At 42.6% G+C, this 107,232-nt stretch overlaps 4 protein-coding genes, 1 long non-coding RNA gene and 1 pseudogene across 6 annotated transcripts in view; 3 read left to right on the forward strand and 3 right to left on the reverse strand.

Moving 5' to 3' along the window:
* The window catches only part of LOC148094759 (adenylate cyclase type 3-like), a gene marked incomplete at its 3' end in the record, with an annotated part of 24,240 nt that extends 21,965 nt beyond the window's left edge, over positions 1-2,275 (reverse strand). The window contains 2 exon segments of the mRNA XM_087837152.1: positions 1-492; positions 1,979-2,275. The exon segment at positions 1-492 is cut by the window's left edge and continues 580 nt beyond it. Of these exon segments, the coding sequence (XP_087693278.1) occupies positions 1-95 (95 nt within the window).
* Positions 2,276-15,949: 13,674 nt separating this feature from the next.
* On the forward strand, positions 15,950-28,572 carry preb (prolactin regulatory element binding). Of its 2 annotated transcripts, none has more exons than XM_087837153.1 (11): positions 15,950-16,337; positions 17,945-18,045; positions 18,994-19,154; positions 19,435-19,630; positions 19,771-20,021; positions 22,893-22,973; positions 25,294-25,421; positions 25,929-26,102; positions 27,765-27,837; positions 27,916-28,075; positions 28,121-28,572. In XM_087837153.1, the coding sequence occupies exons 3-11, from the start codon at positions 19,020-19,022 to the stop codon at positions 28,270-28,272; spliced, it is 1,350 nt and encodes a 449-aa protein (XP_087693279.1). In that variant the 5' UTR covers positions 15,950-16,337; positions 17,945-18,045; positions 18,994-19,019; the 3' UTR covers positions 28,273-28,572. The 2 variants fall into 2 exon arrangements, with proteins under 2 accessions (XP_087693279.1, XP_087693280.1); XM_087837154.1 differs by having other exon boundaries at positions 15,951-16,337; positions 28,147-28,572.
* Positions 20,034-22,619, forward strand: LOC148094760 (zinc finger protein 862-like; annotated as a pseudogene).
* A 927-nt stretch (positions 28,573-29,499) lies between the features above and the next one.
* Positions 29,500-71,653, reverse strand: hace1 (HECT domain and ankyrin repeat containing E3 ubiquitin protein ligase 1). Its single transcript, XM_087837145.1, has 24 exons — positions 71,393-71,653; positions 70,093-70,147; positions 69,814-69,903; positions 69,097-69,201; positions 66,176-66,251; positions 65,950-66,081; positions 58,750-58,832; positions 58,493-58,589; positions 58,313-58,414; positions 58,127-58,233; positions 56,188-56,338; positions 51,717-52,018; positions 49,614-49,682; positions 49,424-49,511; positions 42,882-42,993; positions 37,077-37,174; positions 36,898-36,985; positions 35,953-36,102; positions 33,173-33,369; positions 32,815-32,946; positions 31,398-31,496; positions 31,202-31,272; positions 30,996-31,109; positions 29,500-30,779 (listed from the first exon to the last, which is right to left on the reverse strand). Exons 1-24 carry the CDS (start codon positions 71,481-71,483, stop codon positions 30,677-30,679), a joined length of 2,712 nt encoding a protein of 903 aa, XP_087693271.1. The 5' UTR covers positions 71,484-71,653; the 3' UTR covers positions 29,500-30,676.
* A 10,902-nt stretch (positions 71,654-82,555) lies between these two features.
* LOC102785168 (uncharacterized) lies at positions 82,556-96,583 on the forward strand. Its single transcript, XM_087837129.1, has 4 exons — positions 82,556-82,817; positions 83,614-83,892; positions 87,853-88,840; positions 96,326-96,583. The coding sequence occupies exons 1-4, from the start codon at positions 82,646-82,648 to the stop codon at positions 96,351-96,353; spliced, it is 1,467 nt and encodes a 488-aa protein (XP_087693255.1). The 5' UTR covers positions 82,556-82,645; the 3' UTR covers positions 96,354-96,583.
* Positions 96,584-100,973: 4,390 nt separating this feature from the next.
* On the reverse strand, positions 100,974-101,387 carry LOC102782694 (uncharacterized). Its single transcript, XR_437505.3, has 2 exons — positions 101,302-101,387; positions 100,974-101,019 (listed from the first exon to the last, which is right to left on the reverse strand). It is a non-coding gene; the product is annotated as an uncharacterized LOC102782694 (long non-coding RNA).
* Between the last annotated feature and the right edge of the window lie 5,845 nt (positions 101,388-107,232).

The raw sequence follows: 107,232 nt of genomic DNA on the forward strand, positions 1-107,232 counted from the left end.
ACCGCCTGCCCGGGGTCAGAGGGCAACGTCACAGAGCAGTCTGCTGAATACTCAGCAGAATACTCGGGCTCAGAAAAGGCTCGGTTGCGAGGCATGGTCACATTCAGCTGCAGCTCCCGTCTTCTTTCAAAGAAAGCATAAATCAAACACCGGCTGAAGTCTCGGGTTCACATCCTGTGAGGGGAGCCCACATGTGGCCGTGATCACAGCAGTGCTGACTGTCAGGTAGTCCTCCCTGCATCCACAGTCACTCCATCCACTGAGGTCACTTGACCTGCTTAGCCTTCTCTCATAGGTCCAATCTGAGCACGCCTACTCTTCATCATTGTGATGTCCACCTCTGGTTTTTCACCGTTTCACCTGAGCCCGGTCGTCTCCGTGTGCCACATATCAAAGTTGGACGTATCAACATTTACTCTGCTGATTTTCTCTTCGTGTCGCTGCCTTCATTCCTCCGGTTTCCATTTTTGACTTCCATGAATCTCACATGACCTGAATAAAGAAACGAAAAGTCACCAGAGAGCAACAGGTAGAAGTGTCACACTTTATATAGCAGACGTCTTTAATGGCTTTAAATGACAAGAATCGGAGGGGGAAACATTTGAACTTATTTTGGATTTTCTCTCACGCACAGTCAAGATTATCCCGCTAATATTTGGTTAAATGTCCCTTAGCAAGTTGCACCTTGACTACATGCTTTTGACAGCCATGAACAAGCTTCTGGGTTTATATTTGACCACTGATAGAATTCATTTAAGTTAGGCTTTTAAGTATAGTCCACAGTGCTTCTCAATTGTCTTGTACAGCAGTTCCAGTCCTTGTCCCTAAACATTTTCAAAGTACGGCTCTTTGTTTGCTAATCTGCTTATCTTAACACTGAACTACGAATCATTCAAGCATAAACGAGGCACTTAACTTAAGGGATGAACAGCCAACTATTTTAAACTGCAAACTTAATCCATGCACTTTGCTACACCAGATGTGTTTACATATTTTAGTTGAATCTATGAACAAAGGCAAAGATGGATACCAGTCCAGCTCACAGGTGACCACGTCACTAAAGGCTACATCGCAGCAGCGCCAGGTCTGAGTGTGACTAAAGCACTATTAACTGTAACATATATATCAGCTTAATGAGCTGTGTGCCCTAAAACATGCAGGGGAACTGGACAAGTGTAAACAAAAGAAGAAGAAGTGGTTTTACAGCAAATGAACAGTATCTGAAAGTCAATGCCAAAACTTTATGAACGGTGGCTTTCCAGATGTGTGCAGCTGTGTGTCAAAGGTGCAGGTTGGGTGTTTGGGGATCTCGCCACAATTATACTAATGTAGAAAAGCAGTGTCAGAGTTTATACCAAATACTAAAAGGGTTTTGGACAGTGGCTTTATTTTTCGGCATGGCAACGATCCCAAACACATTAAAAATGCACAACATAAACTGTCAGTCGGAGACGATCCTCCCAAACTCAGACTTTAATATCACTGAAGCCGTGAGAACGATGAGGAACTTTGGGATGTGCTTCTAGAAGCCCGAGAACTATTTCTGAAGACGTTTTAAAAGCTTGTTTATGATCGTTCACCTGTGCTGACGAATAAAGGAAGTCATACTAAATATACAGAAGCTCTGTTTGCTCTGTGGACTGCGTGTGTTTGCACGTTTCAATAAATCCCTTTTAACAACTGTAACTGCTGCACAGACAGATGGTTGTTTCCTGGGCTCGCACCTCTGTTAAAGGCAGGCGGAGTGAAACGGCCACATTCAGGCGTTGGGGTCTCCCCACGCTAGAGCGAGGCTCTCCGCTGCGGGCCTACCGTGTTACATGTTGCGCCCCGACAGGTACACATGTTGTAAACCACACTAAAAACAAACAAAAACCAGCGGGCTTGTGTTGCCTGAGGACATTTCCACGTCCACGGTGCTCGCAGGGACAAAAGGACGTGGGGTTCTCGGGCGGTACGCGGTAGCTGTGCAACAAACCTGTCTCTATGGCTGCGTTAGCATCTATTTCTTCGAGCGGAAACTTATCCGGACGTGATTTCCACTCCGGCTCTTCGCCGTCTGCTGTGTCCTGCGTGTTCACCTGCTTCACTGGCAGCTCTCCGTGGAGCTGTGACACCACAGTGTGTGCTGATGCAGCGCTTACCGTGAAAGCATCCGTCTCCCGTGGGTGCTAACGTTATTCCCCTCAGACAGATATCAGCGGCGGCTCGCGGAGCTCCGCACGAGCGCATTCACATGAAGGTGGAAACGATAACTGAAATCTAACGAGTCACAGAAAGTAGCCGTGCCCGGTGGCTCCGCCCCCTCCCCCACTGTTTTAACATTAATTATTATTAATGTTATTTTTATTATTTATTTCATTATTATTATTATTATTTTACCTCGGATGTTTTCCGCAGAAGACACGGAACAGCTTTATCACAACCAGCGAGGCTTCTGGTGGCTTACAAAATAAAATCACACAGGAAAGAGCAGAAGTGTGACTGAAAGCTATTTTAATGTGAACATTTAAAAGTCGAATAATACTCTACAGGCCACACAACAACCCAGTGTCTAAAAACGTAAAATAAGCACCGTTTGTATAAAATATTTATTTCAACTGTAATAACGATAATAATAATAATAGAACTTGCTATACAGTAAAATAAATGATCTTTGTTACACTATGTCTTACCTGGGAGCCTTTTTCTCGGCTCCTCAATTTTTTTTCTATCCACTAAATCAATGCACAACAGTTCACAGTTAATTCAAACTGTAAGGCAATATGAAGATATCAGTGAAACCTAAGTGTTCAGTTTATTTCAAAGTAGTTGAACAGAAATGCACCTGCTGCTCAGCTGATAGAGCAGGATGTCTGCCAATCTCAGTCCACCGTTCCCCTGACCACATTTAGGTAAGACACCGAGTCCCTCCCCAAGTACATGGGAGTGTAAATGTTAGGAATGACAAAAGTAATGTAAATTGGGGCCCATCCGGGTCCCATCATTAATCCATCTGGGCAAACACATTTGGGGCCACCATGGAAACTGAGGACAAAATTAGCTGGACCCCAGTTGGGTTTCCCAAGTGGGCCCCAAATATTAGCCCTGCTGCTCCCTATTTGGGCCCCACATATGTGTGTTGACTGGGTGGCTTAATTCAATTCAGTTTTATTTAGATGATGCCAAATCACAATAGCATTCACCTCAAGGTGCTTTTTGATGTATTCTCCAAGAGTTCCCACAACAATACAGAGAAAACCTCAACAATCAAACCCCCAACAAGACCCCCTTTGAGCAAACACTTCGGGGACACTGGGAAGGAAAAACTCTTTTAACAGGAAGAAACAGGAAGAAGCAACACCAGCTCAGGGAGGGGCGGGGCCTAACCTGACCAGTTGGGGGTGAGCTGAGGAAGACAGAACAATGACACGCCGTGGAAGAGAGCCAAAGATCAATAATCTCTGAGAGAGAAAGGAAGAAAGCAGCATATATTTCATATGTGCTGAAGGATCCTGATCAAAACGACTCCAAGATTCCTTGATAACCTGGACGCCAGGCTAATTTAACATTCAGAGTAAGCCAAGCACAATAAAAACTGAGTGAAAGAGTCAAATAAACCATTTTTACAGATAATCAGTTAGCTGTTCTCTTTCAAGAAGTTCTGAGATAAAAAATAAGGTTGGAGATTGGCCTGTAACTATAGGACAGCTGGTCAAATGATGCTTTTTAAGTAACAGCGTAACTGCTGCCATCTTGAAGCCTGATACGTAGCTGATTTATAAAGATAGGCTAATAATATTTATGGTTGAAGCATTAATTAATGATAGGGCTTCTTTGAGCAGCCTTGTAGGGTAGTTAATGGGGTCTAATGGTTTGGAGAATGAAAGTTAACTCAGAAAGATCTATTGGAGAAAGGAAAGGGGAGTCTGAGGGGGAAACAGGCAAAAACAAACAATCCAACTGTCTCTCAGAACAGGCAGGCTCACCACAATTCAGGGAGTAAATTTAGGGAAGGTCTATACAGAGGAGATAGAAGACAACATCAGGTCTGAAGACAAAAACCATCCAGGTAGACAAAGTATTTAAAGAAGAAGGGACATCATTCACGAGGGTTCGTAAGACCGAAAGGCATCACCAAAAACTCAAACTGGCCCAGTTGAGTGTTGATGGCTGTCTTCCACTCATCCCACTCCGTTATCCTTACCAGATGGTACCCACACAAGGGCGTGCCCACAGATGGAGATGGGATGAGTGTTCTGTGTTGCTGGCCCTCCGACACACAGTATAACAAAGGGGTATATGCCAGGCTGTGGTAGATTCAAGTTGCACGCAGACTGTAGTCCACCAAAATCTGGTTTGGCCGGGGCATTGTTAGAGGCAGTGGGTGGAGGTTAGGTGTGTGCATGGAGACGTCTACAAATCTGTTTTGGTCAACGTCTACCACCCTCACACTGACGGGTTGGTGGAGTGGCTGAATAAGACTTCAAAGTCCAGTGCACCACACAAATGCTCCTGGGGTGGAAGCAGCCTTAGGTTGGGGTGAAGAGAACGCTGAGGTAGTCAATCCTGCAGAGGGTTAACTGGAGACAGAGCTGGGCTTACTAGGACAGTTTGTTAAGCCAGAGGCAAGCTCTCCAGTCACGTGGAGTTACACTTCCTGGGTGGAAAGGACGTGATGAACATGACCTGAGTCCGCTGAGGCCACCAAATCCATAATTTGGCTGGATACTTCTGTCAGGAATACTGGAATGGACTCAAATGCAGGGCTTGGAAGGATCCCATGCACACTAACTGTGATTCTGAGTTTTACCAGAGAATGCTATCCACAATTAAGCAAAAGGAGAAAATGGGACTCCAGGTGTCCGAGGGGAAAATGCACAACAATCCAGAATCCTCTGTGGAACGCTCAGAGAACAGGCTCCCACACTTCAGGGAATTCCAGGGAAGGTCTATATAGGAGTGGGAAGTAGGGATGAGAAGACTGAAACAGATGTTTTGACTTGTGTCGACCTTCCAAAGCACAGATGTTTCGAAACATTGCTCAGAAGCGTGGTTCAAAACACCCAGATCACGTGACCATGACAAAAGAAGATGTGGTGCACTTCACCCCAGTTATGGCAGGTGGCGTACCTGCTGCTTCTGCGCATTCCTGGGACAAGGATTCCCATTTTGGAATAACCACTCTTATTTATGCAGAGCCTTGTAATGACTGAATTCATGTTTTTGATATTACGGATTCAGTTTATCACACGTGTAAAACCAAACAATACCATTCTCTCATTATTTAGCTGTAGACTGTGAAGACTAATATGACTATTCAATTACTTAAACACTAAACTCCAAAGTTTAATCAAATTAAATAGATAAATAAATAATATACAGATATCTTATTTGAATGATTACTGTCAAGAAGAAAGAGGTTGGTGGGCGAGCTCAATCCAATCATATCAGCAGAGAGAGAGAGCAACACATTGTGCTGTTCATTAAAAGCTTTCACCTCTGACTCCGTTCTTTAGTTTTTTGTTTTGTGTTTTCAACAGAAAATGTTATTTGCAGCATCAGGTGACATAAATGATGTATTTATACTGTAAGAAGAAAAGCTAGAAAACATGTTTTTATTCTCACTGACACTTCTGGGGTTATATGTTATAAACAACAGGAGGTTTGCAGGGTCACTATAACCAAAAGTCCAGACTTACAGTGAAACATCACGCCATGCGTTACAAGACGCAGCATCCACAGCAGTATGGAAAGTTTCTTCATGGTTCAGATGTTGCTCACGGACCCGGGGACTCGGGGACTCGGGGTCCGTGAGCGGTGTGGACGTTTATTATTATCATTATTATTATAGTATATGATGTATGTTTGCTGCACTGTGCTGTGTTCTTGTGTTCCATGCTTGTGTGTGTGCGTGTGTGTGTGTGTGTGTGTGTGAGTGCAGCAGTGACACTCCCAAGCCTGGTGGGTGTGGCCCTGCCAGCTGGCTGGTCACAACTAGGATCTCACACACTTGCTACTGATCAGGCTCGTCGGGGAGCTGCTTAACAGAATGATGGAGCTTCCTCCGGCGCAGGATCGTTGAGTTAGACTCCATGGCTGTGTCCCAATTCAGGGTCTGCAGCCTTAAAGGCCGCATTTTAAGGCTGATTACGTCACAGCAACGTGACGAAGGCTGTCCCAATTCGAAGGCTGCTCGAAATGCGGCCCTCAAATGCGTCCTTCATTTCCCTGAATTTTAAGGACGTGGCGGTGTAGACTTCGTGGCCCAACATATCCCAGAATGCATAGCGCGGCGGTGGGTATGGATAATTTTGCCGAAAAATAATGGCGGATGAGGGGCGGCCGAACAGTAAACTTTAAGTAAGTACTGAATATTATGTCACTTATTTATGTGCAAATGTTTAATAATGAAGAACATTAAAACATTACTGTTGGCCACATGTCGGCAAAGTCATGTGACATTAGTGACGTTTGTACTAACTTGGTTTTAAAGCCTTTACTTTAAAATATACGCCGTTCAATAGCTGAGCTTAATCAGAGAATGATCAAAGCTCATGTAGAAACAAACAAACAAATGAACAAAAGATTTTCTCCTTCATTTCTGTCAAACAAAGCTGTATGAAACGTTTCCAGCTGTTAGTATTGTGGTTGCTAGGCAACCTGGGCAGCGCGACGGAGGCTAGACCGCCCATTTCACAAGCCTCGCACTTCCGGCCTTAGTGGTCTTTGAGTACGCGGCCCTTGTGGACCATTAAGGCTGCAGACCCTGAATTGGGATATAGCCCATGTTAGTGTTTCTAGTGCTGTTAAGTGCTGCTGGAGTTGGTGTTGTAACGGCTGCGTCTGTTGTTTTTTCCTCAGGAGGAGGAACACCGGACAGCAGGACGCACGGCGTGTGCGTAGGCACGGGAGCAGAGGAATACCAGCACTTAGGAGAAGACACAACACAGGAGTTGAAGGAACGCACTGGAGATTTATTGTGTGTACATTTACTTTACTGTAAAGAAACACACTGTTCATATTTGCACTGAGTCCAGCATTTGGGTCCTTTCTTCAACAGCCCCACGGCTTGCCCTGGCAAACCGTGACAGATGTGCAGGAACTGTAGAGGAATCATGTCTTAAACTTAGTTACAGCACTTTCAGAAAGACGTCTACTGTAATGAAATTCCCTGCTGTAGTATAATGCATTATTATAAATGTAAATATTATTATGAAATTATCAGATTAAAGAGGGATTTCAGGGAACACTGTGAAATGCTGAGTTTCTATACAATGTATCCGAACAAGATCTGGCATGTGATTAAAGTGATGGATGGTTGAGCCGATTAATAGATTAAATGCTGTCATTTTTAGTGCTTACATACATCTTAAAATCACCCACAATAATTATTTTATCCAAGCTGAGCACTAAATCAGACAGAAACACTGTGTAAGACAGATAGATAGATAACAAATGAAATGGTCCTTTGAGTTTTACAGTTAGGGTGGACGAGGCTAAGCATCAGGCTTTTGAATGAACTCAAACTCTGCCAGAGTCTGTGGTTGACTAATAAACTCTAAGTGGAAGATTGCCCCCCTCCCTGCTTCGAGGATTCTGACAATTTGTATAACTCTGGGTGTTGATTCATTTAACCTAACATAATTATTCTGCTGTAAGTAGGTTTCTGTGAGGCAGAACAAATCAATTTGTTGATCAATTATTTTTCATGCAGTAATAGAGACTTGTAAAACAAAGACCTAAACTCAGGAGGGTTTTCTCCAAGCATGACATCCCGGTGCATTTCAGACCCAGCAACACGTTTAGACAAAAACTGGTTCACCCGAAAGACAAAACTCCAAAACACAGACTTAACAATGTGGTGTTTGCTGTACAGCAGCGAGGAATGCCCAGACCTCTACATCAGAGAGACCAAACAGCCACTTTACAAGCGCATGGCACAACATAGAAGAGCCACCTCCACAGGACAAGACTCAGCTGTCCATCTGCATCTTAAGGATAAAGGACACTCTTTCGAGGATGCCAATGTTCACATTTTGGACAGAGAGGACAGATGGTTTGAAAGAGGAGTGAAAGAAGCATCTGTGTCCACTGTGAGGGACCATCTTTGAACAGAGGCGGTGGTTTACGACACCAACTCTCTGCCATCTATAATCCAGTTTTGAGTTCCCTCCCCAGACGCCTTAACGCCCACTCACATCCTGGGCCATCTGACCTCAGGAAATCACATGATAAGGTGGGGCCAGGTTTCACAATGAACTCCCCCGAAACTCTGGCTGATTGGGACCCACACCCAGTTTCACACCTTGGCTCAGGCGATTAGAGGATCATCAGGGGGTCCTTTTGTCCCTCTGTGGGGGGAAACTCCCACTAGGTTTAAATCTGGGACTCTCCACCATTTGACCTTAGAGCTGAAGAAGCTTCTCGGATGAAGGTGAAACGTCTTCAAGTAACTTAAAGAAGTCCAGACGCTTTTCTTTGCAAGCTCCTTTGACTACGATGACCTGGATGACTGAGAACCTTCACAGACACAAAGACCTAATGTTTAATAATCCACATTCGACAGTTTTACTCTTTGGTGCAGTTGTGGATCTATATTGTTGTAACAAACCCACGACAGACCCAATGTCACCGTCCTGGCTCTGTGACCCAGTGTTTTCTGTTCTGTATTGTTAATCTTTGATTTCTTGATGTATCTTTGTTTATTCTTACGCTTTGGTTCTGTGTATCCCCTCTAGTGTAGTCGTCTCTGGTCTGTGGTCTAACCCTATCTCCCTCTGTCATCCTGTGTGGTTCCCCTGCATCTTCCAGGTTAGCTTCATTCTTAGTTTTCCCAGTTTAGGTTTTGTCAGTTCTGTTCTCGCCACCCTCGCCTTTGTTGAATGTTATCCTCCTTAATAAAGCTCACTCTCATCAGATGCTGTGCTTTCACTTTGGGTCCTTTAATAATTTACACACGGCTTGCCCCGCTGGCCGTGACAGTACGAACCAGCCACCATGGACCCTGCAGCATATTCAACCCACCTGAGGAGCTCCGGGAGGATATTATTTACTCTGTGGACAGATTGATTAACTTATGGCTGGAGCACGAGGGGAAAGAGTTTCGCCAAGCCATAGCTAATTGGCTACAGCGCTTAGTTTCTGGTCTCCCCTGGTTGCTCAGCTTACTTCACCCGCTCGCAGAGGCTTTCTTTCTGGACGAGCTTCACTTTGTTCGTCCGGCCTCTACCTCTCGCCTAGCAACTACTGTTTCGCTGCCTGGCCCGACTAAGGATATTCTGCCCAGCCCGTCGACCCAGCCTTCGAACAGGAGGAGGCAATCGTGCCGTCGACCCGCTGGAGGGTCCGAAGGGCCCCCTCCAGCCGTCACCTGCAGTGCCAGGCCTGCAGTGCGGCTTCCGTGCCGTTGTCTGCGGTTCCATCGCCTGTGGCTTCCACGCCGTCGCCTGCAGCGCCACCGTTAGGGACTTCCACGCCAGTCCAGCCTCTGCCTCGCTGTCTGGTCCAGCCTCTGCCTGAACCACCTCGCCTTTGCCGGCCACTTTCCAGGCCTCTAGCTGGATGTCATCACCGTCGAGGGTGGCTCCCTGAATGAGGTCGCCGCTGCCTCCCTCGGTTTAGGTTTTGTCAGTTCTGTTCTCGCCACCCTCGCCTTTGTTGAATGTTATCCTCCTCAATAAAGCTCACTCTCATCAGAAGCCGTGCTTGCACTTTGGGTCCTTTAATAATTTACACACGGCTTGCCCCGTTGGCCGTGACACCCGACCACGTTTCCATGCTTTTCTGCATCCTTTACTTACGGTTGCTGTTTTTACAGACACAGAACATAGACCAACAACATTCATTCGTGGACACTCCCGGCAGATGCCCAGTACAGACTTTAAGCCATCGAAGCATGATTGCAGATGCCACTCAGGTGCTTCCGCCTCCCCTGCACCGGCACCACAGACCATGCCCCGCCACAATTGTTCTTTCTTTGTGATATTTTTATGTTTAAATAGTAGACAAAGTCTGTAAGGCAGGGGTGTCCAAACTCCGGCCCGCGGGCCAACTGCGGCCATTGAAACCAAGCACACCATTGTTTTTCTTGTGACATTACCAATAAGTTTGATGTGTCACATGGCCCTCTTCCTATTAAAAAAAAAAAGTTGTATCCAAGATGGCCGACTTTTAAATGGCCACCATGGTCACCACCCATCTTGAGGAGTTTGCCCCCTCACATATACTAATGTGCCACAAACAGGACTTTAATATCACCAACCATTCCCATGTTATTACGGTGTATCCATATAAATGGCCCACCCTGTACATTGTCACAAGTTGTATGCATGCAGGATTGCACCACAAACTCCCAGTGTCTGCTGGAGGCTCAACATTCAACATTCCTCTGTGCCACCTGGAAGCTCACACGAGAAACTCCAACAGAAAGAAATACCAATTTGAGCAATTTCAGGTGAATTAACTGGGAATCCAGTTATCCACACACTTCTCTCTGTCAGATACAGAGAGAAGCTCAAACACATCTGACCCTCATCATCAGGGAAAGCGCTGCAGAAAATCCTAGCACTCTGCAGCTATGTTAGGGACCACGCTACCAACTACCAGAAGTATGCCAAATTCCTCTATGGATGTCTCAAGAAGAGGGATGAAGACAAATAGGATAACAGTAAGAATTGTGTTGGACAACAATGGACCAAGGCAACTCGTAAAGGCTGAAGAAGGTGATACAAGCGTTGGTGAGACCCTGAGGAATCTCACAATTACAAACCCGGTTAAAGGTGTAAACCACCAAACTAAACCATCAAACTAACACTTGTGAGACGTAATCATAGGTGTAAGCATCACAACAGATGCCACCGTGTCAAAGTAAAACAGAGGATTGAACACAGAAAAATATAAAGGATTTTTTTCCTGGCCTAATTTCTTTTTTGTCTTTTAGCATATATCCCAAACTCTTCTATTGTGAGTTTTCTCAGTTTCAAACTGAGGTGATATTTGCAATTCAGCTGCCTCATGGTCTGTGTGCAGCCCGACTCCACCACACCTGCCTATAGTCCCTACCTGTGCACTGTGCATCTCTCTCAAACTGAGGGAGGGTGTTGGAGGGCTGGCAACACGGAGCACCTGTCCCACCTTCATTCATGGACACTCCCGGCAGATCCCTCTGCCATGGCCTGAAAACCTTTTGGGAAGGCCTGGGGGTCCTCCCCCTTGTCTGATGGAGCCAGAGAAGCATCACCACTTGGGCTAAGGAGGAGTGGTGACAGCAGTGGCGAGGAGCCAGCCCGAGCAACCAGATGTTTGAGCTCCCTTTTCTTTTTTTTTGCCTGTCCTGTCCGTCAGTGTAGCCATCAGGATTGCTGCCTGTGACCAAACAAAATGGACATCAGATTAATTTTCCCAAGTGCACCATTACTTTTGCTATACTAATCATATTAATAATAATAATAATAATAATGATAATCATATTTTATTAGATCTTTATTAGGAGCTAATAAAATAAAAGGAGCGACAGACCGGTCGCTCCTTTATTAGGAGCGACCTTGTCTGGTGCTCGGACTGGACATGCTCCTGATAATAATAATAATAATGGATTGCATTTATATAGCGCTTTTCTAGACACTCAAAGCGCTTTACAATTCCACTATTCATTCACTCTCATATTCACACACTGGTGGAGGCAGCTACAGTTGTAGCCACAGCTGCCCTGGGGCAGACTGACAGAAGCGAGGCTGCCATATCACACCATCGGCCCCTCTGGCCAACACCAGTAGGCGGTAGGTGAAGTGTCTTGCCCAAGGACACAACGACCAGGACAGAGAGAGCAGGGGATCGAACAGGCAACCTTCCGGTTACAAGACGAGCTTCCCAACCCTCTGAACCACAGTCGCCCCCTGATGCATAGCCACCAGGTCATCCGCCATCTGGGATCTGTCACAACATGACTGGGTTTTGGCACCACTTTAGCAAGGACCCAGACTGACAGTTTTTCCAGCATGTGACTGTTTTTATGTGTGCAAACCAGTGTGTATCACATTTGTTGGCAGGCTTTTCAGTCCCACTCTCTCCAGCTCAATGCTCCTCTCCTTGGGCAGCTTTCTTGATGTTAAACAGACAGAAGGTCACACAACATGAGGGAGGAAGCAACAATGAAAAGAGGGAGATGCAGACAATATGTCCACAGAAGGATATCGAGGCAGCATCTGGGACCTGTGAACAGATACAGGCATGTTCAAGACCCTCGTGATGGGGAAGAGACCAGGCAGCTCATTGTCCTGTAAAATATACGACAGCCAACACAAACTCAGGGTGGCATTTCAGTCTGATGAGGAGGAGCCATTATTGGCCAACAGTGACTGAAGATGTTCAGGACCAGGTCCAGCAGTGCAAGCGGTGCAGACTGGCTAAAGATATTCCCCAGTAACAGGGTCCCAGTGACATGTAGCAATCTTATAGTGCCCCTGGAGATCATTGCAATAAGATGCTGCATAGGTCCTGTTGGGATATGTTGCGGGTTGAAATATTGAGGGTGAGCACAAAAACAACAATGGTCCAGGAGAGTCGGTCAAACAATGATTTTTAATGAACACACGAGTGGGGAGATGAACACTGCACACAGACAGCATCAATCTCCGCCCAATGATACACAAGCGGTGTTTTTATAACATCAGGGTATTATTTATGACGCCCCCTCGTGCGTCAAAGCAGATACAATACAATAAATGTTGACAACTTTTGACACATTTAAAAGGACATCATCTCCGTCTCGAGGCCAGGTGCTATTAATCTTCTGACTCTCACTTATCTCCTGGAACAAACTGTCCCTTAGGCAGACACAATTTTGCAGTCACAAGCTTTTGCAACTATTATTTGAACTCTTACCTAAACATGAGTCTAACTACTGTTTGTGTGTGTGTGTCTCGACCTCCAACGCACTCGGCCTCACCCCGCCCGTTGACGCTTCTGGCCTTTTACCAGACAGAAGCTCTCTGTGATAGGTGTAATAATCTTAACTAAGAACATGTGTAATCTATTGAATAAATGCTTTGATGAAATGATAATGAATGTAATGGTAATGATGATGGTTATGAATAGTAGCAGTAAAATATTTCCCTGATCTCCACAGATATAAAAATATTATTGTCCTCACAGACATGTTCACCAGGTTCACTATTGCTGTCCACACTATAACCAGACAGCCAAGATGACGGCAAATTTAATTTATTTATATATTCAATTCACTTTTATTTATATAGCACTAAGCCACAACAACAGTTGTCAAGGTGCTTTATAGTGGAAAGTAAAGACCCTATAATAATACAAGGAAAACAGAAAACTCCAACAATCATATGACCCCCTATGAGCAGCACTTTGGCGACGGTGGGAAGGAAAAACTCCCTTTTAACAGGAAGAAACCTCTAGTAAAGCCAGGCTCAGAGAGGGGCGGGGCCATCTGCTGTGACTGGTTGGAGTGAGGGGAGGAAGACATGTAGTGGAAGAGAATATAATAATAATATATATAATAATTAATGATTATACTGTGTGTATAAACACATTAAATGAAAACGTTTAGTGAAAAAGAAACACTGGGACGCCCCAGCAGCCTAGACCTATTGTAGTGTAACTAGGGGAGGATTCAGGGTCACTTGGTCCAAACAACTGTGCAGTCTGTGTCAGTTTCAGTTCCAACTTTATTTCTTTAGCCCATTTAAAAGACCCAGGTAGATCAAACTGCTTCACAGATGAGCCACATTTGCGGGGTTACAACAATAAAGGAGAATAAATACAGTTATCATTACAGATGGTGGCGTGGCAACAAGTGTGAACCGGGGAAAGTTAAAATCTAATTTGTTTGGAAGGCTAGCTTAAACAGGTGGGTTGTTTAACGTGATTTGAAGGATTGAATGAATTCCGACGCACGGACATCAATCGGCTGTTCCAGAGTTGTCAGACTACATCTGTACTGGTGGCCTGTTTGTGCATCTTGGTTGCCTTGTTTGCAGTTGCAAAGCACAACCTGAGCTGGTCCCTATGTATGCTGGGCCCCCCTCTCTGGTTTGACCATGAATGCAGGAATGTCTGGGTGGTTCTGCTTCACTATTAATTCAATTCAATGTTATTTACACAGCACCAAATCACAACAACAGTCACCTCAAGGCGCTTTATATTGTACAGTAGCTCGTACAATAATACATACAGAGAAAAACCCAACAATCATATGAGCCCCTATGAGCAAACACTTTGGCGACAGTGGGAAGGAAAAACTCCCTTTTAACAGGAAGAAAGAACCAGGCTCAGGGAGGGGCGGGGCCATCTGCTGTGATTGGTTGGGGTGAGAGAAGGAAGACAGGATAAAGACATGCTGTGGAAGAGAGACAGAGGTTAATAACAGATATGATTCAATGCAGAGAGGTCTGTTAACACATAGTGAGTGAGAAAGGTGACTGGAAAGGAAAAACTCAATGCATCATGGGAATCCCCCGGCAGCCTACATCTATTGCAGCATAACTAAGGGAGGATTCAGGGTCACCTGGTCCAGCCCTAACTATATGCTTTAGCAAAAAGGAAAGTTTGAAGCCTAATCTTGAAAGTAGAGATAGTGTCTGTCTCCTGAATCCAAACTGGAAGCTGGTTCCACAGAAGAGGGGCCTGAAAACTGAAGGCTCTGCCTCCCATTCTACTTTTAAATACTCTAGGAACAACAAGTAGGCCTGCAGAGCGAGAGCGAAGTGCTCTAATAGGGTGATATGGTACTACAAGGTCATTAAGATAAGATGGGGCCTGATTATTTAAGACCTTGTATGTGAGGAGCAGGATTTTGAATTCTGGATTTAACAGGAAGCCAAAACAGGAGAAATCTGCTCTCTCTTTCTAGTCCCTGTCAGGACTCTTGCTGCAGCATTTTGGATTAACTGAAGGCTTTTCAGTGAGTTTTTAGGACTTCCTGATAATAATGAATTACAGTCGTCCAGCCTGGAAGTAATAAATGCATGAACTAGTTTTTCAGCGTCACTCTGAGACAGGATATTTCTAATTTTAGAGATGTTGCGCAAATGGAAGAAAGCAGTCTTACATATTTGTTTAATATGTGCGTTGAAGGACATGTCCTGGTCAAACATGACTCTATTATGTAGAGGTTTGATTCCCATTCATCGTATATTTGTTACTGCCCCCGTGGTGGTTTTATGAGGAACAATGGGGAAGAAGAAGGTTCCAGATTTGTACGGAGCCCCCTTGCCCTGGTGATCAAAAAGTATATTCCATGTTCTGTTCTGATTGGATTAGCCAACACAAGTACGGTGGCTCATAACAGACAAATGGTGCACAGTGATCATTTAACCAGAGGATCTACAATAACTTTAGTCAGAGATGGAGAAAGAGATAAAACAGACAGGAGAGGAAGAAGAGAAGAACTGCAAATTACATGTAATGTGTGTTGATAAATTATGTGTTTTCATCATGTGAAACATCCCGAAAAACAAACTAACTTGTGTTATTAAAATGTTGCATGAAAATCCAGGCCAGTTTTGTGCAGGATAAACAGATGAGCTGTGTGAACGTGTCTGCAGATGCTCAGACTGGCCCAGCTCATGGCATCTGGATCTGTTCACAGCAGCTTATTTTGATCTGCATACACACAGCTCTATAAATGCTGAGATAAGATCTTTCTCCACATTTGATCTTCATGTTCTGCCTCCTACATTTAATCTACTGCGGTCACGTTTGAATAATTAGATTTAAAACGAAATGTAAAATTAGGATTCAGCTTAATCTAAATGATGAGCATGGGCATTATAATAAAATGATACATTTTATATCAAATTTTATTCACTGTATGATGACAAGACGCTTCTGTCATGGTCAGCACTGGTCTTTATTTACCCGTTGCTATGTTGAATCGTAGTTTCGGGGCTCTGTTGATGATGCCTTTCTTTCCCTACACTCCGCAGAGTGACCCTGAGCGCTTCAGCGCGTCATCCCATTGAACCACGCTGAATTCACTCCGATCAGCTGTTGTGGAGCAGGAAGCTCGGAGTTGTTCACCTTAGAATTTATTTTTAAACTCAGTTTGTTGAACCTACTTCTTGGAATCAAGCCCCGGTCAACACACGACACCAGACGGTGGCGATGATGCACCGTTCGCTGTTTGCTAACCGCCATTCCTTCTTTTAAGAGAAAGAAGAAGAAAGCTTACCTCCTGGTTAGCTGCTGACGTGTATGTGCGCGGAAGTGTCCGTGGATATTTCTGCAGCTATCGTTTAGTTCTTTCCGCGACAGTTCAAAATGAAATCATTAGCTTGAGCTCGTACCTCGATGGTAAAATAAGAGCCGAGGATAGCGACGACTCAGCACAGGTAGGTGTCAAATTTAAATCACAGACCGGCTTGCCGGCAGAGCTAAAGTGCTAACTGTGGCAAATACAGCCGAATGGTGTACATTAGCAAACCGTAGCGGTTTAAATACACCATTAACGTGGTTCTGGTTCACCGTTTCCTTTAACCTCATGGTTTTTCATTCAGTCACTTACCCCTCAGCTGCTCTTTAAACCACAAAGTCCTGTGACAGACCGGCTGTGTAGCTTCTCAGCTATCCAGCTTACAGCAGTCTTAGAGCTTGAAAGGAAGCTAACTGCACTTTTCGACCGTTTGATCTCTCCTTCATTTCCCTTAAAACTGAACAAACGTCTTGGAGAAGGGACGAAACGTGTTCAAAAATCCGATTTACCTTCTTTTCAAGCTTATATACGGGACTCAGTAGCTTTCTCAGTCCGACACGCCAGCAAACACCATCAGCTGCTTCAAGAAACACGATTAGACATTAACCCAGAATCTCAATGAGCGCAGAAACTAGTAACACATGAAAGAAGAGGACATCAGCCATGCAGGTTTAATTCCAATGAATAGAGTGGCTTTTATCCATCCATCCATCCATCCATTCGCTTCCACTTATCCTTTTCAGGGTCGCGGGGGGCGCTGGAGCCTATCCCAGCTGTCATAGGGCGAGAGGCGGGGTACACCCTGGACAGGTCGCCAGTCTGTCGCAGGGCCAACACACAGGGACAGACAACCATTCGTGCTCACATTCACACCTAGTGGCAATTTGGATTATCCAATTAACCTATCCCCACAAGCTGCATGTCTTTGGACGGTGGGAGGAAGCCGGAGTACCCGGAGGGAACCCACGCAAACACGGGGAGAACATCAGGTCCACACAGAAAGACCTGATGTTGGAATTGAACTCAGGACCTTCTTGCTGTGCGGCAACAGTGCTAACCACCGTGCCACCGTGCTGCCTAGAGTGGCTTTTATATAGTACTTAATTTAATTAGCTTTAAGCATCTCATCTGCGTAAAATTCATGGCCTTTTAAAGTGGATGTGAAACACTACATATATTAAGTGTAATTTACACCTTAAACACAAACACACAAACCCAGTCAGGGCTTTAACACTGTCAGGGAAGTGAGAGTTAAGAGGAAAATAATGCTGCATATTCTCCTTGATTGTTTGGGATTTATCACAAACACAGAGTAAGCCTCGACGCCAGCTTGTCTGACAAACAGCCTCCACGTGTTAAATATGACATGTTTCAGAGCAGGGCTACAGTGTGTATATTAGGCTAATGCATGTAGTGTTTATGATAGGAACAAATCTCAATGTCTCAGGTGGGAAACTGGACAAACAGTGCTGATCACAGCTGTATTTACATAATAACATCATCCAGGGGTGAGAGGAAGCTGAAGCATCAGGAGAAACCCCACAGAGAGAACGTGCAGATTCTAACCAGCACAGTTACTCAGAATGAACATTCATGTGTGTGCACATGCTTCTGCTTCACGCTCAGCTTGACCTGTAATGATTTGTCTGTTCTGATGTTTTTCAGCTCGTTGGCTCTCGTGTTATAAAACCCTCACTCTTCTCATACTGTTGTGTTAATGTCTAAATGCTGTTTTTGCCTCCTCAGGGTAACACAAAGCGTTGCACAGCTGCACACAGGAAGGCACACAGCTGCTGCCCTCACCAGCAGCAACACACAGAACAACACTTTATGAGGACTTTCCAGAGGTTAGCAAGCTCCTGTTTAAACCTGCATTTTTTGCACTATATTGGATGACTTGAAAATAGTTATAATAACACAGCCAGAAGAAAGAGCACACTGGAGAAGCTTAAACTGATAATGGTTAGTCTTTTGCAGAAATATAACCTGCTCAAAAACATTAAGGGAACTCTTGATGATCATGGTAAACGTATAGTCGGTTTCACTTCTGACCTTCAACTCTGGTGCAAATAAAAGTGCAAACAGGTGTGCTGGTGAGGCAACAAAACAAAAGCGACACTAAATCTTTTTACCCACTAAAATGCTCGGCGTAGCGGACTGAAAGTAAGAATAGCTGCAGCATATGTGAGACAAAGGCAGAGATCTCGAGTCTGCAGCACTGTTCCTGAAATCGTCATTAAAACCTTGACTGGGAAAAGCCGGCCTTAGACTCAGGAGTGAAGACGGGCAAACTTGGTAGCTGCTGTTTGTTTTACAGTGAAATGATAAAACTCACAGCTCCAGTTTTATATCTGATACCTGCAGCAGACAGGGGCGAGTCTAAAGGGGGGCATGGGGTTTCACGGCTTTCTGAACATGTTTCAACTTGAAAGTGAAATAATATAAAATATTGCATTAATATTTAAACATTTGAAAATAAAAGCTTTCTTTTTCACAAGCCAGTAAACACGTACATGAGCCACTAACCTGAGGGTTGTAAGGTTGGACCCTGAATGATTGTTAATATGATTTCATGTCAACACCAGCAAACACCTGTTTCTAGCAGCTCCTCTTAACGGCAGCCAGAGTGAAGGTCATTATTTTATGCTGTAGTTTGGTTCATTAGATCATTTTGTTTGATTGGAAATTGAAGCTGCTGGACTAGACGTGACTAAGATGTAGCTCTGTACAGCTCTGTAGCTCCAGCAGAGGGAGGACAGACGACGTCACAGATAAACTCACTCTGTTTTCCACAGGTGTCTTGGCAGTTTTGTGAGGAACAATGGGGAAGAAGAAGGTTCCAGACTTGTACAGAGCCCCCTTCCCCTTGTACTCGGTGAAAGTGGACCCTGACACAGGGCTGGTGATCATAGCAGGAGGAGGGGGGGCCTCCAAGACGGGCATAAAGAACGCTGTGGTCAGTACTGAAGATGGTGTTGTTGCTCCAGTGCAGTCGCTGTAGTGTTGCTGTGTCATTGTCCTGATGAGGCTCATTTATGTGATTTAATAATGATACCAGGAGGATCACAGACAGCATGCTACGGCAGTTTCTTCTGTTCACTTTTCTTCTTGTATTTCTGGAAACAAACTGTAACAAAAACACTGTTGTGAGTGTTTGGTGAGAGTATCCTGATACATGTGTACACTGAGTTTGTATCCAGAGTACAACAGCAGCAGACTGATGTTTGTGTTTACAGCACTTCCTGGATCTGCAGCTCGTTGGGGAATGCCAGCACAGTGCCAGTCTCCTTCACTCCCATGATACTGACACGCGTGCTACCATGAACATGGCTGTAGGTAAAGGTGTGATTGCTGCAGGACAGGACGGGAGCTGCTGTCTGATGCAGTTTAAACAGTGCACGCAGAAACAAGGCAAAGATGCTAATAAAGATGGTGAGGCATACTGCTACATACTGCTACAAGCTAAATATGCTAAAATTTCCCAAACAGTAGCTTCAGCACTGAGCATGAAGAAAAGGGTTTTATAGTCTGAACACCTTCTGTTCAAATAACAAGTGTCCTCTGTGCTGCAGGGAAGAGCAAGCAGCAGGGGAATGCCAGGCTACGAGCTGGGAAAGGAGACAAGTGTGGACAGGATGGAGTTACACCATCTGGAAACACGTCAGATATGAAGGACGAGACGACTCACATCTCTGTGACCGCTTTAGCTGAGGTGCAGTCAGACCTGAACCCTCAGGATCCGCTTCAGAAAGTCGTCAGGTTCAGTCCCGACCAGAGCCTGCTGCTAACTGGAGGCACCGACGGGCACGTCAGAGTCTGGGAGGTAAGACTCAGTCATTTCACCCACAGCTGTTGAACATACAGTTAGCTCCGCATAGACAGAGACGATGTTTCCTTCTGATGTTGGTTCTGTGCATCAATGAAGAACACTTTCAGCCTTCATGCAGTGTGTGGAACTAAACGATTGCTTTCTTTCAAAAACACAATCCTGTCACTGCAGGGGCTCAAAAGTAATAAACTAATAAATAAAGTATTGATTTCAGGGCTCGCAAAATCGCTAGTCCGACGTCCCGGGGCTTTTTTCAGTCGGGTTACTGAAATCTATCTCAGCCCTGCCTGTCGGCTGTCACAGGAAGGAAGAATATGTCAGTGCTTTTGCAAATGCAGCTGGGTAATTGTGTCATTAGCATCGATCTGTCAAAATGTGACGTATTGAAATCACGTTTGACTTTGCGCTTGTTTGTTGCTTTCACTTTCATTTTGTGATGCACAAACTGTATAAAGAGCAGCAGTACTGCCTGGTGAGTGAAAAGCCGACCACAACGCCGAAAACACAACGCCAAATCAGACTACGAGGCAAAAAGAAAGTGAAGCTTTTTTGGTCTCATGGACAAAAGAATTTCTGTGGCTGGGACATGACGAGTGAAATAACATCATGTTCTGCTGGGTGTCGTGAGTTTCCCTCCATTTCTGAGTCAACAAGCGCCTTTGTTACTGGGACCAGTCATTTTAGGAAAGACCCCATCAGAACCCATGACAAACCTCTGCATCACAAGAAATGCATTATTGCAAAAAACATACTAAAAATAAACCGAGCACAACAAGAAGTCCTGAAGAAGCTGCATGAGAACAGCGTACGATGTTGCAGAGTGAACGACCACTGGCACAATTTAGCCGTCTTTGCAAACTTCAGAAAGCAAACGGCCTCGATCTTGGTTCCACTCGCCTCAGTGACCGTGCATGCAGAGAGTTTATTGGAGCAGCAGCACAAACTTCAAGAGACCAGATTGAAAAGGAAATTAAGAAAGCAGGTTTGTATCCATTCTTGCAGATGGCAGCACAGACACTGGTGTAACAGGACAGGAGCTGGTTCATGTCAGGTATGTGAGGGATGATGGTGACACACATGATCAAACTTCAGCCAGTCAAGAGTGCAAATGCTGCAGGTGTTTTAGAGGCTTTTGATGAAGCAGCGAACACCACTGGTGTCAGAGAAGATGCGTGGAAGGAGAAAGTAGTTTGTGCAAATGTTGATGGTGAGGAAACAGGAGTAGCTGGGAAACAGAGGATCCCCCACATCATAACAATCCACTGTGTGGCACACAACCTGGAGCTCGCTGTGCTGTGACTGCCTGGTGAGATTTGAAGATACACTGAAAACCATCTTTAAGATGTACTACTGTTCCCCAAAGAAGCGAAGAGAGCTGACAGAAATAAGAGCTGCTAATGAGAAGCTGGCACATTTCAGTGGCCTGAAGAGCACACGGGGGCTCCCAAGCCGGCGGAGATGACTGAAGGCTGTGGGAAAAATTACACTGTTGTTCATATGGAGAACATGGCAGAAGGAAGTGATGTCAAAGCCGAGGATGCAGCCGAGGCTGAGGGTGGTGCAGGAGATGAAGACTGAGAAATTTGTTGGCTTCCTGCATTTCATGTTGGACTACAGCACCATCTTATCCAAGTGCTGTACGGATTTTCAGCACGATAACCTAAACATCACACATCAGAGCACCACACCACGCTTACTCAGCCTGACAACAAAAGCAGGAGAAGATCAGAAAACCTTGGACACAAAGTTCACAGGAACCAGGATGGTGGCATGTGCTGCTGTGGAACTCAGCTAACAAAAAGTGCTAGCAGAGGTGAGGGCACAGACAGAGACACCTTGGGTGCAGAGATTCAGAAGATTATTGACAGCACAGTCAAGTACATGGACAACAGATCTAAAAATCTGCGTGGAAAAGCCTCTCTCTAGTTTCAAGGTTTTGACCCTTCCACTCTTCCCTACCCCAGAGAAGAGCTCTGAATTATGGGGATGAAGAGGTGGATTATCCTGTCACACATTTTGCCTGTTTGCTAGATGAGAAAATTCCACAAGAATGGATCTAAAAATGTGGCTTGCAGAACGCCGGGGTTGCAACGTAGATTGGTTGTACAGAGATCTCCTCCCTGAGAATCCACCTCTCTCATATCTTGTTGCAGTTTAAGGATGGCTTGTTTCACCTGCACTGAGAGCTCCTTTGACCACATGATGTCTGTTCACAGCAAAATCTTCCAAATGCAAGCACGACTCCTCAAATCAACTCCGGGTCTTTTATCTGCTTGATAATGACAGAACGAAGGAACTGCCCACACCTGCCCATGAAATGGCCTTCGTCAGTTAAAAAGAAGATGACACATGTTGAGGAGCTGAAACTCCTAAAACCTTCATCCAGTTTGAATGTGGAAAACCTCAAATGACACTATGTCCATATTCATAATGTAACTGTAACTGGAATGTTTCAGTAAGCAGGTAAAATAAGTATTAATCACATCTGCAATTTTCTAAGTACATATATTTCTAAAGGTGTTGCTACAGATGTTGGTAACAGCCCGTCCATGCAAAGAAATCAGGCATAGCTCTAAATTATGTTTAATAATGAGAAAGACACAGAAAACATGAAGAACGGCATGAAAGCAGCTGAAATCTATCAGTCATCAGAAAGCAATCATGTAGTGCACGTCTCGTTGTTGTTGGCAACAGTGGTTACTGAAGGTAAACATGAGCACTGGGGTGATGAAAGAACGTGATTTCACTATAAACCATAATAATAATTTATTGTTTTTGAGCTCAATATTTAGAGGAGTGAGATGTTATATGTATTCGTCCTGCAGTGGAAGAATAAATGTCTTCACCTGGTATGTCCTGTTTCAGTTTCCTTCCCTGAAGAAAAAGTTTGACTTCAAAGCACATGAAGGAGAGATCGAAGACTTGGATATAAGTCCTGGGAACAAGGTCAGTGTCAATGTTTAATAACACGATTTGCACCACAAGCTACTTGATCAGGTAAACCTGTTCATCTGCTCACTAATGCAAATGTCTTATCAGCCAATCACATGGCAGCACGCCAGTTTAGTTTTGTTTATATAGCACCAAATCACAACAACAGTTGTATCAAATCACTGTAAAGTATGTAAAGTACCCTACAATAATACAATAATACACAGAAAACCACAACAGTCATGAGCCTCGATGAGCAGGAGGAAAAACTCCTTTTTAACAGGAAAAAAAGAGCCAGAGATTAATAATGACTAATAATTGAATGCAGAGTGAGTCTAAGGGTGAGTGAAGAAGAAACTCAATGCATCATGGGAATCCCCCGGCAGCCTACGTCTATTGCAGCATAACTAAGGGAGGATTCAGGGTCACCTGGTCCAGCCCTAACTATATGCTTTAGCAAAAAGGAAAGTTTGAAGCCTAATCTTAAAAGTAGAGATAGTGTCTGTCTCCTGAATCCAAACTGGAAGCTGGTTCCACAGAAGAGGGGCCTGAAAACTGAAGGCTCTGCCTCCCATTCTACTTTTAAATACTCTAGGAACAACAAGTAGGCCTGCAGAGCGGGAGCGAAGTGCTCTAATAGGGTGATATGGTACTACAAGGTCATTAAGATAAGATGGGGCCTGATTATTTAAGACCTTGTATGTGAGGAGCAGGATTTTGAATTCTGGATTTAACAGGAAGCCAAAACAGGAGAAATCTGCTCTCTCTTTCTAGTCCCTGTCAGTACTCTTGCTGCAGCATTTTGGATTAGCTGAAGGCTTTTCAGGGAGTTTTTTGGACATCCTGATAATAATGAATTGCAGTAGTCCAGCCTGGAAGTAATAAATGCATGAACTAGTTTTTCAGCGTCACTCTGAGACAGGATATTTCTAATTTTAGAGATGTTGCGCAAATGGAAGAACGCAGTCTTACATATTTGTTTAATATGTGCGTTGAAGGACATATCCTGGTCAAAAATGACTCCAAGGTTCCTCACAGTGTTACTGGAGGCCAAGGATGTTTGATATAAAGGAAGGTTGGAGATTGGCCTATAATTAGCTAAGACTGCTGGGTCTAGAGATGCTTTTTGAGTAAAGGTTTAACTGCAGCCACCTTGAAGGCCTGTGGTACAAAGCCGATTATTAGAGATAGGTTGATCATATATAAGATCGAAGAATTAATCAATGGCAGGACTTCTTTGAGCAGTTTTGTAGGAATGGGGTCTAAAAGACACGTTGATGGTTTGGAGGAAGTAATTATTGAAGTTAACTCAGAAAGATCGATTGGAGAAAAAGAGTCTAACTTAACATCAATGGTACTAAGAACAGCTGTAGATAATATTACATCTGTGGGATGATTATTGGTAATTTTTTCTCTAATGATAAAAATTTTATTTGTGAAGAAGTTCATGAAGTCATCACTAGTTAACGTTAAAGGGATGGTTGGCTCAAAAGAGCTCTGACTTTTTGTCAGCCTGGCTACAGTGCTGAAGAGAAACCTGGGGTTGTTCTTATTTTCTTCAATCAGTGATGAGTAGTAAGCTGTTCTGGCTTTACCAGACTGCTTTTTTTTATTAAATAAAAGCAAAGAAGTAAAATTATTAATAAGATAATGAACCTTTGTAGCGTTCAGGTAGCTGCTCAGCAAATTGAGGTCTTTGGTTAAGATGAGCTGCTAAAGAAATGTGATTTTGAGCGTGGCTGTTGATGTCAGGACTTGAAAATAGAAATTGCTGATTTACTGGGATTTTCCTGCTCAACGATCTGTCATTAGAGAAAAAGAGAAAATATCTGATGAAGGCAGCTCACTGTATGGTTGAACGTTTGAGTAGACGGTCTACATTTCTACAATTGCTGTTACCAAAATCGGACAACAGAACTCTGAAAAATCATCTAATTTGAAAGTAACGTTTTCTACATCTGAGTGCTTTTTGTCTAACACACACACACACAGTAACACTTTAAAGTGATACTTTAATAAGCCAACTGGAAAAGCCAGCGATCACAAACCAGACTTTCCAGTCACAGGCATGGCCTCGTGACCTCATGACCTCCTTAGTCACTAGAGTTCTACAAACGTCAGTCCCATTTTTGCCTCATGGATGTGCAGCTGACAGATACACAGCATCTGTGTGCTGTGATGACAATGTAGATGTTTCAAGCACCTTGTTGAGTCTGTGCCATGAAGAATTAAGGCAGCTGTGGATGCATGAAGGGCTTCAGGCTCAGCATGGTGTAACTAAGCAGCCAGTTAGTGTAGATGGTCCATCAGTAACCTTCTGTCTGTTGTCATATAGCATCTGGTGACTGTCGGTCGGGACTTTGCCTGCAGCGTATGGAGCGGCAACCAGTTGTCTATGAGTCTTAAATGGCACGAAACCGTGTCTCACATAGATGAGAAGACCTATCGATATTTGGCTTGCAGGTAAAACCAAATCTAATCAAAGAGCATCTTAGTGTTTCATACAGTACGGTGCACCAGAAAGCTTTCACGCTTCACTTGTTCCACGTGTTGTTACAGCCTTGTTCCACAACATTAACACGATATCTCACAATGATAGAGAAAGTAATTTGTTACACTACTTGTTACATTGAGATCTGAAACGCTGTGCGCTGCTGCTCCCCATCTAACCTGTCGGAGCTTCACTGCGTGTGTCAGGCTTGTAGATTTAGCCAGAGGTGCTGCACAGCAAAGTACTGAGCAGGCTGTGCTTATGTACCAGTGTTCATTTATTTAATCAACTTGCAAAGCTTCAAGCAAACTTTTTCATTTTGTGGAGTTTAGTTTGAAAGTGTAAAATAAATGAATCCATCCATAAGACTGAGAGATGAAAAAATGTGGAACAAGTGAAGTGATGTGAATTTCTGCGGTGCGCTGTGCAGACGTCTGTCAGTAACAACGACTGCATGATTGTCTGTTCGCCTGTTTCAGGTTTGGAAAGGTTGAAGACCAGAAAGATGCCCTGAGACTTTACACCGTGCAGATCCCCCATAAACGAGACAGAAAACCTCCCCCGTGCTACCTCACCAAGTGGGACGGCAGGAGCTTATTGGCCATGCTGACGGCTCCCTGCGGCGCCGAGGTCATCTCCAGTCTGGCTGTCAGGTAACCGCTTCAGAAATGCTGACATGCAGATGGGCTGCTGTGTTTGTTGAGATGTGCTATCAAAAGCCGTCACATGGTGTTTCTGATTTCAGACAATCAGATTTAGTGCGACCTAAGCTCTACTCCCACAGAGGCTGATTATCTGCTTTAATGTTGTTACGTCCTCACTGCTGCGACTCTGAAGACTGTCGCTCCTCTGAACAAGTCCTGGCTCTAACTCACAAATGCACGAGTAAATAATCAGTAAGCTGGAGAGGAAATGTCTTCTCACTAATTTAGAGCATTTTCATTTAGCCTGCAGAGAGCGTGAAGATGAGAGTAGCTCCAGCTTCTTCCAGCACTGTATCCATGTCGAGGCTCTGCTGACTGTTCCTTTTTAACCTTGAATAGTAACGACTTCATCAATAACGTCGTAACCATTAGACTTCTTACTGTATGCAGCTACTGATATTTATTATTTAGACTCTTTGTCTCTGATTTTCTGAGTTTACTTGCAGAACTTTTAACCTTCATGTTCATTTACCTCGTTCCTACAAGGCTGCTCAACGACATCCTGCCATTAGCTCATTCTTCCATCTTAAATGTAATCACTCTTTATTAACGAGCATTTATGAGTTGTATTCTCTTCGTCCGCATGGTTATTTGTTGCTTTCTGCTCCATTTGCCCGAACTGAACTTGGTAAAAGAGCTTTTGTCCATTTAGCACCGTCGGCTTGGAACAAACTGCACAACGACGGGAAAATGACTGAATTCATTTCATTAAGTGCTTTTAAATCTAAACTACGAATCCTTGAGGCCAAGTCCATAACATGCAACTGTTTCAGTTAGATTGATTGTCATTTTAACTGATTTTTTTATTTATATTTGAATTTTATTTTATTTTATTTGTATTCTTTCACTTATTGTTGCATGTGTGTTGTTGCTGCTGCCTGTCTTGGTCAGGTCTCCCTTGAAAAATAGGTTTTTAATCTCAATGGGATCTTCCTGGTTAAATAAAGGTTAATAAATTAATTATGTATGCATGTACATTTAGGATGGCAATAATTAAGCTATTACTCAAAAAGCATCTCTAGACCCAGCAGTCTTAGCTAATTATAGGCCAACCTTTTGGGATCTTAATATTCTACATATTTACTAACCTCTGGTTGGGGGATGGACACGGTACCTGTGGGTTCAGGCAACAAGGATGCTGGCTCTGTTGGTTTATGTGATGGTGACTCTTGTTCGAACACGTCCTATAGTCTAAGGAGCTTGGAAAGAAAAGTGTCTGGACTTCTTTAAGTTGCTTGAAGACGTTTCACCTCTCAAGCAACTTAAAGAAGTCCAGACGCTTTTCTTTCCAAGCTCCTTCGACCACGATGACCTGGAGCTGAGAACCTTCAGACAACACGTCCTATAGATGTTTACATTTGGATAGTGTGGAGGCTCCATCACTGCACTGCTCTAGCCTCAGCTGTCTTTTAGACGTCCCCTTTACTCATTTTCATCTCTGAACTAAGACGGCGACCACAACAATGCTACAGTCAGGTCTTCAGTCAGCAACCATTAGCTAAGCTCATCTTTCACCAAACTGATGAGTGTTTCTCTGAAAGCACGTTTGTGTAGCATATTTAGTTTGGAAAGGGAAGTGGGACTTGAAGCTGTTTGCTTTCTTCCTCGTAGTGACTCTGGAACGTTTCTTGGCCTTGGAACGGTGACGGGATCCGTAGCGATCTACATCGCGTTCTCCCTGCAGGTGACACGCTGCACTTACAGATGCATGAATCCAACAAGCAGCCATGTTTTTAACTTATAACGTGGTGTTTGTATGCAGAGGCTGTATTATGTACATGAATCACACGGCATCGTGGTGACAGACCTGGCCTTCCTGCCTCACTCCGTGAAAGGCAAGAACATCAAGGGGAGCAATGAAACGGCCCTGCTGAGCGTCGCTGTGGACAGTCGCTGCCAACTACACCGTGTTGCCAGAAGAAGTAAGTCCTGCATCATCATTTATTAAATATGTCTTATAATCTCAGAGCCTCATTTCCTGTGTTCTCTCCAGGATACTTCCCTGTTTGGCTGGTGTTGTTCTTCTGTGGCGTGCTGGTGGTGGGCGTCGTTCTCCTCCTACAGCACCTCTTCCCAGGGTTTATTTAAGTCGTACATGTTGCCACGAATGAGCATTTAATCATCTCTCTGCATCGGCGGGCCTGAGTTCAGCCTTCACGTGTCCCATCACGGCACCGTTACTGAACCAAACCTGGACACAGTTGAAGGTTTATCATCGTTTAAAAGCCGGGATTTTATTGGACTGTTTTGTGAGGACGTCTTTTATTAAAAAACGTTCACAGTGAATGATCCACTGACTTTGAGTAAAAACAAATGTTATCCCCTGGTTGGCAGCAGAGACATGAATGATGACAGAAGCTGCTCGTTGGTTAAACATGTTTTTGTCTGGATTCAGCTCAATAAATAAAAATGAATCAAACTGAAACGATGTTTTTATTGGACGTCTGAATGCAGACGTTTCCTGTGCGAGCTTGTGTCGTGTTGCTAGAAGAATCGCAAGTCTGTCTTTATGAACACCTGAACAGGTTCTTCAGCCTGAGGACAAAAATAAGAGTTAAAAAACAACCTGATTCCATTTGGTTAAGTAAAAGAATAAAAACCAATGAAGTATCAGTTTCCTTTGAACAGTCACTGTTGGGAAGCACAATCTGAACAGTAGAAAGTTGCTGTTGAACTCACTCATCCAACAGGTAAATGTCTCAGACAAACGTTTGATTGTTGGCTCTTAACTTAAAAGTGTTGTTTCTTGAGGCGACTGTTTGGTGACTAAAACGACCACATGCACATAAAGGTTATTTTAATTTATAAAGACACTGGCTGTAAACAGCTGGCCTGAGACACAACAGACCAACAGGACTAATCATCAGTGACAGTAAGTCTTCATCAATAAAATGCAAACTTCTCGTCAAAGAGCTCGTGCTCTTGTTGCATTAAGCAGTAGCTTTATTTCAATGATCTTAATATTTTTTCTGCTATCAGCTGATGTTTGGAAGCTTCAATCCTGCAGAAATATTTGTACTTATCCTCAGCATGATGTATATTTATCTTAATTTATGATTAAAAACCAGCTTCTATTGGTTCTTGGCTTTAAAAAATAAAACCAGTCACCTATTTAAAAAAATGCTAATGGTTGATATGTCCTACCTCTCGAGCTCCAGTAGGCGGCGCTAATGTGACGGTGCAGGTCCTGGTAGAGGAGCTGCTAACACGAACATGTTTATGATTTAAACAGGAGCTGTTGGTCTAAACTGATGACAGTGCAGAGCTCATGTCGTGGACATTTACACCTGTCCAGGCAAACAACCTGCAGGTAACCCCGCCCCTTTAAAAATAAAAAGTACAAATGTTTGCCTCTGCTGCTTAACAGCAGCATGTCCGAGTGTTATTAGATAAAATCTCAAAGACAAATATCAGCAAAAATATCAACACACACCAGTATCACCAGTATCTGTATAAAAACACATTTCAGGCGTGGAATTGAAAAATATGACAGATTAAATGATCTCTACATTATTTATACGCTCCCTTTACAAACAGGAAAAATACAGCGAGCTGAGACATTAATGGCACGATGCCCATCGCAGTGTTGTCTCAATAACAAACTGAAAAAGAGTCCTGCTTTCAAAACATGGATCCTGTTCATCATCATCATCATCATCATCATCATCATCAGCGGGAGAAACGTTTCATCCAGCTGACTTTGGTTTCAGCTTTCAGGGAGGAGCCTAAAAGAAGGTTTACATGACAAAATCTCATTGATTACAGTTTTAGCGTTGCCATGACAACGTAGGACACATCTGTGAAAGGAGGAGGAGCCTGTAAGAGGACCTGGAGTCAGACGTTCACACCTGAAGTCTGCATGTTTACAGACTCGTTCCATGTTTCAAACTTTATGTTTCGTTGCTCAGGTTGTGTTTCTGATACTTTGTGCAGTTGGCTGCTGTGTTGGATTATTGAGTCATCTAAGAAATCAAACGATTACGACTATTTTTGGTCATTTAATTATAAAATCAAAGGTATCAAAAAGCGTTCACTGTTATTGTCCCAGGTATCAAACAGTTACACAACACTGGCCCAGAGAAGAACGAGTAAACGATGAAGGCCTGAGACACAAAAACAAAATGTGATCCATATATTGTACCGTTCATGTGATAATGTTTGTGATGCACTTTGATATATAATCTCAACACAAAATGTGTGTTTCCAGTAGAAAATATCTTCTAAATAACGTTTTAATCCTAAATAAATATCTGCATGAAAAACGTCCATTTAAATACATGATTTGCATAAATCACCTAAAAATGAAACTCGGGGTGCTGGTTTAGCTCAGTGGGATGAGGAGGCGCTTCTCCCTCTGCATTCCTGTCAGTCTCTGCTGGGTCTCCAATGAAAGCTGAAAATGAAATCCTGGCACAGGCGTGAAGGGAGATCTGGATCCGTTTAAGGATTTTCCTGTTTATCCAGCAAAAGAAGCAGCTGACTGCAAAAGGGTCGTCTGTGGAGGAGGCTGCAGACGCTTCAGCTCAGGCCATGGTGTAGCCGTAGCTCCCACAGTGCAGAGCCACCAGCAGGCGGTCCCTCAGGACCTCCTTGCTTGGGTATTCTGGAAGTTTCAGCATGTTGATACTGTGGAGGAGGTAAAGGCGCCGTGACCAACACAGCAGGGGAACAGCTCTTTACCAACACAACTGCAGCTTTATTAATCACCTGTATGCTTGGTTTGAAACTTTCTAAGAAAGAAATGATTTGATGTACTTTTTCCCTGTATTTACTATATTTATATGTAATTTCTCTCTATTGGAAAATGATAGCAGGACGGGAAAAAGAGATGTTTCTAATTACCAGGTACTCGAGGTAGGCAGCAGGTTGGAGGTGTACGGGACTGCAGCAATAGTGAATTTCTGTAAACCGCTCCCACCCATCAGGTAGGCGAATCCTCCATGAGGAACCCTGGAACTGGACGAGGATCATATTAGCACCATTCACTTTAAAAGGCATTTACATGTTTCTATATTAAAAAAAACGTAGAAGGAATCAAGCTGACAAACCTTCCCGTGACAAACTGAAGCAGGAGAACCCTCTCCTCCTGGGTCAGGCCCGTCACCACGTCCCAGAACCACTAGTGGGGAGGAAAGCTCATTAGCTGGCAGCTAAAGGACATCCTCATATTACTGACAATGACGACAATTGACTCAGGTCTTGTGTTCAAGGATTTGGTTCTTGTGTGGTAGCAGAGGGGCCCACCTGGATGACTGGCTCCTGAGTGTCATATCCACTGGTGTACTCAGTGTTCCTACACCAGTCCTGCACATCAATCTCGGGCATCCCTGATAGTAGGAGCTCCTGTATGTGTGCACGTACACGCAGCGATGCAGCGACGTGCACACAGAGAGAAAAGAAAAGATACTGAGACAAACAACGGGAAAGCACAGAGCTCCTCCCACAGTTCAATGGTTGGTTGAGCAATACACTCACACATGCTCACTACGGCTGCTACGATTAGTCGACTATCAAAATCGTCGACGACTGATTTACTAGTCGACGCGTCGTTTGAAGCTTTGTAAGATCACAAAAGACGCAGGAATAAGTAGCAGGATTTAAGAGTGTAATAACGGACTGAAACAGAAGATGGCAGCACTGCATGTACAAGGATGCCAGCTGCCGTTAAACCCCGAAGAAGAAGAAGCTGTGTCCCAGAATTCATAGCGCAGCCCAGCTCAGTTTACAACAATGGCGGCAGCTAGTTAGTTTTAATATTACTCTTATTATTCTTTCTGGGTCACAAAATAAACATTTAACATATTTTCAGGCGAGAATGTAGCTGTGTAAACCTCAAATATCTGCTCAGTTTATCAAGACACCACATATTTTCAAAAGCGCTCCGACGTTTTCGGAGACGTCTGTTAGCCACTAGCTCGATAGCTAGCCGGGGGCTAGGCTCACTAGAGCCGTGAGAACACCGGACTCCCGGCTAATCGCTTTCAAACCCACCGCCGTCTTTCGCTACTCAGGTTAAACATGATATATAAGTCACTTAGATAACTTAAAAATGTTATTGTTTGGCTTTTTTCAGTATTTTATTTGTTCCTGAGTAAATCGGTTTGGCTGAGATTAAAGTTATAGTTTTTACACAGCTGAATAAACGTCAAGCAGACAGCTGATTATCAGAAGTGTGAGATGCTCGAGAATTTACTCCGGTGTCCTGTTATATTTTAGATAGCAAGGAGTTTATTAAACTTCACCGAAACAATCTGCAAATTTCATTAAAATGTAATAAACTATCATCTTGTCTTTATTTTTAGTTAGCACATACCTTAAACACTTAAAGCTGTAAGCTAATGATAGTTATATAAGAGCAGATGCTGCTGGTGCAATAAGCTGTACGTTTTACGTACAATGGATGATGATCTGATTAGTCGACTATCAAAATAATTGTTTGTGGCAGCGCTAATACTCACACACTGCAGTGTGACTATGGCCATTTTACCAAACCCAAAGATCAAAAAGTGTACCTCCACACAGGAAGGCTCCAGCTGGATGGTGGATTTAATGCTGTTAAACCAAGCAGCCTAAAACCTCGTGGTGTTGAGGTCTGAATGTGGAGCCAGTAAGGAAAGAACAAGGATAAAACTAATAGAGAAACTTGAGGAGGAGGACTAACCAGTTCATATTCGTCAAAGAGCTGAATGAGCGAGGCGGGGATGAAGGTGTGGAATCCCTGCAGGAATGCATTTATCTGAGGCTGGATGGCTCGAGTCATCCTCAGCTCTGTCACGAGCTGCACGTACTCGGCCTAACAGAAGAGGCACACAAAGACACCAAACCTGAAGAGATGCCGACTGACAGAAAAGACAGAGTTTATACATACATGTCATTTTAGCACTCTGCTTTAGGCAACAGGAAACACTGAGGCACATATAGCTGACAGACAGTGTTACACTTCATCCCTTCACCAACCAAACAAGTTCCTGAGTTCCACTGACACTGCGACACGTCAGACTGTATTTGTGGTGACTGACCTTGTTGTCCTGGGTGACCAGGATGCTGGTCCCTCCAGGTTTTAGTGGCACTTCCTCCATCGCGCCGAACACATCAGTCTCTACTGAGAAGGTGAGCTCCAGGCCCAGATCGCTGATGTCATTGTCCAAGATCCACTGCAGATTCTTAGCATACTCTGGATCGATAGATGACACGTCCTGGTAATTCACAGGGATCCCTGTGAAACGCACAAGACGTCACGACACAACGTAACACTAGAAACAAAAACACTGGATCCAAGGAGGTAATATAATCTGACATTTAAAAAAAGTCATATTACACTATAAAATATGGGGAATTTGGACGCCATGCAAACACCTCATCCTCATTGTGCTCCTCATCCTGCTGAAAGAGGGCCCAACAATCAGGGTGTGCATGGTCTGCACCAGTGGTTGTGTAGACGGTACATCGCCTGAGGCATCACGCTGCCTCTGCTGGCTTGCCGTTTTCCCATAGTGCATTCTGACACCAGATGTTCCCTCAGGTGGGCGACGTAAAAGAAAACACGATTCATCGGATTAAGCCACTTTCTTCCATTGCTCCAGTTATGATGCTCATGTGGCCATTATTAGCATTTTTAGCAGGAGACACGGCTCAGCAGGAACAACCCTGACTGGTCTGCAGCCATGCAGCCCCATGTGCAACACAAAGTGATTCACTGTGTATTCTGACACCTAACAGTACCTTATTTGTTGGATCGGAGCCTACAGGCATCACTCCCCACACGAATCAGTGTGCCTTGTCTGCCCATGGCCTTGCACTGGTTCTTTTGCCCGATGTTTCACTATAGGAATGACCTTGGCATGATCAGCTCCAGTGACATCGTGTGTCCATGACAGATCTGTCGAGATGTGGTCAGGGCTCCGCCCCATCATTCTAGCATGGCCAACCAGACGTGTTAGCTGGACTGTGCTTAATACGTCCTCAAAAGAAATGAACTGATAGTTACATTCTGTAGAACAGCAATCACATCGAAAGCTGTTCCAGCAGTTTCCTGGTTTTAGTTAGCAGCATACCCAACGTTTGTGTTGGGCTAATGCATTATGGCAAGCCTTTTTAGTGTCTAGCTAGCATCAGCTTGTTAGTAGGCCACAAACCATGCTAGTGTCACACCACATTAGATGGTTAGTCGATTCTAGGGTTTGGCTAGCATTAGATTTGTCACTACCCGATCCGTACCGGAAACCCGATCCGTACCGGAAACCCGATCCGTACCGGAAACCCGATCCGTACCGGAAACCCGATCCGTACCACGTATGTGCAAATCTTACGTCTCTTCTGAGCTGGCTAGTAGAACTCAGCTAACGTGTCATGACATGTTGATTCTCACAGCAACTAGCTCGGCCCTAACCCCAGCTGCTAGTGCTTGCTACAAACAAGCAACCCTGGTGTAGCTTAGTTTCACCCCTTTCTGTTACCATGACTACAGCTCCTACCCACGCTGGTCAGAACTGAAGGCCAAAGAGGCGTCATCCCACCCGTCCATTATGTGGTGCCCCCATTTAGAGCAGGGACACTCACCTGTGTACATTTGTAATGGCACTAAACAGGCTTCTCTGGCGGAGCCTCAAGGCTGCCCCCACTGTGCTGAGATGCCAGAGAAGGTCTTGGAATGGAGGTTGAGAGTAGCAGGGACTAACTGCTACTGCTGCAAGTGATACGCGTCATCTACGAGCCACCACGAGCTGGGAAGACATGATTGAGAAAGATCCCCCCCACTCTTCTAACATTTGAGGTCCTCCTGGATCAAAACATGGCTGAGCTGGGTGGCAAGGACACAGAGAGTGATGCCAACTCCAACCTCATCAACCTAGGGAACATGGAGGAGGACTCCACGTTCCCTGCAGGGCAGTGCAGATCACCAAATGGGGCAGAAGTTGCACCCCCAGTAGACACCAACTTGTCTGAAGTTGAATACCTGGTTGCTGAGCTAGTTATCCCATGGCCAGCGGCCTAAGATATTTAAAGAGGAAAACACAACCTGTGTGGTGGCAAGAGCCTTCCACCAGCAAAGAAGCTTCTACCAGCACTCCCAGTTGGCATGAAAGAAACGAGGCACTTCTGTTCAACCCATTTTAAGAGCAAGCTTCTGACCCAGGGGTGCTGGGTCACAAGCTGGAGATCCAAGAGATGGGTGAGCTCCAGTTGACCAAACCCAGGGCGGCAAGGCAATCTCAGCTTCTAACATATCTCTGCTCAGGAAGACAGATCGCCTCAACACATTCTTCCTATCAAAGGATGCACAGGTATATATGTAAGGATACGCGAGTTTGGTGTGGAATAACTTGACTGGTCTACACAGGCCAATCCACAGAGTCCTGACCTCGACCCGACAGAACAGCTTTGGGATACGTCGGAGACTGTGAGCCAGGCCTGCTCGTCTAACATCTGTGTGTGACCTTACAAATATGCTTCTGGATCAAAAATTCCCATAAACCTCATGGAAAGCCTTCCCGAGAGTTGAAGCTGTTATAAGTGCAAAGAGTGAACCGACTGTATGTGAAATCCTATGGATTACAAATGGGATGCCACTCAGGTTCATATGCATGTTAAGGCAGATGAGCTAATATTTTTGTCAATACATTAAATTAAAGGGACATTAAACTGTTTCTGGATATTATCACTTACAGTCTAATTTTTCCACAGATCCTGGAGAAACATTGAAGGGACTTTCTCATCAGTCTGGTGTTTGGTGCAAAAGTAAATGTGTTTATTACTTAAAGGTAGGTAACATCAGGTATTAGCAACCAAAGCTTCTTACCGAGTATGTGTTTGTAGAACGAGCGTGTGAAGTAGATGTTGACCAGCTGCCGGTGGTACAGAGCGAGACCCAGAATCTGACCTGCGAATCGAAAGTAGTTCAGATGGTCGGGGTTCACTGATGAGTTGCTGTTGGGTTGAAACGTTGTACCTGTGGATCATAGACACAATTTGTGATAAACAGGTGTGTGTGTGTAAGTACACTTTGTTTGTTTCAGCGTCTTAGAGTGACTCATCCTGAGACACCTGCGTCTGCTGGTGGAGCCTGGCTGGACTCCCTGCAGTTTGCTTATCAACCCGTATCGGTGTGGAGGATCCCACCATCTACCTGCTGGACCAGGCTTATTCTCACCTGGACATTGTTGGGAGCACTGTGAGGGTCATGTTCTTTGACTTCTCTAGTGCGTTTAACATGATCAGACCATCACTGCTGGGGAATAAGCTCACAGAAACCCAGGTGGATGCCCCACTGGTAGGTTGGATCACGGACTATTTAACAAGTCGACCATAGCATGTTCGGCTGAAGGGCTGCCACTCCTGAGCAGCACGGGGGCGCCGCAGGGGACGGTCCTATCACCCTTCCTCTTCACCCTCTACACGTCTGACTTCAGGTACAAGTTCTTCTTATCTAATCTGATCTCTCTGGCATTTATTCTCTCCTCTCTCTTTAACACAGTGCTCTTGCACAACATGACTTTCATGACTTAATGCATTTTGTAGATTAACTTGGGAAGCAGTCGTGCATTTTCCTCTCACAAATTTGTAAATTATGATTCTACAGAGGCAGCCGTCATTGAGCTAGGATTGGGGAGCCATGCTAGTGCGACTAAACACGTCAGTACAAAATGATCTTAATAGCAAGCAGTGGTCACACAAACATGGCATGAGCTCATTCTGTGGATCACTCTGTACACCTGAACTGATTTAAAGGAAAAATGTCACATACCATCAGCTGACTGAGTGAACAGCGCGTAGTCTGGGTTGATGATCTCATTGGATAGAATGTCAAACCACTCCCGAACTACACCTTGGCCCTGAAACACACACACACAGTACTCTGCGTCTTTAATACAAACTACAATACTACTGTTTATACTGTTAACAGCTGAACTGCAGACAACTCACCATACCCTCCTCGCCATGGAAACGAACAGCAATGCCTTGTTTGAGTTTTTCATTGGTGGACTTTGAAACCATCTCACAGCTACTCCTAAATATGGAATCTGATGGTGATATGGGGAAATACAATTTATATTTTGTAGAACAAACGTTTTCATACAGATCTTCGGTTATATGACGGTTGAATGTTATTTATGACCAAGGGTCTTCTTGTCATTTCCCATTCAGGTGGTGCACATTTTGGACCAGTTTGTTCGACCAATGGTATTTTGAACCTTCAATGGCCCAACTGCTTTGGGCAGACCTGCTGTATGTTTCCACGTTTGTTTCTGTGTTAGGACACTAGTAGACAGAGTTTATTAGATACTTTGTTACCTTTTATCATGTTACTTTAGGTTTTACACCATACAACACCTTCAACTTATAACTAGTGCCATGTGGATAAAGTTACATTGTAACCTTGTTACAACACCTTCAACTTATAACTAGTGCCATGTGGATAAAGTTACATTGTAACCTTGTTTCTTTGAGTGAAGAGATTAACTCTTAATTTCATAAGAATGCAACTGATGATCCCACTGCTAGTCAGGGCATATGGATACCTTTTTAACACACGGTGGCCTACCCAGTCACGCCCCACAGCTTACCTATAAAGCACTGGTGCTGGCATTAAACCACAGGTAGTTTGATTACAATGTGTCTCAGAGCACAGCTTGAGACTTGAGACTGTATCTCAAGATTTTCCAGATATTACATTTCCAGATGTAATGGCATATGCCACAGGTAACTATAGCGAATAGCAGGTAGCATTGTATAGCTACAAGGTGTTCGTGCCTTTGGTTGAGTGAGCCCAAGCTCAAAAAAAGATGGAACAGGTCCACCCAAATCACACGCAAAGAGGCCGACATCAATCTGAGACCAGATCTGCTCAACCACCTGAGAACTCTCCTGAGTGAACCGCCTCTCAACATGATGTCTTTTGCTACACTTGGTGGCCTTGGTACATATGCTTCCCCGAGAAAGCAGAAAAGGGATCAATCCCACAGCCACAGTTTGGTTGGAGAAGAGAACCTAGTCAACAACTGCCCTACTGGGCTGATTGGTGGAAGCTGGCTGGCCAAACCTGGGGAATGGTCAAGAGTACAAAGGTCATTTGGAGGACTTCTGAGTCTTACTAGTGTGTCCTTGTGTTCTTTATTGTCAAAGAATGTGTCACATATATGAAAAGCCTCCATCTGGGGTCAGGCACTTCAACCAGGTGCTGGTTGAGGCCCTGGAGGATTCTACCTGTGGTCTCCTGAATTCTATTTGGCAAAGCAGGGACCATCCCAACCCTGCTGCAATAATAGAGTCTGAACCAAAAATAGCTCAAGGCTCTACTGGCAGCATAAGTGTTCAAAGTCATCCTGCACCTGACAAGACTTGAGACTGGTAGAGGGACGTAATGGCTACCACAACAGGTGTCAGTTTTCCAGTATGTGTACATGTGTGTATTTGTGTTTTTATGGACTGGTGAAACATCATCAGTCACACCCCAGGTATGACTCCAATTCAAAATACTCATGTCATGGCCTCTGTATGTCATGTTTCAAGAAATATATTTATAGAGCTCTCATTTTTCAGGCTAGAGGGGAGAGAGCAGAAGCTGCTAATGATGCATCATGAAAGGACATTTCTTTCTATATTAGGAAACTATCAAAGATCATATCCATAAGTTTTGATGTGTCTCACATGTTTGGGGAAATGTACAATACGTCTGCATACTGTAAGAAATTCTGCTTTTTCTGCTAATATGAAAATGGGTCTGTCGGGTAGATAATTTTTTGTGACAATAGTGGAGTACAAGGTACTCTTAAACATGTGCAAACATGCATATTGTGCACACATGCATATTGTGCACACATATAGTACACGTGTATTTGATAGATATTGTATTTTCTTTAGTTAAGTTTATGTAAGTTAAGACTCAGTGAACTCATTGCAACCTTCTTGGTCCAAGAGTCTTTGTGAAAATACTTGATTGTTTAGTTAACGGGATAAACTGCTTCAGATACAAAGAGGGAAGCCAGGACAGTTAAAGACTAGGGATGGGTATTGATAAGATTTTCACGATTCCGATTCCATTTTTGATTCTGTTTAACGATCTGATTCTTTATCGATTCTTTTTAAAAAATGGGAACACTAAGGTCGATTAGGTTAGAACTTCTGCCCTGGGGCAGACTGACAGAAGTGAGGCTGCCATATTGCACCATCGGCCCCTCTGGCTAACACCAGTAGGCGGTAGGTGAAGTGTCTTGCCCAAGGACACAACGACCAGGACAGAGAGACCGGGGATCGAACCGGCGACCTTCCGGTTACAGATACGCTTCCCAACCTCCTGAGCCATGGTCGCCCCAATAAGGGAATCGTTTGCAAAAATGGCAAACAATTCCAAGGAATTGAAACAGTGGGAACCGGTTCTCAACAAGAACCGGTTTTCGATACCCATCCCTATTAAAGACTCTGATCTCTTAACCTTTGATCTATGTTTCCATGTTCTTTCACGATCCTCAACATCCTCCGGTAGCTCAAAAGGCATAAAAAGGTTTAGCAAAAGGAGTTAAAGTTAAAGCAGCACACGCAAAGGTGGCTTTCTCTGAGAAAACAATAGACACCAAAATACAAAGAGAGGAACAGTTAGAAGCACTACAACAAGGTAAAGGAAAGGAAGCGGCCTTGGCTGAGGCTGCTGCTTTGGAGGCAGCCTTTGAAGAGGATGATGCACCCATCAAATCTAAAGCGTGTTGTAGGCAGTTTGACCTCAAAGTTGATGTCACAGAGATATGGGTGAACAGTCACTTGGGTGGCTGTGGCTCAGGTGGTAAAGCAGATCAGCTACCGATTGGAAATTCTGGTGGGTCGATCCTTGGCTTCCCCAGTCTGCATGTCAAGTATCCTTGGGCAAGATACTAACTCTAAGTTGCCTTCCGATGCGTTCATCGGAGTGTGAATGTGTGTGAATGTAGATTAGATTGCACTTGTGTTTAGAAGTGCTTGTTTGAGTGGGTGTAAATGGGTGAATGAGGCATGTTGTATACAGCACTTTGAGTACTCCGGGAGAGTAGAAAAGCGCTATATAAGAATCAGCCCATTTACCATTTAAAAGATTCAATTCAATTTAGTTTAATTCATATAAGGCCAAATCACAACAGCAGTTACCTCAAGGCACTTTATACTGTTGGGTAAAGACCCTATAATAATAATAGAGAGAAAATCCCAACAATCAAACGACTCCCTTTGAGCAGGTTCATGGCAACAGTGGGAAAGAAAAACTCCCTTTTCCTGATGTCTGACACTTCTCAAAGCGCAGTTCAAAGGCTCTCCAACACATCCTCTTCGAGAAATGAAAACGCTAGAGTCTTTATGTCTGAAGGTATTTAAAGGACTTTTACAAGACTGGAGAACATTCCAAGGAAAACAAACAGGGACCGACTTCTCTTGAGCAACAGAGGCTTAGATATGAAAGAGAAGCAGAATTTGCTCCCCATTATTGCACATCCTCGATTCATGTAGCCAGAACTTGCAGCAGCTGTTACATGGACAGCGTGCCGGAGTGACAAGTACCTTGACTGCACCCTCCTGAGAACATCTCCACCCAATAAAGAGCAGGTCGGGGAGGAAGATGGAGTTACAGAAGAAGTAAATCCTGTGCATTCACAAGGTTTGGAAGCAGATTAATGGGCCGCATAATAAACCATTTGCCCAGAAATTGGATCTGGGTTGTGTAGGTGTAGGAGATGTCTGCTTTAGGTCCGCCCACAGGCCATCCCGCGAAAAAAATTGAAGACATTCATTCTAGGTAATGTTCGTCCAAGCTATATGACCCCATGGGAAAGGTAAAACTATTCAAAAGACAGTCTAATCTTTTGGCTGCAGCTAGAAAGTCAGTCTTTCTTCACACAAAGAATGATAAGAAGCTTGCCCCTGATCTATAGATCAGTAGAAAATCATGCAGATGATGGCCAAAAATGTTTATAAAGGTAAAAGCAACAACTGGGTTGCTCCATTGATTTCCATGTCCCAAGGAGATGGCAGACTTTAGAGAAGAAGCCTGCGGAGAAGATGCAATACCCACAAAAAGATCTTAGACAGTGATCACGCAGAGTGGGACCCAGCTATGTAAATGGGACAGGAGGGGGTGCAATTTTTCGGCATATATCCCACCATAAAGCTTGGCAAAATAGTCTTTGACTCCAGAGCTCACTATGACGGAGTGTCTGCAAATAACGTCCGTCTCCCTTTCCCTGATCTGAACAATAGCCTGCAGCGGGTCCTAGGGGGAGCTGGTGGTTATCAAAGGGGACACTAACATATGGTCCAGTGTTGTGCAGTCAAACATTCAAAGTGAATTCAAAGTTTATTTTGAATTAAAACCAACAATAAAACAAACTGTTAGAAAATGAGAACTCTGGAGCTGAATGTTGAGGTGTCCGTGGCAATGCAATGTGACTGAGTGACTGTATGACGCTTGTTAGATATAAAACAGACCATAAAAATCTCTGGATGTTAGAATACAACTAATAATGATCACAAATAAGACTGAAGACAAGCAGGTGTCCTTCAGACGTAAAGAAAAGATGAATGCAATGGTAGTTAGCACCTCGAGGTTCATATTCATGCTGTTGATACCAAAACATTTCATTATTAGATTTATTTAATTAACTATTATCATGGGGTGCGGTTCTTAACCACCTTCTAAGGTCTGTGCAATGTAAATTAATAAACTAATCATTAACTATTTACTGCACTTTAGCTGACATCACCGCTGGGAACATGCTGCAGTCGTTTTTGCAGGGTTGAGGCTCTCAAAGGGCTAAGCCGACTCCAGCCTGGGCGGCAGGTGTTATCAGCGTGTAAGCTCATGGGACCACAATCTGTATGCCAGTATGGGGAATCACAGCCACCAGTCATGAACAAAAGGGAAGCAACAGTGAGGCAAACAGCGACCCTGAGAGACTACCTGCAGACAGACGCTCCAGAGGTAAGTTGACTAAATGCTGTTGTTGTGCCCAAAAGTGATTTCTGATATTTATGTACATTTTATTGGTGTTATTGCACCTACATTATAATCAATCGAGTGCTTTCTGGCAACTTAAAGTATCTTTATAAAACTGTGAGGTTACATTTGTTACAAATCAACATGTGCTGCATCAGACTGAGGTGGAGATCAAACAGCAATTTCATACTAGCATAAATGGACTGGTTCTTATATAGCGCTTTTCTACTCATCTGAGCACTCAAAGCGCTTTACACAACTTGTGCATTCACCCATTCAGACCCATTCGCACAAGCACATCTTTCTAAGTGCTTTCTAGATAACATTCACACACATTCATACTCCGATGGATGCATCGGAGAGCAATTTGGGGTTAATATCTTGCCCAAGGATATTTGGCATGCAGACTAGGGGAAGCCAGGAATCGAACCACCAACCTTCCGATCAGTAGATGACCTGCTCTACCACCTGAGCTACAGCCACCCCAAAGTGGTGGCTCTATAGGTACGCTGTGGGACAAGAAGTATCCAAATGCGGTGACTAGCAGGTACTCAAGTCTCAAAAGCTTAAATAACATCAATGAACAAACGTCAACATGCTGATAATGATTTTCTATGACAGTATACCCCACACAGAATAAAAGAGTTAGCTGTTCTAAAGCTACAGTAAAGACTCACACTGTGCCAACAACTCTCACATTCACAATCTCATTCCGTATCCATAACCCTGCAAGTGACATCAGCGACTGGACACGAGCAGCTTAAGTGTGTCTGTACCTCTGTGGATGAGCAGCACATCGTTCTCATTGACCGGACGATGAACCATGTCAGAATCCGGCTGGCCGGCCAACAGATGCTCGTAGAACCACTCACACCGATCCTTAAAGGGCTGACGGGAAGACAAGACTTTATTTCACACTGCACAGCACTCTCTCAAACTAATTATCACTTGGCTGTGTTTTCAATTTTAAGGTTGGGGAATTTTTCAATCCGAGTTGATTCCTCAGGAAGTGTTTTGTGCTGAAACGCTCATCTGTAATTCAGAGACAAGGCTGGGGTCCATTTCCATAATATACGCCTTTATTCTCGGAGCACTGAAGAGTGAAAGATAGAGTGCACTGAGAGAGGAAAGAGGAAGCCTGTAATTAAAACAAGGACCTACTCCCAGGTGAGCTATGATCCATGGACTTTCATGCTGCAGCTCAAATATAAATACTAAAGTTAGGATAATTAACACAACTCAGAACAGCCATTAAACATTAATGAAGCTGAATAAACTTTTCTTAAGACAAGTGTTCTCGCTGTAGAAGGAACACTTGATCGTGAAATGACATGGGGTCACTCGAAGTCTCACAGGACTACAAGATAAATAAGGTTTAAATCCATCGGCTGGGCGGGACCTTTCTGTTGGAGTTTGTACATCCTCCCCTTGTCTGAGTGTGCTCTCTCCAGCTTCCTCCCACAGATCACAGAAGTCCACTTTAGGTTTAGTGGTAGTTCTAAATTGGCTGCAGGTTTGAAATCGAATAGCAGTCTCTCTCTCTGTATTAGCCCTGATACAAAAAAAGTCAAATGTGAAGACGGACTCTTTCCAGGCAAACACATGGATGGGTCTTCGAAATAAGCAGCATCGTAAAATAAAGTTATTTGGCTAAAGAAAACAAAATTGTCAGTGTTTTTCTAAATAATATCACATTGATCCAACTTTGAAACAGCTTCTGTGCAGAAAGCAGTTTGCTTAGTACTGACTTTAACCACGAGTTATCTGTCATTAAACTTTTGTTTCATTTATACCAGAATAACAAGCAGGCTGGCTACAAAGATCATTTTCTTCTTCTTTTTCAAGCGCCTTAAAGGATCTATTGTCAACAAGTTTTGACAGTGTCTTCTAAGCCTAATTATGGTCCGCTAATGAAGTCAGGAGACTCAGAGAGTAGGCCTGGCTCACAGCCTCTGTAATTGATCACAAAGCTGTTCTGTGGGGTTGAGGTTAGGACTCTGTGCGACCAGTCAAGTTCTTACAAACAAACAAACCTGCTCATCCATGTCTTTATGGACTTTGCTTTGTCCACTGGATTTTGGGTGAGTGATTCAAAAGACCTCTATGAGAGAAGAACGTAGGAAACAGTTCGTCCTGCCCAGGATGGGGTTACCAGGGAGCCTTCCAGGAGCAGGGCATGGGGAGGGTGCCTGAGGACGGGCAACTGGTGGCCAGGCCTTAGCCCATGGGCATAGCCTGAAAAAGGGCATGGGCCCATCCACCTGTAGGTTCACCACCCGCAGGGGGTGCAGTAGGGGTAGGCTGCAATGTGTGGAGCAGCCAAGGGTGGAGACCCTGGTGGACTGATCCCCAGAGTTGCCCTTGGTGAGAGGTGATGGGCAAGGGTGGGTATCTTTAGTATCCCCTCGGCTTGCTGCCTGTATGTTAGGGTTTTGCCCAGTGGACAAGTGGGTTTGTTCCCTGTGCCTTTGGGTCGGGGAACGGGTCCTGACGGATGATCTGATATCCTCGTGTTGGTGTTGTTCCCAGATCATCATGAAAATGTTGTTCCAGGTTCAACATTGCAAGTGACCAATCACATTATTGTGACGTTATTCTTTTGCGCACCAACCCATTCGTGCATTTATGAAATTCCAATGTTGCAAGGACAATATCAATTCTGCTTAGCGTTTATTAAAGGGTTAGGGTCAGGGTCTGTTGATCGGCGGACAAAGGCGGTTTCTCGCAGCTTAAGTACAGTTTTTTGTTTTACGCCGGTTGATGCTAAAAATGACAGCCTCAACATGGCATTTAATCTGTTGTTAGACTCAATTGGTTTCTCTCAAAATGTAAAAGAACCCACCCACCACTTTAATCACACTCTAGATCTTGTTTTAACATATGGCATAGAAACTGAACATTTAACAGTGTTTCCTGAAAACCCTCTCCTGTCTGATCATTTCTTGATAACATTTACATTTACAATAATTGATTATGCAGCAGTGGAGAGTGGACTTTATCAAAGTAGATGTCTTTCTGAAAGCGCTGTAACTAAGTTTAAGAATATAATCCAGCCACTGTTATCATCGTCAATGCCCTGTACCAACATAGAGCAGAGCAGCTATCTGAACGCTACCCCAACAGAGGTCGATTATCTTGTTAATAATTTCACCTCCTCACTACGTACGACTCTGGATACTGTAGCTCCAGTGAAAACTAAGGTCTCTAATCAGAAGTACCTGACCCCGTGGTATAATTCTCAAACACGTACCCTAAAGCAGATGACTCGTAATCTGGAGAGGAAATGGCGTGTCACAAATTTAGAGGATCATCATTTAGCCTGGAGAAATAGTTTGTTGCTTTATAAGAAAGCCCTCCGCAAAGCCAGAACAGCTTACTACTCATCACTGATTGAAGAAAATAAGAACAACCCCAGGTTTCTCTTCAGCACTGTAGCCAGGCTGACAAAAAGTCAGAGCTCTTTTGAGCCAACCATCCCTTTAACGTTAACTAGTGATGACTTCATGAACTTCTTCACAAATAAAATTTTTATCATTAGAGAAAAAATTACCAATAATCATCCCACAGATGTAATATTATCTACAGCTACTCTTAGTTCCATTGATGTTAAGTTAGACTCTTTTTCTCCAATCGATCTTTCTGAGTTAACTTCAATAATTACTTCCTCCAAACCATCAACGTGTCTTTTAGACCCCATTCCTACAAAACTGCTCAAAGAAGTCCTGCCATTGATTAATTCTTCGATCTTATATATGATCAACCTATCTCTAATAATCGGCTATGTACCACAGGCCTTCAAGGTGGCTGCAGTTAAACCTTTACTCAAAAAGCCATCTCTAGACCCAGCAGTCTTAGCTAATTATAGGCCAATCTCCAACCTTCCTTTCATATCAAAAATCCTCGAAAGAGTAGTTGTCAAACAGCTAACAGATCATCTGCAGAGGAATGGTTTATTTGAAGAGTTTCAGTCAGGTTTCAGAGTTCATCACAGCACAGAAACAGCATTAGTGAAGGTTACAAATGATCTTCTTATGGCCTCTGACAGTGGACTCATCTCTGTGCTTGTCCTTCTTGACCTTAGTGCAGCATTCGATACTGTTGACCATAATATCCTATTAGAGCGATTAGAACATGCTGTAGGTATTACAGGTATTGCACTGCAGTGGTTTGTATCATATCTATCTAATAGACTCCAATTTGTGCATGTAAATGGAGAGTCCTCTTCACACACTGAGGTTAATTATGGAGTTCCACAGGGTTCAGTGCTAGGACCAATTCTGTTTACATTATACATGCTTCCCCTAGGCAGCATCATTAGAAGACATAGCATACATTTTCACTGCTATGCAGATGACACCCAGCTCTATCTGTCCATGAAGCCAGATAACACACACCAATTAGTTAAACTGCAGGAATGTCTTAAAGACATAAAGACTTGGATGGCCACTAACTTTCTGCTTCTTAACTCAGATAAAACTGAGGTCATTGTACTCGGCGCTGAAAAGCTTAGAAATATGGTATCTAACCAGATTCTTACTCTGGATGGCATTACCTTGGCCTCCAGTAACACTGTGAGGAACCTTGGAGTCATTTTTGACCAGGATATGTCCTTCAACGCACATATTAAACAAATATGTAAGACTGCGTTCTTCCATTTGCGCAACATCTCTAAAATTAGAAATATCCTGTCTCAGAGTGATGCTGAAAAACTAGTTCATGCATTTATTACTTCCAGGCTGGACTACTGCAATTCATTATTATCAGGATGTCCAAAAAACTCACTGAAAAGCCTTCAGTTAATCCAAAATGCTGCAGCAAGAGTACTGACAGGGACTAGAAAGAGAGAGCATATTTCTCCTGTTTTGGCTTCCCTTCATTGGCTTCCTGTTAAATCCAGAATTGAATTCAAAATCCTGCTCCTCACATACAAGGTCTTAAATAATCAGGCCCCATCTTATCTTAATGACCTTGTAGTACCATATCACCCTATTAGAGCACTTCGCTCCCACTCTGCAGGCCTACTTGTTGTTTCTAGAGTATTTAAAAGTAGAATGGGAGGGAGAGCCTTCAGTTTTCAGGCCCCTCTTCTGTGGAACCAGCTTCCAGTTTGGATTCGGGAGACAGACACTATCTCTACTTTTAAGATTAGGCTTAAAACTTTCCTTTTTGCTAAAGCATATAGTTAGGGCTGGACCAGGTGACCCTGAATCCTCCCTTAGTTATGCTGCAATAGATGTAGGCTGCCGGGGGATTCCCATGATGCATTGAGTTTTTCCTTTCCAGTCACCTTTCTCACTCACTATGTGTTAATAGACCTCTCTGTATTGAATCATATCTGTTATTAATCTCTGTCTCTCTTCCACAGCATGTCTTTTATCCTGTCTTCCTTCTCTCACCCCAACCGGTCGCAGCAGATGGCCGCCCCTCCCTGAGCCTGGTTCTGCCGGAGGTTTCTTCCTGTTAAAAGGGAGTTTTTCCTTCCCACTGTCGCCAAAGTGCTTGCTCATAGGGGGTCATATGATTGTTGGGCTTTTCTCTGTATCTATGAAGCGCCTTGAGGCGACATTTGTTGTGATTTGGCGCTATATAAATAAAATTGAATTGAATTGAATTGAATTGAATTGAATTTTTCCCGAAGTCGCAAAAGTATGACATCACAACATTCTGATTGGTCACTTGCAATGTTGATCCTGGAACAACCTTTAGTATGATGATCTGGGAACAACACCAACACGAGGATATCAGATCGTGCGGTCCTGACTGTTGTCTGTGCTTATGGACCAAACAGTTCAGAGTACCCGGTCTTCTCGAACCCCCTCGTTATGGTGCTTGAGGGTGCTGCACCTGGGGAATCTGTGTCTTACTGGGAGACTTAAACGCTCATATAAGCAACAGAGAACTGGAGAGGGGGTGAGTGGGAGGAATGGTCTGCTAGATCTGAACCCGAGCGGTGTTCTCAAACGACAGTTTGTCTATAACAAACACCATGTTAGAACACAGGGGTGTCCATAAGTGCATGTGGCACCAGGACACCCAAGGTTGCAGTCGAGGTTGTAATCGTATCAACAGATCTGTGGCTGTATGTTTGGGACACTCAGGTGCAGAGAGGGGCTGAGCTGTCAACTGATCGCCACCTTGTGGTGAGTTGGGTCAGTAGCGGGGGAGGGCGCTGGACAGACCTGGGACACCTAAACGTATAGTGAGGGTGTGCTGGGAACACATGGAAGAGGCCCACGAGCTCGTTCTCAGAGCTTCGACAGCATTCTGAGGGAGACTGGGGACACTGAGTCCAAACGGCCCATCCTCAGCACCTCCATTGCTGAAGCTGTTGCACTGAGCTGCAGCTGCAAGGTGGTTGGTGCCTGTAATGGTGGTAACCCCGAACCAGATGGTGGCCGAAGCAAAACCCGGGTGTGGGAAGAGTTCAGTGTGGCCATGGAAAAAGATTTTTGAACTTCCTTGATGAGTTTGTGGCAAACCTTTAAGCGACTGAGGAGGTAAAGGTGGTGCTCTGACTGCAATGTGTGTAGTGTGGGTGGAGCGCTGCTGACTTCAACTGAGGATATTGTCGGGCAGTAGAAGGAATACTTTGAGGATCTCCTTAATCCCACTGACACATTCCCGTAGAGGAAGCAGAGTCTGGATGAGAAGGATGACTCGTCTACCACATGGGGCGAGGTCACTGAGGCAGTTAAACAACTTGTGGGTGGCAGAGCCCCTGTGGGAGGATTGCCCTGAATCCCTGAAGGCTCTGGATGTTGTAGGGCTGTCTTGTTTGTATGTTGTAGAGGCATGAATGCCTCTGCTGCTGCCCCTAATACCCAGCCTCAGATAAGCAGAAGAAGGTGGATGGGTCAAGAATGGGTGGTAGGGTCGTCAATGGGGTGAGAATCACAAAATACTGGCGATAATGAACTAAAAATGTCAGGAAGTGTTACCACCTGACCGAGAAGTCTGGGGCTTTGCCATGGAGAAAATGAAAATCAGAGCTGATATAATAGAGAGATGCAGGTCTGCAGGTTTGCACCGTGGGAAGTCGGATGAATGTTCCAAAGACAAATCTTTTGAATACTAGTACTGCTGTACTTATTCTTAAGGACGTGGCACACTATAGGAAGGAAGAGAAACTATTCAGCAGAATTAAAGGGCGGTTTTATTAGCTCATCAAAATTATTTAAGCTGTTTACAGAAACTGAGCTGTACCACTGTCTCTGTAGGCAGAAGTGGGGCTAATGATGGCTGGCTTTCTCTTTCCAGGCAGCTCTCTTTCTCTCTTGTACATAATAGGTAATCATATATTTATTCGATTATGTCTTACCTGGCCTTTAATGATATGCATGAAGCGTGACATCAGCTCTGGACATTCAAGGAGAAAGTGGAAGTGGTTAAAGATGATCTTTGGATTTCTAAGGAGGAGGTCCAGACGGAAATATAAGGGGAAAATGAGAGAACAAGGAAATGAGATTCAAACTTTCTAATGTTTATGTTAAAGAGCCATGTTGACTCACCTGATAACGAAACACTTGAGCACATCATCATTGTTGCAGACAAACTCGATGAAGCGGGGTGATGTCATTCTGGAAACAGAGAGAGGTCAGAAGGTACGAGAAACAGAAACCAGAGAAAAGAGCAAACTGAAAAGGGCAACAGCTCACTTCATGTCAATAACAGTCCATGTTTCCTTGTTAATTAAGCATCTTTATAGATCTAATCCATAAATGTCCACTAATAGTGTGGGAGCAAATGGGATGAAGCATGACTGCTTCCAGTGGACTCTGCCTCAGATCTGTCAGTCTGACCTGACATGAATGTGAAATATTTCATGTCGTTTTAAAAAGGAAGGTTTGGGGGAGCTATGTATTCAATCTGGGAGCTGGTTTCACAGAGGAACCACAGCCTGATGGCTGAAGGGTTTCCTCACAATCTAAAGTTGTAAAATATTTAGAATTTTGTTAAAATTAAGGCTTTGACCTGTGTTTTGACTAGATAGATATTTGGTTCATAGTTTGCTATGGGTGCCTGCTTCAGTCCTTAAAGAATCAGTCAGTTTTTCCATGGAGTCTATTTCTTCTGATCTATACAGCCGTGATCTGTCCTCGGAGGATCACATTTATCCTCATTACGGCTTTGTTACTTACAATAGTAAAATTCTGAAGAGATGAATATCTTTACGTTGGGTAAAAAACATCATCTGGGTTTTGCAGGGATATCAAATACCAAATATGTCCTTGAAAATTAAGAGAAACTTAATCCCAGAATGATTGCAGATTTATATACAACCTTTAATGTGATTGGAATTTGGTATCCGTATGGTCTCCAGATGTTTACTTTTTCCATGTGAAGTAATAACGAAACTGATTAGATTGTTTTCTGATTAAAGTCTCTTCATCTAGTGAAAAAATGTATTCTGCTACATTGGAAATCTGAAAATTCTCCAACACTGGGACACTGGATTAATGAGCTAGCGTCCTACTGCATACCTGAGAAGATATCGCATAGTGTAAAAGGGAAATATGGAACCTTTGAAAAAATTTGGGGCCCCTTCCTGTCAGTACTACCTTCTTTGGACCTAACAGATCATAGAGATGACGCAAATCCCCCTGGGTCTGCCTTGAGTTGATCCCCGGTTAGGCCCTCCTGACTCGATTTCCTGAATGCTGCAGTTTTATCGTGTGGGATGTTGATTCCTGTGCATGAGAGTTTCTATAGATAGGTGTAAATATGGGCTGTCTGGATGCATGAATGTGATGAGGTTGAGAGCCATACAGGGGTAAAGGGGTGGGGGGAATGGTGGGAGGGGTTCACATGATGTGTTTTCTGTTTTGCTCAATTTTTGTTTTTTTTTGAGTTCTTTGTTTTTTGTTTGTTTGTGTGTTTGTTTTAAATTTATGTAATTATCAATGTTATTATTATTATTATTATTATTATGATGATGATGATGATGATGATGATGATGATGCCTGTATTTTCTGTGTTTGGTTTTCAGATGTTTGAGGTTATCCTTGAAAGACATAGATACAAGAGTGTGCACCTGGGAGTGCTTCTGTGGTCACAATGACCTGCCATGCTGTGGTTACTTGATGATACTTGCTCTGTCCCATAGTTGTGAGTTTTCTGTTTGTTTGGTTTTTTTTGCTTTGTGTGTTTGTTTATTTTTGTTTGTTTTCCAATTTAAAAATGAAAATAAAGCTTAGAAAAAAAAAAGTCTCTTTCTTTTAGAGCTGTTTGGAGATTTCCAGTCACTTCCCGACGGTTTCAAGCTCAGTTCTCTTTCCCATTTGAAAACATTTGATCATTCGTTTGAAAGAATGTTTTTAATATGACTTATTCTCCTTAGAAGAGACAGAATTTTGTGGCTGTCTGCCTCTGCTTAGAAAGAACTCTACATAACAACCACATTAGCAGCATTAGCAGTAGTTAGCAGTAGTAGTATTGTAACAGAACTACCACAGTAAAAACTAATGATGAATGATAAGAAGAAAACTGAACACTCTGGATTGTATAGCTGCAGGTCTATTTGATTAAAACTGATATTTAACAGTCTCTATGCCACATGATGCCATCTGATGTTTACTACCATTGGATCTGACAGAGGGATGCAGAGCTCATACCCTTGGGGCATCTGACAGGAGCAACACATGTAGAAAGCCTGGATAACAGCACTGAGTCGACTGGCTGTCATGGAGATGACGTCCTCCCCGTCAGCATACGCCTCTGATTCGATGACAATCTGATGATCCAGCAAGGAGGGAAGCTTTGGTGTGGACCCAGCATGTTCTGACTCACGCTGTTTCAGAAGCAGTGAGGCTATATCGCTGCTGGAGGAGGAAGACGGGTTCTTCCTATTCCTTTCCAGCTCTGTAGAGATGAGCACCAGCCACTCATCCAGGGAGTGCCATAGTAGCTCCAGAGGCTGCAGGGTGACAGACAAGGGGACAAGAGGCTTGAGGAGGGAAACAGAGGATGCCTGCAGGTAGGGCGATATGGCCTAAAATCCATATTGCGGTATAATTTGAAGCATGTGCGGTAACGATATATATCGTGATATATTCTTTTCCTCTGTATAACGTATTTTACACACTATAAGGTGCACTTAAAATCCTTTAATTTTCTCAAAAATCGACAGTTCGCCTTATGTATGAATTCTGGTTGTGCTTACTGACCTCGAACCAATTTTATGTGGTACACGGCGCTCAGAAATCTGAGTGTTTTAGTACGACTTTGCTAAGCTATGAACTTGATGGGTTGTTGGAGCATTACGGCTACCGTAGTCAGGAGCCTCGCGGAGGAATCTGGGTCCTAAACTCCGTCTGCTTCAGGTCCCAAAGTCAAACGAACACTGCAGCATCACTGAGAGTTAAAAACTGTCTAAATTCTTTCATCTTTAATAAAATGATCAGTGTTGCTGCTTTACCAGGTGTAACAATGAGGTTTTACATCCAGGCATCCATGAAAACAGAATTTATTAAATTTAACGGAGTTAGCAGGAAGTTAGCTCGCTAGTTTCCACCTAAACATGATACAGCATGTTCTGACTGAGAGATTTCTGAAAAAATTCAAACGTACAGCTCTGCTATCACTTCCAACAAAAATGAAGACAGAAAACTAAACAGCAGTGACGTTTGTAGGGTTACTGAAGTTGGGCTAGCTGGTATATAATGATGTGCTACGTGACTGCTAGTGACACAGCTACGTTAGCATAACTGTTAGGTTGATTTTGATAATAGCTGCCATTATTGTACTTAAATTTGTAAACCTTGCCTTAAACTGCATGTTTAGATATTCTTCTGTTCCTCCCCTACACATCTAGGGTGTGGGGGAGGTAATTAGTTATAGTGTTTAACTGCAGGCACATCCTATGTAAAGGTTCTGTGTCCTTATTTAGTGAGGATGTTTACTTCTTGCCATTTAGGGGCTCGCCTGTGCTTGTATATGGTGAACTATTAAAGTTAAGCCATGTACAGGGTGAGGGGAGGACGTTCACTCCTTTCTGGTGTTCTGGCATACCTCATATACATCTTACGTTCATGGGACGGTTGCATCTTGTCTTGTGATATATGGAGTGTATTCCTTTGCAGACAGCATAGTGTAATATCGTTAGGCCTGGCTGAGCAGGTTTCACAGGGTCATATTTTGACCCACACACAACGACAGGCGTATACTCTGTTCACACAAATGCCCGTTTAAGATGTCATGTATTGATGAAACTACGCATATTCATGTAACCACAATAAAAGGAGCGCTATGGGAAGTCCGGCCGAGAGCTTGACAGGGTTCAAGTGAAAGGAACAGCACTTAACCTCATTCGGCCTCCCTCGTGTGAGAACACACAAAGAGCTCTGTCTTGTGTCTTGTTTTGCTGCTGCAGTTGGTTGTCTAAATTGTTCCAGCAGGGTTTGTACTTAGATAAACCCAACAATAACCTTAGCACAGTGAAGCTGGAGGATGAATGCTAACATTTTTCCACTCAATAAAAGTTAACAAGAGGGTTCCTGATGGTTAGAGACAAATGCAATTGCATGGCAGGATGCTGTAAAAAGACCAAACTTCAGTCAGGAGAACAACTGAGATAATCCATCCACAATACGAGGTTAGTCATTCATATACTGCAACAACATGGGAACAGAGCAGCTGCCAGAGGATTCAGCATTAATGAATCAATGGTACGGAAGTGGAGGAAGCGCAGTTTTTAGCTTTCCCCATATTTCAAAAGTGCTTTGTCTTAGGGGTGGGTGATATAAACGATATACGATAGAAACGATATAAATTTGGCCAACGATAGAGATTTTGACTATATCGCTCTATCGCAATAGCGCATGTTGATGATGTCATCAAGCTGCGCCTGTTTTGGTCGAAAGCATCGCAGCGGCTACAACCATTATCATCTGCAAATTATGGCGGGTGACAGTCATAGCAAAGAGATGAAGCACTTTTGAAATATGGGGAAAGCCAAAAACTGCGCTTCCTCCACTTCCGTAACATTGATTCATTAATGTTGAATTCTCTCGCAGCTGTTCTGTTCCCATGTTGTTGCAGTATATTAATAACTAACCTCGTATTGTGGATGAATAATCTCAGTTGTTCTGCTGACTGAAGTTTGGCCCGTGTATAGCATCCTGCTATGTGATTGCATTTGTCCCTGACCACCAGAATCCCTCACGTTAACTTTTATCGAGTGGAGAAAAAGTTCATCCTCCAGCTTCACTGTGCTAATGTTATGCTAACATAGCTGTGTCGCAAGCAATCACGTAGCACAACATTATATACTAGCTAGCCCAACTTCAGTAACCCTGCAAACACCACTGCTGTTTAGTTTCTGTCTTCATTTATATTGGAAGTGATAACAGAGCTGAACGTTTGAATTAGTTTCAGAAATCTCAGTCAGAACATGGTATGAAATGTTTAAGTGTAAACTAGCGAGCTGTTAACTTCTAACTCCGTTAAATTTAATAAATTCTGTTTTCATGGATGCATGGATGTAAAACTTAATTGTTACACCCAATAAAGCAGCAACACTGATGATTTAATTAAAGATGAAAGAATTTAGACCGTTTTTAACTCTCAGTGTTCGTTTGACTTTGGACCCAGATTACTCCGCGAAGCTCCTCACTACGGCAGCCGTAATGCTCTGACAATCCATCAAAACATTTTTTAACAGATTTCTGCACGCCCAAATCGGTTCGAGGTCAGTAAGCACAACCAGAATTTATACATAAGGCACACTCTTGATTTTTGAGAAAATTAAAGGATTTTTAGTGTGGAAAATACGTTATACAGAAGAAAATAATATATCGTGATATATATTGTTACCGCACATGCTTCAAATTATATCGCGATATGAATTTTAGGCCATATCGCCCAGCCCTACTTTGTCTCTTTGCTATTACGGCATCATTTGCAGATGATCTCACTTGCAGCTGCTGCCATGCTTTCGACCAAAACAGGTGCAGCTTGATGACACCATCAACATGCGCTATCGCGGTACAGCGGTATAGTCAAAATCTCTACCGGTGGCCAAATTTCTATAGTTTCTGCCGTATACCATTTCTACCGCCCACCCCTACCTGCGGGTTCTATAAAGCTTAATTCAAGACTTCAGCTAGCTTAGACCAAATTAACAGAACGCTGAAATGATCCAAATCACATTTATCCACCTGTGCATAATCCATGAATGTTATAACTCTACTACACGTTAAAGGAAAGAGACAGAGACTGAAATGACATTAAGATGACTCTGTAGATTTTACTCTAATTAGGTATAATCAGCTGGTTCAGTCCCGACTGATGGCCTATAAAAAGTTGTCTCATTATCAGGTTGTCATACAAGAAGCATCTCATGATGGGTTAAGCCAGCGAGATCTCTCAAGACCTTTGCAGCCTTATTGTTGCAGAACATACTGATGGCATCGGTTACAGTAGATTTTATAATAAACTATTGACGGTTCCAGTGAGCACTGCTGAGGCCATAATCTTTAAGTGGAACAAACGTCATTTCACAATAAACAGGCCATCACCAGGTACGCCCTGCAAGATTTCAGACAGAGGAGTGAAAAGAAGAGTGAGAAGAGTTGTCCAAGAGCCAAGGACATACTGGGAGAATATAGTCTGGTCAGATGAGACCAAAATTGAACTCTCTGGATGACCCATGTTTGGAGGTCAAAAGGCACTGCATATCACCCCAAAACACCATAGCAACAGTGAGTTTTGGAGGTGGGAACATCATGGTGTGGGGCTGTTTGGCAGGATATGGCACCCTCATGCTTTATCTAACTGAAGGAAGAATAAATGGGGAAAATGTTCCAACATTTGCTGCCATTTACCAGGATGAAGAAATTCAATGAGGCTGGACCTTTCAGCAAGACAGTGATCCAAACGCACATCCAAGAAGACTTTCAATTAGTTTCAGAGAAAGAAGACCCAGCAATCACCTGGCATTCTATTCTATTCTACTCTATTCTATTCTACTCTAGCACTAACTGCCAACTTTTACCTTTCAAAAGAACAAAACTTTGCAGTTGTACTTTCCTTTTGTTCTCTTCAACAATAAATACAAAAGTCTTTGTACGCTACCAGATGTGTTACCTTAAAAACTTGGCTGCGTGGCGTCTTGTTTCCATTGTAGCCCATGTCGTTGCCAGTGTTTGGTGATGAAGGCCCCAGGCGGAACACGTGGCAGAAAATACGAACAATTCTCAGCAGACTCTTCATCTGCGCTTCATAACTGCTAGACAGGCTGAGAAAAAAGACAGGAAATAAACAGACCTTAGCACTGATTAACTATTGTAATAGCTTGTAACAAATGCATGAACCTGGATAAGATGCAGTGTTTGTTGGTCTCCTTGTGCTGGGTCTTGCTTTATATCTATACACCTTTAAATAACTCTGAGTTACTGAACAGCCTTTTTCATGACACTCAAAGTTGAGCTCAGGTGCATCCTGTTTGGAACCACCTTGGACTAGAGCAAAAGTTCATCTTTGAACAGGAGAACAACCCAAAGACATCCACGATAACAAAGGGTGGCATCGAGATCACTCCGTGTGTGCCCTCTGGGCCCCAGCCAGAGCTCAGACTTGAACCTGCCTGAAAATTCTAGAAGCATCTGAAAATGGCTGTGCACTGATGCTCCCCATACAAGCTGATAGAGTTTGAGAGGTTCTGAAAAGAATAATGGGAGAAGAAATTGCCCAAAAATAGGTGTGAAAATATCCAAAAAGGCTAGACATCCATCCATCCATTTGCTTCCGCTTATCCTTTTCAGGGTCGCGGGGGGCGCTGGAGCCTAACCCAGCTGTCATAAGGCAGGAGGCGGGGTACACCCTGGACAGGTCACCAGTCAGTTGCAGGGCTAACACACAGGGACAGACAATCATTTGCACTCACATTCTGGTTACTTGATTAGTCTATGGGCAATTTAGACTAATCAAGTAACCTATCCCCACTAACAGCATATCTTTGGACGGTGGGAGGAAGCTGGAGTACCCGGAGGGAACCCACGCAAACACGGGGAGAACATGCAAACTCCACACAGAAAGACACCGGCCTGATGGTGGAATTGAACTCTGGACCTTCTTGCTTGGGTTAAACCCATTTATAAAACAGTGTCTGTTCCCAGTAAATGAAACAAATCCTTATAGACTATAGTGAATCAAATACTCCAGCAAGCATGAGTCAGGAAGGTGACCAAGATCCCAATAGTGATATCTTCTTCTGACCAAGTTAATGGCTGAGTATACATAAGTATACATTCTCTTAATAATAAACACATTTAAGTCCAAGAATGTCCGTTAAACAGCGCTAGCTTGTCAGTCTCTTGTTAATTCTATCCCTACAGCAAGGTATATTCTGCTATAGAGGTCCTTCTCCACAACACAGAGAGTGAAACTGGTCACTTAAAGAAAGAAGGAACACATGTCAAATACAACGAGCTTCTTGAAAGGTTTTTCTTTCAGCATGATAATGACCGAAGGTTCAGGGCAGCGCTTGCATCAACCACTAAGCCAGCATTAGCACAACTCTCAGCTGCTGTGTTCTTCTCAGTTTGTCTTTTTACTTTGGACATTGTTCCCAGTGGAAAACAGTTGTCACACTTATTAAAGGCAGGACCAAGTAGCCGACATGCCTTACCCCACTGTCAGAAAACACAAGTTCCCGCTGGTACCTTTCAACCTCGCACACTAACTCAGGATCCTTCCCTACCAGGGACGTGACATTCCATGTCCCAATCAATTTGGGGGATCGGTTTGCAAGGGCTGCCGCCCGACACACACCCAACCTGTATGGCGCCTCCTGCGGGTGGTGGGCCTACAGGAGGATGGGCCCATGTCTCTGTCTGTTACCAGTTTCAGTTAGAAGCATAGATTCCAGTTTATTAATAATAATGTTGTCGTTAATAATAAATTCATTTTATCTAAGCCCTAACATGAAGAAGTTTTAAATTACAGCGACACATTGACACACTGTGTTTAATGGGATAAACTGTCCAGATTTTGGTGAAACATACTCAAATATATGTAATTTTACCTGAGAAGCTTGTGTCCATTGGTGGTAGCCACTTCTGCAAGACTGGTCAAGATCCTGTGGTAATGACTATCACTCTGCTGAGAGACATGTTCCAGAACCTGCCTGAGCTACACAAACACAAACACTCGTAACTAATCTAAAGTATAAAATAGATTTCTGTGTGAAATCAGATACAAATTCTGATACCATGTTCTCCTTAATGTCATTATTCTGCGTCATCTGGATGAGGGTCAAGAACAGCCTGCTATGGTGCTGGATGAGAATCTCACAGGTTTCTCCATATCCTCCCTGAGGGCGGGAGAAAAAACTCAAAGCAGAGTAACACAAACCAAACAACGACAAAATACTTAAAAATGAAATACTCACCTGCACACAGACATCCAGTGGAGTGATTCCATTGTTGTCAGCGATGTACTTGGCACCTCGAGAGAGAAGGATCTGGGCTGTGTCTCTCTGGCCATGGCTAAAGAATAATACAGGATGAGTTTCAATACAGCTGGATTCAAACGCAAAGCTAATCTGCTGGTGCATTTGTAATCCCGAAGACTCAAGATGAAGTGTAAAAGAGCTAAGAGCACACTCAGTATCACTACTATTATTGTTATTATGACTGATGTCATTACCTGCAAGCAAAGTAAAGAGGCGTTGCTCCAGAGACGTTTGGTCGGTTAATGTCAGCTCCACTTTCCAGAAGACAAAGCACCGTCTGAACAGATATGATACATGCTCATCTCACATGCTGGAAATATTTATTATTAGAACAAGAAAACAGGAGCTCAGCAATCAGTAACACAACAGAACTGGTTTGCAGTGCACTGGGGATTTACATTGCCAAATGGTTTCTAGATACTTCTTTATGGCTGCAGATGTAATTTTCAGTCTGATGGAAGATTTCAGGTTTGAATTTGATTGAGAAAAAATGTTTATCAAATAAATATCTGGGTATTTAGTATTCTACGCTATTGCGTGTTGAGCAACAGGTCAGACGTGTCTGCCATGGAATGAATAAGATGAGACCGGATGAGAAATCGATAGATTAGCTTTGAATGTGGCTTGTAAAATATTTACAGTTGTGTGATCTCCTGCCTGGGTCCACCTGAGCTGTCCATAACAGAATACTCTGACCACACGTATGGACCCAGCAGATCGCACAGACACTTCTCCCAACACGTTACTCCAGAAACACGAGGAGTCACTCTCCATGTTAACCCAACAGTTTCACAAACCAGAGAAATGGGCGATGAACGATGCGCTGACACTCGCTAGATTAGTTCTGCCGGTCCTGGCTAGTGCCCCACCCACAGCATCCGTTCCACAGACTCCCAGTTCTGACGGTGAACCCACCCGGCTGGGTTGCTGCGGAAGTTTTCTGATTCAGTGCTCCTTGGTTTTCCCAACGGTTCCCTCAGATGTTTTCTGACGATGCCACTAAGTTAGCTCTAGTAATCAGCTCCCCTCATGACCGCTTCCTGTGCTGGGCCATAAGGATAGATAACCGCCTTCCCGAGAGAGAGCAAAAGAGGGAGCGGGTCCCGCGTGGGGTTGGGTGGGAGCGCTCCCGTGCACGCCACTGCTCACACCTCTCCTTTCTCCGTTTCGGCCCACACATTGCCTCTGCCTGCTAGCAATTCAGTGGAGCCGATGTGGCTGGGTCATACGAGGCTCACACCAGCGGAGCGCTGAAGAAGGTTTGAGGAGTGGTTATGTTTATCCTGCAGGTTTCCTGGGCATTTCGTGTCCACTTCCTCCACATGGTCAAAAGGTAACGCCAACCAGTAACTATGTGGCGTACTACTGGACGGCACCTCTTCTATCTCCCGGGTTACCCACATGCAACTCCCTGCCACTGTTTGCAACCAAACCTTTTCTGTTTCTGCAGTTTTAGATTCTGGAGCCGAACAGAATCTGACTGATGGTGACCTGGTGCGTCAACTCAGCAATGAGGTACGGGTCCTGGTCATTCCCATCTCAGTTACCGCCCTTGAGTTCCAGTCGCTTCCCCCCGTCACACACCAGACAGAGTCTGTTTTATTGATCCTCTCCACCAATCACTGCAAGCACCTCCATTTTTTTGTTTTCTCCTCCTCATAGTGTTAGGTTACACCTGCACTGAACGCCACAATCCTCACATTAATGGGTCCAGTCACCATATTGAGAGTTGTCACGCTGTTTACGAGCCACTGTACCTCCTGTACCCATTGCTACCCCAGGGCTGGCACCTGTGAAGCTAGATCTGTCTTCAGTGCCGGAGGTTTATCATGCCAGGGAGATCGGTGGAAGACTGCCTTTAATACTCCTCTGGGACATTAGGAGCATTTAATAATGCCTTTCGGGTTGACCAGTGCATCTGCAGTTTTTTAGGCATTAATTAATAGGTTAAGGGACTTTCTGAATTGTTTTGTGTTTGTTTATTTGGATGATATATTTATTTATTCCTGGTCGTTGGAGGAACATATTTAGTAGGTCCACAATGTGCTGCAAAGGTTATTGGAGAACAAGCTCTTTGTAAAGGCAGAGAAATGGGAGTTTCTTTCCTTGGTTACATACTCGAGAAAGGGCAGGTGAGGACAGACCCCTGCAAAATCAAGGCAATAATAGAATGACCAGCTCACTCCACAGGCAAACAACTGCAGAGATTTCTAGGACTCGCTAACTTTTATCATCGGTTCATTACAAACTACAGCCAGGTCACACTCCGTCACCAGACTCACTTCTCCCACTCAAGTTTTCACTCAAGAGCTATTTTGCACCGCACCCATCCCAACACCTCCGAACAATTTATTGTGCAGATGGACGCTTCTGACACCGGCGCAGGGGCTGTTGTCTTAGGGCTTGGAATGTGACAGGCACCTTCTCTCTGCGGTTTAGCCCTGCCGAGAAAAATTAGGATGTAGGTAACGGGCAACTCCTAGACATCAAGACGGCCCTAGAGGAGAGGGGACACTGGATTGAGCGATCAGAACACCTGTTTTTAATTTGGACTGACCACAAGAACCTTTCGTGCACCAAGAGATTGAACTCCGGACAGGCTAGGTGGCAATTGTTCTCTACCAGGTTTAATTTCACCATTTCTTACCAACCCGGTTCTCGCAACACTAAACCCGATGCTTTGTCCCGCCAGTTCTCCCCAGGATCCAACTCCGTTGAACCCGAGACTATTCTGCCTGTGTCCTGCATTGTGGAGGCCATGATGTAGGAGATCGAGACTCTTGTGCGCCGTAATTAGCACGTGGCACCCGGCCCTGGTTCCAGCCCTCCTGAGAAATAATAGGTCCCGCCCTCTGTGCGCACTCGCATCTTACACTGGCTCCACATTGCTTGTTGCTTGCCATCCAGGGATTCTAAGAACTGTTTCTCTGTTAAGACAATCTTTTTGGTTGCCTTCATTAGAGAAGGCGTGCTATAAGAGCCGTCATCAAGCGCCTCCCGGATTTTTACAACCCCTACCAGTCCCGAGTCGTTCCTGGTCACACATAGTGTTAGAATTTGTTACTGGTTTGCCACACTCCTTAAATTATTCAGTCATTCTTACCATTGTTGATAGATTCTCTAAGGCAGCCCACTTCGTACTTCTGTTTATGCTTCCTTCAGCCCTAGAAACCGGCAATCTACTTGTGGATCATGTTTTCAGACTGCTTGGGATCCCTCGGGATATTGTCTCCAACAGAGGGCCACAGATCAGTTATTGCACAGCCTTGGGAGCAGAGTCAATCTTTGGGCTATCACCCTCAATGTAACGAAGAGACAGAAAGGGCAAACCAATGTTCTTAAAGTCAGCAAAGAGGCACAGAAAAGAAGATCAGACACCAGCGAGGGAGGATAAGAAGGACAGACGCAACAACATTGTCATCCCCTATGTAGCCGGTGTATCAGAAAAACTCAGGAGTTTTCTCCAAGCATGACATCCCGGTGTACTTCAGACCCAGCAACACACTCAGACAAAAACTGGTTCACCCGAAAGACAAAACGCCAAAACACAGACTTAACAATGTGGTGTTTGCTGTACAGTGCAGCGAGGAATGCCCAGACCTCTACATTGGAGAGACCAAACAGCCACTTCACAAGCGCATGGCACAACACAGAAGAGCCACCTCCACAGGACAAGACTCAGCAGTCCATCTGCATCTAAAGGTCAAAGGTCACTCTTTCGAGGATGCCAATGTTCACATTTTGGACAGAGAGGACAGATGGTTTGAAAGAGGAGTGAAAGAAGCCATCTATGTCCACTGTGAGCGACCATCCTTGAACAGAGGCGGTGGTTTACGACACCAACTCTCTGCCATCTATAATCCAGTTTTGAGATCCTTCCCAGACGCCTTAACGCCCACTCACACCCTGGGCCATCTGACCTCAGGAATTCACATGATAAGGTGGGGCCAGGTTTCACAATGAACTCACCTGAAACTCTGGCTGATTGGGACCCACACCCAGTTTCACACCTTGGCTCATGTGATTAGAGGATCATCAGGGGGTCCTTTTGTCCCTCTGTGGGGGGACACTCCCACTAGGTTTATATCTGGGACTCTCCACCATTTGACCTTAGAACTGAAGAAGCTTCTCGGATGAGAGGTGAAACGTCTTCAAGTAACTTAAAGAAGTCCAGACGCTTTTCTTTGCAAGCTCCTTTGACTACGATGACCTGGATGACTGAGAACCTTCACAGACAAACTGGAAGTCACCATTCTCTTGTGGAGCCACAGCAAACCCAACTTCTTGGAGTGCACATCTAACCTGGATTGAATATGCATACAAGTATCTCAACTCGTTTCAGCTATCATCAACACCTCCCTCTTAACTGGAACTGTTCCACTTGATCTTAAAGATGCTATTGTCCACCCACTTCTCAAAAAAACTAACTTTGAGGCAACCGTCCTTTCAAATTTTAGAACAATCTCTAAACTCTCTTTTTTTTCGTCTAAAATTTTAAAAAAGTTGCCTTTCTCCAGCTCCAAGCCTTTCTGAAGACTAATGCCATCTTAGAATCATTTCAGTCTGGTTTTAAAGCGCTACACAGCACTGAAACTGTGCTTTTAAGAGTTCTTAATGATCTTTTACTGATTACCGATTCTGGTAATCCCGTCATTTTAGTGCTTTTAGATTTTGTGTGGGCATTAAGGGTACTGCACTTAAATGGTTCAGATCCTACCTAACTGATAGGAGTTTTTCTGTCAGGTTTGATGGCTCTGCTTCCACATCCACCCCCCTTACCTGTGGGGTCCCACAAGGGTCTGTCCTTGGCCCAATACTTTTTTCTCTTTATATGCTCCTGCTAGGTTCTATTTTTAGAAAACATGGAATCTCGTTCCACTGTCACGCTGACGATTCTCAAATACTCCTTTAAAGTTTTATTTGACTGTCTTGATGACATTAAATCAGGGTTTGCGTTAAATCTTTTGCATATAAATGATCAAAAACGGAGATCATACTATTCGGCCCCCATCTGACCCCTGTTCTTCCCTAAATGTCGACCTTGTCCCCCTGGAAAAGTTCAGAACTCCGTTTGCAAAACACTTAGGAGTGTTTCTCAATAGCTCTTTCTCATTTGAGAAACAAATAAATTCTGTTATTAAAACCAGCTTCTTCCAGCTGAGGGCCATTGCAAAAATCAAAACCATGTTGTCATCCGCCGACTTTGAGAGAGTGATACATGCATTAATCTCTTCTAGGCTTGACTACTGCAATAGTGTTTATTTTGGTATTAACCAGGCCCTGCTCTCGCATCTGCAGAATGCGGCGGCCGACTCCTAACAGGCACTCGCAAATTTGATCATATCTCCCCAATCCTGGCACGTTTACACTGGTTACCAGTACGTCGTAGAATCGACGTCAAGATTTTGTTGTCTTTAAATCTCTGAGTGGATTAGCTTCATCTTATCTCTCTGACCTTTAACAAAAATAATGCAAGTAGAGTCCTCAGGTCTGCAGATAAGTTGCTTCTGACCATCCCGAGAACTAGACGAAGAAACAGAGGTGAGCGAGCTTTTGGGATCGCTGCACCCAAACTCTGGAACAGTCGGCCTTCACATTAGGTCTTCACCAACACTCGACATTTTTAAAACCTGGTTGAAAACACATTTGTACTCTCTAGCTTTCAATTATGACGAGTCTTCTATAGTAATTACTATGTATGTTTACTATTTTATCTCTACTGTGTACAGCATTTTGGCTCAACCTGTGTTATTTTTAAATGTGCTTATAAATAAATTTTGATTTTTTGATTTGAACTCTTCAGCTACTGGTTTTTCCCCCTTTTGAAATCAGTCTCGGTTACCACCCACCGCTACTTCCTTCTCAGGAAACGGAGATCACAGCCCCATCTGTGCAGGAACAGAGTGGTGCTGCTCCGGCTTTGCAGTACAGAACCCGCGCCTCGTGGATTGGAGAAGGACCCCAACTCTTCACTACACCGTTGGCCAACAGGTTTGGTTATCATCAACAAACATTCCTCTTAAATGCATGTCTAAGAAGCTGGCTCCACCCTTTCTAGACCCTTTTATTATCCAGCGCATCATTAACCCAGTTTCCGTTTGGTTGAGGTTGCCCTCGTCCATGAGGGTCCACTCCTTGAGGGGGGTACTTTTAGGACTTGGGACGGCGTGAGTTATTGTTGGGCTGTCATTTCCTTTTTTCAGAGCAGGCGGCCAGGGCTCCCTCGGGACTCCCCAGCACACCTGTAGAGCATTAGGCGTCATCAGCCGGGGCAATTTAAGGAGCAGCGCGGGTCACGCCTGGTGTCACCCACAAGTGGTACATGTTCGTTGTACTGAGACTCAGATTCTACGACCAGAAAAGTGTTTATGAAGATCTTTTCTGGCCTGTCTTCTGTCCTCCAGCTTGCCTCGCTTCCTCAGCCACCAGTTCACCTCTCGGACCTCGTCTCCCTCTGGATATCCATTCCCCCGTCAACCTGCGCCGCCACCAACCCGCACTCATCTCGCCTCACCCACCAGCTCCTCACACCCCTGTCAGAGCCTGTGAACAAACTTGTGACACGTAAGCTCTTCAACTCTCTCACATAACCCACATCCTCCTCTCACGGTGTCCGTACACTAATCACTGCTCACGTCTCTTTTCCATAGAATACTCGAGTATTTCCGCATGACATCCATGGTAGCTCATACTGAAGGCTTCACAATTGTACTGTAGTTAAATTAGATTCGATTTTATTTATATAGCACCAGATCACAGCAACAGTTGCCTCAAGGTGCTTTATATTGTAAGACAAAGACCTTACAATAATACAGAGAAAACCCCAATTCTATCAAACCTCTATGAGCAAGCACATGGTCCGGGTGGGAAGGAAAAAACACCCTTTTAACAATAAGAAACCTCCAGCAGAAACAGGCAGGGGCACTCAGTTGGGGGTGAGGGGAGAGAGATTAAATAGTAAGTAATTTAATTAAATGCAGAGTGGTGTGTAAGTACATAGACAGTCCAAATGGTGAGTGAGGATCTATATGTTTATGTCAAAAAGAAATGTTTTAAGCCTAATCATAAAACTAGACATGTCTGTCTCCCGAATCCTAACTGGGAGCTAATTCCCAGGAACCACAAGTAAACGAGCAGTCTGTGGTCTGCTGGAGTGATACAGCACTGTGAGGACTTTAAGGTAAGATGGGGCCTGATTATTCAAGATCTTGTTGAACCAAAGACAATATACTGAACAAATGAACGAAGATGCAGACAATCACGCACACACCTGGAGCAAGTAATGTGATTACTAAGAGGCTGCTAAAGCTGACATGTGCTGCCAAGTTTTGATCCCTGTGCACTAACAAGCAGTTTATATACTTAATTAAAAAGGTTGCTTCTAATTTGCTTACTGTTTTGTGTCCGTTTTGACAGGCTACATGTAGGGCTGTCTGGCCCATGGCGTCTTCAACATCCACATTGGACACATGCTGGACCAGATCGTGCAGGAGCTCTGTTCGCCCATTTACTGCTAACCAGTGGATCTACATTAGAGGTTACAGTGTCACTATCTCAACTACAGGAGTTCATGAAACATCAATCATTTATGATTTAACAAGAGGATTCTAGTCAACTCACAGCAGTCAGGCCTTCATTGTTACAGATATTGACGTCAGCATTATATTCCAACAGTTTCCCCATACACTTCTTCTGTCTGAGGGAACAGTATAGGAAATGGTTTAGTGTCACTGGGCCTCATTTACAAGGAAATGTTCTTACCCCGTGCAAAAATTAATTTGCACATTACCATGCATATGTTAATAAATCAGAATCTTTTGGGGCCAAGAGCCTTGTACAATCTGCACATTAGGGGTGGCTGTAGCTCAGGAGATCTAGCAGGTCATCTAATAATTGGAGGGTTGGTGGTTCAATCCCTGCTCCAGTCTACATGTAATATATCCTTGGGCAAGATACTAACCCCGAGTTGCTCTCAGATGCATCCATTGGAGTAGGAATAGATTAGAAAGCACTTGCATAGAAAAAAAGTATTGACATGGATGAAATAGGCAAGCTGTATAAAGTGTTCTGATAGAGCAGAAAAGCACTATATAAGAACATGTCCCTCCATTTCTTTATATGAGGAAACACATTTTGCTCCAGGTGAAGCAGAGAAAGTTGTAAGAGTGAACCCTGCACCTCTAAGGCTTCATTTAGATTTCTGCCAGTAATCGACATTGTAACATTGTAACAGGAAACCCTACATCCTGAGCTTCGATGTTACCCGAACTGCAACACCCGAGAAATGTAACTACATGTCGGGTTGACGTGGCCCCAACTATTGTGATCGACCATCTGCACCGTCAGTTCCTCCTGTGCACTTCTGGCTTCTTTTATGCTGCAGGTTCATCAGTGAGAGAATAATCAACCTACGGTTAAACACAGTTAGCCTGCACTGTTCCATTTAGCGTTTTGGTTTCTTTACATTAATTTTTTCTTTTATTATAATGTTGAATCTTTTGTGGCTTGTTTTATAAAAGTGTAATTAGACTAAAAGGTAAAAATAAAAATTTATATTGTTACAAATGTTAACAACAATAATAACAATATTAGTAACAATATTAGTAGTAGTAGGATTTATTTTAAAGACTTGTGTTTAAATTGAGAAGCCAGGTTAACATTCGCTCACATGCATGATCAGAGGGACTGTTTCTAAAGTACAAATAGATTCTGGTATGAAATATTGATAAATTGCTGATTTATGCTTGAAACGCTTTCATACATGACTTAACCACAGATTTGTGATTGGTCTTTCATCAGCCTTTCTGTTTTACAGATTTAAACCCCATGACTCAGATTTTGCCATCTTAAGGTCCATCGACTGGAAGTAAATATGCATAAAGATAAAGGCTCATGAAAAAGGCACTTAAAAGAAAGTGATTCATCCAGTTTCTTCAGTTCCACTCAGCATTTCATAAACAGTCCTTACAGCACCAATCCCAAAAAGTTAATTCAGACTGAAGACGTCACTTGGATAAGAAACAAAACGTTTCTCACACTGAAAACTAGGGGTGGGGAAAAAATGGATACTGTGTAGCATGGTGATATTTTGTTTGCTAATAATGTATGGATACAGGGACAGCAGAAATCGATATTTTGTTACAAAAAGGTTTTTGTGCTCTGACTTCAGAGCATGTTGATCCTTTTTCTGAGCAAGAATCCTGACATTCCTTCACTGTCCAAATGTGTTTAACTTGTTTTTGGCAGCAATAAACATGACAGTTTACTTATTTTAATTTAAGACATGTTTTATTTTAATTAAGTTTAAAACTTTTTTATTTAATGTAAAATTATATTTTGTTTTAATTTACTTTCAAATTCTTCAGTTGCTGAAGGGGCTGCATAGTTTTCATAAACTGCATAGTTCAGAATAGCTATAATTGTACCAGATGGTTGATTCAGTTAAGTTGGACTAGACTGTAATACAAACCGTTCAGTTTGTCAACAATCAAACTGAAATGAGAGAAAGACTGAGTGTGAGACTTTGATATTAGAGAAAATGAATATTGATAAAGTTTACCTTTATGTACAGAATCTGAATATCGCAAAATATTTTTAAAAAATTGCAATAATATCGTATCGTGGGATGTATGGTGATTCCCACCTCTACTGAAAACATCCAGATGACTAGAATCACCTTTTTGGGATTTCCTAACCTGGATGATCGAGCATGCATTAAAATAGTGGTCCCCAACCCCCGGGCCTCGGACCGGTACCGGTCCGTGAGTCATTTGGTACCGGGCCGCAAGAGTTGAGGCTTGGTACCAAATGGTATTCAGGGTTTTTATTGGTTTTCAGCGTTATTTTGTTATCGTTTTTATCGTTTACTCGGTTTTCCTGGGTCTTTTCACGTGTGTTATGAATAAATTTTCTTTTTTTTCGGTACCGGTACTAGTTTTATTTTATTGTATTTATCCGCAACACCTTAAAGGCCGGTCCGTGAAAATATTGTCGGGCATAAACCGGTCCGTGGCGCCAAAAAGGTTGGAGACCGCTGCATTAAGACATTACAGGACTAATCCACAACATCCTTACTTTTATAAAGTTGTTTGAGTGCTCCGGGAAGCAGAAAGGTGCATTTACCAGACCTTTTAACAGCCTGTTCCAAAGTAGGCTCCTGTTATTGACAGTCTTTGGTCTGATTTTTTTCAGCTCAGTTCTCATTAATACTGAACTGTAACTCTATAATGTCAACACCTGAACTTTGTAAAACACAAAAAGAAACGTCATGATTTATTTTAACATTAGATAGTCAGCTTATCTATAATAGAAAACAGCAGATTGATGGTTGGTAGCACTGAGAAGATTGCAATTCGAAGTCTTTCATGAAGCTCCACCTCAGCGAACAGCATGAGAAACAAAGTGTCCTGTAACACATTAACTAAATGAGCTAAAAATCCAGTACTGAGACACCCTGACATGAACAAAGGTGTATTGCAGTAAATATAACAAGACAACATATCAGAAATGAACATATAAACAGATTAAATACAGCAACACACCCATTCCTGGCAGCGAGATGCAGAGGGGTGCAGCCTGAGATGTCCTGATAGTTTGGATTGGCTCCTCTCTTTAGCAGCAGGACCAGACACTCCAATGAGCCACAGCTGTGCAGAGAAAACAGCGTATTTAGTGCAGAACAACAGACGAGGCAACTCTCTGCACGTACACTGAATGAGAGACTGTTTGTCATCAGTTTGACAAACTTGTGATTGTGGTACGCCGTTACTTTTTTAGATCTTTTTCACTCAGGACGACTCGTGATTTAAGAAGGGGGACAAAGTTGTTTGGACAGCTGTTTTCAGAGCCGAGCCACATGACAAATATATACAAATATATACAAATATATACAATATAAATGCACTGTATTTCACTGAGCAAGCACCATTACTAGGAAATGTGCAGACGTAAAGTGGGAACTACTTATTTTACTGATTTTGGAACAAAAAGCGATCCAACAGCCTTGATGTTACGTTTTGATTTCACTAAATGTTCACCAGAGACTGAACCAGTGACAGCAAGCTGGACAGGTTTCTAGCATCACATTAACAGGACTTACAGCACAACTTATTCCACAGTTTAGAGTTTATTTTGAAACAGAAATCGTTTAAAAAGGACTACTTTAAAGAACTTTTTGAAAATATTCAGCAAAGTAAGTAACTACAAATTGAATGTCAGTTACATTTGTGATTTGATGACAGCTGTAAAGTCTCTCTTACTTGGCTGCGATGTGTAGCAGACTCCTCTTCACTCGTCCAAAAGCATAATTCACATCAAACTTGGAGTTGAGCAGCAACTCTGACACTGATCTGAGGGACGAGTGAACATGTAAAACATGTCAATCCTTCTGCAGCCGTAGATTAGATGTGCAGTGGCAAGTATATTTTTCTACTGCCTAAAGTAAGCAGACATACCATAATATACGTTTCCATCTAAAGCACAGTGAGCCAAAATGAGCACATAAATAAAAGTGAATGAATGAGTGATGAGTACAGTACCTGTGCTGGTCCGCCATGACCATCGGCATGAGTGTGTACACCGCTGTCTCGTTGTCTGTGGGGAGGGAAAATAATGCAGAAAATATCAGCGAAAGCTAACAACTGACAAAGACATTACAATTTAATAGCAACCATTCATCAATTTGAATTACTTGATAACAAAAATCAATTGTTTCCTACTGGAAAATTGGGTAAAAGGAATTTTATTTGATGTCTTAGTTTAGATTGCGTGTTTACCTTTTTATGTGACATTACTGTACTGAGACTGTTTATTTGTTTTCTCATTTAGTTCAAAAGCTTTCGTTTTAATATGACGTGTAACATACCAGGGGAACACCACTGCAGGGATAAAACAATCCTTCCAAAAACATTCACTTGTGTCTAACACAGTCCAACATGTCCCAGAGGAGTTGAGCACATGACGACATCGTTTTCATCGTCGTTTAGCCTCGACACGTCAGCTGTCATTGCTCACGTTAAAGCTAGAAAAGGTGAGTGATATCCCATCATGAACAATAAAAAAGGTTTACTTAAATAAAGTTCAGAGCGAGGTCATCAGCAAATTGTCGTTTATTTCCCCTCAAAATCTTTTGTTTCACTACATGTGTTTTACCGAGTCGCCTGCCAAACCAATCATGAACAGCACAGCTCTGCGTGGGACAAAGCACCTGTTACCTTGGAGAGACAGTAGTTGATGCCAGCCTGCATTCACCCTCTCACTCATGTGACAAACAGCTGTTCATCTGGGGGTTTGTTTATTTTTTCATTTCAGTTTGACTTATATGGTGCAGAACCACAACAACTCTCAATTCGAGGCACTTTATGCCCCGAGTATTTTCTTTTCAGTCCTGATGTAATTACCTCTCTCCTTTGCGTGTCATTAACCTGCCTGTACTTTACCTGATGCTTCTACTTTGTGTTTGGTCCTATTTGCTGTCTGTGGGCGCTCTGTCCTCTCCCTCCCTTCCTCTCAAAAGGCCACAGCCGCTGGCTGCCCTCCCTACACCTGCCTGTGCTGGAGGTCTCCTCCTGTTTCATCTGATTGCTGCGGATTCAGTGTGAAATCTTGGCCACACGACATAAAGCGCGTTGAGAGAACTGCTGTTTTGAAATTGCGCGATATAAATAAAACTGAAATAAAAACCTGAATTTTGTGTCATTTTGACTCTTTACAAAGGGTAACTACGTTTTCTAAGCAGCATTGGTGCCTGCACCGATCAACACACACGTAATAACTGGTGGGGAGATCACTTTAGTCCGTTATCTAATAAATGAATGCTCGGTCATGCTGCATCGCTACCTTCCGGGAGTTCCACGGTCCTGGCCCGGCGAAGAGACCGGGTCAATCGACTGAGCTGCACGTTGAGCTGCTCCATCGCCCGTTCCATCATAGATGGACGGTCCACGGGGTTAAAACTCGGGGGAAAGCCTTGGTCGTGGGGTCGGTATCTTTCTAATGCGGTTGTGTTGTTATCTGGTGTCTTCCATTGGTCAGACTGTACACAATGACTTATGAAGCTGTTATTGCCATATTCCACACTTCCTGTTGTGATGACGATCAAACGCAATGCACTATGGGTGCATTTTGCTGAGGAAGGATTCTAACTGTGACCCGGAAGTATCTGCGTGGCGACCATAATCAAGGAGAAAGAAAGAAATTCGAATCAGGTGGGCTTAACGTCTTAGACTTTTCTACTTTAAATAACACTTTCAAAATTAATTGGGCTAAACATTTTCTTAAAAACCCTACCTCTATCTGGAACTTTATACCAGATCATATTTTCTCTCGTTTTGGTGGCTTTAATTTTATTTTAAATTGTAATTACAATGTTGAGAAACTTCCTGTAAAGCTTTCATCCTTCCATAAGCAGGTCCTCTTCGCGTGGACCCTCATTTATAAACACAACTTCTCACCTCACAAATACCTTATCTGGAACAACAGAGATATTTTATATAAAAATAAATCATTTTTCCTGGAAACTTGGGTCCAAAATGGGATCCTATTGGTGGCTCAGCTGGTTAATAAAGAGGGACAACTACTTACTTACAACGACTTTATTGCACTATATAATTTTCCAATCAGTGTTCAGGAATTCTCAATGGTGCTTGGTGCCATACCCTCAGGGACTTTAATGTTATATAAAAACACTGACAGCTCAATATCTACCTCAGTCACTCTCCCTGATCAAGCTGAGTCACCAATAGGAAAAATCTGCTTTTCACAGGAACTTGGTAACAGCAATAAGAGAATACGTAGTTTATTCCAAGAAGATATCGTCTCTCTCCCATATATAATATCTTATTGGAACCGATATGTTCCAGATATCAAGTGGAAGACAGTCTGGATGATCCCCCATAAATATTTGATTGTAAATAAGGTGAAAGAAGTCTCATTTAAAATTCTACATAAATGTTATCCAGCCAGTCACTACATGGTAAAATTTAAAAGGGACATAAATACTAATTGTACATTCTGTGGGGATCATCCAGAAACTGTGACACATCTTTTTTGGTACTGTTCTTTTACACAGAGATTCTGGAAGGAATTTAGCAGGTTTGTTATTGTCCATATTTTAAGGGAGTTTTCTTTACGATGGGAAAATGTTTTATTCTGTTTCTTTAAGTTCCCCAAGAAGTATGATAAATGTTTTTTTATGATAAATTTGTTAATACTTTTAGCTAAATTTTTTATCCATAAATGTAAGTTTACTAACAAAACACCATATTTCTGTCATTTTTTTAAGGATGTGGAAATGTACATACAATCAATATCAGACTCCACCAACAAAAAGGCTCTCAAAACAATATATGTATGTGAATTTTTGCGTGTATTCTTATAATTGTTACCTTTTTCTTTTACCCCTGGCTTTTTGTGTTCATGTTCTGTTGTTTTGTATACTTCATCTGTTCGTATGTTGTATACTCATTGTTTGTTAAATAAAGTTTAAAAAAAAAAAAAAAAAAAAAAAGAAAGAAAGAAATTAAGGCAAACGTTCTGTTTTTACAAGAAACACCTTCTAGTAAGGAAGAGGAAATGTTTTGGAAACATCAACGGGGAGAAAGTATTCTTTATTCACATGGTGCTACTCACTCAGCAGGAGTGATGGTTTTATTTAACAAATTTGCGGGGAAGGTTATTGATCATAAAAGCGATGGAATGGGACATTGGATCATGGTAGGGATGCAACGATACCACTTTTTTCAAACCGATACGATACCGATACTTGGATCTGAGTACTTGCCGATACTGAGTACAAAAACCGATACTTCTACCACACACACACACACACACACACACACAAATGCAATGAATTGGAAGACAGGTTTTATTTTATTCTCTGCTGATAAAAAATACAATCTTAATAAAAATGACCACAAAAAAATTTCAAGTGAAAATAAGCACTTCTGTTAAATTATTGCAGAGTCTCCACATTGTAATTTAACAAAATATCACTGAACTATTGGCACTGTCTCGAGCTTTCAGAATAATAAATAAACACTTCTGTTTGGAATAAAATAAATACAAATTAGGTTTGAGAATAAAATAAACTTTTAAATTGTTGCAGAGTCCATATTGTAAACAAACAAACAAAATAACGAAAGTATTTGGCATTGATGAACTCCTCATCTGCCCGTGGATCATCAGTCCACTGTGCCGTTAAACCAAGGACTGACATCGCACACACTGCTTGTCTTTACCTCTTCAGAAAGTTTTGGCACCATTATCTCCCTGATGTCTGGGCGGTTGGGAATTTCATATCGCAGCTCGAGTATGCTGAGAAGACGGTGCAATCCTATGTTTTCCACGACCGGCATTGGCCGGTCATCCAGAGCGATAAAATGAGTCAGAGCCTCTGTTATTTTAACTGCCCGTGGATTTTCTCTTGACATTTTTCATCGCTTTTCCAAAACCTGAGTTAAAGTTGGCTGTTCCGGTCCACACTGCTGACATTTTGTTTAGCCTAGCTACAGCAGCCTCCAGTTTCTCTTTTTTTTTATTATCTGGAGCTGCCAGTCTCACTCGCCTAACCCTGTGCCTGTTTAGCGCGGGATGTCCCCCTAGTGGCCAATATAAAAAACTACAACAGAAATGACAATCCACCCTCTGATTAATGAAATAAGTTGGTATCGGTTCATGGTATCGGTTAACTTTTACGAGTATGAGTACACACACATTTTACAGTATCGGCCCCGATACCCGATACCAGTATCGGTATCGGTGCATCCCTAGATCATGGTGTTGATAGAAGTCTGTGAACAGAAAATCATTCTTATCAACGTGTATGGATACAATAACAGGTCTCTAAATAGAAACATGATGTTAAACTTAAGTAAATTAATTGCAAATTGGAGTAATACATATGGTTCTACCCAGGTAATAACTGGAGGCGATTTTAACCTGGCACCGAACTCATGGCTTGACAGGCAACCACAGAGAGGGAAACAACCAGAACATGATAGCATCATTTGTGACTTTTGTACAACAACTAATATGATGGATTATTGGAGGATGACGAACCCAAATATGAAGAAATACACTTGGTTTAGTCCAACAAATAAGAACGTATGTTCAAGACTAGATTATTGGCTTGTCTCTCAAACAGTATCACCATATGTTACTAAATGTGAAACCCAATCAACCCCACTTACTGACCATTGTCTGATAAGTCTTTCATTATCTCTACGTAAACAACAAAGATCTGAAAACTTATGGAAATTTAACAATAGTTTATTACAAAACAAAGATTTCTGTACACAAGTTTAAAAAATTCAATTAGAAATTAACAATATGATGATGACTAATGTCAGTAAATGGGAATGGTTTAAATATAGTGTCAAACAACTAGCTATAGAAACGGGAAAGAAAGTGTCTGCCCTACGCATAAGTAAACAGAAAAATCTAATCGAACAAATACATTTATTATGTGGTAAGCCTTGTATGACTGCAGAAGAGTCAGAATGCTTACAATCTTTACAAAATCAACTAGATGAGGTGTTCTTGATTAAGGCTAAAGGAGCATATGTATGGTCCAAAGCCAAGTGGATTGAACATGGGGAAAAAAATTCATCTTATTTCTATAGTCTTGAGAAGCGTAGACAAACAAAGAAGAAAATAACTAAATTGAGTAAGGATGGCATTATGATAGAGGAACCAAACCACATTAGTGAGGAAATTAACATATTCTATAGTAATCTGTATAAACCAAGAACTGAAAAAGAAAACGCTGACATCTTTTTTGATATGATTAAAGACCAGGTAAAAAAATTGGAAGAGGAAGATAAAATATGGTTAGAAGATGATTTGAATATATCTGAATTAGAAACAGCTCTAAAACAAATGAAAAATGGGAAATCGCCTGGAATTGACGGCCTAACGATTGAATTCTATAAAACTTTTTGGCAAGACATTAAAGATTTATTATTTAATGCCTTTTTGGATTGTTTAAAAAATGAAGAACTATCCCCAACAATGAAAACAGGATTAATAACCTTATTGCCCAAACCAAACAAAAATTTACAAGTGCTAGACAATTGGAGACCCATAACACTTTTATGTAATGATTACAAATTATTAGCCTTAGCATATGCAAATAGGATTAAGAGCGTCGTAACCAAACTAATTGATGAGTGTCAATCAGCGTTTATTAAAGGAAGGCAGATTCATAATAACACAAGATTAATATTAGATATGATTGACTACCGATCCTTTATCAATTCAGAAAGTTTAGTATTATTTATTGACTTTTTTTAAAGCATTTGATTCAATAGACCATAATTTTCTATTTAGATCTTTAGAACTTTTTGGATTTGGAAACAAATTTTGCAAAGTGATCAAACTGTTCTACAAGCAGATTTATAGTTATGTTTCGCTCAATCCAGGCATAACACCTAGGATAGATGTATTTCGTGGAATTCGACAGCGATGCCCAATTTCTCCAAAATTATTTATTCTTTGCACTCAATTAATGGCCTACCTCATTGTGAACCATTCAGACATCGAAGGGATAAATATTTTTGGTACTGAACTGAAAATAAGTCAGTTTGCAGATGACACAGTAATATTTTTAAAGGATAAATTAATACTTGAGAAAGCGTTGAATGTAATTTCAATTTTTTCTAAAGCGTCAGGCTTGTGTCTGAATCTAAAGAAGTGTGAACTTTTGCCACTTTATGATTGTTTGGAAAATAACATGAGGACAATTCCAGTGAAAAATGAAGTCAAATATCTAGGCATTTATTTAAATAAAGACATCAAAACTAGAGAGTCAATAAACCTAAAAGACAAAATTGATGGTATGTCCAAAACACTAAATCATTGGTTAACGAGAGATATCACAATTTTTGGACGCAATCTATTATCCAAATCAGAGGGTGTCTCAAAGATGGTTTATCCAGCTTACTCATTATACATTACCCCGAAAAGTATTAAAAAGATTAACTCCATAATCTATCAATTCATTTGGCGCAATAAAACACATTACATTAAAAAATCACAACTCGTCAAAGATTACACCAAAGGTGGTATAAAGACAATTGATTTTCAATCAATGGTTGGAGTATTTAAAATTAACTGGATAAAAGCCTTCCTCTTGAAACCTGAATCCATATGGTTCCATATCCCTAAAAACATTTTCAAAAAGGTGGGAGGGTTGGATTTTCTCCTGAAATGTGATTTTGATATATTGAAGTTGCCTGTGAAACTGTCAGAATATCATAAGCAGGTCTTGTCTTATTGGAAGATGGTTTTTGCCCATAACTTCACGCCACATTGCTCCACCTTGTGGAATAACAGGACCATTACAATTAATAGGAAGTCATTGTTCATTAAAGAGTGGTATGAAAAAAACATCATCTTTATAACAGATTTACTTGATGAAAGGGGCAGTTTCTCCCAGTGGGTGTTTTCAATGCAAAGTTTAACATTCAGTGTTCCCTTAGAGAATATAACAAGGTCTGTAAGGCGATCCCCTTACCTCTGTTAAGTTTGATACAAGGCTATTTATATCACTCTAAGGGACAAATTAGTTTACCTCCTTTACAGCTAAATCAGATTCTTTTAACTAATAAAAAGTGTAAAAAATGAATTATTTCACGATTTTAACAGTAACACAAGATTAAAAGGGAGTAACGTTAAAATAATGAACAAATATACACACTTTTTTAAATGGCCTATCCCCCCCAAAGTCAAAGAAATGCAATTTAAAATAATTAATGGATATTACCCAGCAGCTGAAATGCTTAAAGGTTTGGGTTTGAGGTGGAGCCATGTGGATTTTGTTTGCAAAATGAAGAAAGTATTGATCATTAGTTTTTTTCCTGCTCAGTAACGACTGACTTCTGGCAGGATTTGGTAGACTGGTTGAGTGTAAGAATAGATGGGATGACCCCACTGACTCTAACACAGGTTTTATACAATAATGGCGATCCGTCTAAGGAACGTGCCATGCTCCACAATATGGTAATAACTATGGGCAAATTCATATTCATAACCACATTCATAAGTGTAAATGGCAAAACAAAAGACCTTCCCTAAGTGCTTTGAAGATTGAATTAAAGTCTTTTTTGTCATCTTTAGAATTACTGAAGGATTCGTGTAAAGATGCTGCTTTGATATGTGAAAATGGGACCCAGTTTCTATCCTTTTAATGAATGTGTTTCGTTTGGTGTACCAAGTAAGCCGGATGTATGTTAAAGTGTTCACGGAAAGGTTATTGTTAAATGTCATAGGAATGGCCTTCACGCATATTTATATTGTTTTTTGTTTTTCTGTTACTCTTCTCATATTTCATTTGTTTTCTTACTTAACATTTCAAGATGTTGTTGCACCAATGTTGTCTCCCAATGAGTGATTGTAAATGTGTGCAAATTATAAAAAAAAAAAAAAAAAAGCCTTCGAATTAGGACAGCCTTCGTCGCATCGCTGTGACGTAATCGGCCTTAAAATGCGGCCTTTAAGGCTGCAGACCCTGGAACAATAGAGACATTTTATACAAACATAAGTCTGTGTTTTTAAGTAATTGGTTTGATAATGGGATTCATCGTGTTGCACAACTTATAAATCCAGTTGGAGGTTTACTCTCTTACTCAGAATTTTTGAATACATATGGTCTTCCTGTTCCACCAAAGGAATATGCCATAGTGTTTGATGCTATCCCTGCTGGGGTCTTAATGTTGTTTAGAAATCTTGTTGTTAGTGATTTGACCCCTTTACCACTGGATCCTGCTGTTACTTATGTCGGTCAGGTGTGTTTCCCCTCTGTAAAGAGGAAAAACAACCGTGAAATACAAACTCTATTTCAAAAAGACAGAACTTGTGTCCCAACGGCTGTCGCCTACTGGAATAACTTATACCAGGACCTGGAATGGGAGAAGATTTGGACCTTACCGTCGAAATTTCTATTAAATAACAAAGTAAAGGAAATATCTTTTAAAGTTATTCATTGTTTTTACCCAACCAGATCTTTTCTTGTACGTTATAAAAAGGACATTGATATTAACTGTACATTTTGTAATTGTGTGAAGGAAGATATTTCTCATTTATTTTGGTCATGCTTATACACGAATCTTTTCTGGCAAGAATTTTGTGTTTTTGTTGTTTCCTTTATCTTTTCTGAGTTCTCTCTTTGTTACGAGAAAATATTGTTTGGTTTCTTTAAGTACCCCATGCACAGAGCAAACGAATTTTATTTGATTAATTTATTGATATTATTGGCTAAATTTCATTTACATAAGTCGAAATTTTCTAACGCAAAACCATCCTTTCGGTGCTTTTTAAATGAAACCAAACAATATGTTAAAACCATACAACATTCCCAAAATCAAAAAGCTGTCAAAACCATAAACTTATGTTCCCTGTTCAATATCATGTGATTCTTTAATAGACTGTGTCTATTTTGTTTTTTTATATGAACCCCCTGACACTGTGTTTGCTATTTTGTATTTGTATATCTGTATTTTGTATTTTGTCAATAAAACGTATTCAAAAAAAAAAAAAAAAAAAGGCTGCAGACCCTGAATTGGGATACAGTCACAAGTCATTGCTCCAAAAGTCGACCCCTGGAACAACCAAACTGCCGCCTTTTAAAAATGTTTACTTCCGCCGGATGTCCCGGTCTAAAGTTCTATGTGTTTGTGGCGTGCTCAGAGTCGTCATTGGTGGAAATCAAATTAAGCTTCAGTATCTTCGACGTATTGTTGCTGTGTGATTTTTATTACTATTAATGAAGGCTACTCGCCACCGAGTTAACATTGTTAGCTGGCGTTAGCTGAGTTTAGATAGGCTATTTCTGAATACTCAAGTACGCGAGTCTGTACTCGCGTTTTTACTTGTCCAGACTTCATAAGTTCACTGCCACAAACGATTGCCTATGTACCCAGACATTGACATTTTCCATGGGCTTGCTATGATGAACTACAGAAGTTAAAAGTTATTAGAAATGTTACCATCAATGAACAGGGAACTAACAGGTAAAATACCAGTTCTCTGCTTCAGGTGGAGTGAAAACACTAGAACAAATCTTTTAAATTACTACAAGACAAAATTTCACCATATATTCTCAACAATACAGATGCATCTGACTAAAATTTACATTTCAAATAATCATTTATCCACTTCACCTTCATATTGTCCGACCAGGTCAAAATGAACCATTCTGCTTTGACTGTTCCTTCTTTCCTCCCTTCTTCCTTTCCTCCCTCCTTCCTTCATTATTCCTAATTAATTTTAACAGTTCAGAATCAGAATACTTTATTGATCCCTAGGGGAAATTATTTTTCGTTACACTGCTCCATCATAAACAAACATTAACAAAGACAGACAATACATTAACTAAGAATAGCACAACATATACAGGCATATATATACATAAAAGTCACTTATTAATAAATAGCTGAAAAAGAACATGTGCAAGAAGGGTGTAGCTGTTGCAGTAAACAGTGTGTTAAGTGTATGAGTTGTACAGGGAGCCACAGGCGGGAATGATTTCCTGTGTCGTTCAGTGGTGCATTATGGGTAATCTCAGTCTTTCACTGAACGAGCTCCTGTGACTGACCAGCATGTCATGGAGTGGGTGGGAGGTGTTATCCAACACAAGAGTCTAACAATATGCAACTCTTGGTAACAGGTGAATGGTTATATAGAGGGAAAGGGGTTGATACTGTTGTGTTTTTTTAATATATATGACTCTACGATGCACTTGAACAGGCTAAAGAACACAAGTTAAAGTCATGTCTGGCTTCCCCATTCACAGTCACAGCAAAAGCTTTGTTTTTAGAGACCTTATGCGCTTGAGCATCAAGAGCCACCAAGCTCAAATAAGATGGCCTGAATTGCTTCAAAGGTATAACTCATCTGCTTTGGATAATCAATGTTGAGGCCAAAGAGGTGTGCCAAGGCAGTAGAGAGGTCAGGGATGTTATGTAGCACGATGTCTCCTTCCAACACATCTGCACAGACTCACACAGACGTATCGGCATCGTCGTGAGGATAACAACTGATGCACCGTTCAACACTGGTTCCAAAAACAATGTCAGTGTCCTGAAGAAAAGTAAAATATGAATTATTGAGAGCTAAGAAAAACTAAAGACAAAATGCATTTCTAAAGATTTTAACTTTAACCTCTATACCATGATGGTCATTTGACTCATGGAGGTTTTAAAAAGAAAAAGCTTATTTTCCTTTAATTAATGACACAGTATCTTTCACCCACCAACCTTGTGATGAGTTTTGTACAAAAATGTTTTCTTCTGGAACACCCACTAACAATGCCCAGCTGCTCCTCAGTTATGACAACTGCAATCCTCACCATAAAATTATCTGGACTGCACTGAGGAGGTGTACATTTCCATTTTGGGTTAACTCATCCTTTAAAAACATCTCATAGCAATTAGTTTTACTTGCATTACTTACTAAGCACTTCAGGAAAACCTCCGTTGCATCCTCTCTGAGGACAATGGGCAGGCCTCTCAGTGCTGCTGTCTTTCCGTGGGACACGATGTCGGATGTCTTAAGAGTATTCAGTAGAAAACAAGCATTTAAATTAGTATAGTAACTGTGTACTTACACACAATGCAAAATCTGAACTCTTATAGAAATGAAAATAAAGCACAGGTCAGACCCAGCAACACGTAAAACACAAAAAACAAGTTGTTAACATGTTAACAATTTGACTTTTTTTTTACAAATTAAATAAAATATCACCAAATAAAGACAAAGTAATGACTGATGACATTCATTTTTACTGACATGTCCATTGATGTGTTTTGGCTGAAGCCAACATTTTTTTCTGTTTCTGTTATGAGAAAAGTAGACTCTCTTCTAAAAATGTCAGGTAAAGGAGCACTCACCTGTTCATCAAGTTCATCCAGGAGGTCTTTGCTTGTGATCCGATGAAGTTTTTCCAGATATCTAAACAAGACATTCACCAAAATATTATCATTTATTCAGCACAGAAAATTCCTGGGTAGCTGTCTTGGACAGTCTGCACCATGTTATATGCCTGACTGTGTAATCAACAGCAAAACCTACTTCAAAAATCTCTCATGAATACACATTTTGCACAGGAATAGAAACACCCTCCACAAAACCCAGTATCAATATGCAAATACATATTATGTTCTAAGTTGCACCAAAATCTGTGACCAATCAGATTCTGTGACCTGCCTTAGTATTCTTTCCCCAACCATCTCAGTCTATAGAAGTCCTATTTCCAGCTCTAAAAGAAAAAAAAACAAAACATACTAAGTCAAAATTATGAGATTGACTTTCTGTTTCACATGAAGAACAATTTTGATTTAGCATGGGGACTCTTTTCTTGTACCGGCAGAAATGTTGTGAGTGCACTCTGACACTGTGCTGGGCCCATCTCTATACATGACTGTCAGCTTGTTGCCACGCTCTGTGCTGCTCTCCCTGAGTGAAGCTAACTCAAACCTGTTTGTGTCTGTGTGGATTTATTTCACATTTCCATAACATGACATGCTTTAATCATCATCATATCTCATTAACTTTGGCACAAAGAGCTGTGCGTTTGCATTTTCAAATCTAGACATTATGTTTTGAACTTTTGAACAAATGATTTCCACCAATGAAGACTCTGAGCACGCCACAAACACATTTAATGAACAGCATGTGTAATTCCTCATTTATTCTAGACCTACATCAAGCAATAAAATATTATAAAGCCGTGCGTTAGTATTCATTCACGTCAGACTTTTTGGTGTTGAGTATATGGATGATCAGTAATAGAATAGATATGATTCATTATGGATAAAAACCTGAATGAGGCCTTTTCTTTTCATTTTCTCTCCTTTATTATTTATAACACGCTGTTTATGTATTTATGGCTCTGTTTGGTACATTTAAATGGGTTTTAGAAAGAAAGAAGGACGTTTATTCCAAGCGGAACAAAAAAATTACACATCCTCCTCCTGCCGGAACTTCAGAGCGGGACACGATGCGGAAGTAAACATTTTTAAAAGCCGGCAGTTTGGATGTTCCAGCGTGAACTTTTGAAGGTTCGCTTTATGCTGTGTGTGAGCTGTGGCAGTAACAATGCCTTCAGTTCAGTATCTGAGAGAGGTTATCAACGAGCGACTAACTGCTGCTGCTGAACAAATATTCTTGGAGTTTGAAAAAACGATCGTCCAGTACGAGGAAGAGATCGACCGTCAGCGCAGACTGCTGGATATCACCTGGAAACCCGAAATCAAGCTGCACAGGACAGGTGAGTGTCCCTCTGAGGGAGGATCCTGATCACAGCTCTGCGGGACGTTTCTGATTGTGAGGACTTTTTGGAGATGTGAGCTAACAAAGAGCAAACAGAGGAAAGGACTGCACTGTGCTCCATTCAAACAGCAGGCGCTGAAATCAGCCTGGATTTGAGCTTTTCTCTGACCTGGATCCATCACTGAATCCTGTGAATCGTTTGAAAATCTTTTTGTTTGGCGGTGAAACGTGTGTTTGATGGTGCGTTCAGGTGCACCTCATAAACTCAGTAATCTAGCCTGAAAAGGTTTTTCCTTGATTTCCTTTCTTCTTCTGCAGAGCTGTAAAGAGTTCAGTGTTAATGTCATAACAATAAGTCTTTTTTATTTCTCCATCAGTGATGTCAAAGTGGTCGCCCGGGCCCTTTGTGGTGATTGTCACAGTTCATTAAAGCTAAAGGCATACACAGCATGTGCACGGTTCCTGTGGTCACATTTCCACACGTGTGAGAAAAACAAAGTCCACCATGTTGTTGTTCAGAGTCACAGATGTGACTGAAAGAAGTGACACAGAGTTTAATGTGCAGCCTCGGCACAATGAAACCTGATATTGAATTTATGAACTGTAGTGGCAGTGCGGTGCTGCTGCTGTGCTGAGGGGGCTTTACCTTCAAGATGTTTGTCTGAATAAATGCAGATCTGAGATCAGTGACTTACAGCTGATTGGACGGCTTTACTCTCACACATGAGCGACGCAGTCATGTCAAGTCCTGTTAATGTTTCTGTGGTTGTGACTTCTTTCTTCTGTCTCTCCAGACGTCCCACAGCAGCAGGTCTGTGAGGAGGAGGAGGTTCTCCCTGAGCAGCAGCTCTGGAACCAGGAGAGAAGCTTCAATGTGGACCAGGAGGAACCAGAACCTCCACAGATTAAAGAGGAACAGGAGGAACTGTGCAGCAGTCAGGAGGGAGAGCAGCTGGGACTGAAGGAGGAGCCTGAAGTTCGTAATGATCCTGTGCAGTACAAGGAAGAGATCGACCGTCAGCGCAGACTGCTGGATATCACCTGGAAACCCGAAATGAAGCTGCACAGGACAGGTGAGTGTCCCTCTGAGGGAGGATCCTGATCACAGCTCTGTGGTACGTTTACTTTGAGGCTGCGGGGATGTTTCTGGAGGACAGAAGGTGAATGTGTCTCTGTTTAAACAAACATTCAGCTCTAAACTCACCCGAGGACGCTGCACTGAGGCAGGGTTAGGGTTTTCCTCTCACACTTCCAATTCAATTCAATTTTATTTATATAGCACCAAATCACAACAACAGACGCCTCAAGGTGCTTTATATTATACAGTAGATGCAGAGAAAAACCCAACAATCATATGACCCCCTATGAGCAAGCACTTTGGCGACAGTGGGAAGGAAAAAATCCCTTTTAACAGGAAGAAACCTGCTGTGATTGGTTGGGGTGACAGAAGGAAGACAGGATAAAGACATGCTGTGGAAGAGAGACAGAGGTTAATAACAGATATGATTCAGTGCAGAGAGGTCTGTTAACACATAGTGAGTGAGAAAGGTGACTGGAAAGGAAAAACTCAATGCATCATGGGAATCCCCGGCAGCCTACGTCTATTGCAGCATAACTAAGGGAGGATTCAGGGTCACCTGGTCCAGCCCTAACTATATGCTTTAGCAAAAAGGAAAGTTTGAAGCCTAATCTTGAAAGTAGAGATAGTGTCTGTCTCCTGAATCCAAACTGGAAGCTGGTTCCACAGAAGAGGGGCCTGAAAACCTTGTATGTGGGTAGCAGGATTTTGAATTCTGGATTTAACAGGAAGCCAATGAAGGGAAGCCAAAACAGGAGAAATCTGCTCTCTCTTTCTAGTCCCTGTCAGGACTCTTGCTGCAGCATTTTGGATTAAATGAAGGCTTTTCAGGGAGTTTTTTGGACATCCTGATAATAATGAATTACAGTCGTCCAGCCTGGAAGTAATAAATGCATGAACTAGTTTTTCAGCGTCACTCTGAGACAGGATATTTCTAACTTTAGAGATGTTGCGCAAATGGAAGAACGCAGTCTTACATATTTGTTTAATATGTGCGTTGAAGGACATGTCCTGGTCAAAAATGACTCCAAGGTTCCTCACAGTGTTACTGGAGGCCAAGGTAATGCCATCCAGAGTAAGAATCTGGTTAGATACCATATTTCTAAGCTTTTCAGCGCCGAGTACAATGACCTCAGTTTTATCTGAGTTAAGAAGCAGAAAGTTAGTGGCCATCCAAGTCTTTATGTCTTTAAGACATTCCTGCAGTTTAACTAATTGGTGTGTGTTATCTGGCTTCATGGACAGATAGAGCTGGGTGTCATCTGCATAGCAGTGAAAATGTATGCTATGTCTTCTAATGATGCTGCCTAAGGGAAGCATGTATAATGTAAACAGAATTGGTCCTAGCACTGAACCCTGTGGAACTCCATAATTAACCTCAGTGTGTGAAGAGGACTCTCCATTTACATGCACAAATTGGAGTCTATTAGATAGATATGATACAAACCACTGCAGTGCAATACCTGTAATACCTACAGCATGTTCTAATCGCTCTAACAGGATATTATGGTCAACAGTATCGAACGCTGCACTGAGGTCTAGCAGGACAAGCACAGAGATGAGTCCACTGTCATTTGTAACCTTCACTAAAGCTGTTTCTGTGCTGTGATGAACTCTGAAACCTGACTGAAACTCTTCAAATAAACCATTCCTCTGCAGATGATCTGTTAGCTGTTTGACAACTACTCTTTCAAGGATGTTTGATATGAAAGGAAGGTTGGAGATTGGCCTATAATTAGCTAAGACTGCTGGGTCTAGAGATGCTGTTTGAGTAAAGGTTTAACTGCAGCCACCTTGAAGGCCTGTGGTACATAGCCGATTATTAGAGATAGGTTGATCATATTTAAGATCGAAGAATTAATCAATGGCAGGACTTCTTTGAGCAGTTTTGTAGGAATGGGGTCTAAAAGACACGTTGATGGTTTGGAGGAAGTAATTATTGAAGTTAACTCAGAAAGATCGATTGGAGAAAAAGAGTCTAACTTAACATCAATGGTACTAAGAACAGCTGTAGATAATATTACATCTGTGGGATGATTATTGGTAATTTATTCCTCTAATGATAAAAATTTTATTTGTGAAGAAGTTCATGAAGTCATTACTAGTTAATGTTAAAGGAATGGTTGGCTCAACAGAGCTCTGACTGTTTGTCAGCCTGGCTACAGTGCTGAAGAGAAACCTGGGGTTGTTCTTAATTTCTTCAATCAGTGACGAATAGTAAGATGTTCTGGCTTTGCGGAGGGCTTTCTTATAAAGCAGCAAACTATTTCTCCAGGCTGAATGATGATCCTCTAAATTTGTGACACGCCATTTCCTCTCCAGATTACGAGTCATCTGCTTTAGGCTACGTGTTTGAGAATTATACCACAGAGTCAGGTACTTTTGATTTGAGACCTTAGTTTTCACTGGAGCTACAGTATCCAGAGTCGTACGTAGTGAGGAGGTAAAATTATTAACAAGATAATCGACCTCTGTTGGGGTAGCGTTCAGATAGCTGCTCTGCTCTATGTTGGTACAGGGCATTGACGATGATAACAGTGGGTGGATTATATTCTTAAACTTAGTCACAGCGCTTTCAGAAAGACATCTACTGTGATAAAGTCTACTCTCCACTGCTGTGTAATCAATTATTGTAAATGTAAATGTTATCAAGAAATGATCAGACAGGAGAGGGTTTTCAGGAAACACTGTTAAATGTTCAGTTTCTATGTCATATGTTAAAACAAGATCTAGAGTGTGATTAAAGTGGTGGGTGGGTTCTTTTACATTTTGAGAGAAGCTAATTGAGTCTAATAACAGATTAAATGCCATGTTGAGGCTGTCATTTTTAGCATCTACATGGATGTTAAAATCACCCACAATAATTATTTTATCTGAGCTCAGAACTAAATCAGATATAAAGTCTGAGAAATCAGACAGAAACTCTGTGTAAGGCCCAGGTGGACGATAGATGATAACAAGTAAGACTGGTTTCTGAGTTTCACAGCTGGGGTGGACGAGGCTAAGCATCAGGCTTTCAAATGAATTAAAAGTCTGTCTGGGTCTTTGGTTGATTAATAGGCTGGTGTGAAAAATTGCTGCCACACCTCCCCCTCGGCCCGTGCTTCGAGGTTTCTGGTAGTTAGAATGACTCGGGGGTGTTGATTCATTTAAACTAACATAATCATCCTGCTGCAACCAGGTTTCTGTAAGGCAGAGTAAATCAATTTGTTGATCAATTATTAAGTCATGTACTAACAGAGACTTGGAGGAGAGAGACCTAATATTTAATAATCCACATTTCACGGTTTTACTCTTTGGTTCAGATGTGGATACTGTATTGTTCTTTCTTTGTAATTGTTTATGTTAAAGTTGTTTGTTGCTGGTTTTTAGTTTGTTTTTTGTCTTTTTGGGAGCTGACACAGTCTCTATGGAGATGGGTTTTGGGGGGGTAGCAGATTAATGCATGTAAGGTGAACTAGCAAACACCGTCGTAGTTACATGTGGCTGTCTTCTTGTTGATTGGCAGATGCTCCCTTCACCCTGGCCAAAAAGGCTAAAATGACCAAAGAAAAAGTGGAAAACAGTTAAACATGAGAGGTTTTTATTCTTTAAGCACCGGTTCAAGCACCATTTAAGCACCAGCACAGTTTCAAAAGTACTGGTTTGGCACTGGTATCGGATAAAACCTAAATGATACCCATCCCTAATCAAGAAGGCCCTGAGTAAATGTGGTTATCCCAGCTGGACTTTTGTCAAAGCTGGAGAAGAGCAAAAGAGAAAACCCTCAGTGATCCCATATGTGTCAGTAGTATGGGAACAATTGAGACCCATTTTCTCTAAACTCTGTGGCTTTCAAACCACAAAACAGGTGAACTCAGGTGTCAGTCCACATACATGAGTGATGCAGTCATGCTGTAAAGTCCTGTTAATGTTTCTGTGGTTGCATCAGTAACTTCTTTCTTCTGTCCTGTAGACGTCCCACAGCAGCATATCTATGAGGAACAGGAGGTTCTCCCTGAGCAGCAGCTCTGTGACCAGGAGAGGAGCTCCAGTGTGGAGCAGGAGGACCCAGAACCTCCACAGATTAAAGAGGAACAGGAGGAACTGTGCAGCAGTCAGGAGGGAGAGCAGCTGGGACTGAAGGAGGAGCCTGATACCTTTATGGTGACTGCTGCTGAGGAAGGAGAGCACAGTGAACCAGGAGGAGATGAGGAGCAGCTCCTCTATGATGACTCTCCTCAAAGTGAAAGCACAGATGAAGAATCCAGCAAGTGTGAAGAGTCAGGGCTAAGTGAAACTGTGACCTCAGTGCCAAAGAAGAGACAGAAGCGAGACAGAAGTCACAATGATGTGGAGAGCCGGACTGTGTCAGAGGGTCCCTGCAATGCTGCCACAGATAGAGAGTCTGATGTTTGCCAAAAATCCATCAAGAATCAGGCTCAAAGAAAGAAACCCCACATTGCTGTGAAACCGTATCCTTGTGATACTTGTGGGAAATGTTTCAGAGATAGAGGTACATGGAAACGGCACCTTGTAACTCACACTGGTGAGAGGCCATATCCCTGTGATACATGTGGGAAAAGTTTCAGTCGAAGCAGTAATTTGCATGATCACATGAGAACTCACACAGGTGAGAGGCCATATCCCTGTGATACGTGTGGGAAAAGTTTCAGTCGAAGCAGTACTCTGTATATTCACATGAGAACCCACACAGGTGAGAAGCCATATCCCTGTGATACGTGTGGGAAAAGTTTCAGTCGAAGCAGTACTCTGTGTATTCACATGCGAACCCACACAGGTGAGAGGCCATATCCCTGTGATACATGTGGGAAAAGTTTTACTCGAAGCAGTCGTTTGTATATTCACAGAAGAACCCACACAGGTGAAAAGCTGACGTGTGAAACATGTGGGAAAAGTTTCAGTCGAAAAAGTATATTGATGCATCACAAGAAAACTCACAGGTGAGAAGCCAGAGGCTCGTAAAACGTTTCAGTGTGAGTAGGAATTTGATTGACTGCATGAGAACTCTTACAGGTTGTTTTCCAGAAATATCTGTCTTTTATGCTGTATTCCTGTTTGTGGTCACTGTTTTATGTGAGACTTTGAAGTTGAAGCTGAGAATCCCTCTGGCCCTTTCTGCCTGCTTCAGTCTGTAATGGTCTGTTTAGAGCATTTTTTTTCTCATGCATTCATTTATTTTTTGATTTTATCCGTCAAAAAATGTTTTAGTACGATGTTTTAGTACGACTAAGAGGTAAACTACGAAGCCGCACCGCTTGATGGATTGTTGGAGCATTACGGCTACCGTAGTCAGGAGCCTCGCGGAGTAATCTGGGTCCTAAACTCCGCTTCAGGTCCCAAAGTCAAACGAACACTGCGCATCACTGAGAGTTACAAAATGTCTAAATTCTTTCATCTTTAATAAAATTATCAGTGTGGCTTCTCTACCAGGTGTAACAATTAAATTAGACTTCTGGCTTAGACGGTGTAGCAGTAAGCCACATGTTTCGGAGCTCTGCTGCATTTTTTCAAATTCTGAAGGTTCCTACTTCACACTTTTATAAACTCTTATCTTGTTATACCTGAAGGAAGAGACAAGCTAAAATGCCAAAGAAACAAGGTAAATGTCTTACAAGGAAATGGACATGACAAAGTTTGCAGCTAGTGTGCTACATGATGGCGTTGAGGACGAGGAAGAAACTAACAAGGCTGTTACATCAGCACACCGCCAGTTGAAAATAAAAGTAGAAAATTATGAAAGCTATCGACACACTTAAGTCAGAGTTTTCCGGCAGACTGGACCGTGTGCTTTCCGCTGTGCGAGAAGACATACAGGGATGCGTTGAGAGAGTGACACAAGTGGAGAATCGCAGTTAAAAAGCTGGATAAGGAGGCAGAGACGCTCCGTTCAAAGGTCAATGACCTAGAGAACAAGTCGCAGATCCAACTTGAGATTGATCAACCTACCTGAAGGAGCAGAACGAAGAGATGCATGCGCTTTCATGGAGAGCTGGCTCTCCAAAACGCGCTAAGGAGCCCACTGGATGTTGAAAGATGTCACAGTCTTCCCTCAAATAATCCTGAGGTGCCTCAGCCCGTCATTATGAAGTTTTTAAACTTCAGAGACTAAGGCTACGTTCACACTGCAGGCAAAAGCGCATCAAGTCCGACTTTTCTGACCCTATGCGACCCATATCCAATCATGCTATGACAGTGTGAACGGTACAAATCCGATATTTTCAAATCCGATCTGGGTCACTTTCGTATGTGGTCCTGAATCCGATACATATCTGATGTTTTAGAAAGCGACTGCTGTTTGATGGTCATGTCGCATTAAATCAGTCTTTTACGTCACTGACACAAGACAGACGCCAATTATCAGCGCCGGAGAAGACATCCCGAACACATCCTGGCCATCCCATGTAGATGTTAGTGAAACTGTTTGGAAGACAACGTTGGAGAACCATCCATCCATTCACTTCCGCTTATCCTTTTCAGGGTCGCGGGGGGCGCTGGAGCCTATCCCAGCTGTCATAGGGCGAGAGGCGGGGTACACCCTGGACAGGTCGCCAGTCTGTTGCAGGGCCAACACACAGAGACAGACAACCATTCGCACTCACATTCACTCGCACATTCACACCTAGTGGCAATTTGGATTATCCAATTAACCTATCCCCACAAGCTGCATGTCTTTGGACGGTGGGAGGAAGCCGGAGTACCCGAAGGGAACCCACGCAAACACGGGGAGAACATGCAAACTCCACACAGAAAGACCCCGGCCTGATGGTGGAATTGAACTCAGGACCTTCTTGCTGTGCGGCAACAGTGCTAACCACCGTGCCACCGTGCTGCCTGTCCTCCTGTCCTACGACTACAAGAAGACAGCTCTTTGGAGGACAGGACCAACTTCACCCCGATCAGATTTGCACACTATTAGACCTCTGCCTCACCACTACATATTTCAAATACAACGAAGGCTATTACAGACAAAAACATGGCTGTGCCATGGGCTCCCCCGTGTCACCTATTGTAGCCAACCTTTACATGGAGGAAGTGGAAAGGAAGGCTCTTGGCTCTTTCAAAGGAAGAGTACCCAGCCACTGGTACAGATATGTAGACGACACCTGGGTCAAAATCAAGACACAAGAAGTGGAATCCTTCACTGCGCACATTAACGCTGTGGATAGAAACATCAAGTTCACCAGGGAAGACACAAAGGACGACTGTTTGCCTTTCCTGGACTGCGCTGTGCACATTGAAGAGAATGGCAACCTCAGCATCGAAGTTTACCGGAAGCCCACACACACGGACCAGTACCTCCTCTTTGACTCCCATCACCCTCTGGAACACAAACTTGGAGTAATCAGGACCCTACACCACCGGGCAGAACATGTTCCCTCTAAGCCTGAAGGGAAAAAGAAGGAACACACACATGTAAAGGAAGCACTCAAAACGTGCGGCTATCCTAAATGGGCGTTTTTAAAGTCAGCAAAGAGGCACAGAAAAGAAGATCAGACACCAGCGAGGGAGGATAAGAAGGACAGACGCAACAACATTGTCATCCCCTATGTAGCCGGTGTATCAGAAAAACTCAGGAGGGTTTTCTCCAAGCATGACATCCCGGTGCATTTCAGACCCAGCAACATGCTCAGACAAAAACTGGTTCACCCGAAAGACAAAACGCCAAAACACAGACTTAACAATACAGTGTTAACAGTACAGTGCAGCGAGGAATGCCCAGACCTCTACATTGGAGAGACCAAACAGCCACTTCACAAGCGCATGGCACAACACAGAAGAGCCACCTCCACAGGACAAGACTCAGCTGTACATCTGCATCTTAAGGATAAAGGTCACTCTTTCGAGGATGCCAATGTTCACATTTTGGACAGAGAGGACAGATGGTTTGAAAGAGGAGTGAAAGAAGCATCTATGTCCACTGTGAGCGACCATCTTTGAACAGAGGCGGTGGTTTACGACACCAACTGTCTGCCATCTATAATCCAGTTTTGAGTTCCCTTCCCAGACGCCTTAACGCCCACTCACATCCTGGGCCATCTGACCTCAGGAATTCACATGATAAGGTGGGGCCAGGTTTCACAATAAACTCACCCGAAACTCTGGCTGATTGGGACCCACACCCAGTTCCACACCTTGGCTCAGGCGATTAGAGGATCATCAGGGGGTCCTTTTGTCCCTCTGTGGGGGGACACTCCCACTAGGTTTATATCTGGGACTCCCCACCATTTGACCTTAGAACTGAAGAAGCTTCTCGGATGAAGGTGAAACGTCTTCAAGTAACCTAAAGAAGTCCAGACGCTTTTCTTTGCAAGTGTGATACTGCAGTTCTGTCGCTAGATGCTGAAAAGGCCTTTGACAGAGTTGAACGGCCTTACTTATTTGATGTACTGGCTCGATTTGAATGTGGTAATAAGTTTTGTAAATAAGTAAAACTTCTTTACTCCCAGCCCACTGCTGAAATTCTCACTAATAATATTGTCTCTCTGGCCTTTAATATCTCTCGTGGAACCCGTCAAGGGTGCCCTCTATCGCCACTTCTCTTCACGATGGCCATAGAACCATTGACCATGGCTGTTAGGAAGCACGTAGAGATTACTGGTATTAAATTGGACAACCAAGACAACCTGATAGCACTTTATGCGCACAATGTTGTGCTCTTTATTAAACATAACTAGCTCCTTTGGACGCTTCTCTGGATACAAAGTAAATAATTCTAAATCCTTTAATGTTGCTGAATGAAATGGAGCGAGTTAATCGTCTCAGCTCGCCTCAGACATTCAAACCATCAGAATGTCTGACTTACTTGGGAATTCGTATAGTACAAGATGTTAACAAGATTGCCCAGGTTAACCCTACTGTTCAGTCTATTACTGAATCGATTGATAGGTGGGCAAATCCATATTGACTATTGGGTGGATTGATATTGTGAAGGTGAGCGTGCTCCCTAAACTCCTCTACTCATTTGAGAATACCCCTCTACCAGTACCTGTAATATCGGCCATTTGACAGGGGTGGGCTTAATGCTCCTAACTTTCAGTGGTACTATTGGGCTGCATAATTGTGCATGATGATGTACTATTTCTCATCTGATCCACCTCTGGTATGGGTTTACATGTGTTAAGGGTTCAAATATTGAGGAGGGATACAGAAACAACACTGATCCAGGAGGGTTAGGTCAAACGATGGTTTTAATGAACACGCGTGGAGAGACGACCACTGTACGCAGACAGCATCGATCTCTGTCTAACAATGCACAAGCAGATGTTTTATACCATCAGGGTTTAAATTTAATGACACCCCTTCAACGTCAAACAGATACAATACATGCATACGTCAAATCAAAACCACAATGACTTTTAACACAGTTTGAAAAGAAAAGAATGTGTGTTCTAAGGTGCATTTAAAACCCAGGAGGGCATGGAGCTACCTGCCAGAGAGCAGCAGGTAAGCGCATAGCCCCTCCTGATAGCCCTCAATGTATACATGTATTTAAAATTGAGAGGTGGGCAACGGCGCCAGTAGGGATGGGTATCGAAACCCGGTTCTTGTTGAGAACCGGTTCCCACTGTTTCAATTTCTTGGAATTGTTTGCCATTTTTGCAAACGATTCCCTTATCGATTCCAGTCGCCCCGAATGACGTCACCACGTTGCAGAGCATCATTTATCTGACAGGAAACATGGTGCCTAAGCGGCTCAACTTGCAAAGTAGATATTCCTCCCCTGCACCCTGGTGACACACCTTAACCCCAAGGCTCTGCATGTGTGGGTGATTGTGGTGGAGCGGGAAGAGGGAGGCACTTTTAGAAAGACATCTACTGTGATGACGTCTACTCTCCACTGCTGTGTAATCAATTATTGTAAATGTAAATGTTATCATATTTTGAGAGAAACCAATTGAGTCTAACAACAGATTAAATGCCATGTTGAGGCTGTCATTTTTAGCATCTACATGGATGTTAAAATCACCCACAATAATTATTTTATCTGAGCTGAGAACTAAATCAGATAAAAAGTCTGAGAAATCAGACAGAAACTCTGTGTAAGGCCCAGGTGGACGATCGATGATAACAAGTAAGACTGGTTTCTGAGTTTCACAGCTGGGGTGGACGAGGCTAAGCATCAGGCTTTCAAATGAATTAAAAGTCTGTCTGGGTCTTTGGTTGATTAATAGGCTGGTGTGAAAATGGCTGCCAGGTTTCTTGAAATGATAGCTGCTCCATCCAAAGTGGGATGGATGCCGTTTGTGCTAACAAGACTAGGTTTCCCCCATAATGTTTCACAATTATCTATAAACCCCAAACTTCTTTCAGTACAAAAGACCACCACAAGTCTGACATTGTTTTAGCAAAGTTACACACTGATTCAATATTAATTTTAGTTACCTCCAACTGACGTAACTCGTGTAATTACTGCAGACATAAATTATAATTTCAATGAATTTATGTTTAACCCTAGCCAGCAGTTTTAAATTGTCCTCCCCCCCCCCCCCCCTTTTTTTTTTTGCAGCTTAGTGTTCTGTGTCCTTATTGGCTGCAGACCACTGTCAATCAATTTCCTCCATGCCGTGTCCCCTGAAAAGCTCAGAATGTGTTCAGCTTGTCAAATTTACATAAATCTTCGATCGCTAGCAGTGTGACCCTGAAGTGCTGTACTTTATGTTTGTAAGTTTTCTCGCCAAGAAACACAACAGTGTCAACTAAACGTCGTCACCTACGGGTGCCTTTGGTTTCATTCTATAATACTGGACTTATTTTTCTACAAAGGTTTGAACTTTGAGTGTTTAAAATAGAGAGAAAAGTGTGAAAATGTTCGTGCCTGTCTGAGAAAAGTGTATAAAGCATGTAGTGAGGGAGTTTTACAGTTTTAAAACCTCTATAATAATTGTAAAAAATAAAATTGGCTACTTTGCAGATTTTACCTATCGTGGGTTATTTTTAGAACATAACTCCCGCGATAAACGAGGGCCGCTGTACTGCAACTATAATTATAATTATACCATATCAGCTTTATTTATAAGGCACTTTAACATAAAACCAGGGTTCACAAAGTGCTGTACATATACAAATAGCATAAGCAAAGTAAAATAAAATAAGATACAATAAGATAAAATAAATAAATAAATAAAAAAGATAAAACATGTTAAAACAAATTGAGTTAACCCCTTAAAGAGGGCAAAAGGCTTCAGCAAATAAAAATGTGTTAAGAAGAGTTTTAAACTGAATGAAGTGTCTCAGCTTGGTGCTTATTCCACGCCCCGGTTTGACGAGCTCCTGGATTGGCTAGACATTGCTTGCTTTTTCTCCAAACTGGAAATAACCAGGACTACTGGCAGATTCTCTTTGCTCCAGACTCTCCAGACTCTTATTGAATATTTAGGCAGTTCTTGGGATTGGCTCGTTGCTATTTTTGGTTCATGACCGGTTTTGCGGACCTGCCCAGCCCCCTGACTGATTTCACCCAAAAAAGTGCCTAGACCTGGTCCAGTGGATGGCGTTTGTACAGGAGTGTGTATTTTTACTTTTTAAACAAAATGCAACAATGAATTCTGAGAAAATCACAGTTTACAACTGCAAACCTCTGGGGAGAGCTCCTAGACCACATACACTGGTGGGTGTGATCTGTGGCAACCTGAGACCTTCTGGAATGGAGCAATGCAAGTGTGACTCTGATGTGTTCTACTATGCATGGCTAAAAATAAAATAGTACTGGCCATAACACGGAGTCACTTTGGGGAGTGTGTTTTGGGGGAAGGTGGTGTTCGACACATCTGCTGCTCGACAGCAGCAATCACACGGCCTTCTTTCTGCATACACACCAACAATAATTCTGTCCCTTTGTCATGTACGGCTATCTGAGCTCTCAGACTGAAAACTGCTCTCATATTCATGGACAGAGTCACTCACACATACACAGACGGTCCACGCCCTAAAAATAGCTGGTGTTAGCTGTCTGGTGATATGTATGGAGATAAATACCTGCAAATGAGTCTCATGTGTGTTACCAAATATGTACACGGACACACACAGTACATCCCAAAGACACAAACTCTCTTATCCTCCATAAATAGGTCACAAACTGGCACCTCATTTCTCTTCACTCCTCAGTGTCCTTCTCTGCTGTCCCAGATAGAGCAGCCACAATCACTTTCTTCCTTCCAGCAAATAGTCCAACTCACCTTGACCAGACAGAGAGGACATCTGTGCTGCTGCACAAACATCTCTCACATTTCCCTGTAGCTAATATTAAAGACAAATAATTTAGCTTGAAGCGAGCAAAATGATTTGCAAAAATGTAATTATCCTTTCTGTTTCTCACAAAAGCATTCAACTTAACATCTATGTTCATCTATCTATGTTTCATTTTATTTATGTATTTTTTCACTGCACTTCATGGCATTTACTATTTCATACTTTATGTTTTTCAGTTTGCAGAGGACATGGAGCTCTTTTTAAAAGCATGTGCTGACGAGCAGGGACTACGGGTCATGTGATGTTTGACACTTAATGGACAGATGGCTGTTTGTTTGTGTTTTTATGTGTTGTTTTTTCAGTGTACAGAATTCCAATTAAACTTATTACAAAATGTTGTTCACTTGTTTCCATGTCCATACTTATAGTAAAAAAATTAAGTGTAAATGTAACAGAATTGTTTATACTTGTAACTTCAAAATAAAAAGCTTACAGTTGCTATTAACATTAATGTATTACCCTGTAATCCATAATATTTTTATACATTTTATGCATTAACCCTCTGGGCTCTGTGCTGGCCTTATGTGGCCACTTCACTTCTTTTTTCTTTCTTTTTTTTGACCATTTTTGCTGTGTTAATGCAAACGGAATAAAAGGGTCCTGATTGTTTTCAGCTTTTGGCCACTTGAAACCCATTATTATGACATTTTTAAATTCCTTGTTATTGACGGTGCTAAATCATGCAATTTAGGTAAAATTGCTTTTATTCTAAACTCAGCACATTAAAATTATGGTTGTTGTTGTTGTTGTTTTTTACCAAATTACATCATTTACCCATTTTTGGCTAAACAACCAATTTCATGTAATATTTTTAGTTTCAAACAGGGCGTTTGATGGCTTACTACACTGCAGTGGACCAAAAGAATGACACAGGTTTGATCTTAAGGGTCCAATAGTTTGTACATGACATTGCAACATAAATATGTATTTGCAAGATAGACTGGAAAAAATGATGACACATTAAATATTACACAGGCTGCAGTGAATTTCTGTTGATACAGGCTATTGAGCTTTGAGTTTCCCAGTCAAACTTAGCTTTGAAGCACCTGCTAAAAACTGTTTTACTCTTGTAGAGTTCACAACAAGACACCAAATATTAACTCTCAAAAACAAATTCAAAGCTGCAGCACGTACAGCAACAAACACTGTTAGTAAATGTGTCCTGGAGTTTCTGCAGCAGCAGAAAGTGCTGCTGCTGTAAGTAAGCCTAACAGCTTCCAGATCACTTATTTTTCTGGAAAGATGGCAAGAAGGGCATCGCTGCTCATTTCTACAATCTCCCAGATCTTGGAATACGGTGCCTTTGTCCCATGAAAATCACTTCACAGTAGTAGGAGTCCACTAAAACCTACAAATGAAGAGTGATCCTGGAAGAAATGGGGCGCACACTAGTGACCTCAACAATTGCAAGACAGCCTTGTCCCCGATGCTCAGATGAAAAAATAAATAAATAGGAAGTTTTATGAAACCATTAGGACTGAAAAGTTACTGGTACTATATATGACCTAACTGGCATTTAAAGAGTAAAAAAAAAGAATGTAGATAAAATTTTGTTTTTGATGAAAAGGACTGGAGCTAATTTAAAGAGTCAAGTCGGTAAAAGTAGAAAAATGTTTTAATAAATAAACATTTTATAGCATTTTGTGAACTTACACAAAAAGTGGCCATTTTTGGCAACGAACAAGCTGAGAGAGAGTTTTATAGTTTTTGCTCTCCTTGAACAAAAATAATAGTGCTCAATAATCAATTAGATGTCCCAGACTCTATTATTAATAATATAGCGGTCCCTTGTTTATCGAGTTACGTTCTAAAAATAACATACTAGGTGAAATCTGTGAAGTGGCCAACTTTATTTTTTACAATTATTATAGATGTTTTAAAACTGTAAAACTCCCTCACTACATGCTTTATACACTTTCCTCAGACAGGCATGAACATTTTCACACTTTTCTCTTTTGTTTAAACAGTTCAAACCTTCGTAGAAACATAAGTCCAGTATTATAGAATGAAGCCAAAGGCACCCGCAAAACGTTTCGTCGGCATTGTTGTGTTTGTCGGGGAGAAAACTTACAAACATACAGTACAGCACTTCAGTTACACTGCTAGGGATCGAAGATTTATATAAATTGGACAAGCTAAACGCATTCTGAGCTGTACAGCAGCGCTCCCCAACCTTTTTTGCTCCACGGACCAGTTTAATGTCAGACAATATTTTCATGGACCGGCCTTTAAGATGTCGCGGATAAATACAACAAAATAAAATGATACGACCAAGACAAAAAATGTGGTATTTTGTAAATACAATAATAAACGTGAATTCACTGTGTAATTGTGTAATTTTATTAGCAGCGTCCTCCTGAAAATGCGCCAACAACATTGAGAGTAACATCCTCCTCTCTGCTTCTTAATGCTCTCTGGTCGCTACGGTAACACGTAAATAGTTCTTTCAAAATAGGACACACGACTACAACACGGGAAAAGACCCGGGGAAGCCGAGTTAACGATAAAACCTCAGAAAACCATACATTTCACACCCGAGCCACAGCTCTCACGGCCCGGGTGTTGGGGACCGCTGCTGTACAGGAGACGCGCCACTAGATTGATTGACAATGGTCTACAGCAATCAGAACGCACAACACAATGTGCTGTAAATTAAAAAATAAAAAATCAGCGAAACAGCGAGTCCGCGAAAGGTAAACCGTGTTATAGCGAGGGACCACTGTACAATAATTTCCAGCAGCACTGCTGATATGGTGAGTTTTGAAGGTTGTCTTCAAACAAGTGCATTGTACCAAAAAAAGGTGCTTGAAGGATTAAACATGTAAAAAGTAATGACTATTTTATATTTATGAAAAAAACGTTATGAGATGATGAGATAGCCTTTATTTGTCAGTTGCAGGTCTTTTGCCCACAACCGAGATGACAGACCTCCGACCGTACATACAATACACAAACATCACATTGGGGAGACAGGTCAGGCCAGGTAGCGAGGAAAAAAACATCGAAATGTGTAACACAGAAGGATAATACAGGAATGCACAGATATCAACACACCATAGCACAATAAACACAGACAGCAACATGGGAAAGAGTTCCAGTGTGTACATCTGATCTGGGACCGCTGCAATCTTCGACTGCGCCTCCAACTGACCCGATGTCCACATCAGAGGGGAGGTAAGCGTTGGAGGTGGCGTTGGATCCGGGGTAGGGAGGGTGATGCGTCAGTGAGTGCTTATCAGTATCAGTATATGTATGTGTGTGCGTGTCCATAGTTCAGCTGAGACAGTGTCCTTCGCCCTGCCAGGCTAAGTAAACAGTCTTCCAGCAACCCAGGTGGCCTTGTAGGGAACGGGAAGAACAGACTAAACACAGTCGTTATCAGGGTGTTGTTGTTCAGCTCCGGCCTTGAGCCCACAGCTGGCGCCGAAGGGGTATCCGGATTATGATGGTGATTTTTCTTTTGCAACAACTCATGAGAATTTCAAAGCTGTTCTTTAACACTCTGACACTGGTCTCTCAATCTCCCGTTGGAGAACCGCGAGCTTCCACATGATGTTATTAACCTTCATTTCCATCATTCTTTTGCTCAAAGAGCAGATTCTGAGACCTCACGACCGCAGTCAGCTTTTTCCAAGATGTAATCCCACTTCTGCTCAGAGGTGTTGTTCTGAGTATTCACTGCAGCCGTAAGCGTCTCCAAGCTCTTAACCATGCTGCTCTCGATGAGCCCTTTCTGAGAAGTCGCGCCTCGTCCCATCGTTTCAATCCCAGCGGGCAGCCTTGGGGGGGTTTGAACAGCCGGTTCCGCTTTCTTAATTCTCGATAAGCCAGGGCCAAGCCAGCTCCAATCAGCAAGAACCCTGTTATCATGGTTCTGAATAGGTAGATATCTTCAGCGTCCTCGATCAACAGTCCCGCCAGGCACACGATCCTCCATGTCTGCCACCCGTCCATCGTGTATCCGGCAGGGAAAGTCCCTCCAGGGCACTCGGGCTCTCCCGAGCCCAGACTGGGTATCAATAGCATTCAGAGACCAGTTGATCAAATCCATAATTCTCTTTAGGTTTTAGAAACAGACTGTGAGAGACTGTTCCAGGGAAAATAATACAAAAAACACGAGACTAGACAAGGACATAAGAACTAAGCAGGGAAGCTAAGGGAGAGGAGAAAAAGGGCATCCGCCTCCTCCGAGAGCCAAAAGGAAAAGTAGCAAAAAAACAAAAACAAAACATAAAACATGGACACTTTTGGCGATGAACAAGCTGAAGGGATGGTGATTTTTTTAAACAAACCCAGAGTGTTAAAAACATTTAGAATCATGTTTATTTCTCATCAGCATCAATAGTAACAAAAACACAATTTAGTTTTCGCTGTCAGAGTCGATTTAACTGAAGTTACGTGTTTCCGGTTACTGTGGAGGTCACAATATGGCGCTCTCCAGTGGCTGCAGCCAGGTGCTTTTGATTGGTGTAGGGGTTCCCATGATGCACTGGGTGTTTCTTCTTCACTCACGATGTGTTAACAGACCTCTCTGCATTGAATCATATCTGTTATTAATCTCTGTCTCTCTTCCACAGCATGTCTTTATCCTGTCTTCCTTCTCTCACCCCAACCAATCACAGCAGATGGCCCCGCCCCTCCCTGAGCCTGGTTCTGTTGGAGGTTTCTTCCTGTTAAAAGGGAGTTTTTCCTTCCCACTGTCGCCAAAGTGCTGCTCATAGTGGGTCATATGATTGTTGGGTTTTTCTCTGCAATATAAAGCGCCTTGTTCTGATTTGGGGCTGTATAAATAAAACTCAATTGAATCAAATCCATAAGTCATACCTCAAATCACGATGTCCTGGTCATGGAACACGGGAGCAGCCATACCCTGTGCAATAAAACACACGTCATGTATGAACATTTTCCATCCACTGTCTGAATAAATAGTTTGTCATCATGATCCTGGAGTTGGCAAATGGATTGTTTATGAACTGGTACTTATATATCACATTCGACTTAATTTTGAACATTCATAATGCTTTTTACTACTACTACTCATTATCTACACCTTAGCAGTTTTACCTTACATTCTAACATTTACTCACACTCCAGTGTTAACAGGCACACTTAATGCAGTTTGTAAAGTCAGTGAAAGCTTTTGTTTGCTCACCAGTCTATTTCAGTCAGTTCCCCTCCTGTGTATCATTGCTAATAGTGGAGCCCCTCGCTCAGCCTGGTTGGGTATCCACTTACCCAGCTATAGTCTGGAAGTCATGCCAGAAATCACTGCAATCCTTTTTACAGAGACCTGATCACGTGTCCGACAGTCAGACAGCCTGATAGCTGGCTTTCTCAAAGCACATTGTAATTTGGAGAGACTCCCTTTGTGAAATCTCTCAGCAGGTATTTCAATGGTACTTTTGTGGCAGTCTCACAGGCTGCTTAGAAGGAGAATAAGTGATTAACTCATTTATATATTGCACCAATTGTCCATGCATTTGTGTCATCGCGTTCAGGTTATTGTAATGCCTTGTTTACCAGCTTGGATAAATCATCTCTTTCTCGCCTCCAAGCTGTACAAAATGCAGCGGCCAGGCTACTAACATGTTCTAGCAAGAGTGCTCACATTACTCCCATTTTATATTTACATTGGCTCCCAATTGATTTTAGAATTCGTTTTAAAATTCTTGTTTTAACAAGTAGAGCACTAAATGATTATTTATCCAAGCTTCTTACAAAACACACTGCTGCTCGTTGTCTCTGCTCACAGACTCAGAGTTTGTTGGTTGTTACACAACTGAAGACAAAAGGGGGCGGAGCCTTTTAGTCTGTTGTAGGCGTAACATGCCCATGTTTTGTCACGTCCCGCGGCGTTCCTGAGGAACGCAAAAGGAGACCTTCGGCGTTCTTAAGGTACGCGGCGGGTTATGGCTGAAATCCAGTGCAATGACGCTCCCGCGGTAATAGACGTTCCAGCCCTGTATTCCAGCCCTAAACCTAACCTTATCCGTAGCCCTAACCATAACCTTTTTCCTGAGCTTAACCAGGACTTTAATGATGTTAAATAGCGTGTTTCTAAGTGATTTGAAGAAAAAGAGCGAACATGTGTAGATTGATTCCATACGGTTCCCATTTTTCCTCATTTTTCCGAGGTCGTCATTCAGGAACGTGGTGGGTAGCCGAAAACGTAATATGTTGACGATTTGTCACCTAGCGTAAAATGTTACGCTTTGGGAGTGAGAACGTGTTGACCAAGGAACAGTTTACCTCCACAACTACGTTTGCTTGACTCCTTTAAAAAGCAGTTAAAACATTTTTGTTTAAAAGGCCTTCTGTTAATCAACACTTTTGAATTGTTTTGAATTTGAATTTTATTACTTAATGTTTTCTTTATTTTAACCTTTGTGTTCAGCGCTTTGTGACTGCCCGTCTACAAAAAGCGCTCAATAAATAACCTTACTTACAATATCACCACCAAAGGAGGAGTGTCACTCATTTCCCTCACATTATATTTACTGATATCACACAATTCTGAGGAATCTGGGATCACTTGCCTGACATATAGGAAAGCATCTAGCAGCTGCATGTTTTTGTTTTTGTTTTTTTTACAAAGGAACGATTGCTGTCACATATTCTGTTTAATAATCTGCTGCAGCCACCTGCACAGTTTCCTTCAATCAATCAATTTATTTATAAGCACATTTAAAAGCAACACAGGTGGATCAAAGTGTTGTACACAGTAAACAGTAAAAACCTCACAATTAAAAGCTAGTGAGTAAAGATGTGTTTTCAGACGGGTTTTAAAGATGTTGAGTGTTGAAGAGACACTAATTTGAAGAGGCAGACTGTTCCAGCGATCACAAAGGCCCAGTCTCCTCTGGGTTTTAGGAACAATCAGAAGTAACTCATCAGCTGACCTAAGAGATCTAATTGGAGTATTTTTAGTTAACAGATCAGAGATGTATGACCATTTAGAGACTTAAAAACAAGGAATAAAATCTTTAAATCAATTCTATAACATACAGGAAGCCAATGCAAACGAGCCAAGACTGGAGAAAGATGGTCGTGTTTACAAGTGCCTGTCAAGAGTCGGGCTGCAGCGTCCTGAACAAGCTGAAGTCGAGAGAGCAGAGCCGGCTGATCAGTAATGCTTTGAAACCAGACTGACATGTGTCGTTCATTTCCAGAAAAGCCTGGAGCTGAAGGAAGATAATTTTTTGAGGATTTGGGGCAGGAAGGGGGGTTTAGAGGTTGGTCTAAAATTTGAGAGAGCTGTTGCATGAAGATTTGTTTTGTTGAGAGATGAGTGCACTGTAGCATGCTTAAGATCAGCTGGGATGGTTCGCATTAGAAGGGAGGTTTAATAATGGTTAAAAAATGAGGTCCAATAGTGTCAAAGACTTGTTTGGAAAGGCGAGAGGGGAGAGTGTCGAGGTGAACCACAGAGGGCTTAAGATGGGAGACGACTTCACCCAGAGCGCACAGAGCAGCTGTGATGGCAGACATGTGGTGTGTGAGAAAGCCTTGATGCAAGCACGGCTTCTGTTGCGAGAGCTTTATTTTAACAGTGACGGTACAAACAGCAGTGAGGATGCATGTGCAGAACCTAAGAATACCTAAACTGGAAAAACTAAGAAAAATAAACCAGAAACCTTTAAACAGACGCAGGGAGACTCACAGGGAATACACAACACAGATGAACCAGCAACAAGCATGAGATGACACACACTATAAATACACAAACTGGAACATGAGGGAACGAGGAACAGGTGGCATGACAGCTGGAACCAATTGGGGACGAGAGACACAGGCTGTATCCCAATTCAGGGTCTGCAGCCTTAAAGGCCGCATTTTAAGGTCGATTACGTCACAGCGACGCGACGAAGGCTGTCCCAATTTGAAGGCTGCTCGAAATGCGGCCCTCAAATGCGTCCTTCATTTCCCTGAATTTTAAGGACGTGGCGGTGTAGACTTCGTGGCCCAACATATCCCAGAATGCATAGCGCGGCGGTGGGTGTGGATAATTTTGCCGAAAAGATGAGGGGCGCCCGAAGAGTAAACTTTAAGTAAGTACTGAATATTATGTCACTTATTTATGTGCAAATGTTTAATAACGAAGAACATTAAAACATTACTGTTGGCCACATGTCGGCAAAGTCATGTGACATTAGTGACGTTTGTACTAACTTGGTTTTAAAGCCTTTACTTTAAAATATACGCCGTTCAATAGCTGATCTTAATCAGAGAATGATCAAAGCTCATGTAGAAACAAACAAACAAATGAACAAAAGATTTTCTCCTTCATTTCTGTCAAACAAAGCTGTATGAAACATTTCCAGCTGTTAGTATCATGGTTGCTAGGCAACCTGGACAGCGCGACCGAGGCTAGACCGTCCCATTTCACAAGCCTCGCACTTCCGGCCTTAGCGGTCTTTGAGTACGCGGCCCTTGAGGATCGTTGAGGCTGCAGACCCTGAATTGGGACACAGCCATAGAAGCAAAGCACTAACGTAGTGATGCTGAGATGAAACCTCGCGATGAACTGAAGCTTTCCATCCAACTGGTTCTTTGGTTCAAAGTTCTAAGGTGCATTTAAAACCCAGGAGGGCGTGGAGCTGCCAGAGAGCAGCAGGTAAGTGCATAGCCCCTCCTGATAGCCCTCAATGTCTACGTGTATTTAAAATTGAGAGGGGGGCAACGACGCCAGGGTGAGGTGTACAACATGATGGTCTTCTGGATGCCGTGTAGCGTGCCCACCCCAAGGTCCTATATGTTTGTGTTATGAGAGTGTGAGTAATGTGAATGTCTAAGTTGTAGGATAAAGTTGAGGCACAGGAAGCCAGAAGGGGATGGGGGTGGGGGTGGGGGTGGGGTGGGGGGGGGGGGATGCCTCCCCTGCACCCTGGTGACACACCCCTACTCCAAGGCCCTGCATGTGTGGCTGATTATGGTGGAGCGGGAGGAGGGAGGCAGCTGGAGATGGGGAGGGAAGGAAGGGAGGGGCAAGTGGCCCCTTTAAAAAATGTCTTAAATGTCTTGTTGGTGTCAGTCAAATCAGATTAACAGATGCATGAAGCAGATTTTAAGCAGTTTTGTCTCCTCAGTGTCACATCACAGCCTTGGTGTGTGTCTGCATGTGTGTTCTGTTTGTTATTTTAAAGTGATGCCTCAGGTGTCAAGCAGTGGTTAAAGGTTTTTATCCACATCAACGCTGTGGATAAAAACATCAAGTTCACCAGGGAAGACACAAAGGACGACTGTTTGCCTTTCCTGGACTGCGCTGTGCACATTGAAGAGAATGGCAACCTCAACATCGAAGTTTACCGAAAGCCCACACACACGGACCAGTACCTCCTGTTTGACTCCCATCACCCTCTGGAACACAAACTTGGAGTAATCAGGACCCTACACCACCGGGCAGAACATGTTCCCTCTAAGCCTGAAGGGAAAAAGAAGGAACACACACATGTAAAGGAAGCACTCAAAACGTGCGGCTATCCTAAATGGGCGTTTTTAAAGTCAGCAAAGAGGCACAGAAAAGAAGATCAGACACCAGCGAGGGAGGATAAGAAGGACAGACGCAACAACATTGTCATCCCCTATGTAGCCGGTGTATCAGAGAAACTCAGGAGGGTTTTCTCCAAGCACGACATCCCGGTGTACTTCAGACCCAGCAACACACTCAGACAAAAACTGGTTCACCCGAAAGACAAAACTCCAAAACACAGACTTAACAATGTGGTGTTTGCCGTACAGTGCAGCGAGGAATGCCCAGACCTCTACATCGGAGAGACCAAACAGCCACTTCACAAGCGCATGGCACAACACAGAAGAGCCACCTCCACAGGACAAGACTCAGCTGTCCATCTGCATCTAAAGGTCAAAGGTCACTCTTTCGAGGATGCCAACGTTCACATTTTGGACAGAGAGGACAGATGGTTTGAAAGAGGAGTGAAAGAAGCATCTATGTCCACTGTGAGCGACCATCTTTGAACAGAGGCGGTGGTTTACGACACCAACTCTCTGCCATCTATAATCCAGTTTTGAGATCCCTCCCAGACGCCTTAAGGCCCACTCACACCCTGGGCCATCTGACCTCAGGAATTCACATGATAAGGTGGGGCCAGGTTTCACAATGAACCCACCCGAAACTCTGCCTGATTGGGACCCACACCCAGTTTCACACCTTGGCTCAGGCGATTAGAGGATCATCAGGGGGTCCTTTTGTCCCTCTGTGGGGGGAAACTCCCACCAGGTTTATATCTGGGACTCTCCACCATTTGACCTTAGAACTGAAGAAGCTTCTCGGATGAAGGTGAAACGTCTTCAAGCAACTTAAAGAAGTCCAGACGCTTTTCTTTGCAAGCTCCTTTGACTACGATGACCTGGATGACTGAGAACCTTCACAGATAGTGGTTAAAGGTGTTTTTCTTTGTTTTTATTTGTTATTAACTGTTTTTCATGCTTTGATTTTTGTCAGTGAATGTAGGTTTGTGATTAAAATTGAATCAATAAGGAGAGATTGTGTGGAAATACCAAACATGATTTATTAAAGACAAAAATAAAGTAAGCCATCTGGCAATTAACTATAATGACCCATCATAGAAGAAAGAATCCCAGCAGTGAAAGGAGTTAGGAGACTGAGGAGGAGGTGGGCTGCATCACACAGTGTCTGAAAGACACAAACTAGCAGCCGAAGAGCGAGGAAGCCTTCAGATGGGTTTCTAAATACTGTCCTAATTTAACTAATGCATAAGCTTAATTTTCTATATCATCAGAATATATCTGTATTACAGCTTGTTGTGTGTGACTTTGCAGGAAGCTCCTGAGGATGTTTTACCAGTCAGTGGTTGCTGGAGTACTGTTCTATGCTGTGGTGTGCTGGGGGAGCAGCACAGCAAAGAAGGACTCATCCAGGCTGGAAAAACTGATCAGGAAAGCTGGCTCTGTGGTCGGCATGAAGCTGGACACTCTGGTGACAGTGGCAAAGAAGAGGACCTTAAAGAAACTGATGGACATTATGGACAATGCTGGGCATCCTCTGCACACGGTCGTAAACAATCAGAGGAGTCTGTTCAGTGACAGGTTGCTTCTCCCAAAG

This window comes from Neolamprologus brichardi, unplaced genomic scaffold (assembly GCF_056152115.1).
Source record: "Neolamprologus brichardi isolate AB-2024 unplaced genomic scaffold, ASM5615211v1 NODE_ptg000008l+_length_2720982_cov_1, whole genome shotgun sequence".
NCBI classification, from domain to species: domain Eukaryota; kingdom Metazoa; phylum Chordata; class Actinopteri; order Cichliformes; family Cichlidae; genus Neolamprologus; species Neolamprologus brichardi.

Excerpts from the sequence above, each read along its gene's own strand:
- preb (XM_087837153.1), top strand. The coding sequence starts at position 19,020 with ATGGGGAAGAAGAAGGTTCCAGACTTGTACAGAGCCCCCTTCCCCTTG. Across the intron at positions 20,022-22,892 it reads GGCACGTCAGAGTCTGGGAG|TTTCCTTCCCTGAAGAAAAA; the intron begins GTAAGACTCAGT and ends GTCCTGTTTCAG. Across the intron at positions 28,076-28,120 it reads ACACCGTGTTGCCAGAAGAA|AGCCTCATTTCCTGTGTTCT; the intron begins GTAAGTCCTGCA and ends TTATAATCTCAG.
- hace1 (XM_087837145.1), bottom strand. The coding sequence starts at position 71,483 with ATGATGGAACGGGCGATGGAGCAGCTCAACGTGCAGCTCAGTCGATTG. Across the intron at positions 66,082-66,175 it reads ACAATGAAGGCCTGACTGCT|ATCCACTGGTTAGCAGTAAA; the intron begins GTGAGTTGACTA and ends CCTCTAATGTAG. Across the intron at positions 31,497-32,814 it reads TCTTTGACGAATATGAACTG|GAGCTCCTACTATCAGGGAT; the intron begins GTTAGTCCTCCT and ends GCACACATACAG.
- LOC102785168 (XM_087837129.1), top strand. The coding sequence starts at position 82,646 with ATGCCTTCAGTTCAGTATCTGAGAGAGGTTATCAACGAGCGACTAACT. Across the intron at positions 83,893-87,852 it reads AATGAAGCTGCACAGGACAG|ACGTCCCACAGCAGCATATC; the intron begins GTGAGTGTCCCT and ends TCTGTCCTGTAG. Across the intron at positions 88,841-96,325 it reads CATCACAAGAAAACTCACAG|TTTGCAGAGGACATGGAGCT; the intron begins GTGAGAAGCCAG and ends TATGTTTTTCAG.